The sequence below is a fragment of the Nomascus leucogenys genome, chromosome 6 (genome assembly GCF_006542625.1).
Source record: "Nomascus leucogenys isolate Asia chromosome 6, Asia_NLE_v1, whole genome shotgun sequence".
In the NCBI taxonomy this organism is placed as follows: domain Eukaryota; kingdom Metazoa; phylum Chordata; class Mammalia; order Primates; family Hylobatidae; genus Nomascus; species Nomascus leucogenys.
The window spans coordinates 788,768-928,617 of NC_044386.1; the positions used below are offsets into that span (position 1 = coordinate 788,768).

Sequence of the window (139,850 nt, forward strand, 5' to 3'; positions counted from 1 at the left end):
GCAGAGCCAGGACCATGCTGTCCAGGGCAGCATCAATGCTTTGTGGTGTCCAGACAGTTTACAAGGCCCAAGAATGCTGCTCCCTTGGTGAGGCAACCACCTCGTGCTACAAATCCCCTGACAAGTTACCAAGACTTGAAGGGAGGAGGCTCTCTGGAGTGTGAGCCCACTCTCCCAGATGCTAACTTGGATGGCCGCGAACCCAGTCCTGCCTCAGCCATGGGCACCCTCTTCGTCGGAATCCAAGTACATTGCTGCCACCTATGTCCATGGTTGCAGACTCAAGACACCACCCGCAGGACAGAGTTGCAGGAATGCCTGGCCTCACTGCCCAGGGTGGGGAGCCGGATGTCCAGGGCAGGGAGGACTGGCTCTCACATTCTGAAGAAAAGACTTTGTGTCCACCTGGGGCCCTGTGTGGGGCGGTGGGGTCAGGGATGCCTCACTGCAATTCACTATTCTGGCAGTGGGGTGGGAAGAGCCTCTTTTAGTAACTCCCCAAACTGCCACTGAAGAGGGGATCCTGGACATAGCCACTCGGACCCTCTGAGGTGAGAAAAGAAACTATAACACCAGGACTGCCGCGGGTGCTCTCTAAGCAATAGGCTTGGCCCAGCAGGCACTGTTTAGGCAGCCCAGCAGGCTCCCCTATTGCCAGGAGAATCCCAGAGACCCTCTGGGACCCTCCGGCACCCAGCTAACCCAGCTCCACTCCACAGCTCACCCAAGATGGACACGAGGACTTCAGATCGTGATGTCCAGTTTTAACTAAACTAACTCCCCAGAAACTGGACGCGTGACTTCACAAGGCTTTTGCCGAGGAGTCCTGGGCTGCAGGGAACATTAATGGGGCAGGTGCACCCAGGCAAGGATGTGGGCAGACCCTCTAGCCTCTTGTGGTCTGGGTCTGCCTTGGGAAATGGCCAGCAGGATTCTTCTCGGAGGCAAGCTGGAGGTTTTTAGGTCCTGGGTTGGAGGGAGAACTATGTGATTCCTCTCAGAGACCTGGGGATGGAGGGACTGGACCCTTCCAGCCATCTGTGCTGAGCCCATCTGCTGCCTCCTAAGGGGCTCCTAAGGGGCGAGGGGTGGAAGTCTCCTGGGCCATGCCCTGAGCAGACACCACCCTTTCTGCTCCTTTGCAAAGATGCCTCTCAGGATCAAAGACCTGGTGGCCTGGTCCCTCCAGGAGGGATGGGAGGGCCAGCTTCCTTCCCTGACAGCTATGGAAAGATGGATCCCAGTCCAGGCCTTGAGTGCAGTTTCCTGACCCTCATGGAAGCGCCGTCCCTGGTCCCCTCATCTCTCTGGGGGAAGAGGTGATAAACGCTGTTGGGTTTCCGTGACTCAGGCACAGTGACTTACACATCCTTGTCACAACCTGAGCTGTAAATTCTGCACCACGCACTCCCAGCATGAGTGAGCGCTGCCTTTCTTTAGGAGATGGAGGCACAGCCACCTCCGGGGGTCCTGTTGCCTGTGGGCGCCCATCAGGAAAGAACTCACAATCTGCCCACCACTGCCTACCATGTGGTCCCTCAATATCCCCAGGCCTCCTCCCACCAAGTACCCTCAGGCTTCTGTGCCTGCTGCAATCTCATCGTACTGACATCCGTGATGTGGTGAAGACTTGAAGAAAAAGATGTTAAATGAGGGGTTCCTTCCTCAAGGTAGAAAGCCCCTTTCGTGGGCTGAGAATTGAAGACGGAGGACTGGGTTCGTTCCCTGAGTCCACGTCCGCTGCTGCAAGGAAAATTTGCAGTAAACCCCCAACCCAATCTGCCTGGCATCTACACCTGTGCACTGGGCAGGGGAAGGAGTGGGTCCTTGTTGCTGGGACCCCAGGGAGTCCCCAGCGGTGGATGAGGTGGGCCATGGAAAGGGACTCCCCCCACCACAAGAACTGCACAACCTGTTAAAGGGGCCTCGGCCTCCATCTTAAAGATAAGTGGCTTTAGGCTGGGCTGGGTGGCTGATGCCTGTAATCGCAGCACTTTGGGAGGCCGAGGTGGTCCGATCACTTGAGGCCAGGAGTTCAAGACCAGCCTGGCCAACATGGTGAAACCCTGTCTCTACTAAAAATAGAAAAAAAATTAGATGGGCATGGTGGTGGGTGCCTGTAATCCAAGCTACTCGGGAGGCTGAGGCAGGAGAATCGCTTAAACCCAGGAGGCAGAGGTTGCAGTGAGCTGAGATCATGCCACTGCACTCCAGCCTGGGTGACAGACTGAGACTCTCAAAAATAAATAAATAAATAAATAAAAGATTTATTTATTTAGCTTTGTGATCCCAGGGCTGGGGACTGTCCTGGGCAGCTATGAGATGGTAGACCCAGAGGCCTGCTGTCCCTGGGAACTTGGGACTTGGGCAGGTAATCGCAGCATGTCTCAGCACTGCCCCAGGAGCTGGGGACCCTGGGTAGAGGAGTGGACAGGGGAACCTTCCTTCCTTCTCGGGGCTGATTGGCACACACAAAGTGCCTTCCATATGCATGCAGGCCCATAGACAGGGCAGGAGGCAGGGCAGTCAGGGGCAGTGGCAGGTGTCCTGGCAGGAGGGAGGACGCATCCCTGGTGAGAACCATCAGGAGAGAGTTTGGCATTGCATGACCAGGCTGGAGAAGGGGAAGCCCGCAGGACCAGGCCACAGAGGGGCATCTTGTGGCCCACCAGATGGCGGAGACTTCCCTCAGGGAGCATTCCCTGCACACTCACTGACAACACCCACGAAGGCATGCGGATTCTTCCAGAAGCAGCTCAGAGCCATACATGGAAGACTGCAGTGCAGTGGAGAAGCAGTTCTCTGGGTTTCTCAGGGGCAGGCAAAGAGGCGTGTGAGCCCCCTGGGCTGTGGACAGCGGGACACCTAATGGACCCCGAGCCTCTGCAGAAGCATCAGTCACCATGCCCAATGATCGCATCCCCTGTCCTCAGACGAGACCTGCGTGGGAAACAGGTGTCCACAGAAATCCCTGAGCCGAGGTCACTTTGTGATCTTTTCTGATTTCCCAGTGAAATTTCACCACAAACCACACATTTGGAACACGGCTGCTGCAGCTCAGGCAGAAGCAGGCCTCAGTGGTCAGGTGCAGAAGCTGTCTGAGTTTCCATGTCTCAGGCCAGCTCCGGCCTGGGCACCCAAGGCCAACCGCACGGTGAGTGGAGCGGAGGACGAACCTGAGCCCCTTCACCTGGAAGTGAGAGCAGCAACTCACTGTTGATTCACACTTTCATTTCTAGCTGGGAGAGACTTTCCTCCAAGCCAGAGCTGATAAGATACAAAGACTAAGACTGAAACTCCCCAGGTTGGGATAAGATAAATATCACCAAATTACAGCAAGTGTTTAGGTGGAGAGGACCTCAGTGATCATAATTGATGCCCACACATGTTTCTTGGCAGCTGGGCTTCCTTCACTGCTCATTCAGATTCCTGGGTTATTTTAAAAATCACGGCCAGACGTGGCGGCTCACGCCTGTAATCCCAGCACTTTGGGAGGCCAAGCACTTTGGCAGGCCGAGACGGGGATGGGGGGAGGAATCACTGGAGGTCAGGAGTTTGAGACCAGCCTGAGCAACATGGCAAAACCCCATCTCTACTAAAAAAAAAATTAACCGGGCGTGGTGGTACGCATCTCTAATCCCAGCTACTCGGGAGGCTGAGGCAGGAGAATCACTTGAACTCGGGAGGTGGAGGTTGCAGTGAGCTGAGATCACACCACTGCACTCCAGCCTGAGCAACAGAGTGAGACTCTGTCTCAAAAAAATAAAAAATAAAAATAAAAATCAATCAATCAATCAATCAATCAATCACGCATACGGGACTCCTGGAAGGCGGCTTCTCACCGTCACTGCCGTCTGCCCTGCTACACGTGATGGCTGTGTTTCACATGTTCACCGGTGTGTACGCCCGGGTGTGCTTTGAACTGAGAAGCCAGGAGCCCAGGGCTTCTCTGCTGCCCACGAATCATGCCTTCTACTTGCCCTCGCTGCCCAGCTTGCAAGGCCCTTTTACTGAACTTACTTTATTTTGATTGCAATAAAAACCAGTAAAACCCAAAAAACAAGTGCATACAAAAGTATGCCCAGAACACCTTTGGAAAACCATTTTCTGATTTGGGTGGGTTTTTTCCTTCTGGGTCTCTAATCACAAATTGCCCAAAAGATCTGCACAAATATTTACCTGAAACTGGAAGAGGTGTCTCCTCAACCATGAATCGTGGCCAGTGTGGGTCCCTTTGAGGCAATTTCCCTTGAGAACTGCATGGTTATTAAATTTAATAGTCGGTGCAGATGATTCATCTTTTCAAGGCGCTCAGAATGATGGCTGAGGATAAATGTAGAATTAGCCTTCTAAGTATCCAGTGGTCTGGCAACGTTCCAGGTATGCCAGGAAACAGGTAGGCGTGCTTCAGATCCACCTCCCTTTCAATAGTTTTAACAGTCCATGTACCAGAGGTGGTATCACAACCAACCTGTAATTCAGAATAAGCCTCGTGTGGCAACACGGTGGGGCGGGGGGGGGGGGCGTGCGGTGCGGGGAGCAGGTGAAATGCAAGGCACTTGGGTGTGGCAGCCACGTGAACTTCTTGTTCATACCTAAGAAGGCATGTTCATGCCAAAGCGTGTGTCTGCAGGGAAACCCGGTGCACTTGGGAGGCACAGCCAAGGCTTCAGGGGTCAGCATGGCGGGCGGACGCTGCACAGCCAAGGAGAGGTGGACTCGAACAACAGCGGCCTCAGGGGCGGTGTGCAGACGACACCCAGGGGATCTTGTGCACTTAAAAACGCAGCCATCTATTTGCAAAGTGAAGAGCACGCAAGGGGAGCACACATCCAGACCCGGAGTCGCCATCCTCCCGCATGGGGCCAATCCACCAGGGCCAACGCAGCATGGGCAGGGAGGGGAAATGGCCCCGGCAGGCTCCGTGTGACGCGTCACAGCAGCGTTTTGTCCGATGTCAGGTAGTGCTTTTCTTAGACGTCCCCAGGGCTCCCGCGGAGACCAGCCCGTGTGTGAATTTCAGTCTTGCCGGCTACTTCGGGTCGCGAGGCTCACGGCTTTGCTCGCACTGTGGGGAAAAAGCCGGGCACTGAAGCGGGGGGCGGGGTGTGCCGGCTCCGCGCATGCGCCTATTTCAACTCCAGCCACAGCCTGGGGCCAAGACAGTGTCTTCAAAAGAGGACAATGACCCCGGGGGGCAGAGTTGGCTACACCAGGCCTTCCAGGCACGCTACAACGTGACGTCACGCCGCGGACACCCCCTCACACATGGGACACCCGTCACTCCGCAGACACCCCTCACACATGGGACACCCGTCACTCCGCAGACACCCCTCACACAGGGACGCCCCTCGCTCCGCAGACGCCCCTTATTTCGCGGACGCCCCTCACACAAGGGATGCCCCCTCACGTCATGGAGGACTCCTCACTCCGCGGACGCCCCTCACACAGGGACGCCCCTCATTCCGCGGACGCCCCTCATTCCGCGGACGCCCCTCACTCCGCGGACGCCCCTCATTCCGCGGACGCCCCTCATTCCGCGGACGCCCCTCATTCCGCGGACGCCCCTCACACAGTGGACACACTACGACGCCCCTCGCATGGCGGACGCCCCCTCACACAGCGGACACGCCACGACGCCCCCTCACGCCCTGACGCCCCTCACACGGCGGACGCCCCTCACAGCAAGATGCCCCCTCACACCGCGGACACGCCACGACGCTCCCTCACATGGCGGATACCCCCACACACGGCAGACGTCCCCTCGCGCCGCGACGCCTCTCACAGGGCGGACGCTCCTTTACGCCGTGACGCCCCTCACACGGAGGATGCCTCCTGACTCCGTGGACGCCCCACACACGGCCCACGCCCCTCACGCCGCGACGCCCCCTCACACAGGGGACGCCTCTCACACGGTGGGCGCCCCTCACGCCACGACGCTCATCCCACAGCGGACGCTCGTCATGCCTCCGACGCCCCTCACGCTGCAGACGCCCCTTCATGCCGCGGACGCCCCTCACCCGGCGGACCCCGACCTCGCTGCTTTCTAAACGGGAGAGGAGGAGCCATGGCCGCCGTGACAACCACAAAACAGGATGAGCCCCGCCTCCCAGAACGGTGGAGTCGCCGTGGAAGAGGGTGACGCCGCTGAGAGTTCACGAGCGTGTCCCAACCCGAGTGAGGAGCGCGCGGGTGCGCTTTTGTTCCGAGGGCGGCATGAGCGCCAAGGTCTCGCGGGGAGAATAGCCACGGAGGGAGACGGGGCCCGCGGTGCCCCCATGAACGCTGTTGGTGGGGACCCCACGGCTGCGCCCGCTGAGGTGGAGGGGCCGGGAGGACAGAGCCCCGCGCCCGCCGCTGCCCGCTTCTGAGCCTGCTGGTCCCGGGCTGGTGCAGAGAAGGGCGGGCGCGGGCGGCCGTGCGGGGAGCGGAGGCGGACGCCGGCCGGGTGTCCCCGGGTCTCCCCGCTGGGCGTCCTGCGGCCGCACCTCTTCAACCTGGAGACGAGGCCCCTGCCCCGCCCGCTGCTGATGAGATAAGGAGAAGCTGTTTTGAAAGCTGCAGGGACGCGCATTTTAACCTCCAGGGACGGCTGCGGCCCCGCCCTGCCTTTTGAAAGTGCTGGGAACGGATTTTATCAGCAGGCGAAACTGTCCTCAAAGCTCCCTGTCCCAGAGAAAGGCAGGGCGAGGACGACCATGGCCCCCGGGCTGGCCCCCTGCAGGCTCAGCCTCGGAGTCCCCCGGACTGGACGGCGCGGGCATCGGGGGTCCCGGCTGCTCCGGCCACCCCGCTGTGAGCCCGAGCCGCGCTGCAGCCGCTGGTCACGTGTGGCGGTCCCCCGCGTCCTTTCCTCCAGGCCCGCAGTGGGCTGGGGCCGCAACTGTCCCCGCGTACACTGGCCGTTCCTCAGGGACAAGGACACTTGCCCTGAGAAGCTGCGGCTCCCTCCAGAAGGTCCCAGCTCGGGCTGCCCCGGGCAGACGCAGACAGAAAGGCGAGGCGGGACGGGCCTGAGGAACCTGGAAGTCCCTGCGGGGCCCCTGGAAGAGGCAGGCAGGGGGCTGCCCCACAGACAGGCCCAGGAGAGGACACGCCGGGCTGGCATCACGTGAGGAGAGCGTCCAGCAAACCACACTGGTCCTGAGGCCTCCATGAAAAGTAGATGGGCACCTCACGGCAGCCACCACTGAGGCAGCACCAGGAAGGCGTGGTGGGTGCCCACTGGCCCCGCAGAGGGCAAAGGCATGCATACACCAGAAGGGAACGTCAAGGCGAGCAAAGAGAACCCCTTCCTCCTGGAATGGCTGAGGGGACCAGGCCGCCCTGTGATGCAAACATCTCAAGGGGCTCTCCCTCGCACTACCCCATGTGGACTTTAACTCCCAATTTGGAAAGTAACGATGTCATCTTCTGTGGTCTCAGGGTCCTAGTGAGTGTGTGAGGATAATAGTGTTACATGTTATGCAAAGGGATTGTGAACTGGCATGGGGGTCAGGTTTGCAGGGCCTGGAGCTGGTGACTCCAGCTCTAGAACAACCCCAGGTGGGCTCTGCCCTACCCAGGAGAGATGGTCATAGGGGGAAGAGTCCAGTGGGCATTGGGGGCATAGGGGCCACTTAGGGTTGCCCTTTGAGCTGACAGTGGGGTCCAGATTCAGCTCTTCAGTGCCCCTAACCCCCACTGTGGATCCACCAGGGGGGAACGCCTGAGGACATGCGGGAGGTGGGGGTCAGGCGTGTCCTGCTGGGTGGAAACTCCGGACCCTCTGGGAAGGAATGAGTGAATCGGCTGCTCTCACTCTCCAGCTCCCACTCCGAGGAGCCCTGGGGGATCCCATCCCTCTGTCTCAGAGGACTCCCAGGACACTGTCTGAGCCCAGTGGGAGGAGGGCACATAGCCCTGATCTGCCAGTCAGCGGGGCTGTGGGTCAAGCTGTGTGCCTCGTGTGCTGGCGGCGTCCTGGGTGGGATGGATGGAGATGGTCTGTACTTTCATGGGTGAATTGTAGGGTGCATGAATTGCATGTATCTCAATAAAGCCGCTAAAGAACAAATGTAAAACCTTTGCCTAGTAACTCAGGTTCACTGGAGCGCATGGGAGCTTCTGCTGTTTGGACTCTGCATATGCCTAGTTCCAAGTGACAAGCTGGGTGCCAAGGCACAGCAGCCAGTGCAGGCCCAGCCTCATGGGCTCCTCCAGCCTGGGCACCCTGTGGGGTGTGGGGTTGGTGCCATGGCCCGCCCCAACCCCCACTTCCACCTGCCCTCCCAGGACACTTCCTCCCCAGACCTCCTGACATCTGCATTTAGCAAGGACCAGAGCTCAGTCAGCAGAGGAGTGAGACACAATGGCCCTTCCCCACCTGGCTGGGGCACCTCAGCCAACCTCCCCCAGTGGGACCTTCTCAGGGTCTTGGGAGAAGGGCCCATGCATGTGTGAGGCAAGGCTCCCAGCCACACAGGGGTCACGAGCCCACCAGCAGATCTTCACCCAGGATGGCTCACCGGTCCTCAAGTAGGGGCAGGATTTAGAGGCATGGAAAGGGTTGCAATCCTCAGGCTGTGCTACTTTGCATAACATGTAACACTATTATCCTCACACACTCACTAGGACCCTGAGACCACAGAAGATGGCATTGTTACTTTCCAAAGCGGGAGTTAAAGTCCACATGGGGTAGTGCAAGGGAGAGAGGAGGGGCCGGAAAAGCCCGGGAGGGTGGCCCTGGCCCTGAAACTGGAGGCCTAGACGCTATACCCAAGGGCGCTCTGAGCTCATCGCAGGCAGGGCCTGGCCGGGTGCAACCCTGCTACCAGGTGCCAGAGCTGTCTGCCTGCAGGAAGTGGCCCCTCCAGTAGGGTTCTTCAGAGGATGGTGGGAATGGCTCGCAGGCAAGACTGCTCCCCAGGAGGGTCCGTGTGCGCTTATTCATGTGCTCACCCACAGCTCAGGTATCCGCGGACAGCCAGCAGGGGGCGCTGCTGGGGTTGGGGGCCGGCCTCTGGTTTAATTTTCGGTTTTGCCACTGAGCAGCCTAGGCCTCTGTAAAATCGTGTGATGGCGGCATCTGCCCCGAGGATAGTCTGAGAATGGGAGGCAGTAATTGAAGTGAAAGGGCTTGGCTGGACGTCAGCTCCAGAGGTACAGGTCAGCACTGGGCAGCCGCGGGGCTGCGCTGCTCAGCTGTGAGACAGGGCTCCAGCCAGGGGAGTGGGAACAGAGAGACCGAGTGGGACCTGGGCCAGCTTAGCGGAGGCCTGGCAGGGCCGGAGCTGGGCAGGTGAGGGGTCCCCCACCGCCAGCCTCGGAGCTCCACCTCCAGGGACCGGAGCTGCCCTGGCAGACGGTGGGGTCACCCACTGAGGTTGGAGACGTGGGCGTGGCAACAGCCCGTGGGGAAAATGCTGAGCTAGCTCTTGAAAGGCTGGGGAGATACAATGTGTCAATGCAACAGGGCGTGGCAGGGAGGAGATTCATGGGTAGGGAAGGGAGAAATGTCCCAGAAACGGGAGCAAGTTAGGGTTCCAGGAGGAGGTGAGGGAGGAAGGTTCCTCTGAAGGTAAATAAGGAAGAGACCCTGAGGTACCCAGCAGGGTAGGAGGCAGAGAGGGGGGGTCCAGGGCAGGGTCCTGAGGGACGGGTCTCCAGAGCCAGCTGGAGGAGCTTGAGATGAGGCCAGGGAGGTAGCAGCTGAAGCCACTGAGTTGAACACGTGGAGGAGGCAGCGCAGGTGGCCAGGCTTGGGGCTCCTGGGAGGCTCCTACACCCTCAAGGCACAGGTCGGAGGAGACCCTGCTCAAACCAAGGACAAAGTGAGGGGGTGCAGGGACCTTCCAGCCAGGGGAGACCAACGCTGGTTCTTCATCAATTTGGAGCGCCAGGAGAGGGCGGGTATCTAGTCCTGCACGGAGACCACCCGCCTTTGGGCTGCCCACACCCCCACCCCCTCTCCAGCAGCCAAGGGAGGCGGGTCCTCCCCTTCAAAGGGAGGGGCCCTCAGGCTCCTCTGGAATTGGGGATCCCTTGACCCAGGACGGCCTGGTGAGGGGTCAGAGCTGACTCCCGCCAGGCTCCGCTGCAGCACCTGACCGCCCTCACGGGTGGCCGGGCCGGGTCCTCCACGCTGGTGAGGCTCCGGGCTGGGGACGGGGGTCGAGGCCGATGCGCTGCGGGCAGCGGCCGCCGGGGGCGCTGCGGGGGCCGCGGTTAAAGCCCTGGCGCGGGCGCACGCGCTCAGAGGGAGCCGGGCCGCCGTCGCTGCCGTTGCTGTCTGTGCGCCCTCCGCCCGGTGGCCCCCACCTCCGCCCTGCGGCCACACCTGGCGCCCCCTGGCTTCCCCGGCCCCCGCGCGGCGTGGAGCCATCTTCCCTCACCTCCTACCGGAACCCTAGCTTGCTCCCGGCCCATGCGGCCCCCGCGGGCTCCCGGCCCCGGCTCCAGAACTGAGCCCTGCACCTGAGCGCGGGGCCCGGCGGGGCGCGGCGGCGGCGATGGGGAAACTGCAGTCGAAGCACGGTGAGCCGCGGGCCGGGAGGGCGGGAGGGCGGGCGGGCGTAGGGCCGCCTCTCACTGTCGTTTTCCTCTCCCCGCGCCCCGCCGTTCCGCAGCCGCTGCCGCCCGCAAGCGGAGAGAGAGTCCGGAAGGTGAGCGGACGGGCGGGGCGGGGGACGGCGACCCCGGCCGGGACCCTCAGAGCCAGGAGCCCGCGCGCGTCCTGTTCTGGAGTCAGCGGTGGGGGGACGGGGCCTCGGGTCTCCAGGAGCGCGCGGGACCCCCACGCCTGCCCTGCGCGGTCTCCAGGCGATAGGGACACAGCGAAGGCGCAGCGCTCGCGGGGCTCACGGCGCGTCTCTTTCCCTCCTCGGTGCGGGTTTCCCGCGCGTCCGCCCCCGGGCCACAGGGGACAGCTTCGTGGCGTCCGCGTACGCGAGCGGCCGCAAAGGCGCGGAGGAAGCGGAGCGGCGCGCGCGGGACAAGCAGGTAGGCGGCGGGGCGACGGCTGGGGTCGCGCTGCGCACCCGCCCGGGGGCAGGGAGCGGTGTCAGAGCTGTTCCTGGTGCCCGCCCGCGGACAGGCGAGACGTGGGCCGCCATGGCCGCACGAGTGACCGGGGGGCCAGGAGAGCCAGTCCCTCCCCAGCCTCCAGGACGTCCGGGGCTCCCGTGGGGCGAGGCCTTGCTGGTGTCCCATGCTGGGTGGCGGTTGGGGGAATCGGAATTTCCTTGTCCTAGGCCGGGGCGGGGCGGTGTGGGGGCTCCATGTTTCGGGCTGGAGGAGCTGGGCGAGTGGGAGGGGCTGGACCTAGACGTCCCGGGCTTGGGGTCCTGGGGAGCGGGAGTGCAGTACCCTGGCTGGAGGAGCTGGAGGAGGGGTGGGAGCTACAGGCCTGGGGCATCACTGGCCATAGCCTCAGTGCTCAGTCAGCAAACATGGCCAGAGTCAGAGGCCGCGGTGCCTCCCATCTCTGGGAGGGGTGACCACAGGCTTGCTAGAGGCTCAGGAGACAGAGGGACGTCTGCACAGTTGTGGCAAGGCTGCACAGACTGCAAGGCTGGCTCAGGACCCAGGTGGCCCTGAGGGTGGGTGAGGAAGGTGCTGTGTCCAGGAGCAGAGAACTGTCCAGGTCTGGGGTAAATTAGACCTGTATGTTTGCTGAGCGTGAGAAAGCTAACATTTGATGGTCATCAGTGTCAGTGTGAACTGGATCGGTGTAGACAGCCCCACCAGGTGGCCAGGCCCACACTTGCCACCTGCTTCCTCCCCTACTGTCCCCAGAGGTCCCCAGACACAGAACATGCTGGGTCACCCAGTCAGTTTCCTTTTTGGAAAGACATTCTTTTGGCAGTTGATTAAAAAAGCTCTGGGTGTGTTCGGAGACATTTTCTGCAGCTCTGTCTTGAGAAGGGGCTTAGGTCTGCTTGGAAATTAACACGCAATAGAGTTAGGATTGGTGCTTCCTGAGAGTGACCATCCAATGCCTGTGATGGTGGGAAGCACGCTGTAAGGTACAGTAACTTGGGTGGTCCTGTGAGCCTCCATCTGGGATAGGGAGACCAGGGTGAGGTCATCCAGGGAGCTGTCCCTGCCCCAATCTGGCTCTCTCTGCCAGTTACATTTGCATAGGGGCTTGCTGGTGAGTGGATGGTGCTACTTAGCAGCCGGGTTCTCCTGGTATGATTAGTCAGTGATGTGAGCACCTGGGGAGGGCGGGCATTCACCTCTCTCGTGGTCAGGGCTTTGGCCGGCCCCTGTCCATTGGCCCGCCGGCCTGGGGTCTTCTCCCTGGGAGGCGCGGCACCTTAAAATCCCTGAGCCAGTGCCCTCGCCGTGAAGTGCAGCTCCCAGGGCCATGGGGCGAGGCTGGTGCGCTCTGTAAAATGCAGGTGCTCCCCATGTGGCTACGATGTCAGCATGAGGGCTGCTCGTGGGCGTTTAGACGTGCCACTCTACACTGGGACATTTTCTTTAGAGACTAGCTTGGGGGTTGGGGCTTGCTTGGATTGTTACCTTCTAATTTTGCCGTCATTTCATGAAAGAAAACTCCTTTCTGAGTTAAAATGAACAAACTCAAAATCAAAGGCTGTCCTGTGAATTAAACACATTTCAGCTTTCAGACAAAAGTGCTGCCTTTCTGTATTTTCCGCCTCTGGCCATGACTCCTCCCACCTGGCATGGAGACCCCAGGGCCCAGGTGCGCCCTCACCTGGCCAGGTGCCCTCCCTGCCACATTGCCATTCCTCTCACCTGGCAGCCGTGACCCCCGCAACAGATCCTACCCAGGTCCAGGAGAGCCGCGGCCACCACAGCAAAGTGTCCGGCCAAAAATTAGGTGTTGAGTCCAGCATCCCTCTGGCTCTCACCTTCTTCTTTGTGTTGTCCAGAGCCTCGCCCATCGTCCTTGTCCTCCCAGGTGGTATCCACTGAGGAGGGCCAGTCCTGGGTCACCCAGGGCACCCCTCGTGATGCCTGGCTGGGGCCAGCGAGAGGACTCACTCCTTCCCTTCTCCAAAGTCCACCTCCTGGTTCTGTGCGAGGCATTCTGGGTGCCACAGAACGCTGGCAGAGAACCCTGTGGAGATTGGGTGCACTAAGAGCCAAGACCTCCAACCTGCCCTCTCTCCCCAGCCCCCAGAATAACACAAATGAGATTGGCCATTATTAATTCCCTGTGAGCAATGCTGGCTCCTGCCTCTGTAAGTGTCTGGAAACACCAAGAGCAGCACTTTCCCAGACAGGTGTGTGTCTGCACCCCCGACGTGGCTCTCCCTGGCGACTCTGCGGAGCGCCACACTTTGCTTTTGGTGGGACCTGCATGGCTTCATCACCGACTGTCCCTGAAGGGCCAGGGCCATAGGATTGCTGGTGACGGTGCCATGAAGGTCTAGAGAGTCAATTGTGAGGGATCCGGAGTCCCTGGAGATGTGCGTGGGTGAGGAGTGGTGCCATGGTGGCAGCGCACTTGTGTGGCTGTTTTTAAAAGTGGTAGTGACTGCGGGGAGGATGGCTTCAGTCCTGGGAACAGGCTGCCCCTGCGCACTCACCCTCACCATCTGGTCTGCAGGACTAGCTTTAATTTCCACAGCACTCCCTGAGGCTGGCGGAAAACGGTTCTGAAGACAAGAGTCACTGTTAACTGGAATGTTGTTGTGAATGGAACACAGACTTCCATGAAGTAGTGCTGAGGAAGGTGTGCTGGGGCTAACTCCAGAGGCAGCATTGTAGCAAACACTCGTGACAGACCAGCCAGGCCCTGGCCTGCACGGGGGGGGCTCTTGCCCACATCTGCAGGAGGCAGCAGGCACGGCTCTGATTGGCCCGTCTAGGGCAGGTCCCAGCTTACAGGATGCACTCGGCGGTCCCACCCCCATGCCACGGCGCTTCTGAGTGTGCCAACATGGTACATGTTTCCTGGAAGGGAGCCAGGAGGACCACAGTCGCAAGACCTGCTGGCTTTGTCCAGGGCTGAGCTCCAGGCCAGGGCCCAGGCCTTCACCTGCACTGGCCTCTGGCTTCCAGCAGCAAACTCCATCTGCCCTTAGCATGGCCTTGCTCACAGGAACTGGGGGCTCAGCCCCACTACATGGCTTGATGCCTTCCGACTGGAGCCAGCCACAGCACCCTAGAGGCTCATATGCCTGCAGCTGGCCTTCCCCCGGAGGCAGGGATGGGGCCGCCCCTTCCCTGCCCCTCCTGGCCACCCAGGAGCCAGCGCTCACCTGTCCTCTGTGGGGCCAGAGAGCTGGATGTGGCAGTGGGATGCTCAGTTCTCCGTCAGTGGGAGCAGTTTCTTGTAGAAGATGCTGGGAAATTCTTCATGGCTTCAAGCACAGTCTGGACACTACCACATCAACACAGAGATGCAGGGTGGGGGCAAGATACACATTTGCAGGAGAGACTCGGGCCAGTGCACGTGTGCCCAGAGACAAGGCAGCATGGACCATACTCTGCTTGGTGCTCGGCCACGTGCCACACAGAAGGAGAGGTTGTGGGTGCCCAGTCCAGCCAGCTCTGCATTTGGGGGGTGCAAGCCACTCCAAGATGTCCAGGAATACAGCAGCCTCCAAAGGGAGCATGGGCGCCTGGGGGTGCCTCCAGCACAGACTCTGAGGACCAACCTTCTGTCTTACGTGACTCGTGTTCCGGGACCCTGTGTCCTCATGGAGCTGAGGCCCACGTGGGGCCTTGGGTCAGAGCCGGCGGCAGCTGCAGTGCATTGTGGCTACCCTTTGCTTTCTTTTTGGTGCCCTCTGTGTGCCTGGCCCTTGGGTACAGGCAGCCGTGTTCCTACCCTGGGATGTGGCCCGGCCATGCGGCGAGGCCAGCACAGACATGCACAGAGGCTCAGGCACAGAGGGAGCCGAAGGGAGTTGCCGGGCCACCTGGCCATCCCTCCTTGTCGTGGGAGGCGTCGAGGTCACCTCTGGGCATGGCACCTGATGTCCAGCACCTGAGAGCCATGGGACGGGCTGGACACCATGTATGTAGTTTCTGCACCAGCCTGGGCCCTGGGGCCACTGAGGGCCGTGTGTGCACCCCAGCTCTCCACCAAGCTGCAGGCATCCCCTGTCCTGCAGCAGGGGCTCTAGGGTGCTGACTGGGAGAGGCTGCTGCTGGTGCCTGGCCATGAGGCTGGGCCAGTGGATCTGTGTTGCTCATGGTGGAGGCCGGAGGCTGGCCAGTGGCATGGTCCTGCCCGCCCGGGTCACTGCACCTGGACAGTGCAGGTGTGCGTTCTCCATGTCGGCACCTGCGTCTGTGAAGTGCGCTGTGAAGTGCATCCTGAGAAGCCCTGCACATGGACCAGGCAGGTGTCTGGATGGAGGCCCTGGAGCACAGAGCATCCCTGCCACAGGGCCTTGGGCTGGAGCTGGGGGTTTCACAGGCCATCTGGGGCAGCTGTCACCCCTGGACTTCCAAAACAGCTTCCTGAAGCTAAAACTGCCCATTTTGCTGCTGAATGAGCTGAAGTTTTAGATTTCTGTAGGTGAAAGAAGACAGGCGGCTGCGCCCTGCCCTCCTCAGTGGGCTGAACCACCACGGGAAGCCTGGTGCTGCTCCGTCCTTCCTTCCTACTTGTGGCTGAGTAATTTGAATTCCTTTGAGGTTTTCATCTTGTTTTGGCTGAAGAGCTTACATCTTTCCTTTTCTTAAAGAACCCAGGCTGGTTTGCAATCCTCGGAAACCAATCATCAGCCCTGCAGCTTCGGGTCGCCCAGACCTGCTTTAGGGGGTTGGGGGTCCATCAGACGCACATGCGACTCCTGGGAGCCGCAGGAACTGTGGCTGGTGCCAGCCGAGGCAGTTGTGCCAGAAAGGGGCAGGGCCGTCTCGAGTACCCATCCACGAGTGCCCTTCGGGGCACTGGGCCCCTGCTGTGCACGCCTCCCGTGTGAGCAGCAAGGTGATGGTGAGATTGGAAGTGCAGTTTCATCTGCCTTGTAGGAGTGGCTGGCTCTCCTTTGCCCCTGGGTGGCCACCGCTTGTTCAGAGCTGGCTGGAGCAGGCAGTAAGTCCGTGGCCGCCCCAGGTCCAGGCCCCGACTGGGGGAAACACGCACCTTGCCACTGTCCTGTCTAGGCTAGGGTTGGGGGTTCGGCTGTTTCTATTTCTTAGGGGGCCAGGAGTCTGGGCCAAGGGCTCCTGTCCTCCACCCCCGCTTTGCGGCCAATGGATATCCACCTGGTCGGTCCCGACAGAGGCTGTGAACGAAGTCCTGCTCAAAGACCATAGTTGGGAGCCACCATATGGCCGTTTTACGTGTGGCCCCTCGCCAGCACCAGGTTTCTGTCATCCCATCATTAGCAGTGGCGGCTTGCAGGGTGGCTCGACAGCCTCTGGACCCGGCTCCGGACCCGGTGCTGCCACTCACAGCCTGGCCACATCCCTCGTGCCTGGGCCGCCTGCTTCCCCTTGTGGTCCTGCGAGGAAAGACGAAAGGGACAGCTCCACGCTCCATAAGGCCAGGCAGCGAGGGCCACCTGGAGAGCAGCCAGGTGTGGCCGGGCCCCTTCCTGGCCTTTTGCCCCAAGTGCTGGGGTGCTGCAAGCCAGAGGGGTGCGTGAGGCTGTGAGCTTGTGCCAGGATGCTGTGGGCCTGACCCGTGCTGCACAGTCATCTGAGCTGTCAGCAAGCTCTCACTGGTTGGCAGTGCCCACAGCCTCCCTAGTGTGGCCAGGCGTGGTGGGAGCAGAGGCCAGTGGGTGGGAGTGGGGTCCACCGTCCTTCCTGTAGAGAGGAAGCCTCTGGCCTCCCGGCTGCTGTTCTTGAGTTGGCAAAGCCACACTTTACGGACTTTATGGAAGCAGTAGTTCTTGAGGCCAGACACACCTGAATTTGGAGTTGCCCAGCCTACCCCAGAATTTGTGGACAGCTACCTGCCAAGACACTGGGTCCCTGGAGCTCTGGAGGCTGAGCCCTGTATCCTTCCTGCAGGGCTCTCAGACAGATGCCTGCATCAGAAACTCCCTGGGTTATGACGAAAGGCCTATGACACCCCTAGGGAGTTGGGGAAGCCTCAAAAGCATCAGGAAGCAGGAGGAAGCAGGAGCCCCTGCTGGGGTGAGGTCAGCATTTAGGGGCGGTCCTGCCCGTTCATGCTGCTGCCGGCATTTCAGGGTGGGCTGCTCCCAGCAGGACTGCAGATCGGCCTGTCCATGTGCGGAACCCAAGGGGGCCTGTGCTGCGTCCTGGGGCACTCATGCTGGAGGGTTCCTGTGGCTCCATCCTCTCACAGGTCTTACCAGCCGTGGCCCCTCTCCTGTTGGACTTGCCTTCCTGAACATGGGGAGGAGTCCCGAGCCCAGGACCCCTAATCAGTTCCAAGGGCTCCAGAGCTTTCAGTCCCTGCCACCTTCTGAGCCGTCGTCTGTCACAGATCATGACCGTCAGCTGTCCCTGGAGGTACGGAAGGAGCCTTTCCCACAGGGCTGCTGGGTTAACGCCAGAACCATGGGGGGCAGAAGGCGAAGGTGTGTGAGAGGGGTCTGCCCAGGTAGCAGGATCCCCCCACACACCGGACACTCCCCATCATGGGGCGGAGCTCATGGTGCTGGCCTGGAGGGACACACGGTGCTGACCAGGGTCAGCACCGCTGCTCTGGCCGCCACCTCTGGGCTGTGAAGCCTGGACGTGCTGGGACAGGAGCCTTGCAGAGACCCCGATCCGCTCTCACGGCGAGCTGCACCCATGCAAGCTGATGGGAGCTTTAATCTGCTTTCATGTTGGCAAATACTTGGCAGGGCACCCTCTGGCAGCCTTTCACGCTGGCGTTAAACAAATTGGGTCTGTTTGATCCTGTGCTGCGCAGAGCTGGAATTCACTGGCGGTGATGGCCAGCCCTCGGCAGCTGGAGGGGGAGGGTTTGTTTTCCTTTTGTTCTGCAGAATTTTCCAAGGAAATCGTAAATAGTTTTAAGCACCAAAATCAGAGAAGCTAAAAAGTACCAAATACTGTAATACAAACATTCAAATTGGAGATTATTTTAATAGTAAGTGTCTTGGCGGATTTGGACTGAGAGCCTTGCCAGAGGCCGATGGAAACCTTGCTATCTCCGGTGAGGTTCCGTGGCACTCACGTTGGCAGCTGGCAGGACCCTCCAGGGCTCCCACCTGCCCTTAAGGCCGTGGTCCTGCGTGGACCTACTTCTAGGACGAGGCCTCTCACATCTGCTAAGGGGGACGTGACAAGAGCTACAGCTGTTTTTGGATAACAGAGCCTACCCCATCCTCGTTTCCACAAATAACAGAGCCAACCTCACTCTCATTCCCACAAAGGGTAACAGAGCCAACCCCATCCTCGTTCCCACAAAGGATAACAGAGCCGACCTCATCCTACTTCTCACCAGGACCTGCCTGGACATGGTGCAAAGCTGCCGCCCCTGGTGGCCTCCCTGCTGCCCCGGGACGTGGGTAGCCTGGCCCTCTGTGGCTGGCGTCTGGGCCTCAGCGTCACCCCACGTCCCTCTGCCCGCCATCACTGCCTGCTCTCTTGGCTGCCCAGGTGCACCCAGCTCAGCTGTCCCGAGGGCCCCGCCAGGCCAATGGCCAGGTCCGTGTGCCCTGCACCTTTCAGGGCAGCCACTCATGCCTGAGACCAGCCAACCCCAGACAGCTGGAGCAGGGGCTATTTCAGTGGCCCTGATTTTGCTCCTGAGGGCTGTGGTGTAACACGAAAGAATGTTGCTGTAGGCTTCCGGCCGTGGGATTCCGGGGCTGTCTTTGCCTTGTGCTGCTGGACAGAGCAGGACCTGCACCTCTGTTTGTCGCAGGCTTATCCTGGGTACCCCCTCAAAAGGAGGAAACAAAAACAGAAGGGCTGAGTCCCGGAGCCAGGACCCCAAATCAGAAGTCCCTCCCAGAGCCCGCACCCCCACCACCGGGCCGCCCTGCTGCCCCAGGGCCTGAGCTGCTCTCTGGATGCTGGGAGAACCGGACAGTGGTTGCTGGAAGGAAGGCCTGGAAGGCCCTGGGTGCTGCGGTGCTGGTGAGGCCGGGCATGGGTGCAGGGCCTGTGGTGCTGGGGTGTGAGAGAGGCTGGGCTGGAGTGTGGGAGAGGCCAGGCAGGGGTGCAGGGCCTGTGGTGCTGGGGTGTGAGAGAGGCCGGGCTGGGGTGCAGGGCCTGTGGTGCTGGGGTGTGAGAGAGGCTGGGCAGGGGTGGGGGCTGCCACTTGACGTGGGCGTCAGGACAGTGTGTGGTGAGGAGGCATGGAGGAAGCGTGGCCCCCCAGAGGCTTCCAGGCTGGGCAGCCAGTGCAAACGCCCTGAGGCAGGAGTAGGCCTGGAGGACGGGATGGTAGCAGGCGGGGGCTGCGGGAGACACAGCGGAGGAAGAAGAATGGCGGCCCCCACCCATCTCCCTCTGCCTAGAAGGAGCCACAGGCACAGCCTACAGGCGTGCACTGGTCTCTGTGCTGTGGGAGGCCAGACCTGGTGTCTGTGAGGAGCACCACAGCTGCAGACCTGCCGGACGACCCTCGGGTGACACTTCGGGGTGGAGGACCCCCACCCACCCTGCGAGCCACGTTCCTCGGGCTCAAGCCCCGTCCTTCCCATCTGTGGAGCAGGTGAAGCCACTAGCAGGGGCTTCTGGCCTTTCCTCTCCTCCCATTGATTTGTTGAAAGTGATTTAGGTTTTCTGTAAAACAAAGCGGACGTGGGCCTGGGGAAGGCGCTTGCAGGTATTTCATGAGCTTTTCCAGGCCTGAGACACGTTTTAGGTGGCAGCGGGCTCGTGTGTTGGGAGAGACTGGTCACAGGGCGACTTGGGGGTTTGCGCTCAGATGGTGACGCCCGGCCCCCTGGTCCTCAGGGTGACAGGGAGAGGTGGCAAGAACTGGCAGCTGCCCACAGGCTGAGCCGAGCCCAGCAGAAAGGCGCAAGGCCGGAGCACAGAGGTGGCCTGGATGCTTCTGGTCGGTGGTCAGGACCCTGCCAGGCCTTGCTTGGAGGCATCTTGTGTGTGAGGGGAGCCCCGTCCATGCCAACCACCCGCCCCAGAGGCCCATTCTTGGGGTCTGTTTGCCTGTCGTGGGGAGAGTGTGGCGCAAGCTGGGCCCACGGGGAGGAACATCCTTGGCCTCCGAAAGGGCGGAGAGCACCATCCCTGCTTTGGGGCGTCTTGGGGAGCAGCAGGTGGGGCGTTACGCCTCTGTCCACAGCACAGTCTGGGAAACTCAGAGCCCTGTTGGTGAGTCCTGGGTCAAAGGGCATAGCGACCAGGCCAGAGCGTCGCCTTCCCACTGTCCCCGTGGCGGGGCTGTGATTGCCTCTAGCTCTAGTGATCGGGGCAATGGTCCTGGCTGCCTGCACCTCCCCTGCCAATTATATCCCCCATCGGCATCCCCTGTGCCAGCTCCTCCTCTTTCGCGTTTGGAGTGACCCCAAGACGTGCTGCAAGGGTGGCTTTGTGTGCGCCTCAGAGCTCATCCCGAGAACCCTGCAGCCTCCGGGCCTTGGGTCCGACGCCCTTCCTGAGACGAGATTGTGTGTCCCGTAACAAAGATGCGCGTGGTCTCCTCTGAACACTTCTTACCTCTCACGAGTGGGTTCTCACCGCTCTCCCCTGAGAGTGGGCTGTGGCTTGTGTGGACGGCAGCTGCCAGGCATAGCCCCTGCCCCTAGAGCCCTCTGCAGCCTCTGCCAATAGCAAAGCCGCTGGTGGGTGCCGGGCCTTCCTTTCATCTCGTGGAGCCCCTCACCAGCCACAGCAGGGCCCGCATGGAGGTTCTGAGATTGTCGTGTGCAGGGCATGCAACGGGGGCGCTTTAGAGAGACAAAAGGCCTTGATTACTTGTTTGAGTAGCTCAGTCCCCAGGGTCTGGAGCTGTAATCAAATATAAACCCCTCAACCAGCATCTTCCGCTGTTTCTCTCTGGTAAGGACGTCGACGTTGCATGTCCACATACGGTGTCTTCCAAATTAGAAAAAAATCCCTGAAACACAGCAGGGTTCTTTCCAGCTTTGGAATTAATCTTCCTTTGAAATAGGAAACATGAGGCTTTAATATGAATGAAAGAAAACAAAAACGTCCAGTGGGTTTTTCCTGGGGAAGAATTCAGATAGAAGGGAAGTGGATTCGGGTCTGCTTTCAATCCCGGTGGAATTCAGCCTCTTCTGAGTGGGGCGGTCGAGGGTGCAGCAGTTCGGAAGCTCAGGGCCTGAGTCATGGTTTTATTTTGTGTGTTCTGCGGCCTGGATGGTAAGCTGAGGGTGGCAGCTGAATTTAGAAGGTCAGTCACCCTTGGTTTTCCTTTTTCTGTGACATTGGGGATCGTTAGCTCTGAAGACAAAGACAGTAGCAGGCATGACTGGGAGAAGAAAATCAGACCTGCAGATGAGTTGTGAAATGGTTGTCTAACATTTAGTGTCAGCACTTCAGGATGCTGAGAGTTGAAGGCAGGGAATAAAGTTTCGGCAGAGTTTATGATCACGCCTCTATTATGTGGGCAGAGGCACACATGTATATGTAGGTGTATATATGATATGTTCACATATGTGAGTACACACATGTATACATACATATATACAGGTTACACACACATGTATGTAGGTCTGTATTTAATACTTGAGCTGAAAACATTTCATTTCAAGGTACCCGCTCTCCACCCCCGGCCCCTGGTCGCCCTGCTCAGCCTCAGCCACACCTGGCTGACGATGGAGACTCTGGGAGGGCTGTGGGTTCCCATTCCTGAGCCAAGGTGTGGGCCCAGTGGCGCTCACGGCTTCCCCCTCCCGTCGGCGTCGGTTAGTGCGGGTAAAGTGCTCCCTGAGTCCCTCTCTCCAAGCGTGGGGAGAGGGAAGCTCAGCTGCCTGGTTGTAAAGCCGGGTCTCGCTGACCACGTGTTGCTTGTCATTTTTTTTTTTCTGCATGTGTTTTATGTTGGGGTTAATTTCATGGGCAGGGCAGCTCTGGGCCTGTCCCTGTAACTCATCTCTTCACTTCCACTTGTAAGGATGCCCCGTGGGTTGGGCTGGGTGCCCCTTGACCCCTTGGTGTGGTCAGTCGTCCCCTTAGGCTGAGCATCCACCCTCGTGGCAGGGGTGGGCCCTGCAGAGACCCTCCCTGGGCTTAGGGTGTTTACTGGGTGAGGGGGCAGATGCCAACACAAAAGCCCTGTAGGGAGGGAGTGAGGGGCATGGGTAGTGTGGTACCTTCACATGTTTTCCCATTTAAACAATCCAGATGATGAAAAGCTGCTGTGAGGCAGGATGAAGAGGGAGGCAGAAACATTTCTATTTTCTGGTCTTACAGGAAGTTAAGTCGCAGCAGAACTCTGGCTTATGAGGACATCTGAATATTTTAGGAGACCTTTTGACCCCAAAGTTACTGCTTTTCTAGATATAAATTTCACATGTGGTTGTTAAAAGATCTCTCAAATCAGTCCTAACCCAGAAGAACCGATGGGCAAAATCTGCAAATGCCTCTCAGACATGGAGGCTCCATCTGAATGTATCTAGGGCTTACGTGGGAAGCCCGGCTCCCCTGCCCGGTCCCCCCGCCCCTCCCCACCACCCGGCCCCCCACCTCCCAGCCCCTCCGCTCCTCCCGCCGACCCGGCCCCCCGCCCCTCCCCCCACCCACCCACCCCAGCCCCCCTCAGCCCCTCCCCACAGGGACTCAGTCTCATAGTCCTTAAATCTTTCACTTTAGAACCAGAAGTTCAGAATAGCAAGCACAGCCTGGAAGGAACTGGCACGCCATGTTGCTGTAGCCTCCCTGGGCCCCAGCTGCACATGTGTCGGAATTATTAAGCCCATAAAACTACATTGTCACATCTGAAACTGTTTAGCCATTGAAACCAAGACTTTGACTTCAAAGCCGGCTGCGGGGTTTCCAGACAGGCGCGCTGGCAGATCACCTTGAAGTCAAATTCCATCCCACGGCGGCCGGCAGAAGTGGGCCCCCAGCACCTCCTTGTAAGAAAACACTCTTCCGCAGACGCTGGTGGCAGCTTCCCCCCTCCCACGGTGACATTTTGGAGAGGCATCTTTGCATCTGAGCTCCCAGCAGGGAGGAGGCGGATGGGGTGGTGGTCTTTGCATTTAAAGAGCCTTGGAAACCACTGCCCCCCACCAGGCCCCAGGCCCTCTGCCTGCTGCTCCGGGCCCCTCCCCCAGGGCCGCCTGCAGCCTGCTGTGATCAACCCCCGGCCTCCTTCCGTTTCCTGCTGGCCTCATCTTCCACCTGGTCTCATAAGGTGCCCTCCCACCCTCCCCCTACCGCCAGCCGAAACGGGGTACTTGCTGTCCTTCAGCCCCAGAGCCTGCACCCTTGACCTTGCTGGCCCCTGTCCACCAGTTGCCAGTGGTGCTATCCCTGTCCCTGCTCTTCCCACCTGCTGTGGGTGTCGCAGCCCTTTGTCCCTGCTCTTCCCACCCGCTGTGAGGTGTCCCAGCCCTCTGTCCCTGCTCTTCCCATCTGCTGTGGGTGTCCCAGCCTGTTGTCCCTGCCCTTTCCACCCACTATGGGTGTCCCAGCCCTTTGTCCCTGCTCTTCCCATCTGCTGTGGGTGTCCCAGCCTGTTGTCCCTGCCCTTTGTCCCTGCTCTTCCCATCTGCTGTGGGTGTCCCAGCCTGTTGTCCCTGCTCTTCCCACCTGCTGTGGGTGTCCCAGCCCTTTGGGTTCCTTGGGATCCAAACATCACCCTCAGCCTTTTCCTGAGAGGCCTAGCTCCAGCCCGTGTGCCCAAAGCTCCCCTCCCTGAGCCGCCTGCCGGGCACTCACTTCATCCCACCACGTCCAGCGTCCTCACAGCCCCTGAGGCAGGAGGTCACTGCTGGCCTGGACGTGGCCTTGGTCCTGCCCAGCCGCACTCCAGGTGCCTCCTGAGTGCCCTGAGGCGGCAGTGGCTGCAGCCCAAGCCTGGCAGGCCCCCACTTCGCTCCTCACCACCTGGCATCCTGCTTGAGCCCCACAAACCAGCCCTCGATGCCACGACAGCCCCGTAATTCTGGCAGCCTTGGGCCTGGCAGCCCAGTTTGTAGAATTAGCCCTGCAGAACAGGGTGGCCACAGGGGTGGCGGCAATGAGCGCAGGACATGGGCCAGGCTGTCGCCCCGGCCCTTTTCAGCTGGAGGCCCCCTGGGCGCAGCGCCAGAACCACTTCTTGACGTGCCAAGGACAGGGAGGTGCACTGAGGCCATTTCCCCAGTGGCAGAAACTTCGAGCCAGGGGCTCCACCCGACAGGGCTGTCCCCACCACAGTGCAAGGTGGCCGAGGCGCTGGGGAGCCGGGGTGCCTGCCGGGAGGTGCCTATAGATCCAGGGGCGCCAGGTGCTGCTAGTAGCGATGGAAGCTGTAGGAGTGGCCCGTCCTGCGTTGGGCGGTGCAGGAGCTGCGCCTTCTGGATAACGCCCAGACTTGGGGCTCCACACCCACTCCAGAGGGACCCGGGAGCCCCAAGGTCTGGAAAATGCTGTCCGACACGCCCACCCAGTTCTCTGAAGCCTTCCTCTCTGTCTGTCTCCTCCCTCCCCACTCCCTCTCCTCTGCCTCGGCTCCCATCACCTCCACCCTCCCAACTCGTGGGGAGACGTTGGGCTCCAGGGGCTGCTCCCAGCCTGGCCTCCTGGACACGCCATGGCCTTTGCCTGTTTTTGTCGGGGTTGGTATTTCCAGAACCCTAGACCAGGGCTTAGGTCGTGACCCAGAGGGCCGTGACTTCACTGTGGACCACCTGTGTGCTTCCCACTGGGCGTTCCACCAGGGCTGTGGCCAACAGCTGCCCTCACGAGGCCCAGGAGGGGACAGCGCCTCCTTGCATTTGCAAGACCTGGGAAAGGTGCCTGGCCGTGCCCACCTGTCCACTCGGAAGAGGACATCACCCACTCCAGGTGGCTCCCAGAGGCGCCTGCACCGGCACTTCCAGGTTGAAGGCCACCAGGATGATACCTGTGGTGCAGCTGCCTGGAGGCCCTGCAGGGGTTCTGACAGACGGGGTGGCTCTGGGGGGCAGTGGTGCTCCAGCGGCTGGGTGCTGCCGAGCGCTGGCACACGGGGAACACGCTCCTTTTGACTTTTCCAAGGAAGCTGGGAGTTGAGGTTTTGTGAGAGTCTCTTCGTGCCTGGCCACCTGTGGAGGCTGTGGTTTGCATCTTACCGTCTGGGCTGGGACCAGGACAGGGGCTGGGTGCTGGGAGGATGAAGCACTCAGCCTGGTGCCTGTGGCGGGGAGCAGATGTCCTCACTGTCATGGCGGGGACGTGGACGGTGGTCTCGGGGTGGTTGGCTCACAGACCAGGGTGGCCTTCCCGAGCATCCCATAGGGCCATGGGACCTGAAGCAAAGGCCGCCTGTTGTCGACGCCGTGTGACAGATGCCTGCCGCTCATGCAGGTGCGAGGCTGTGGGCTCTGGTCCCGGAGGCCTCCGTGGGCTGGGGTCAGACCCTTCTCCCAAGTCTGAGGTGATGCCGAGTGCGGGAGTGGGGTTGAGCGCTCAGGCATGTGTGGCTGCTGTCCTTATGGGATGAGGCCCCACGGGGCAGGCCCACGGTCGGGTTCCCTGTCCTCCGAGGGGCCATCGCAGGAGGATGCCGTGGGCGGGAGGGGACAACAGGCATGGGGAGGTCTGCAGGCCAGCCGTGGGGTCCCTGCTGACATGGAGGGTTCTCAGGGATGCAGGGCAGTGGGACAGGCTAGAGGAGGTGCCCAGGCACCCCAAACCGGAAGTGCAGCGGAGACAGGAAGAGGGGGCAGAACAGGTTGGGGGGTCACAGGAGGGTCTCGCTGGGGACAGGGCCAGAGGGAGTGAGGGTGGGGTGGGTCCTCGGGAGGGCGAGGCCAGGTGGGGGCCGCATCTCAGGGAGGGGTGCCCGCCCTGGGAAGCTGAGGCTTTGGTGGGTGCCGGGACACGTTGGGCCAGGCCTGCTGGGATCCCGTGTGTGGACTTGGCCTCTCAGGAAGTCTCCCCAGTGGGGAGGGGCCGCACATCTGGCCAGCGGCCCGGGGGCAGGTTTTATAAGTTGGAATTAAAGCTCTTGGCCTTCTAGTTAACCGAGGCAGCGTAGATTAAAGGGCAGTTTTATGCAACCAGGACGGATTTGATGAAATCACCAGCCACAGAGACCGGAGTGGCTTTGACTGCAGATGCTTGTTTTTTCCCCGTTTGATCCTCCCTGCATCTCAGAGGTAGCTGTTGACTTGGGTCTTAGAAAAAAACACTGTGCATTCGAGCGCTGAGAATTCTAGGGCTGAGAATTCTAGGGCTGAGAATTCTAGGGCTGAGGTATAAGTGGATATTTTAATGGGATTTTCCTCTGTGTTAGGAACTCAGTCATGAGCTGGTTGGTGTAGTATTGGCTAAGTGGTGTAGTTTTGGTTGGTTATTACAGTTTTGGTTGGTTATTGTAGCTTGGCTGGTTGGTGTAGCGCAGGGAGCGTTTCCAGACATCAAACCACGGGTCTGTGCGGATTCTGTCTTAAACAGCTGTGCCCCTCCTCCTGCCACCCCGTGCATTTAGACTCCTGTCTGTAACCGGTGAAATCCCCCCCAAGTGCGCTCAGAATTTTTAGAAACATGGCACGGGCCGCGTTTGCATTTTCACTGTATTAACTTCATACGTGGAGTGCGTGATGCGCTGTTTCTCATTTGACATTTTCAGCAAATCATGGGAAACACTTAAAAATCCCTTAAAAAATACTCCACCCTGTCCAACCCGCCACCTGGCTGCCCGTCCTCAGGAGCCACTGCACCTCCAGCTCCTCTGGGTTCTGGCAGTTTCCAGGAAGTCACTGCTGCTGCCCCTCATCTGGGCAGCGATGTGGCCTCCATGAGTGACTTCAGTTAAGGCTCTTTAGCAAGGAATGCTGTGCGCGTCGGCCCTCAGGCCCCAGGGCACCTTACTGCTGTCTGTAAGGAGGCTCTGGGCACCCAGCACCATGCAGGAGGCCTGAGCTCTGCCTGCTGGTCTGATGGAAGGTGAACTGGGTGCCTGAGGGGGGATTGTGGTGGGGGAGGCACTGAGAACCCTGGGGGCTTCACCAGGCAGGTCCCCTGCACCCTCCCCACATCCCAGAAGAGAAGGTCTGGGCTGGAGCTCCCAAGGGTGGACAGGGATGCCTCGGGGCGCCCACCTCAGCATTTAGGGTCACTTTCCCCTCCTTACCAGCCCTCCGCAGTGACAGTGCCTGCATCCCTCAGCCTGGGCGTTGGTGGCCTTGGCTGCCCTTATGACACCATTTCTGTCGGCAGCCGCTTCCAAGCATCTGGACGAGTCCACCTGAGGGGCTGTGGAGCTCCTGGCACCCGGTCCTTCCCACAAGGATGCTGTGCCCATGGGGGCTGCACCTCTGGGGCTCTGGGCACTGCTCTGCACTCCACGGAAGCCTACGACTGCAGCCTCACCCATTATTCTGATTTTGAAAAAATAAGTAAATAACCACAGCCTGGGTTTTAGAGATGATTTGGTTTTATGCCAGCATCCACCTGGACAGAGCTTTTCCCTCGCAGCGGTGCCTCCCTGCTGTGCGGATGTACGAGGGCCCCTCAGGCTGCAGCAGCCAGTCCTGGAATGTGGGGACTGCAGCCCCCAGGAGGGAGGCCTACTTTTTAATAATCAGCTGTTTTGTTTCTTATTAAAATGAGGGCAAGCTCTCCTGCCTCCCGCTGGGAGCTGCCCACCCTGCCTTGGCACTTCCCTGGGCGGCCAGCAGGAGACCTCAGCTCCGGGGGGCCCTTGGCTCAGCCACAAGGAGGGCTGGGGGCCTGGGTCTGACTCAACAATATTCAGCCTCAGCAGTGTCACCTTAGTGCCCATGTGTGGATGGGGGTCTGGTCCCTCTCTCCCGGCTCAAGGTCCAGGGTGGCAGCTGGCCAGCCTGGAACCTTCCACCATACCCTGCTTGGACCCTGGCCAATGACCACGGTGGCAGGTGGCGCTTGGGGGGGTCCAGGTGCCCTCGAGGGTGACCCCGCTCAGCCTCCTGCCTGGGCCAGACTCCAGGAACCCTAGGGACCCCAGCTGGGCAGGCAGCCCCATAGGAGGTCAGAAGAGATGAAGGGCACATGACTCCCGGTCAGGAGGAAAGGATGAAGCCATGGGGACCGTGAGGGCAGTCCCAGCTGGGCAGCCCTGGGGCCTTGTGTCCACCCACGGAGACACCAACTCGGCACCAAAGTCATCTCCAGGGTCAGGCTCTGGCCGTCTGGGTGGACGGGACTCAGCTCCGTGCTGTGTCTCTTTGCGGGCTCTCCACGGCTTTCCAGGGACCTGGAATCAGAAGCAGAAACACAGCTGCCCGTCCCTCCAGCCAGCCTGCCCGAGAGCTGCCTGCTCTCAGGAAATGCTCCAGGGCAGTGAGTGCTGGGCTGAGGGGCTCTGCACCTGCACTACTGCACAAGTCCCCTGCCCTGGCCATAGTCCGTCTCCTTCTCCGTGTCCTCAAGGCTGTAGATTGTTCAGGAGAACCACGTGAGCTTCGGCTCAGCTGAAACACCACTGGGATGTGTTTGAAGTTTTTCCCCATTTTCCATAACTGGTCTCGGCTGGCAGCCCTAGAAGAGGCACACTGGGGTCCTGGGCAGCCATGCGGGCAGCGGCTGGAGTCCTTGTGTCAGGCTCCAGTGGGCAGTGCTGGGAGCAGGCCCCAGAGCAAAGGGGCAGGCGTGTCTCCTCTTGCATTTAGGGTAATCCAGCTTGGGGGCCCTGGCCAGGGGGATTCCCCGGGCAGGACTGACTGAAGGGGTCGTTCCAGGCAGCTGTGTCTTCCACCTGGAAATGCTTTGAGGAACTTGACAACACGGGAATGTCTGTGTGTTTTGCTTCCTAAAATCTGAGGCTGAGTGGGGCACAAAGGGTTGGTGTTTCTGGACCCAGAGATTGAGATGTCCCTGGAGGCCTGAGGCGAGTGTCAGGCTCCAGTCCAGCCGCCTAGAGCTCCTGCCCGTCTCCCCCGCCTGCCCACTGAGCTATGTGGCCGCTGACTACCCCGTTCTTCCTGCAGGAGCTGCCCAGTGGGGACCCCAAGGAGGAGCCTTTCCGGGAGGACCAGTGTCCCCTAGAGGGTGAGTGCAGCTCCCGCAGTCCTCCCTCCCCAAACTTGCAGACTTCATCCCGTACCAAGGCAACGCCAAAAACCACCCTTAAAACAGCCCCGTGTGCGGAGCGAGGGGCACTTCCCAGGCTTAGACACACTTTGTTCTTAAAAAGTGCTTGGCAGTACAACTCACAGGGTCCTCGCTGGACTGGCAGCTGGGATCTGGCAGCAGAGATGAAAAAGGCCCATCCCATGGCCAGAGCCCTAAGCATTACCTTAATGTGTTTGGATTCTCTGTGAGCCTGTGTTTGTGGATGGGGGTGGCTCTGTATAAAGGTGACCTGTGAATTTTCAAGTTAGTCCTGGCTCGGAGGATGCGTGAGATGCTGGCCCAGCCTAAGTCACTGCCACGCGTGTGCACCTCAGTGGCACCAGTCCTACCTGTGGCACGTGGCAGGTCAGCACTTGGCTTACCTGTGGGTCTGTGGGAGGGTGCTGGGAGGCCAGCAAGCAGGGCCACCTTCGGATGGCTGCTGAAGCCACGAGAGGCACCAAGACCCCCTCAGTGGGAAGGCAGGCCCAGGGCATCATCCCAGCTCAGGCTCGACAGGCACTTGTCTGCAGGTGCTGAGCCCGGACAGGCCCACGCTCCTATCCTGGGGATGCAGCTTGCAAGTGCCGGAGAATAATGGAATAATTGTGCCCCAGAAACCAGAGGGCTGTTCATCCATCCTTCCTAGAGGCTGGGGGGAGGGGGCTGCCTGTTGACACACTCAGTGCACAGGTGGCCTGCATGGCCTGCGGGCTCAGTGCTAGGATTCTGGAGTGGAGGGCCGTAGGGACTGTGTCTATGGGGAGGGGGCCGATGATGACACAGGGAGCGTCTCCTGGAGGCCCAGGCTGTCTTCCCCTATCTGTGCTCCTCGGAGTCTGCTGCACCCCCAGCTCCGAGGTGGTGGTTGCAGTCGGGGGCCACCGTGGGCTGGTGAGAGGAGGGCGCACCCGGCTGTGGCTGGCTGGGATGGGGCCTCCCTCCCCTCCGCAGGGGTCCCGAGATCGGGCTCTCGGCTCAGGCCCGTCTGGGCAGGATCATGGTGTGGTGAGGGGAGGGCAGCGAGGGCCCCCCAACGGCGGGCCACATCCTCCATGTCCCCTCTGCCAGCCCCTTCGCCACCTCTTGTCCCCCTAGTGGCACTCCCCCCTGAGAAAGCTGAGGGCCGCGAGCACCCGGGACAACAACTCAGCGCAGATGACGGAGAAAGGGCAGCAAACCGCGAGGGCCCTCGAGGACCGGGCGGGCAGCGCCTCAACATTGACGTGGGTCTCTCTCCGGCCTCACTTGCGGGAACACGTCCCTGGGGCCGGGGGCTCCGGGACAGGCATGTGTTGCCCTGAAATGGGCATCTGTGGACACTGCGTAGTTCACTCAGTCTTCCCCACAGTTTACCCCGTTTAAAGCATTGAAGCAGAGCTCGAATATGCAGCCAAAGTCATCAGGAGCCAGAGAGTGTGGGATGTTGCTGTGAATTTGGCCAAAACTGACTGGTTTGACATTAAATAACTTGAGCCACGTTCCCAGCCTTGGTGTCCTTAGCACTACAGGAGTAATGCCAAAGCTGACTTGACGGACAGCCCGACTCCCTGCCCGCTGGAGGCAGAGCACGGGGCTTCCGTTTCCCGGGAGGGCTCAGGGAGGAGTGGGGTCTCTGTGTCCAGTCATGATTTCTGGAATTGACAACACTTGACAGCCAGCGTGTCCTCTTCTCCTTCTGGGTGACGTGGAGTGCTTGCATGAGCTGAGATAGGTGTCACTGTGGGGGAACCGAATCACGGGGCACAAAGCTGGGTTTCCCCCAAGGAGGGCTGGAGCTGGGCAAGAAAGGAGCTGCTGGTTCCAGGGCTTGGGCTCCAGCCACGCTGCCTTCTAGGCTCCCCCTTTCCCAGCTGGCATGAGGAACCCCTGGGAAAGGCCCCAGAAGATCCTTCCCCCTGTGGAGTTGGGCATGTTGGCGTGGGTAGGAGGCGAGGTCCCGGCCCCCATGTCCCCCTGCAGGCACTCCAGTGCGATGTCTCGGTGGAGGAGGACGACCGCCAGGAGTGGACGTTCACACTCTATGACTTTGACAACTGCGGGAAGGTCACCAGGGAGGTAAGTGAGTTGTATTTGCGTCAGGTCCACAGGAAGGGCCGCGCAGGGCCCAGTGGTAGACAGATGGGGCAGACAGACTGTGCTGGTCTCGCGATACCTCAAGGGGCACGAGGGGACCTGCCTGCTGCAAGGTCCTCATGCCAGCTGAGCTTGCGTCTCCCCAGGGCCCGGTTCATGTGTGTTTCTGGGCCGAGCCTGCGCCGCCCATTTCTGTGGCTGTGCTTCCCACACTGCAAGGCTGCCCTCAGGTCCACCTGGGCAGACCCAGGCTGCTCAGAGAAGATGCCTATGTTGGTCCCTGAGGTCTGTTGGTGGCTGCAAGGATGGCGCAGGAAGGGGCAGGGGCTGGGTGTGTTTTCTGGCAGGGAGGGTGGGTGGCATCCCCTGGGGTCTGCTCTGTCAGTGAAACTGATGCTGGGCCCCAGGACATGTCCAGCCTCATGCACACCATCTATGAGGTCGTGGATGCCTCAGTCAACCACTCCTCGGGCAGCAGCAAGACCCTCCGTGTGAAGCTAACCGTCAGCCCCGAGCCCTCCAGCAAGAGGAAGGAGGGTCCTCCTGCTGGCCAGGGTGAGTGAGGCCTGGGCACACACAGAGGACCCTACCCAACATTGGCAGGGGCCTAAGCTGTATGCAGGGGACAGGGAGGGACAAGTGAGTGGATGGAGGAGTGAGTGGGTGAATGGATGGGTGAGTGAGTGAATGAGTAATTAGGTGAGTGAGAGAGTAAGTGGGTGAGTGAGTAAGCAGATTAATGAATGAGTGAACGAGTGAGTGAGTTAATGAGTGAACAAGTGAGTTAATGAATGAGTGAACAAGTGAGTTAATGAATGAGTGAATGAGTGATTGAGTTCATGAATGAGTGAACCAGTGAGTTAATGAGTGAACCAGTGAGTTAATGAATGAGTAAACGAGTGAGTTAATGAATGAGTGAACCAATGAGTGAGTTAATGAATGAGTGAATGAGTGATTGAGTTAATGAATGAACCAGTGAGTTAATGAATGAGTGAACGAGTGTGTTAATGAGTGAAGGAGTGAGTTAATGAATGAGTGAACCAGTGAGTTAATGAGTGAACCAGTGAGTTAATGAGTGAACCAGTGAGTTAATGAGTAAACCAGTGAGTGAGTTAATGAATGAGTGAATGAGTGATTGAGTTAATGAATGAACTAGTGAGTTAATGAATGAGTGAACGAGTGAGTTAATGAGTGAATGAGTGAGTTAATGAATGAGTGAACGAGTGAGTTAATGAATGAGTGAACCAGTGAGTGAACCAGTGAGTTAATGAGTAAACCAGTGAGTGAGTTAATGAATGAGTGAGTGAGTGAGTTAATGAATGAGTGAACGAATGAGTGAATGAGTGAGTGCTGAATGAAGGAGGGAGGGAGTGAGTGATGGCAGGATCCCCCCTTTCAGACCGGGAGCCCACCCGTTGCAGGATGGAGGGTGAACTGGCAGAGGAGCCAAGGGTGGCCGACAGGAGGTTGTCTGCACACGTCAGGTGAGGGCTGGGGCGCCAGGGTGGGGCTGTGCCTTAGGCGGGGGCACCCTGGCCACACCCCTGCTTCCTGCAGGCCACAGGCCACACACCATCCTCTAGGTCAGACCTGCTGGGGGCAAATGGTCCGGCAGCACTGTGGGGCAGGGGCCCTTCCAGCATCCGGCACCCTGGCTAAGCTGGGCCCCTGAGTCTGTCTGAGCAGAGGGCTTTGAGGGGCAGCAGCCACAGTGGCCTTGACACCCTCAGTCTGGACTTGCTGTGGCTCACTGTGGCTCCCTGTGCCTCCACTCAGCAGCTTTGGGGGCAACAGGGCTGGGGTTGGCTGGGGCAGTGGTTGGGGGTGGCTGGGGCAGTGGCTGAGGGTGGCTGGGGCAGTGGTTGGGGGTGGCTGGGGCAGTGGCTGAGGGTGGCTGGGGCAGTGGCTGAGGGTGGCTGGGGCAGTGGTTGGGGGTGGCTGGGGCAGTGGTTGGGGGTGGCTGGGGTAGTGGCTGGGGATGGCTCAGGCGTGGCTGGGGGTGGCTGGGTGGCTGGGGAGTGGCTGGTGCAGTGGCTACAGTGGTCCCAGAGTGGTGACCAGGGGCCATTACAGCATGAGCCGCTCCCTAGAGCACCTGTGGCTCTGGTGCCTGGGACGGAGATCACAGGGTTCTGGGGGTCGGCCATGACCTTGTTTCTCTGGAAGGCACTTGACTGTGTCTGTGCCCAGTCGTCCACTCTTCTTCCTGCTCTGCGAGGAGGTGGGTGCTGGTCAGGATGCACCCTGGACCCCTGCCGCCTGCTGTAGGCACCCCGTCATCAGGGGTGCACTGCCCAGTCTGTGCGGGGCTCAGGCCCTTCTCTGTGCTCCATGCAGGAGGCCCAGCGCTGACCCCCAGCCCTGCTCGGAGCGGGGGCCCTACTGCGTGGACGAGAACACGGAGCGCAGAAACCACTACCTGGACCTCGCCGGGATTGAGAACTACACGTCCAGATTCGGCCCTGGTAGGTCCTGGAGGCCACCCTGGGCGTGAGGCCCCGGCTGTGGGTGCCCATCGAAGGTCTTGATTCCCATAGCCCTGAGTGCAGGGGGCCCTGCCCAGCACCCAAGTCCTTCCACAGCTACCTGTTGGTCGTGGCTGCCTCCTGGCTACCTGTTGGTGCCGCCCGAAAGCAAGGCGAGCACCCTGTCCACGTGTGTGTATGTGGCGGGGGGGTGCCTGGTTCAAAGTGAGATGGAAGACGTTGGGTTTGCATTCAAGGAAACCCTGCCTTGGGGTAAGAAGTCAGTATTTTAGGGTGGAATCACTGGCTCACTCAGCAGAGGGAATCGTCCAGTAGTGTGGATGGCCGGCAGTGTGGACAGCAGGCAGTGTGGATGGCAGGCGGGCAGTGTGGATGGCAGGCGGGCAGTGTGGATGGCGAGGCAGTGTGGACAACAGGCAGTGTGGATGGCGGGCAGTGTGGATGGCGGGCAGTGTGGATGGCGGGCAGTGTGGATGGCAGGCAGTGTGGATGGCGGGCAGTGTGGATGGCGGGCAGTGTGGACAACAGGCAGTGTGGATGGCGGGCAGTGTGGATGGCGGGCAGTGTGGATGGCGGGCAGTGTGGATGGCGGGCAGTGTGGATGGCGGGCAGTGTGGATGGCGGGCAGTGTGGACAGCAGGCAGTGTGGATGGCAGGCAGCATGGACAGCTGGCAGCCTGCCCAGCACACGTTTATTTCCGACCAGCAGCACCCCCATGCGGCCTGCGTGGAGAGTCTTGGACCAAAGCCCAGGCCACTCCCCAAGGGCTGGGGCCAAGTCCCTCTCATAACCCCGGCTTCAGGAGTCCCCAGGGGCAGGAGGGGTGGAGCTGGATCGGGGTCATGGGGGCTCGGTGTACTGTGTGCTGACCCTGCCCTCCTTGGCCATGCTTTGCACAGGAGCTGCACCCTACAGGGCTCGCACTGCACGTTGTGAAGGTGGCAGTCGAGTCCTTCTTGAATCTATTTTGTAATGAGGGTTTAGGGGATGCGAATCCTGGGGGTGCTCTCCCTGACGTAACCTGGCTTTCTGCCATGGTGCCCCAGGCAGGGTCTCAGCTGTGCGAGAAGAGAAGCTCCGCTCCCAGGACACACAGTGGGGACAAGGCTAGAGGAGTCGGCCTTTGCGGGGAGCTGTGGAGCCAGGCAGGTCACCCCTGGTGACCGGGCCCCTTCCCTTCAGGGCTGGTGGCCGTCTGACTGCAGACTTGGCTAACAGGCTGGCCTCAGATGGGACCCCTGGTGCAGCTCTTCCAGTGGGCCCTGGGCCGTTTCTGAGGAGATGGGAACCTGAGCCTGCACTCCCAGGGCCTCACACTCTGACCTGTGTCCGCAGGGTCCCCTCCTGTGCAAGCCAAGCAGGAGCCGCAGGGCAGGGCCTCGCACCTCCAGGCCCGGTCCCGCTCCCAGGAGCCGGACACACATGCCGGGCACCACCGCAGGTCGCAGGTGCTGGTGGAACATGTCGTGCCAGCCTTGGAGCCTGCTGCCCGGGCCCTGGACCCGCAGCCCCGGCTGAAGGGGCCGGAGAAGCAGTTCCTCAAGTCCCCCAAGGGCTCCGGGAAGCCGCCTGGGGTGCCAGCCAGCAACAAGTCCGGGAAAGCCTTCAGCTACTACCTGCCGGCCGTCCTCCCGCCCCAGGCCCCTCAGGACGGTCACCACTTCGCACAGCCTCCCCTGCAGCCGCCACCGCCACCTTACGGCCACAAGCGGTACCGCCAAAAGGGCAGGGAGGGCCACTCGCCACTCAAGGCCCCACACGCCCAGCCTGCCACAGTGGAGCACGAGGTGGTGCGGGACCTGCCGCCCACACCAGCAGGAGAGGGCTACGCGGTGCCAGTGATCCAGCGGCACGAGCACCATCACCACCACGAGCACCACCACCACCACCACCACCACCACTTCCACCCGTCCTAGTGCCGCTGCCAAGCACACCTCGCTCCCAGCAGAGCACAGCCTGCGCCGTCAGGGCAGGGAGCAGAGCAGCTGCCGGCTGTGTGCCCGTGGAGAGCCCAGCACCCCCCACCTCCGACAGCAAACAGCAACTGACTGCAGGTGCCGGCATGATGGAGGCGGTGCACCTTGGACACGTGGACAAGGCCCAGGCGCCCTCTGCTCTCCTGCCCTCGATGCCATGTGGCAGTGAACACATCTGAAGCCACTGCGTTTCCCGGCTCTAAGGCTCGTCTGTGTAACCCATAAAACCTGCTTTGATTCCAAAATGAGGCCCTGGAGTGCGCAAGGAGTGCCCGGATGCTTGGGGTGGGTGTTCCTCCTGGGGCTTCGAGGGGTGACCGCTGTAGGCTGTCCCAGTGCGAGGCCGGGAGCGAATGGAAAAGCTGAGGCTTTGCCTGGCTTGTGCATCATGAAGTCAGAGGGGACAGGGCCGGGGGAAGCAGCTTATGCTTAGTAGGGAGCATCCGGGGCTCCCCGGAGGAGGCCAAGCAGCAGACACAGCAGAAGGCAGCAGCACTAGAAAGAGAAGTGCCAGACCACCGAGGAGGGGCCACAGGGCAGCATGCGGCGGTAGAGGTAGCCCCGGTCCCGGAGCCACAGCAGCTCAGGTGAATGCAGGACACAGTCAAGGCGGGGAGGGGCAGGGTGACAGATGCTGGAGAAAGGCAGAGGCTCATGCTTGGTGCGGCTCAGAGCATGGGGACCTGCACATTCACGGTCTTAGCACTGACGGGGCAGCTTCTGTGACATGTCAGCTTTGGAGAAAGGTGTGTCCTCCTGCAAGGGTCAGGAGACGGTTGCAGGCTAGAAGGACGTCCCAGTGATGTTTCTGAGTCTTGCAGCCTGCAGGGGTCCACATGGTTACCCCGAACAGGAACCGTGGGGGGTGCTTTCTGGGACCCAGGGGGCCCATGTCAATGTTTCTGAATCTTGCAGCCTGCGGGGGTCTACGTGTTTAACCTGAACAGGAACGTGCGGGTGATTTCCGGGATCTGGCGAGGCTGTACGGCAGTTTTGCGTTTACATTCCTTGTTCTGTTTTTAAGGATAAAGCGGTGCCGGGTGGGGTCTGTGGGAAGGGTTTGAGCCATGGGGGCTGATCTCTGGCGAATGTCTTGGATGTGTGTCCCCTCCAAGTCTCATGCTGAGACGTGATCCGCAGTGCTGGATGGGGTCTGTGGGAGGGGTTTGAGCCATGGGGGCTGATCCCTGGCAAATGGCTTGGATGTGTGTCCCCTCCAAGTCTCATGCTGAGACGTGATCCCCGGTGCTGGGTGGGGTCTGTGGGAGGGGTTTGAGCCATGAGGGCTGATCCCTGGCGAATGGCTTAGATGTGTGTCCCCTCCAAGTCTCATGCTGAGACGTGATCCATGGTGCTGGGTGGGGTCTGTGAGAGGGGTTTGAGCCATGGGGGCAGATCCCTGGTGAATGGCTTGGAGGTGTGTCTCCTCCAAGTCTCATGCTGAGACGTGATTCGGGTTGCTGGGTGGGGTCTGTGGGAGGGGTTTGAGCCATGGGGGCTGATCCCTGGCGAATGGCTTGGATGTATGTCCCCTCCAAGTCTCATGCTGAGACGTGATCCCCGGTGCTGGGTGGGGTCTGTGGGAGGGGTTTGAGCCATGGGGGCTGATCCCTGGTGAATGGCTTAGATGTGTGTCCCCTCCAAGTCTCATGCTGAGATGTGATCCGTGGTGCTGGGTGGGGTCTGTGGGAGGGGTTTGAGCCATGGGGGCAGATCCCTGGCGAATGGCTTAGATGTGTGTCCCCTCCAAGTCTCATGCTGAGATGTGATCCATGGTGCTGGGTGGGGTCTGTGGGAGGGGTTTGAGCCATGGGGGCTGATCCCTGGCGAATGGCTTAGATGTGTGTCCCCTCCAAGTCTCATGCTGAGATGTGATCCGTGGTGCTGGGTGGGGTCTGTGGGAGGGGTTTGAGCCATGGGGGCAGATCCCTGGCGAATGGCTTAGATGTGTGTCCCCTCCAAGTCTCATGCTGAGACCTGATCCGTGGTGCTGGGTGGGGTCTGTGCGAGGGGTTTGAGCCATGGGGGCAGATCCCTGGCGAATGGCTTAGATGTGTGTCCCCTCCAAGTCTCATGCTGAGACGTGATCCACAGTGCTGAGTGGGGTCTATGGGAGGGGTTTGAGCCATGGGGGCTGATCCCTGGCGAATGGCTTAGATGTGTGTCCCCTCCAAGTCTCATGCTGAGACGTGATCCGCAGTGCTGAGTGGGGTCTATGGGAGGGGTTTGAGCCATGGGGGCAGATCCCTGGCGAATGGCTTAGATGTGTGTCCCCTCCAAGTCTCATGCTGAGATGTGATCTGTGGTGCTGGGTGGGGTCTGTGGGAGGGGTTTGAGCCATGGGGGCAGATCCCTGGCGAATGGCTTAGATGTGTGTCCCCTCCAAGTCTCATGCTGAGACCTGATCCGCGGTGCTGGGTGGGGTCTGTGGGAGGGGTTTGAGCCATGGGGGCTGATCCCTGGTGAATGGCTTGAATGTGTGTCCCCTCCAAGTCTTATGCTGAGACGTGATCCGCGGTGCTGAGTGGGGTCTGTGGGAGGGGTTTGAGCCATGGGGGCAGATCCCTGGTGAATATGGCTTGGTGCCCTTGCCGTGGTGATAAGTGAGCTCTCATTCTGAGTTTGTGGGAGATCTGGTTCTTTAGAGCAAGGGCCCTAACCCCCAGGCTGTGGACTGCTACTGGTTTGTGGCCTGTTAGGAATGGGCCGCACAGCATGGGGTGAGCAGTGGTGAGCGAGCATGAGTGCCTGAGCCCCGGCTCCTGTTAAATCAGAGGTGGGATTAGATCCTCATGGGCGCTCAAACCCTGTTGTGAACTGCGCATACGAGGGATATAGGTTGTGTGCTCCTTATGAGAATCTAATGCCTGATGATTGGAAGTGGAAGTTTCATCCTGGAACCATCCCCACACCCCGTCCATGGAAAACTTGTCTTCCACAAAACCAGTCCCTGGTGCCAAAAAGGCTGGGGACTGCTGGTTTAAAGGAGCTGGCACCTCCCCTCTCTCTCCTGATCTGACCATGTGACATGCCTGCCCCTCCTTTGCCTTCTGCCTTGAGTGGAAGCTTCCTGAGGTCTCCCCAGAAGCTGAGCAGATACGGGCACTGTGCTTGTACAGCCTGCAGAACGGGGAGCCAAATAAACCTCTTTTCTTTATAAATACCCCAGTGCCAGGTATTCCTTTATAGCAACGCAAAACAGACTAACACAAGAACTACCCCCCACCCCGCAAAAAAAACCCTATAAAACACACATATGCACAAAAAGTGAGCCAGTGCTGAATGGTCTCGTTCATTAAACACCCACATGTAAAGATCAGTGTGTCTCGTCAGTTACGCTGCAGCAGCTTGGCCTGGGGCCAAGGGCGAATTGTGTGTGTGAAGCTGTTGGGTACCATGTCCAGCAGGCCTGGCACGTGGCGGATGGGAAGGGACACAGCACAGGATGGCATCAGGTCCTGCTCTAGCTCCCGGGCCACACCAGTCGGGGGACATGGGTGCCACCAGAAGGAAGGCCATGCTGTGCTGCAGGTGAGATGGAGGCAGAGGCTCCTCGGAGGACTCCCGGCACACAGCCTGCTCCTGGGGCAGCTCTACCTGCCATTTGGCCCAGTCTTCCCACCATGCTGGCACCAGGAAGGCTTCACTGTAGGAGACCAGGTGACAAAGGTGACAAAAGGACAAAGGCCTGTGTCGCAGAAACTAAGAGCCTTGTTCTTGTGTGAGTGTAGACTTTGACTACCAGATGATTTTGTTGCTGGACTAGCCTGTATCTGAATGAGTGGGAGTGACTTGGTGTAAATTAGTGAGTGGGTGAAGGATGAGTGGGTGAGTTAGTGAGGGAATGAATGAGTGACCGGTGAATAAATGAATGGAACGGTGACTGAGTGAGTGAATGACAGTGATGAGTGAGGGCTGAGGGGTAAATGAGTACATGAGTAGGCGAATGAATGCGTGACAGTGAGTGGGTGAGCTGTGAATGAATGGGTGCTTAAGGAGTGAGTGAATGATGAGTGGGTGAATGAATGGGTGAGTCGGGGAACGGGTGGATGAGCAGGTAAGTGAATTAGTATGCAGATGAGTGGGTGAACAAGACTGAGTGAGGGAATGAGTGAGTGGGTGTGTGAATGAGTGGGTGAGTGTGTGAATGGGTGTGTGAACGAGTGGGTTAGTGTGTGAACGAGTGGGTGGGTTAGTGTGTGAACAAGTGGGTGGGTTAGTGTGTGAATGAGTGGGTGGGTTAGTGTGTGAACGAGTGGGTGGGTTAGTGTGTGAATGAGTGGGTGAGTTAGTGTGTGAGTTTGTGAACAAGTGGGTGGGTTAGTGTGTGAATGAGTGGGTGAGTTAGTGTGTGTTTGTGAACAAGTGGGTGGGTTAGTGTGTGAATGAGTGGGTGAGTTAGTGGGTGAACGAGTGGGTAAGTTAGTGTGTGAATGACTGGGTTAGTGCGTGAATGAGTGGATGGGTTAGTGTGTGTGTGGGTGAGTTGGTGTGTGAATGGGTTAGTGCGTGAATGAGTGGGTGGGTTAGTGTGTGAATGAGTGGGTTAGTGTGTGAATGAGTTTGTGAACAAGTGCGTGGGTTAGTGTGTGAATGAGTGGGTGACAGTGTGTGAATGGGTTAGTGTGAATGAGTGGGTTAGTGTGTGAATGAGTGGGTGAGTTGGTGTGTGAATGAGTGAGTGTGTGAATGGGTTAGTGCGTGAATGAGTGGGTGGGTTAGCGTGTGAATGAGTGGGTGAGTTTGTGTGGGTGTGTGAACGAGTGGGTGAGTTTGTGTGTGAATGAGTGGGTGAGTTAGTGTGTGAATGGATGTGTGAACGAGTGGGTGGGTTAGTGTGTGAATGAGTGGGTCAGTTAGTGTGTGAATGAGTGGGTTAGTGTGTGAATGAGTGGGTGGGTTACTGTGTGAATGGGTTAGTGTGTGAATGAGTGGGTGTGTGAACGAGTGGGTTAGTGTGAGACTGCGTGTGTGAACGAGTGAGAGTTATTGTGTGACTGGGTGTATGAACGAGTGGGTGAGTTACTGTGTGACTGAGTGGGTGTGTGAACGAGTGGGTGAGGTAGTGTGTGAGTGAGTGGGTGTTAGTGTGAATGAGTGGGTTAGTGCATGAATAAGTGGGTGGGTTAGTGTGTGAATGGGTGTGAACGAGTGGGTGTGAACGAGTGGGTGAGTTAGTGTGTGAATGAGTGGATGTGTGAACGAGTGGGAGAGTTATTGTGTGACTGGGTGTGTGAACGAGTGGGTGAGTTACTGTGAGTGGGTGTGAACAAGTGGGTGAGTTAGTGTGTGTGTGTTCGTGTGAATGAGTGGGTTAGTGCATGAATAAGTGGGTGGGTTAGTGTGTGAATGAGGGTGTGAATGAGTGGGTGTGTGAACGAGTGGGTGAGTTAGTGTGTGAACGAGTGGGTGAGTTAGTGTGTGAATGAGTGGATGTGTGAACGAGTGGGAGAGTTATTGTGTGACTGGGTGTGTGAACGAGTGGGTGAGGTAGTGTTTGAATGAGTGGGTGTGTGAACGAGTGGGTTAGTGTGTGTGTGTTTGTGTGAATGGGTTAGTGTGTGAATAAGTGGGTGGGTTAGTGTGTGAATGAGGGTGTGAATGGGTGGGTGTGTGAACGAGTGGGTGAGTTAGTGTGTGAGTGGGTTAGTGTGGGAATAGGGTTAGTCTGTGAATGAGTGGGTGTGTGTGAATGGGTGTGTGAACGAGTGGGTCAGATAGTGTGTGAATGAGTGGGTTAGTCCGTGAATGAGTGCGTGGGTTAGTGTGTGAATAAGTGGGTTAGTGTGAATGGGTGTGTGAACGAGTGTGTGAATGAGTGGGTGTGAATGAGTGGGTGAGTTAGTGTGTGAGTGGGTGTGTGAACGAGTGGGTTAGTGTGTGAATGGGAGAGTGAATAGGTGGGTGAGTTAGTGTGTGAATGGGAGAGTTAGTGAATGGGTGGGTTAGTGTGTGAATGAGTGGGTGTGTGAATGAGTGGGCAAGTTAGTGTGAATGAGTGGGTGTGTGAACGATTGTGTGAATGGGTGTGTGAATGAGTGAGCTAGTGTGTGAATGAGTGTGTGAATGGATGAGTTAGTGTGAATGAGTGGGTGAGTTAGTGTGTGAATGAGTGGGTGTGTGAATGAGTGAGCTAGTGTGTGAATGAGTGTGAATGGATGAGTGTGAATGAGTGGGTGAGTTAGTGTGTGAATGAGTGGGTATGTGAATCAGTGGGCGACTTAATGTGTGAATGTGTGGTCGAGTTTGTGAATGGGTGTGTGAACGAGTGGGTGACTTAGTGTGTGAATGGTCGGGTTTGTGAATGAGTGGGTGTGTGAATGGGTGTGCGAATGAATGGGCGAGTTAGTGTGTGAATGGGCGAGTTTGTGAATGAGTGGGTGTGTGAACCAGTGGGTGAGTTAGCGTGTGAATGAGTGGGCCAGTTTGTGAATGAGTGGGTGTATGAACAAGTGCGTGAATTTGTGTGTGAATGAGTGGATGTGTGAACGAGTCGGTGAGTTAGTGTGTGAATGAGGGGGTTAGTGTGTGAATGAATGGGTGCGTTTGTGAGTGGGTGTGTGAACTAGTGGGTGAGCTAGTGTGTGAATGAGTGTGAACGAGTGGGTGTTAGTGTGTTGAGTGGGTGTGTGAATGGGCATGTTAGTGTGTGAATGAGTGGTCGAGTTTGTGAATGAATGGGTGTGTGAATGAGTGGGTTAGTGTGTGAATGAGTGGGTGTGTGAACAAGTGGGTGAGTTAGTGAATGAGTGGGTGAGTTAGTGTGTGAGTGGGTGTGTGAACGAGTGGGTGAATTTGTGAATGAGTGGATGCGTATGTGTGTGTGTGAACGAGTGGGTGAGTTAGTGTGTGAATGAGTGGGTTTGTGAATGAGTGGGTTAGTGTGTGAATGTGTTAGTGTGTGAATGAGTGGGTGTGTGAACGAGTGGGTTAGTCTGTGAATGAGTGGGTGCATGAACGAGTGGATTTGTGTTTCAATGAGTGGGTGAGTTAGTGTGTGAATGAGTGGGTCAGTTAATGTGTGAATGAGTGGGTGTGTGAATGAGTGGGCGAGATAGTGTGTGAATGAGTGGGTGTGTGAACAAGTCGGTGTTGAATGAGTCGGCGTGTGAATGAGTGGGCGAATTAGTATGTGAATGAGTGGGTGTGTGAACGAGTTGGTGAATTAGTGTGTGAATGGTTGAGTTAGTGTGTGAATGAGTGGGCGAGTTTGGGAACCAGTGGGTGTGTGAATGAGTGGGTGAGTTAGTGTGTGAATGAGTGGGCCAGTTTGTGAATGAGTGGGTGTATGAACGAGTGCATGAATTTGTGTGTGAATGAGTGGATGTGTGAACGAGTCGGTGAGTGTTGACTGAGTCGGTGTGTGAATGAGTGGGCGAATTAGTGTGTGAGTGGGTGTGTGAACGAGTTGGTGAATTAGTGTGTGAATGGGTGTGTGAATGGTTGAGTTAGTGTGTGAATGAGTGGGCAAGTTTGTGAACCAGTAGGTGTGTGAATGAGTGGGTGAGTTAGTGTGTGAATGAGTGGGCCAGTTTGTGAATGAGTGGGTGTATGAACGAGTGCATGAATTTGTGTGTGAATGAGTGGATGTGTGAACAAGTCGGTGAGTTAGTGTTTGAATGAGTGGGTGTGTGAATGAGTGGGTGAGTTAGTGTGTGAATGAGGGGGTTAGTGTGTGAATGGGTGCGTTAGTTTGTGAATGGGTGCGTTAGCTTGTGAATGAGTTGGGTGTGTGAATGATAGAGTTAGTGTGTGAATAAGTTTGCAAGTTAGTGTGTGAATGAGTGGGTGTGTGAACTAGTGGGTGAGTTTGTGAATGAGTGTATGAACAAGTGGCTGAGTTAGTGTGAATGAGTGGGTGTGTGAATGAGTGGGTGAGTTAGTATGTGAATGAGTGGGCCAGTTTGTGAATGAGTGGGTGTATGAACGAGTGTGTGAATTTGTGTGTGAATGAGTGGATGTGTGAATGAGTCAGTGAGTTAGTGTGTGAATGGGTATGTGAATGAGTGGGTTAGTGTGTGAATGAGGGGGTTAGTGTGTGAATGGGTGCATTAGTGAATGAGTTGGGTGTGTGAATGATAGAGTTAGTGTGTGAATAAGTTTGCCAGTTAGTGTGTGAATGAGTGGGTGTGTGAACTAGTGGGTGAGTTTGTGAATGAGTGTGAACAAGTGGGTGAGTTAGCGTGTTAATGAGTGGGTGTGTGAGTGGGTTAGTGTGAGTGGGTTAGTGTGTGAATGAGTGGGTGTGTGAATGAGTGGGTGTGTTAGTGTGTGAACGGTTGAGTTTGTGAATGAGTGGGTGTGTGAATGAGTGGGTTAGTGTGTGAATGAGTGGGTGTGAACCAGTGGGTGTGTGAATGAGTGGGTGAGTTAGTGTGTGTGTGTTCGTGTGAATGAGTGGGTTAGTGCATGAATAAGTGGGTGGGTTAGTGTGTGAATGAGGGTGTGAATGAGTGGGTGTGTGAACGAGTGGGTGAGTTAGTGTGTGAACGAGTGGGTGAGTTAGTGTGTGAATGAGTGGGTTAGTGTTTGAATTAGTGGGTTAGTGTGTGAATGAGTGGGTTAGTATGTGAATGAGTGGCTTAGTGCATGAATGAGTGGGTGGGTTAGTGTGTGAATGAGTGGGTATGTGAATGAGTGGGTGAGTTAGTGTGTGAATCAGTGTTAGTGTGTGAATGGGTGTGTGAACAGTAGGTAAATTAGTGTGTGAATAAGTGGGTGTGTGATTGAGTGGGTTAGTGTTTGAGTGGGTATGTGAATGAGTGGGCGAGTTAGTGTGTGAATGAGTGGGTTTGTGAACGACTGGGTTAGTGTGTGAATAAGTGGGTGAGTTAGTGTGTGAATGAGTGGGTGAGTTAGGGTGTGAATGAGTGGGCGAGTTAAGGTGTGAATGGGTGTGTGAACGAGTGGATGTGTGAACGAGTGGGTTAGTGTGTGAATGAGTGGGTGAGGTAGTGTGTGAATGAGTGGGTTAGTGTGTGAATGAGTGGGCATGTGAATGAGTGGGCGAGTTAGTGTGTGAATGGGTTAGTGTGTGAATGAGTGGGTGTGAACGAGTGGGTTTGTGTGAATGAGTGGGTGTGTGAACGGGTGGGTGATTTAGTGTGTGAATGGGTGAGTTAGTGTGCGAATGAGTCGGTTAGTGTGTGAATGAGTGGGTCGGTTAGTGTGTGAATTAGTGAGTTAGTGCATTAGCCAGTGTGTTAGTGGGTGAATGAGTTGGTGACTTAGTGTGTGAATGAGTGGGTTAGTGTGTGAGTTTGTGAATGAGTGGGCGAGTTAGTGTGTGAACGAGTGGGCGAGTTAGTGTGTGAATGAGTGGGCGAGTTAGTGTGTGAAAGAGTGGATGTGTGAACGAATGGGTTGGTGTGATTGAGTAGGTGAGTTAGTGTGGGAATGAGTGAGTGTGAATGCGTGGGCAGGTTAGTGTGTGAGTTAGTGTGTGAATGAATGGGTGTGTGAATGAGTGGGTTAGTGTGTGAATGAGTGGGTGGGTTAGTGTGTATGTGTGTGAATGAGTGGGTTAGTGTGAATGAGTGGGTGGGTTAGTGTGTATGTGTGTGAATGAGTGGGTGAGTTAGTGGGTGAATGGGCGAGTTAGTGTGTGAATAAGTGTGTGAACGAAGTGGGTGTGTTAATGTGAGTGGGTTAGGGTGAATGATTGGGTTAGTGTGTGAATGAGTGGGTGGGTGTGTTAATGAGTGGGTTGTGTCAATGAGTGAGTGGGTTCGTGTGTGAACGAGTGGGCGAGTTAGTGAATGAGTGGGTGAGTTAATGTGTAAATGAGTGGTTGTGTGAATGAGTGGGTTAGTGTGTGAATGGGTGTGTGAACAAGTGGGTGAGTTTGTGAATGGATGCGTAAGCATGTGAATGAGTGGGTTAGTGTAAGTGGGTGGGTTAGCGTGTGAATGAATGAATGAGTGGGTGGGTTAGTGTGTGAATGAGCGTGTGAATGAGTGGGTGGGTGTGTGAATGAGTGGGTTAGTGTGTGAATGGGTTAGTGTGTGAATGGGTTAGTGTGTGAACGCGTGGGCGAGTTAGTGTGTGAATGAGTGGGCAAGTTAGTGTGTGAATGGGTTAGTGTGTGAATGAGTGGGCAAGTGTGTGAATGAGTGGGTTAGTGTGGGAATGAGTGGGCGAGTGTGAGTTTGTGAATGAGTGGGTTAGTGTGTGAACGAGTGGGTGAGTTAGGGTGTGAATGAGTGGGCAAGTTAGTGTGTGAATGAGTGGGCGAGTTAGTGTGTGAAAGTGGGAGAGTTAGTGTGAATGAATGGGCGAGTGTGTGAATGTGTGAGTGGGTTAGTGGAGTTGGCGAGTGTGAATGAGTTAAGTGTGTGAATGAGTGGGTTAGTGTGTGAAGGACTGGGCGAGTTAGTGTGTGAATGGGCGAGTGTGTGAATGGGTTAGTGAAGGAGTTGCCAAGTGTGTGAGAAGTGTGTGAATGAGTGGGTTAGTGTGTGGAGTGGGTTAGTGTGTGAATGAGTGGGTGACTGCTCTAGCCGAGTGCTTGCTCCTTGGGAAGCACCGGCCAAGGCTAGGAGGCAGCCTGGTTTTCGGGGTCCTAGGGAAGGGGACACCTAGGGGTCTCTGGCTGGGCCCTAGTCCCAGATTTGTGGGCATCAGTGGGACTCCCTGCTGGAATTTGTGAGCACGTGGCCCTCAGGACAGCAGGCCCACCCCAGCCGGCTGCTCCTGTGCTCTGAGTCCCAGGTGTGGATGCCTGGATGCAGCCAGCACTCACCCCTCGGGGGTCCGAGGATGACACTGGTCTCACGGTCACTCTCCTGTGGCCCGAGAGCCAGAGCAGGCCCCGCCACCCTCCTGTGCCATGTCCCTTCCTGTCACCATGTGTCAGGCCCGCTTGAGACGGTGCCCAACAGCTTCACATACACAATTCGCCCTTCGTTGTGCACGAGGCAGTGTTCCAGCGTGTTCAGTCACATAAGCTTCACCACAGCCATTTCGGAACATTTTCACCCAAAAAGAAATCCATACCCTGTAAGCAGCCTCCCCCCTCCCCCATCACCCCCATTCCCCTTGACCCACTCCTGGCACCCACCAGTGCACACCCTGCCTCTGTGCCTGGCCCGCTCTGGCATTTCGTGTTGTGTAGTCCCAGTGTGAGACCCTTTGTGTCCAGCTTCCTCCCAGACCTGAGGCTTCCAAGGTTGGCTCCTGGTTCTAGCCGAGTGAAGCCCGCAGCAGGCACGGCCCACGCAGACTCAGCATGTTCTCGGACTGCACTCATTTTGGCTGCTGTGAACTTGTACGCACCCATTCCTGAGGCCGTGCCACACACCTGGAGTGGACCTGCCAGAGAAGGGGCGGCTCTCACACTTTCAGGAACCACAGGCCCTTCCTGTGCAGCTGCAACCCTGCAAGAGGGGTCTGATTCTGCACGTCCTCCCCACGATTCTCCAGTTTTGGCTGTGGCCATCATAGGTGTAAGGTGGCATCTTACGAGTTAGAACACGCTGTCCCCACTCACGGTAGACTCTCTGGTGCCTCCATCCTTATATAAATTTTTTTTTTTTTTTTTTTTTTTTTTTTTTTTTTTTTTGAGACGGAGTCTCGCTCTGTCGCCCAGGCTGGAGTGCAGTGGCGCAATCTCGGCTCACTGCAAGCTCCGCCTCCCGGGTTCACGCCATTCTCCTGCCTCAGCCTCTCCGAGTAGCTGGGACTATAGGCGCCCGCCACCACGCCCGGCTAATTTTTTGTATTTTTTAGTAGAGATGGGGTTTCACTGTGGTCTCGATCTCCTGACCTCGTGATCCGCCCGCCTCGGCCTCCCAAAGCACTGGGATTACAAGCGTGAGCCACCGCGCCCGGCCATCCTTATATAAATTATAAATCGAATGGCCAGGCACGGTGGCTCATACCTGTAATCCCAGCACTTTAGGAGGCTGAGGCAGGCAGATCACTTGAGGTCAGGAGTTCGAGACCAGCCTGGCCAACATGGTGAAACCCCATCTCTACTAAAATACAAAAATTAGCTGGGCATGGTGGTACACGCCTGTGATCCCAGCTATTCGGGAGGCTGAGGCAGGAAAATAAATAGCTTGAACCTGGGAGGCGGAGGTTGCAGTGAGCTGAGATGATGGCGCCACTGCATTCCAGCCTAGGCAACAGACTCTGTCTCAGAAATAAATACATAGATTGGGTCACTTCAACACACAGCACTAGGAAGTTTGGGGTAAGGTCATTTCCAAGCCGATGACATGATTTGGAAGCCCTCATCCAATTCATATGGTCACTCTTCAGCCACCTGAGTTGGCTGTGGCTGGTCAGCCCTGACTCTCCTGCTAGAGAAGGGGCGGCCAGGACATTTTCTCCAGCTGTCTTTTATGCTGAATGAGACTCAAGAGGTTCTTCAACATACTGAGATTTCATAGGATTTTATTTTTCTACTAACAAAATCAATCATACAAACAAAGACAGGGAACCTCCAAAAGGAAACGGAGTCAATTGTAAATGGCTGTAGTTACTGGTTACACGGAGTTGACAACACAAAAGATGCCTGGCGCTTGCGTGCAGAGGCTGCAGCCCAGGGCGGAGGCAGAGCTGAGCCCTCGCGAGGCGTTTCGTGTGCAGGACTGAGCGGCCCTCAGAGGCATCCAGAAGGCAGGGCTGTTTTCCAGCCACCAACCAACGTTCAGAGCCAGCACCGAGCGGCCACCGTGCCTCTAGCCTGCTCTCCTCCAGGTGCAGGGGACACAGGACCTGCCGGCCCCATCCAGACACGGAGGAGCCATTTTGCTGCTCAACTCGTGCTTAGCCAAGGCAGGCAGAGGCTGTGGGAACTGCTGAGCCCCGCTGTGATGTCTGGGACAAGCTCTGGGCAGCAGCCATCACTCTACAGCAACGCCAGCCCTAGTGCGGCTCCTCAAACATCTGGAGGCACAAGTGCCGCCTCTGCCCTGATTTGAACTTCGTTGATGGGGCTGATTCCCTTGGGAGACCATGCAAGCTGGACGTAGCCCAACGCCTGGCCATCTGGGGCCTCTAGTATAGAAGCAACCTCTTTATGGACAACCTCGTTACCATGTAACTCCCCGGGGTGTTTAAATAAATAAATACGCCACACAGAAAGGGAGGCCAAAGTCGGTGCCACTGCCCGCAGCCTGCAAATGTGACCACAACCTACAAAGCAGAAACAGCGGAAGTGCAAAGTGTTGGGCCCTTGAAAGCTATCTCTTCAGTGCCACCACTGCCTCCATGCAAGGCACAGGCCATGGCAGGGGACGCCCGGGACTCAGCCGGACAGACCTGACAACAGGAGCCACTGCTGCCCGAGGACCTCCCACGCGGGGGCCGTGTCTTCCTTCCCTGGAGCGCCGGGGTGGGGATGGCACATGTGAGCCTGCTCAGAAGCTGAACTGTGCGCCGCGCTCCTGGGGTGGGGTGGACAGTCCTAGCTCTCGTGGGCCATGGGGGGAACTCACTGTTCACTCTGCGTGCGTGTGCCCCTGGGTTTCAGTGCATTCGCCTGCGTGAGGCACTGATCGCACTGGTGGCTGTGGGCTGGGCCCTGTCAGTGCTTATGAAAAGAAGTGGCTGGTTTTCTGAAGGCAGATGGAGACTTGGACAGCTGCAAACACAGCCCAACATGGCAGAGCCACAGCTGGGGGCTCCTTCCCAGAGCATAGGCCCTGACGAACATACCGTGTTCAGCACACACCCGACAGATGATCCACCACATTCTGGAAAAGCTGAGTTCCCTTTCCCGATGGCCCCAGCCCACGCCTCAGCTCATGAAATGTGGACCTGCCGAGCCCAGATGCTCCCACACGAGGGTGACACAGGCGTGGACAGAGTCCTCCAGCTTCACTGCCTTGAGGTACAGAAACACAAAAACAGTCAAGGAACAGAGTGACTGAGGTGACCGGGGCCCTGAGTGGAGCCACGGCCAGGGCTGACGTTTCACCTTCATCATCAGGGACGGCTTCAGCTCCGGGTGCTCTTCCAAGAATGTTCTGGATGGGGTAGAAATGCAACCTAGCCACTGGGTAAGTCCAGCCAAGGAAAAGAACTTCCAGAAACCAAGGCGAGGGCTCGCTGGCTTCTTGTGACCTGCGAGAAGATCCGGCCACGTCCAGGTCACTCCTGCAGCAGTGTCTGCCCTCAGATGCAAGGAAATCGTCCAGCCACGCCCTGACTTGCTGAGCATGTTGTTTAAGGCTGCTGAACAGGAGAGCCCCAGGTGATGGGCCTAGAAACTTCCGTAGGAAGCCCCATGGGCAGGTTGGGCGGCATCACTAGGGGACAGGTGTGTTTGCCGTCTGTTTCCCTGGGCCAAGCCCAGGAGCAGGCTGCCCACGCCATCCTCCGTGCCTGTCCCAGAGTGCCGTGATGCTGTTGGGCGTTAGGAGTAGATGGTGATCACCTCCCGGCCGCCACCCCTGACCAGGAGGACTCTGTTCAGCCCCTCGGTCAGGACCTCAAGAAACTCCATGTCTGTGGGCAACAGAGTTAAGGCCACAGCTGATCTCACCTGGGCGTGTGTAGCTGAAATCGTGATAGCAGCGAGGTTTTATCGTCTTCCCGGTTAGCTAAGATTTGGTTTGAGAAACCCAGAGCCAAGGTGAGAAGAGAGGTGGGGAATAGAGAGACCCCCGGGCGGGGAGAAGCAGGGCAGGGGAGAGAAGGGCCGGTGCTCAGGAAAGACAGGGAGCACCGTGGTCACAGGGAGGACGAGCAGAGACAGCAACACAGCCCACGGTGCTGACCCCACCCGACAGGGAACCCCAGCCAGGGGACTGGGTCCTCGCCAGCCTACAGGGGACCTGGGCCACAGCTTCTGACCAGGACATGTCGAGGACATGCCCTCACTGGCCCCAGTTCTTGGTGCCAACCTGGCAGGGATGTGCCAGGTGTCGCCCTGTCTGTGCCAATACGCCCAGATGCACCGCGGAGTTCTCCTTCCAAACAAAGCACAAATTCCCAAAGCTGCGACCAATCGTGGCCTTAAAGCCGAGAGCTGGGCTCCTCACCTCCCACCATCGTTGGCGCAGGGTGGGGCTGAGCCCCAGCGGAGGTTCCAGGATGCACAGCCGCTGTGGGGGTGCATGACGGGGCCCCAGGGCAGCCCTGAGCACCCAGGGACAGTGGGGCTGGTGCTGTAGGCGGGCCCTCCCTCCCCCACACCAATGCCAGGGTTGGCCCCAACTCTGGCCCCATCACCACTGGGCTCAGAGCCCCACTGCATCCCGGTCGCAGCTCCCAGGGCCTGGGGCTGTAGGAGAGGCGGGAAGCCAGCCTCACTCACAGCACCCACAAACCCAGGTCTTAGCGAGAAGCCGCCAGGGGATGCCCGCACGCCTGGCAGACACGCTGCGGGAAAGGATACAGTTCTCGTCTCCCTGCCGGTTTTTGGGAGGACCTGGCATGTTGAGCAGGACCAGCTGCGCATCCTGGGACTTGCTGAGGACGACGCCATTGAGCTTCACAGCTGTGTGCATCCGCCTGACGTTGGACTGGTCCCTGCAGGGGGAGGTGGGCACAGTCAGCGGGCAGCAGGTGCACCCCACGCTCCGGACACAAGTCTGAGCCGAGCCCTGATGAGCTGCATTTACACGTGTTGCAAAGGGCTGGGTGAGTCAGGATCAGGCGGATTCTCTGACCCTGAAGGATGCAGAGGTGGCGGCTCAGAGCAAGAGGCGCTGACTGCAGCCGGGGCGGGCGTTCAGCAGCGGGATGCTTTGGCCTCCAGGGACCTAGAACTCAGTCCACTAAGGCTGCCAAGCTTCTAAGGGCTACAGTCACACAACACAAACCGCAAGCGTGTTCTCAACTACATCTACATCTGCGAAGCAGGCAGAATAGAGTGGAAGCCATCTGGGTGTCCCGTGTGCCTGATGCCTTCAAGGCTAACACATTTCTCTTGACATCTACAGCGTTGCCCCTAAACCCCACGTCAGACGCTGCCAAGCACAGACCCGTCAGGCTAGGCACACCAGGCCTTCTCGCCGAGGCTCCTGATACAACTGGGTCCAAGGGGCTGGAAGCTCAGGAAGAAAAGGCTCAGAGTCCCCCACACCGGCCTGTGCAGCCATTGCTGCTGAAGCTCCCAGGCTTGTGACAGGGACAGGGTCTGCCGAGAACTCAGCTGGAGGCACAGGCGCTCACAATGGCCACTATTGGGGTCCCCTCCTACAGCCCACCCTGCCCCTGCCTGGCCAAGGGCAAAGGACAAGCACTTCCACCGAGTGGCCGTCCAGCCCCCGCCTTCCGTCCTCACTGACAACGCAGCTCTGCTCCACGACCCTCCCTGTCTGCTCCCTGAAGCTGCTGTGGCCAGTCCATGTCTCAAAGCGTCCCCGGCGGCCTGGGCCCGGCCACAGCCCCCCAGGAGGCTCCCCAGCCAAGTGGGTTTGGGGACACTGCAGAATCATGCCGTGAGGCACTCAAGCCCCTGCGGGACACAGCTTATCTCCCTCCTCTACCCCATGGTCCCCTCCTAGGCAGGCCCCTAAACTGCAGCAGAACTGGCGTTCCAGGAGGGCCACCTCGTGAAATGCCAGCAGAGGGCAGCCCTAGGGGGGCACTCGCGTTTCTGTGTTGGAAAAACCTGGCCCGTGTGTGGACTTGCAAGTCAGAGCGGGTCTCAGGCCAGCTGCAGTCAGTGCAGTCGTGACTGTGGCCCCCTGGGGAGGTCACCAGTGCCCTGGACGCAGAGGGGCAGCGGCGGACAGACAGAGGCCGCCCATGCAGGGTCACGGAGAGGCCCCACGGATGCCATCCAGGCTCACACCCTTTGATCCACTTGACGCTTAAGCCAAATAAACCTGATCATAACCACCAATTTCCAGGAGGAACACGGAGAGACCTTTTATCTTCTCTCCAGCTTGGTCTAATTACAGATGGGGTCTCTGTCCACAGCACAGTCAAGGGGCTTTCGTGCCAGGAACTTGGAACTTTGAATTCCACTTCTGGATAGACCACAATTACCAGTGTGTTTGGGGACAAAGAGCAGCTCCAGGAAGTGAGAGCAGGCCAGGAGCACAGGGGGGTCAGAGTGGGCAGCATGTCCACAGCCAGTGAGTGCTGGGGTGAAGCGGGGACCTGGCCCTTGGCTGCTGGTGGAGTGTGCCAGCCGCCACACCAAGGAGGACCAGTGCAGACACAGGCACAGACATGCAGACACACTGACGTGTACACACACAGGCATACAGTCACAGTAATACACAAACACGTGCACACACAAACAGGCATGCAGTCACATTAATGTGCAAACGCGTGCAGACACACTAACATGTAAGACATGCATAGTGTGTGCACACAGGCAGGTACACGTCCACCGGCAGGTGCGCTGACAGGTACACGTGAGCACGCACACAAACACACAGACATCCCTAAGTGCGCCCCCGGGGACGTCACAGTAAGCCGCACACATCTCACGCCTGCACTGCCCAGAAGAGGTCAGGGCCGACCTCCAGATCTTCGGAGGGCTTCTCCCAGCCCAACCCCGAGGAACTGCTGGGCCAGGAGAGTCAGTGCCGTCCCAGACGCACGCCCCACGTGAACACAAAGCCCATGCGTCGTCCATTCCGGCCCACCTTCTCCTGACCCTACAGGCCTGCGGGGACCTGCCCCTGCCCCAAGGGGAGGCAAGCCCCGGCGCTGGGAGGAGGCACAGGTGCCACTGCGGGTCCCCGAGTGTGTGTGCCTGTGCACGTGTGTGTCAAACCCTACTCCTAGGTCTACGTCGTTCTGCGGCTTTAATCAACACGCTATTCTGAAGGCACTTTCAGATTTACAAACGGAGCAGGAACTACAGGGATTGCCTGCACGCCTCCCGCATAGCTGCAGGTCTGATTAATCCAGGTTTCGGGGTTAAAGATAAAAAGGGAAGCGTGGCTCAGGCCCCAGGCACTGCCCGCCCACAAGGAAAACACGGCCCAGGCGGTTACTGGCGGGGGCAGGCAGGGGACAGAGACAGCATTGAGGACTCCCAGGGAGCAGCTTGGGGGTCCGTCCAGGGTACTCCCTCCCACCTGCCCCAGAGCTCAGACGCAGGCAGCTCCCGCCCGAGGGTCCAACCACACAGAGAACTGATCCGCACCCCTCTCCGCCTGGAGGCTGGACAGCTTTAACAAGGAAGGCATTCCGGGTGGGGACGCAACTCAGCTAGCACCTAACCCAGAAGGATGTGGATGGACTCACTGACGGGCCCTGCGAGGCACACGCCTCCCCTCCACTCCGGAGCGGCTCGGCCACCTCCCAGGTCTCAGTTCCTGGGCCTCACTTAGGAAGAGGCTTCAGGTGTGTGCTGGAGCCACCATGAAAAGAGGGGAGCGAAGGCAACAGGAAACTGACATGGAAGCCGCGGCAGCTCTGGGTAAGCTCTGGCTGCACGCGGACGCACACAGGCCACTGTGCACGGGGCAGGCACAGGCCTAGAACACGCATACAGACACACGCAGGCCACGCACACACAGGCATGCAGGGCAACCGGGCCCGGAAAGCGACCTGGTTGTAGCGAGTGAACTTACAGGTTTCCCCATTCTCTATGCAGGAGAGAAAAACAAGAGTGCGTTACTAACCTCAGGAGAGTGCACCAGGCTGTTCCAGATATCACGGCTGCCCGGGAGAACGCCGCCTCATCCCACCCCACAGGGCCCCGGAGCCCCCAGCCTTTCCTGAGAACCTGGCTTTAGGGTCTGGCTCTGACCCCGGGTGAGAAGTGTCTCTGGCGCTCTCATCCAGAACTCAGAGGCTGCATCTGCAGAACCAAACCCACACCCCCAAGGACCCTGTACAGCCCTGGTGTTCGCAGCCTAAGGCCACAGGTGGAAGCCTGGGCGTAGGGCAGGCCCTAGGGCCCGACAGCAGCCTGAACTACCCACGGGGTGAAGGCCAGGAATTCCGTGCCCAGCGGCACACGCCTCCTCACCTCCATGGAACAGACCCATCTGCCTGCCGAAGTGAGGCTTCCCTGAGCACAGCAGGCCTGGCCGCAGGGCTGACTTCAGGGCCGGCCCAGGTACCAGGAGGACCGCTCGGCACCAGCTGTGGGGTTAACATCGGGGTCCACCCTAGGTCCTACAAGGTCCCCTCAGCGCCCACTCGGGCAGCTCCCTGCTCTCTAACGGGCCCGCTGGCCTGCAGGGTTGCCCCGAAGCTCTTCAGTGGTCAGGGAAGGGACTCTGTCCTCACGCCGGGCCAGCACTGCCAGGATCTGTTCCCCGCTGGCCACACGCATGGACACTCACGGCTTCATGCTGAAGAGGTCTTTGAAACCGGACAGGCTGGTGTCTCTGTGCCTGTACTTCTCAGCAATCAGCTTCTCCCTGGTCCAGGTCATCTGCACCTTGTCTGGCGTAGGCGGTGCTTGGGTCCTGGCTGCCGCTGCGGTGTGGGACGCAGTGTTCCTGTCGTGGATCAGCTGGGCCTGGCGGGCCCGGGACTCGGTGAGACCAGCCGGTCTCAAAACTCCTCCGGGCGAGAACGACCCGGGATGCCAGGCCGGAGGTGAGGCCGGCTCACAGAACCTAAAGGGCCCTGTGCGCCTGACCCGGGACCCAGCCTGGCTTCCCACAGCGGCCCTGCACCGCCCCCATGACTGCCTCCCTCCTCCCAGGCTTCCCGACCGAACGCTCACCCCCTCACCTTCCCGCCCTGGCCCTGAACTGGAAAGGCCCCACGACCCTGTACTGACAGGAGGGGACATGTGATGGCAGAGTCTCCCCCTCACCTGACAGGGCTCCACACACGCGGTGTTCACCCCAGACCACCCGCTCGCCCACACGACCAGCACGCAGGTGTTCCTGTCTCAGGGAGGCTTGGGGCAGGTGGGGCCGTTCCAGCATCCAGGCCCTGTCCCCGGGGAAGCAGGCTGTGTCTGACCAGCCAGGGGACGTTTGGGGGCCGGTCAGGCTGACAGGGGCCCTGTGGGGCACCGCTGGGGCCAAGACAGGGTCGGCTCCCTGTGCGTCACTTCTGACAATCCGAGGAAAATGAAAACACCGTCCGCGCCCCTAGCTGTAGGCACCGAAGGGGAAGTGGCGCCCTCACTGCGAGATGGCACCAGTGGCGCAGCCCCTGGTGGTTAAACACCCTCCACGGGGTTCTCATTCCTCCCTGCACCCTTCACACCCTCCGTGCTGTCGTGACCAGCCTCACAGGTAGGCCAATGGGAGCTCCCAGACACGGGCGCCACCTTGGAAGTGCTATTTATGCACACACCGGAATGGCCACCTCTCCCACTGTGGCTGGAGCCCTACCTGAGTTTCTGATGCAGCCCAGAGAGCCACTTGCCCCAGGGGCATCAGGAGTCTGTGAGCCCCAGGATGATTTTAAAAAGCCAAAGGCCCAGAGTGATTTCACTGGACCAGTTTCTTCCTCCCCGGATAAAAATGTTTAACTTCCCCGAAAGGGAAGAGGTTGGCACAGATGGGGGAGGGCCCGGGGCTGCCTCCCTCTCTGGACACGGACAGTGGGCCCCAGGCCTCTACTCACTGTGGCTGGCGCTGCAGCCACCTCACAGCCTGGCCCGGCCTAAATTTCCCGCGGCCTTGAACATGAAACCAGAGCCTAAGGGCTGCCCGCTTTCGGCAGAGCCAGCGCCGCCCACCTGGCCCTGAGGGCCACCGTGTAAGGCACTAGAGGGTGCCCACTCAACATCTGCACAGCAGCTCAGCCAAACCCCGGCCTCTGCAGAGCGGTGACACCTCCAACCCCCACCTGGCCCAGGAGGGGCCCTTCGAGCTCGAGCTTGCTGTTCCCGCTCTCGGTCCCTCCTCGGTCAGCATTTGCCGACTCTCCACACTGAACTTCCCATCAAGCCGTGGGCGGATTCTTGTTCTCAGCTGGACCCAGGCTGAACCCTTGTGACGCCAGGGCGACCCTGCCGGATCTCAGGGACCTGGCCTGGACAGAAACAGAGGATGTGGGTCCTCCCAGACACTCCCGGCTGCCCGGGCCCCCGTGGAAGGGGTCTCTGTCCACAGACAAGCTGGACGTCCCCCTGTGTCCTGCATCTGTGCCCACCCTGACCTGCCTGGGGTCTGGGAGTGGGCAGGGCCGCAGCTCTATGCGCCTTTCGCTGCTGGGGGAGAGCGGTGGTCGCTGCTTAGTGATTCCGGCTGTCAGCACATATGGCCCCACACGCAGACCCGTGTACCGCAGCTTCCTGCTGAGGCTGACGCCCCAGGGCAGGCAAATCCTCCGTCCCTGCCACCGCTGTCACTGCAGTCTCAGAAAACCCAACACCTGCACCTGGTCTGCAGACACAGACACGTGTGTGATGCCAGCCTGGTGGGACCCATGAAGACCCCATGAGGCTGTGACCTCACAGAGCTGAGCGTCCCGCTACCAGGCGACCCCCGTGCCGTCCTCCGGTGTGAAGTGACCACAAAAACGCCTGCCCTCGGGGTCTCACGGTGGCCACGGGGCCTAGGCCAGTGTAACTCAGGTGGACACACCCAGACGTCCTCAGCAGCCTACAGTTACCCACGGAGCCAAAGCCGCTGCAGCCGGGTGGGAGGTTCCACGCGCGGAGGCTGCGCAGGTCTGCGTCGGTGGGGGGTCGGGGTGGTGGCACCTCTCCTCCAGCTCGCTTCCCTCCCTCCCTGCACACTCACTCTCCCCTCCTATTTGGTCTTGGACAGGACAGAAATCTGCACGCTGCGGGGAAGGGCGCTCAGGGGCTCCAGGATTTCAGGCTGTGAGACAAAGCAGCCATCGTAAGAAGCTGCGGGCACTCATCTGGCTCAGAAGCCGCTGACCCTGTCAGAGGGCACTGCCCTTGGGGAGGGTCCCCATGTCTCCTGCCTGCAACGCTCCTCGGTTAGAAAAGCTAAGTTCAAAGGTCCCGGCCCTCGTCCCTTCCTGCACATGAGCGTGCATCTGGCAGGCCGCCGTTCCTCTAACCAGGCACCCGCACGCCCAGGCTCCGATAAGCTCTGGCTCTGACGCGACTCCTGTGCTCCTGCAGGGCCTCTGCCACCTCCACGCAGGCTGGGGGCTGAGACTGCGACGCAGCACCTGAGGCATGCTCTCTGGAGGACCCTCGTGGGCTGCAGGAGGGTCCCAGAAAAGACTCAGCAAAGCTGGCTGTACTTCTCAGAAAGCCTAGTCTCTGGGCCGCGGCCCCCACGTACCTCTCGCTCCCGCTCGTTCTTGGACAGCTGCATCTGCTTCAGCATCTGCGATCTCTGCTCCATCATTAGTGTCCTCTCGTAGGTGAAAGCAGATATGTCATTTTCAACCTAGAAAGTTCCCAAGTACATAGTAAGCCCGGAGTGCACAGAACCACGGATGCCTCCAACACCACCCCGCTACCCAGAGACTGAGCCGTCCTGAGCGGTGGGAGAGGCATTGCGTCCCGGGCCCCACAGGCCCCCTCTGGCTCTCAGGCCCCCCGCCCAGCGGCCAGGAAGGTGTGAGCACACGATGGGCAGTCACGCCGCACACACGCTCTGCTCATGTCCCTCCCTGGGACCCTCCGACCGGGCACAAGGGGCACCTGTGAGGACAAGGCCATAGCCACAAACCAACCTGGCGCACGCGGCTCAGGGCGAGGCACTGCCCCGTGGGGCTGCACGATCCACGCTCACAGGTGTCACTGTCTATGCTCAGGGGGGCTTGGCACCATGGGAAACCCACCCAGGACACACGGAGAAGCCACGGCACAACCTCAGCACCCGCTGTGCAGGACCCTGGGTCTTACCCATTGCACCTGCCGTGCGGGACCCCCGCGTCTCACCCGCTGCACACGCCGTGCGGGACCCCCGCGTCTCACCCGCTGCACACGCCATGCGGGACCCCCGCGTCTCACCCGCTGCACACGCCGTGCAAGACCCCCGCGTCTCACCCGCTGCACACGCCGTGCGGGACCCCCGCGTCTCACCCGCTGCACACGCCGTGCGGGACCCCCGCGTCTCACCCGCTGCACACGCCGTGCGGGACCCCCGCGTCTCACCCGCTGCACCCGGCTCATGGGAGTTGGGAGCAGCTGTGCCTGTTAAGCACCAGTATTTAAAACAGCACACCAGATCAGGCGCAGTGGCTCACACCTGTCATCCCAACACTTTGGGAGGCCGAGGCGGGTGGATCACCTGAGGTCAGAAGTTCGAGACCAGTCTGGCCATCATGGTGAAACCCCATCTCTACGAAAAATAAAAAAAAAATAAAAAAAAAAAATTAGCCAGGTGTGGTGACGTGTACCTGTAGTCCCAGCTACTCAGGAGGCTGAGGCAGGAGAATTGCCTGAACCCAGGAGGTGGAGGTTCTAGCCTTGGTGACAGAGTGAGACTCTGTCTCAAAACTTCTTTTAAAAAAAATAAACAGTATGCCAGACTGAATGGCAGCGGCCCACACGCCCCTCTCCAGCCAGGTGACACAGGGCCACGGACAGGTGGGCAGCCCCAGCTCTGCCAGAGACATGGCTGGGAGTATGGGGGGTGCTGGGAGCTCCAGGTTCCCGGACTTCAGAGCTAACAACCCCTGCTCAGGAGCTGGCAAGCTGCTTCTGGCACCACGAGGGGGCTGGGGGGTGCGGCTGAGGCCATGGGCTCATTTTGCCTGTTCCCTCTGGGCCCCAGTGGCCGCCCCACCTGGCCCCCTGGCAAGGCTGGTTCTCCCAGGCAGCATTTTGTTACTACTTTACTAAGTGGTTTTATGACTTGGAAATAACGTTATTCATACGACTATTAGCACCAATAACCCCTACAACCTTAAACCTGCAAAGCCTCGTCCAAACAAGACAAACTCCAGCCACTGTCCCCGAAGACACGGCCACGTGGAAACCAAGCCCAGTGCACAAAACTGGGCAGAAAACCACCCAGCGCCACGCAGGCCTGCGGCCCTCGGCCTAGGAAGGTCCTGCAGGGCAAGAGGAAGAGCAGCCCCATAGGAAAACCGAGTTCCACGGGAACTGACACAGAAACACACAAGGTTGTCGGTGAGGCACGAAGCTGTGCCTGGCCTCACTCACAGCCCAACAAACCAGCAGCAGGTGCTCGGGGCCTCTACCATACCCAGGGCTGTGGGGCTGTGGGGCTGTGGGGCTGTGGGGCTGGGGGGATGGGGGGCTGGAGGGCTGAGGGGCTGGGGAGACCACACCTCCCAGGCTGCTGCAGGGGCACAGGTGGCTTCCTGGGGGACAGCGTGACAGCCTCTATCTAGCTTTATGTCTTCCCAGCACCCACCTCCAGGAGTCCAGGCCACTGAGGGCCTGCAAAGCCATGCGCTGGGGTCACGGGAGCCAAAAGAAACCAGGGCTTTGCGGGTTCTGACTTCAAGGCCAGTGTTGGTGTGATCCATGTGGGGTCAGAACCCACAAAGTCCCGGGACCGCCAGTGGGACCAGAGGGGAAGGCACAGCCGTGGATGCAGGTGGGCTGGCTGGGAACGAGCACGGTTCCGTCCAGCACGAGGGGCCCACCAGACCCCCGGGATCCAGAACTCCATGCTTGGGGGCCGGAAGCAAGGGCTCCAATGTCAGGCCTCCACCCATCAACCCCGTCCTCTCCAGGCGTGAAGGACCGGACGAGTCTCTGTCCAGGCCCCGCCTATAGCTGACCAAGGGCCTGTCTGTCCCACGCGACGGCCGAAGCCTGGCCTCACTCTGACCAGTGCCCCTCTCCCCGGGTCCTGACTGCTGACGTGTGGTTTCCAGCCGTGGGACCGTGAGCCCATCTGGGGAGAGCACCCAAAACGGGAGGTGCTCAGAGGTGCACCCACCATGGCAACACCACTGAGGTGTGAAGTCCTGGACGGGGTCCTGGGCCGAGGAGGACACAGGACCATGGGGGACACGGAGATGCCAACGCCAGCTCTAGGGCACCACTCACGCCGTTACACGAGGTGTCAACAAGGGACACACGGGGCTCTGTGCTTTCTGTGATGTCCCAGCGATTCCAAAACCAAGCCTCTTTGACCACCCCACAAGGCCTGGCAGCCCCCGCCACAATCGCCACCACCTTCTCCTCCCCACCTCCACCTCCACCTCCTGATCTCCAGCTCCTCCTCCGCCTCCACCTCACAAGGCCCACAGCCCTCCCCGTTCGCCCCCCACCTCCTCCCCTCAAGCCCGCAGGCCTCACCATCTCCACCACCTCCACCTCGGCGCTGATTCGCAGGTGGTACAGGAACATCTGCAGGTCCTTCTTCATCTGGATGCTGTTGTCGTCCACCTGGGCCACCGTGAAGATACGCATCCGGCACTTCCTCCACACCTGGAGACAGGGTGGGCACCGCTGCAGGGCCTTGGAGGAGCCCGTCCCGGCCCGCAGCACGTGGGGTGGCCGTGCTCCGGCCAGTGCGTCCCCGTCCCTGTCCCCGTCGCGCGCCCCACCTTGTGCTGGCGCAGCAGGAAGGGCAGCAGCATGAGCATGCCGCCGTCGTGCACGATCCACCACACGTCGATGTGGCCCCCGCCGAAGCGCTCCTGGTTTTGCGGAAACGAGTCGATGTTCTTGGCTACCAGCAGGGCCTGGTGCGCGGCGGTGGTGTCACGGACGGTGTCTGTGGAGAGAGGCGGCCGTCCGCAGGTCATCTGAGGCCAGGGTGCGGAAGGGGCCTCAGCGGAGGCGTCCGGCCTCCCCGGGGACTCACAGCCAGTGCAGGGGCGGGCACGGCGAGGCGACGGGGGTCCCTGCAAAGCCCCCACCCTCACTCCGTCAGCTCCTCCAAGGCCCAGCCAGAGACTCACAGCAGAGTTCAGTTGTGGGTCATGTGCCCAGGGAGTCCCCCAGCCCCCGCGGGGCTCTAGAAGGGGAGGGGAAGGCCTGGACACTTTGAGATGGGGAGGGAGAGCCTGGACGCTTTCAGATGGGGAGGGAGAGCCTGGACACTTTCAGAAGGGGAGGGAGACACTGGACACTTTCAGAAGGGGTGGGAGAGCCTGGACACTTTCAGATGGGGAGGGAGACACTGGACACTTTCAGATAGGGAGGGAGACACTGGACGCTTTCAGATGGGGAGGGAGAGCCTGGACGCTTTCAGAAGGGGAGGGAGACACTGGACGCTTTCAGATGGAGAGGGAGACACTGGACACTTTCAGATGGGGAGGGAGAGCCTGGACTCTTTCAGAAGGGGAGGGAGAGCCTGGATGCTTTCAGATGGGGAGGGAGAGCCTGGACACTTTCAGAAGGGGAGGGAGACACTGGACACTTTCAGAAGGGGTGGGAGAGCCTGGACACTTTCAGAAGGGGAGGGAGACACTGGACACTTTCAGAAGGGGTGGAGAGCCTGGACACTTTCAGATGGGGAGGGAGACACTGGACACTTTCAGATAGGGAGGGAGACACTGGACGCTTTCAGATGGGGAGGGAGAGCCTGGACGCTTTCAGAAGGGGAGGGAGACACTGGACGCTTTCAGATGTGGGGGGAGAGCCTGGACTCTTTCAGAAGGGGAGGGAGAGCCTGGGCGCTTTCAGAAGGGGAGGGAGACACTGGATGCTTTCAGAAGGGGAGGGAGAGCCTGGACGCTTTCAGATGGGGAGGGAGACACTGGACGCTTTCAGATGGGGAGGGAGACACTGGACACTTTCAGATGGGGAGGGAGAGCCTGGACGCTTTCAGAAGGGGAGGGAGACACTGGACACTTTCAGATGGGGAGGGAGAGCCTGGACGCTTTCAGATGGGGAGGGAGAGCCTGGACGCTTTCAGATGGGGAGGGAGAGCCTGGACGCTTTCAGATGGGGAGGGAGACACTGGACACTTTCAGATGGGGAGGGAGAGCCTGGACGCTTTCAGAAGGCCGCTCCCAGAGCCAGGGCCTTTGACAGCCTCAGAGCACACACCCTCGGGTCGGTGGCCTTGAGGCCCATTGGGACCTGACAGTGCATGGGCCTGGGGACGTCGAGGGGACAGCGAGGAGACGGTGAGGGGACAGTGACGGGACATGAGGGGACACAGAGGGGACACTGAGGGGACAGTGAGGGGACACAGGGGACGCAGAGGGGACAGTGTGGGGATGGCGAGGAGACAGCGAGATGGTGAGGGGACAGCGAGGACAGTGAGGCGACACAGAGGGGACAGTGAGGGGATACAGAGGGGATAGTGAGGGGACACTGAGGGGACGCAGAGGGGACAGTGGGGGGACGCAGAGGGGACAGTAAGGGGACACTGAGGGGATGCCGAAGGGCCGCCAGCCATACCTACCCACAAAGTTCTTCCAGGAGAAGGGGTTGTCCTCCTGCTTCCAGGACGCAGGCCAGGCCATGAGCACCGTGTTGTGCTTGAGGCCGCCCAGGCCGGCCGACTGGATCAGGTGGGACATGCCATCCCGCAGGCTGGACGCGACCACCAGCTGGCAGAAGCCCTTGGTCTTCTCTGTACTCATTAGGGAGCGTATGTTCTGCGGGAGACAGGACAGGTTGGTGCTACAGCCCCCAAGAAGCAGGAATGGGGTGCGCAGACCCACACTCATCACCCACGGTGGCCAGGGCACCCCCACGACCTCTGTGGACCCAGCAGGAGGGAAGGCCCGAAGGCTCAACGGTGTGCCGCGGTGCTCCAGGCCGCTGTGCGTGTGTGCATGTGTGTGTGCGTGAGTGCGTGCTCACACACTGGGGAGACAGACACCGAGCAGGTGCCACTGATGCCATGTGCAGGTGACGTGGAGGGCTGCTCTGGACACACAACGCCAGGCAAGTTCTCTGAGGCGATCCACAACATCCCAGGCCCACCCCCAGTTCACTCGGATTCTCTGGGCCAGGTTCATCCACCTGGTGCATCAGAAACACCCGAAAATGGGCCAAATTAGCAACTCTTCAAAGGGAGGCCATGGGGTCCAGGATGAAGCACCCTAAGAGCAATGGCGGGGGGTTGAGGGGGCACTGCCGTGTGGTCTCCTCCTGGGGTCGGGGGTGGGGGGGTCACTGCCGTGTACAGTCTCTTCCCGGGGTGTCTGATGAGGCTGCACCACGGAACGGCTCGACTCCATGGGGTTTGCACATGCGTGGCCGAGGACCTGCCACGCACTAAAGCCATGCATGTGTGGACGCAGGCCTCCCACCCTCTGACCCTCAGGCCCTGGAACCCCAGGGCCTGCCCTGCTGGGTCTCAGCCTTGTGTGGTACCAGTGGCTCCTTCCCACCTGATTCTCCCTTTCGGAGCAAACGTGCCTCTCCTGGCCTGTCCCCTGCTGTGTTCTGGGATAACCACTTCCTCACTTGCACAGATCTACAGACAGAGCAGTTTTGTCCAGGACGGACCAGACCCCACATTTCACTGGCTTCTGGTATGAATGCTTAGAGGATGAGATTTGGGAGCTCTGAGCAATGAGATGTACATGAGACTTGGGACTCAGAGCTGGTCTGTGCAGGGCTGAGACTTCAGGAGACACTGAGATGGGGTGAACGTACTGTACATGTGTGGCAGACATGAATTTTAGGGCCCAGAGCGCAATTGCAGTGGGTTGAATGGTGGCCCCAAAAAAGAGGATACCCACATCCCGGCCCCAAGAACCTGAGCACGTGACCTCATTTGGAAAACCTGTCTTCATGGATGTGTTGAAGAACCTTGCAATTAGGTTATGATCTTGAGAGAGCATCCTGGGTCAGAGGTGGGCCCTGAAGCCACTGACAAGTGACCTTACAGGATGAAGGCAGGAAGAGCTCTCAGACTGGGAGGAAGAGGCTGCGTGGAGGTGGAGAGGGAGGCAGAGGGACCGGCGCCCAGGGTCGCCTGGGGCCCCAGGAGCTGGAGGAGGCGGGAGGATCCTCCCGGGAGACTCTGGAGGCAGCGCAGCCTGCGGTCTCCTTCATCTCAGACTCCTGGGCTCCAGAACTAGGAGAGAACAGATGCCCTTTGCTGTGAGCCGTGTGGTCTGTGTCCCATCACAGCAGCCCCGGGCCACTCAGGGATCAGAGCCACCACCTGCCTCCTTCGCCAAGATTCCAGCGGCCTCTACGTCAGCCTGACTGGTATCCTCACCCCTTACCCTGGCTCACACCTAGAGCTCCACCGGCCCTTCACACACAAAACCACCGTGTTCTCCCACAGCCCCGCTCCTCCTCAGGCAGCCCTCGCCCTCACCCTGCTCTCCAGACACCTCCACCTTCTGCCCAGCTGCCTGGGGCAAGACGGGACAGGGTGCAGGGCCAGCAGATATGCCCCTCTTTGAGACTTTTGTTTAGGTCGGGAAAGGCCTGAACACGTTACCCCCAAGGGGCACCAGCCAGCGAGTGGAGGCAGGGGCCCCAGAGAGGCAGAGACCGGCTGGAGGCGGACGCTGCGGGGTGGACACAGCGGTCCCAGGGCAGGAAGGCGCAGGGAAGCACCTGCATCGGGGGTCATGTGGGAAGAAGGCAGGAAGCGCGGCTGTTTCAGCAGCCCCTTTATGTGGCTGCCTCTCATCCCCACAAGACCCCTCTGCAGGGCAATTTAGGTTCTCCGTTCTTGTGCCCCCATCTGGCCGGAGAACAGAGCCCAGGGAAACGGCTGTTCAGGATCAGCCAAGTTTGGATGCAGCCACTGGAGGGGCCCTGAGGGCCTCCAAGTGCTGCAGCCACGTCACGGGGCCACTTCCTACGTGACTGGCTGCTGTGCTCACCCCCACATGCTGGCTCCAAGGAGTCGGAGCTGGGGATCTCAACTCTCTTCTGGCCTCACTGTTGGGAAAACCACTTTGCAGGACTGCAGGGTTTCAGGAGGACGCAGCACTGCCCTGGCCTGGCAGGAACTCAGCACTGTGTTGGGGGACCCTGTTATCACAAGTCCCCGCACCTGCCCGGCGCAGCAGTCACAGAGGCCTCCATGCAGACAGACCTCAACCCGGAGGACAACGGGCCCTTTACGAGTGGGGAGCAAGAACACCAGTGTCTTAGGACCCCTTTTATGCCAATCAGTGCCACACAGAACAGAGCACAAGGGCACGCATAAGCCTCCCTGCCAACTGCATGAGTCACGAAGCTGCACGCTTCTTAGGGAAATTTCCATGCTTTACAGACTTGCCCAGCCCAGGTGCAGTGGCTTACGCCTATAATCCCAGCACTTTGGGAGGCCGAAGCAGACGAATCACTTGAGCTCAGGAGTTCGAGACCAGCCTGGCCAACGTGGCGAAACCCTGTCTCTACTAAAAGTACAAAAATTAGCTGGGTGTGGTGGTGGGCACCTGTAATCTCAGCTACTGGGAGGCTGAGGCAGGAGAATTGCTTGAACTCAGGAGGTGGAGGTTGCAGTGGGCTGAGATTGCACCACTGCACTGCAGCCTGGGCAACAGAGGGAGACTGTCTCAAAAAATAAATAAATAAAAAGTAATAAATAAATACATAAATAAGAAAAGATTTGCCCAGATTTCTCTAATTTCACACTAACGTAGCCACGATGGAGACTCCCCATGGCAGTGCAGCCCCAGAGGCAGCCAAGCGAAGGCGGGGCCTGCGGCTGGCTCCAGCCCTCAGGACCAATGCAGCTAAGTCACAGCCAAAGGCTCGCTGAGAGCAGCGGGGGCAGGGTGGGCTCGGCCTCCTGTCCGCAAGAGCGGGCTCCTGTCTGAGGCTGTCCCAGACCCCGCAGCCAAAGGGCTGTCAGACGGAGAGGATCTTCCTGTGAGCTGCGTTAACGTGAGAGTGTGAGGGCAGCTCTTCCCATGGCCGTGAAGACTGGCAGAGCATGGCAGGGGGTCCCATCATCCCCCAGTCACTGCAACCCCTGCCCTGTCCCTCATGCGCACAGACGCGCCCTCACACACCTCCAGGAAGGCCAGGTGGTGCCAGGATTCTTAGAATCCGCCAGCAGGGCAGTTCCAACTCTGGGATTCCTCCTAAGAGCATTCCAGCACGGGATAAGAAACACGGAAAGGGACATATGGGGACCAGTACTGTGAACATCCCCCCGAAAACCACGATACCTAAATCCATGGGTTCACAGTCAATAGCAGCTAACGCCCGAACCCGTGGTGAGCCATGATGCCGCTGTCAGGAAAAGGGAAGGCCCAGAGCACCTCCTGTCTTCCCTGGAAAAGCCAACCTGTGGAACTGCCTGAGAGGGCGGCCATCCACGTGGCCAAGGTGGCGGGAGGGGTGGGGGCCATTTTTTACCTCCATGGGATTCTGGCCCTAGGCCACGCCACCTGAGGCTGCTACCGTCCACATGCCCACAGCCCCCTTGAGCAGCGTTCCCACCCCTAGGCTGACCGGTCCGGACCTGGATGGGCCTCAGTGCGGCTGTGGTTGTGCAGAGAAACATACAGCAGGGGGTCGGCTGCAGATGCCTGGACACACCCACAAGGCCCCAGGGGAGGCCTGGCAGCAGGGAGTTGGCTCCCAACCCACAGCGAGGACAGAGGGGGCACCCGCATGGGAGGAACCTCGGACACACACCACTGCAACAGGCACTTGGTGTAGGCCCCACAGACTCCCACACACACGAGGGGGAAGAAGGAGGCTTGAGGCGCCCGCAGCAGCCAGCCCTGCCTGGGCATGAGGCGCCCTTGGCACAAAAACCACGCAGGTGGGCACTCAGAAGCTCCTGCTTTAGCAAGAAATATGGAAGTAACTCCAGGTGATGCGACGGGACCCCACAGGCTTTCATCGTGTCATCACTCCGTTTCCGCATAGTGTGAAGCTTCCCGTAAGAAGCTTGAAAATCAGAGAAATGAAGACACGAAGTCTCAGAGCCCGATGTCCTGGGGCAGCCGACTGTAGCAGCAGGGCCCAGAGCTGGCACCAGCATGCTACATGCCCGGGGCACTCAGCCATCCCTCCCCACAAAGCTCTGAGTGTGCAGAAATTCAGCAGCACACGGGCATCACGCTTACGCAGCCCCCAGTGAGCCTGAACAGCAGGAGACTGAGCTGGCAGCAGAACCGTGACTGTGGCTCTGGATGGGGCTCACCCTCTGGACGGGGCTCACCCATGGCGGGAAGAGGCGGTCCCAGGGTTCGCCCTTGGAAAGCTAATAGCCCTCAGCGCCTCCCAAGCTTCCTGGGGTGCGGCTGGCGCTCCCAGGCCTTAGCGCGCTGCTCTGAGCTCAAAGCCACTGCCATGGCTAAAACACAGCAGCGCCATGCACGGCACCGTGTTGAGACGCTGCGATGAGGATGTGCCAGGGCGCGTTTCCTGTGCAGCTGGGGTGGGAAAGACGCCTGCCCCCAGACCCCGCCCGGCCCACCTCCTCGGCCAGCTGAGCCTCCATATGCTTGTCCAGGTACGTCCCCTCCAGCACCGAGCCCACGATGGTCAGGCCCTTGCCGGCTTTCAGCTGCGACGTGAAGGACAGCAGGCGGGGGTGCTTCACGGCCTGCTCCGCATCCAGGTTCAGCATCACCAGCACCTGGGGCCTGCGGGGGGGGGGGGGGGCAGCTGTTACCACGGCAACGCTCACCCGGGCACGGCCCATCCACAGGCAGGGCAGATGGGACAGGTGGGGCACGTGACACAGGTGGGATGGGGAAACACATGACACAGGTGGGGTAAGTTGAACAGGTGACAGGTGAGACAGGCCACACAAGCCAGATGGGACAGGCAGGGCCGATGGACAGGTGGACACTAGCCAGGCAGGACAGGTGAACAGGTAGGTTAGACAGGTGGGACAGATGACATGCTGGACAGGTGAGACAATGGCCTAAGACACACGCCTGAGGCCCCCGCCGAGACCCTGAGCAGCAGAGGCTTCCCGCAGGTGGCCTTTGCTTCAGCAGGAGCCACCCTCTCCCACCCCAAGCCCAGGGCTGTGCCCGCAGAGGGGCCGGCTCTCCACGCGCCCACCCTGCAGTAGGGACACCCCCGGCGCTCCAAGGCCCCCAGCTGCGCGATTCGCTCTGCACCAGGCAGTGTTCACACCCCAGACCTTGCCCGAGCGGCTGAAGGCGAGAGGCCCCTGAGACTCGAAGGTCCCTACTCAAAGGCCGACCTCAGAAACGGCTCTTCTGTGCATCTGAGGAACATGGGGCATGGGCGGTGCTCACCTCCAGTTCTTGGTGTGGGGGGGACCGTGCTCCACGCGCAGCAGGGCGTAGCGAGCGGCGTTCAGGGACAGGCCACGGATGCCGTCGCCCCACTCCTTCTCGGCCCTGAGGGAAAGGAAGTCGGGGGCTTGTCCAGCCGCATGCCTGGAGGCTTCTCTCCCACCCGGGAAAGAGGGGACTTCTGGGGGCAGGTGAGTTGGGGCAAACAGGACCCCCGGGAAAAGTCCCTGGATGAGGAGGGAGGCCTCCGTGCCCACCCCTGCCCTCAAGGGAGCCCATCCTAGGAGCCACCGGGTCAGAGGGTGCTGTGGCTATGGAGGGAACGAGGTCTACGCCCAGCCTGCGTGAGGTGCCTTCCTCACACGGCGGGGGGCAGGAGGCCCGTGACAGGGAAGTGGCTGGACCCCGGGCACGAGGCGGGTGCAGGTGGAGGGAGGGTGGGCGCTGGGGCACAGGGAAGGACGCCCGTGGCTGCCGAGTGAGTACAGACACAACCTGGGGACACCTCGCAAGACACGCAGCAGGAATAGTCAGCCGTGTGCTCACCGCCTGCTGAAGACGGCACGAGACAGAGCTCCAGGCTGGAGACCCTGTCCATGAGTGCAGGCACCTCGGCCTGGCTGGAGGCGGGAGGGAAACCCCGGCTTTCACAACACAGCCCACCTGGACGTGCTCCCAGCTGCCCCCAGGAGGGCACACAACGCTCGAGCCCCAGGGAGGCCCCTCCAGGGAGCTGCCCCAGGCGTAGTGTGAGAGGGGCCCGCCTGCTCTCCCGTGTGCCGGGTCCATGAGGGGCGCTAACGGTGCTTACCCGCGGTACTCGATGTACTTGTAGATGCAGCCAGCGATGAGCATGGCGGACAGCGCATAGTACCAGGAGCAGATGAACATCAGCGCCAGGCACAGGCTCATGCCCAGGAAGGACAGCGTCCTGGGGGTGGGGCAAGTGGCTCAGGGGCGGCCCAACGCCATGCAGCCCCCACACCTCAGCCACCGCCACACGACACTGCCCCTCCCTCAGTGAAACTCTCTGTTAACACTAGGAAGACAGTCACTGACGCCTGACGACCATGGCTGCACTCAACCACCTCTGAGGGGTGACATGGCTCCCTGGGCCCCTGTGGGAGCTGTCACTCCAAGACCCAGCACACAGCTCCAGCTCCCAGCGCGCACACAGCACCTCGGCTGTGCATGCAACAAGGGGCTGCAGCGTCCACCCAGCGCCTGATTCCCGGGGAGGGGAGTTAAGAAGACCCACAGCCCTGATGGGCTACGCCCCAAGCCTGGGAAGGCTGGGCTGACCACGGGAGGTACGAGGCGCATGCAGACACCTGGGCATCCTCGTAACCAGAGGCCTTCCTCAGGTGCAGAAGCAAGGAGAGACCACAGTCTCATCGGCTGCGCAGGGGTTTACTGCGCAAAGGAACAGTCAAGGACCTGCCGGGGTCTTCAGGCCCAGGGCAGCTGGCCTTGCAGAGGCACCCAGTGTCCCAGCCTGTGGGGCCCCTGACGTCCATGCTGAGCGGCCTCATCAGTGGCAGAGGCACCCAGTGTCCCAGCCTGTGGGGCCCCTGATGTCCATGCTGAGCGGCCTCACCAGTGGCAGAGGCACCCAGTGTCCCAGTCTGCGGGGCCCCTGACGCCTGTGGCTGAGCAGCCTCACCAGTGGTAGAACTTGAAGCGTGGACGCCAGTTGGGGGTACGTAGCAGGGTCTGCACGGCGCAGGCCAGGTTCACGAACAGGTAGCACATGAGGAAGAACCTGCAGGGATGGCCGGCCACTGACACGGGCCTGCTGGGCCCCCCTGAGCCTCCAGTCACTGCCACCTGGGAGACCATCCTTGTCGTCACTGTCCCTCCCACCTGCGCCTTGTCTCCCCATGTCTGTCTCTGCACGTGACCTGACTCAAACTGATTCCGAATCAGGCCTCCTCAGGCTCCAGCCATCCTGTGGCCACCTGGTCCATCAAGAGATGGGCCATCGTCCCTTCCCCAGCAGCTGTCTGTCCAGCCACACTGTCCCCGGCTGACCCCAGTGGGCGCCTGCCTGGAGGCCTGTGCACCTGCCTTCCCCGGCGCAACTCCCTTCCTGGCAGGATCCTGACTGCCCACGGCTGGCCCTGCCTGTTTACTGCTTGTCCTGAGCAGGACCCCCCACCCACACTGCCCCATGCTCCAGGCCCATACACCCATCCCCAGGTCCCCGTCCTGTGGGGACTCACATGGAGAGGATTGGGGCCACGCTGTCCAGGGAGGCAATGAGGATGCCAGTCTCGCAGATGAGGACTGTCAGCAGCAGCGCCCACGTGGGCTCCCCGTTGGCCTTCCCGTGGCCAAACACCTGCAGGGAGAAGGGCAGGAAGATGGGGCAGATGACACCACCCTTTTAGGAGACAAGCTGCAGGCTGGTCAGGTCTAGCCCAGATGAATCTTAAAGACACAGACCAGCAGAAACGCCTTTCACAGAAGGTCCCCGGGACACCACCCGGCCGGCCTGGGAAGAGGCCCTGACAAAGGGCTGCAGCCTGGGAGGCTTCAGAGCTGTGTCTACACCGGGCTTGCCTGCAACCTGTGTGGCCCCAGCCTGCCCCCACCTGCCTCAGTTTCCCCGACCACACAACACAGGACCAGCGTCTCCAGGGCACTCGCGGTTCCCCAGACCCTTAGTGACCTTTCTCATCAGGCCACCCTCACCTCCCAGAAGCTGAGGCCCATGGGGCCTGTGTGCCTGTCCCCTTCCCGGACACCATGCCCTAGGCCCGGCTGGGACTGAAGATGCAACCACACAAAGGCCCTGCGGGTCGGCACCCTGCTGAGGGACCAGCAACGGGCGAGGATGGCTCTGCCATCCACAACCTTCCCACAGCTGCCCCTGGGCCCAAGTGGCAGGAGGAGCCACAATCGGCAGCTCTGGGCACAGCACACGGACAGGACCCATGCGGGCGTCTGTGCAATCCTCAGAGCAGCCACATGCTCTGGCTGCAAGTGGCTGGTGACGCCACCTCCCACGGACTAAAGAGCTCAGCCACACAGAGAAAGACGTGGCAGGTGGGCGGGCGGGCAGGGGGCTTCTCGCCAGACAGCAGACCAGGCACCTCTGGACCCGAGGCTGTGACCCTCACACAGCCGCTCTTGACACACCCGGGGCCGCACTCGGAGGGGCCTGCAGGCAGGAGGGCTGGAGCTGCCTCTGCCCAAAACCCACCTCCCACCACTCCCATGCTCTGTGCAGGGGCCAGGGGCAGAACGACCACCATGGGGTCCAAGCTGCAGGCGTGCGTCCACACACGGCACTGTGAGGATTCCGCAGGGGAGCAGAGCCCCCGACCCTGACCTTCCAGGGTCACCTCCCCCGAGGGCGCAGGACTCACCTGCAGGAAGGGGATGATGCCGTCACGGGCAATGGCCTGTAGCAGGCGCGGTGCCCCCGTGAGGCTCTGCAGGCCGGCGCCACAGGTGGAGAAGAAGGAGCCGATGACGATGACCCAGGGGGAGGGCCAGGCCAGCATGCCGATGACCAGGTTCCCCTGCAGGGCCTCCCCGAACCTGCAGGCGGGCGGGCGGGCGGGTGGCTTTCAGAAATGAGCCTAAGTCAGACAAAATGTCTTCTCCCACCCAGAGCGAGGGGCCCAGTGCAGTGGGGGCGACTCCCTGGAAAGCTGAGGCTCGGCGTCCAGTCCCTGTTGGCCGAAACCTCCACCAGGCTCTGCCCAGCATGGCCAGAATGCTCTGGAAGGTCTTCAGCGGGGCAAGGGGTCCTGCTCACCTAAGGGTCACTCTTGGGAGCAGGGAAGACCCAGCCTGTCATTAGCTTCAGTCAGGGACCACCCAGGACCCCCGGGACCTTGGGGCTGCCAGACAGGCATGCCCCACGAGCATGCAGGGTCAGTGATGACCTGCCTGGGACCCCACTACTTCTCCACTTGGCAGCAGGGCTGAGGGGTCTCCCAGGGCCAAGCCTCACCCGTCCACACCCCTGTGGCCTCCCCAGGAAGGGCCTGCGCCCCCAGCTGCATCAGGGCTTGGAGTTGGCTCTGAATGGTTCCCCAGGCCCTAGGCTCCAGTGGAAGAGACGACACATCAGACCAAGGGGATCCCAACCCTGGGACCAGGACGCCTTCAGCTCTGCACACGGACATGAAGTCCTAGGGCGATATAATTTCAAAGCCGAATTCGTCCTCAGGAAAACCCATGAAGACTACAGGCTTTGCACGAAAACTGCAGATGGAAACGTACTTATCTCGTAAGACCACGCCTTCGATGCAGGCCCCAAACAGCACAATGCAGGAGAGATCTACAGCTCTCGTCAAGGAAGGGCGGGTCCGCAGGTGCAGGGTCCTCAGGTACGGGGGGTGGGGTGGGTGGGGAGATGCACTGGCCAGCGGGCCGCAGGGTCCAGGTGGGCGGGGACCATTCTGCACCCCATCCCATCCCGGGCAGGTCCTGTCCCCCGTGTCCCCAGCGCACCCTCCTGGGGCTCTGTCCAGCACCACAGAAGGGGGCCCTGGGGTGGTGGAGACACACCTGGCCTGGTGCTTGACCGCCAGGGATTGGCAGGGGACCTCGCTGAGGGGACAAGGCTTGGCTGGAAAGAGGCGGCCTTGGGATTGAGAGGCCAGAGGTCCCATGGGCCCAGCCTGCTGGCGGCACACACCACACACTGCCGCGCACCACTGTCCATGCGGCAGGGTGACTGCTTCTGTTTTATCTATGATCGCATCACACAGTGGTGAAGAAGTCGGGGTCCTGACAGCAGCCCCTGCCCCGTCTCCCAGGGAGGATGACGTGGTCAGAGCACAGCCTAACCTGGGAAGTCACACGCTGGTGGCCGAGGGCACGATGCTGAGCCGGGGAGGGCATGGGGGCCTCCCCCCAGGCAGAGGCTGGAACCCGTGCCTCCCTCGCCTGCACCCCTCCAAGGATACAGATGAAAGACGTGGTCACTATGGCCAGGATGGTCCCCGTGGGGATGGACTTCTGTGCATCCTTGAGGTCCCCGGACCGGTTTGAACCCGCCATGATACCTGTGAACATGGAAAATGCTGCCAAGACCCATCTGAGGAGTCAGTGCCATGTGATGGCAGCCCCTGCCCGGAGAGCCAGAAAGGCCGTCTCTGGGGAGACCCTGAGGGTGAGCTGCGCCCAAGGCTGCAGTCCAAGCTCCGCCAGCCCACGCTGCAGTACGGCGGCTGGGGGGATGCAGGCCCAGGCACGCGGATGAGCCCCCACGTCTACCGCTCCCCTGGATCCGAGGATGAGGCCCAACCCCAACACTGACCCCCACCAACCCCCACACCCAAGGCTTCTCTGGAGCCTGCGTTAATCCCACGGCCAAGGGTCAGCCCAGGGATGGTGCTGAGCAATGGCTCACAGGCCCCCAGGACCTAAGGACTTTCGGAATGAGACCCTAGAACGACTCAGCCCAGCCAGCCAGGCCAGCAGACGCTGCGACCCCTCCCACTGCAGCACCACGTGGACACCACCTTGCTCTAGGGAGCCACGGCCGGGGGTGTTTCCGCACAATCAGGTTCCACAAAGCTCCAGGAAGCCGGGTCGGTGGGGGCCACTTGACACCCGGCTCAGCCCCATCCAAGGCGCAGCCTGAAGCGCCCGTGCTCGGGGTGGCCTGGGAGCAGCAGAGCGCACAATCCAGTGCCACGGAGACACCCGGAGCCACGCAGAGGCTCTGCCCCCACGCCCTCCACCCACGGCGCTGAGACATCTGGAGCCACGCAGAGGCTCTGCCCCCACGCCCTCCACCCACGGCGCTGACACACCCGGAGCCACGCAGAGGCTCTGCCCCCACGCCCTCCACCCACGGCGCTGACACACCCGGAGCCACGCAGAGGCTCTGCCCCCACGCCCTCCACCCACGGCGCTGAGACACCCGGAGCCACGCAGAGGCTCTGCCCCCACGCCCTTCACCCACGGCGCTGACACACCCGGAGCCACGCAGAGGCTCTGCCCCCACACCCTCCACCCACGGCGCTGACACACCCACAGCCACGCAGAGGCTCTGCCCCCACGCCCTCCACCCACGGCACTGACACACCCACAGCCACGCAGAGGCTCTGCCCCCACGCCCTCCACCCATGGCACTGAGTGCACGCAGACGGACGGGGGAGGCTGGAGCGGAGGTACAGGGAGAGGACCCTGGGCAGATCGCCCCCTCCATAGCAAGACGGGCCCACCTTCAGGGGAGGCAAGAGAAACACCAGACACCAGCGCTGTGGCCAGGCCCTGTGGCTGACCCTGGGCTCCAGAGCTTTCGGATGCGCTGAGATGAAGTCCAGGAGCAGATGTGGGAGGGACCGGAAGGGCAGCTGCACAAGCAGCCAGCACCAGTCAGGGGCGTCCCAACAGGAAGGCTGAGTGGAGTCAGCCGGCGGCGTGTGCGTGCCACTCGGAGAGCACGGGGCCGGGCCCCATCCCCTGGGGAACAACCAAGGGCCCCACTCCCCGCCGGAACAAGGCCCACTGTTTGAGGACACAGAGGGCTGAGGTCCCCAGCCTCTAAGCTCACACTGAGGCCACTCCTAGGTGTCACCTAACAGCGTGCCAGGTGTTCCCAGCCACCCTACAACACCTTCTCCTGACACAGGCCTGCCCGAGAGAGCAGCAGACAGGCTTCTTATAAATCCATCAGGACACAGGGCAGAGACCTCAGCCACTTCCCCTGAGCCTAATAGGAAAGATAAGCAGGGGCAGGAAGGAACACACTAGAGAGAGAGACAGAGAGGAAGGGAGGGAAGGAGAGGGAGACACAGAGAGAGAGAGAGGCAGACAGACAGAGAGAGGGAATGGGGGAGGGGGACAGAGAAAGAGAGAGTGCAGGAGGAGAGAATGACAGAGACAGAGAGATGGACAAAGAGAGACAAAGGAAGAGAAAGATGGAGGCCAGGCGCGGTGGCTCAAGACGTCTGTAATCCCAGCACTTTGGGAGGCTGAGGATGGCTTGAGCTCAAGAGTTTGAGACCAGCCTGAGCAACGTGGGGAGACCCCCTCTACAAAAAATACAGACATTAGCTGAGTGTGGTGTTGTGTGCCTGGGGTCCCGGCTGCTTGGGAGACTCAGGTGGGAGGAATATTTGTGTCTAGGAGTTGAGGCTGCAGTGAGCCATGATCACACCACTGCCCTCTCAGCCTGGGTGACAGAGCAAGACCTTGCCTCAAAAAAGAGAGGGAGAGAAAGAAAGAGAAGGAGACGGCTGGAGCCGCGGGCTCACCAGTCACTGAGGGGAAGTAGATGCCAACCAGCAGAGTGAAGGAGGCCGCGATGTCGGTGAGGACATAGGGCAGCGCGCTGGCGTGGCTCTCCTCTGCCACGGGCACCGAGGGCACACCTTTCTTCTCCACAAATGCCCCCGCGTGTGCATACATACTCCACAGGTTCTCTGCCGGGCAAGGAAGATCCCATGGGTTTCTGGCACCTTCTGTCCATTGCCCCCGCCATGGGGCTGCCCACTCCCTGGCAGGTGCCACTGGTGGCCGGAGGGGAAGGGTCACAGCTTGCTCGCTGCAAGCAGGCTCCAATTCAAACAAGTTTTTGAGATGGTACCTCTGGGAAAGCTACCTCTCTGCGTCTACGGAGGGATGGTCAGCACTAAAGAGAAGCCTCACGTGCGGAACAGCCTATTCCTGGAAAGTCTGGGCTTCCCATCTCGGGTTCTGGAAAGTCTGGGCTTCCTCTCTCGGGTTCTGGAAAGTCTGGGCTTCCTCTCTCGGGTTCTGGAAAGTCCAGGCTTCCTCTCTCGGGTTCTGGAAAGCCTGGGCTTCCTGTCTTGGCTTCTAGAGCAGGTCTCATGTACCCTGCCAGGGGACCTTTTCCCTCAACCCCCTGGGGCAGGTCCGAGGCAGCCTCTCATCAGGGAAGGATGCACAGAGGGGGAAGTTACTGCCCAGCCACCACTCTCTTATTAACACAGCAAGTTCCCCACACATGCTGCCAGGAGGTCGTGAAAATAAATCCATGGCGTTAAGACCAGCTTGCTGACCATGACGGAGGCGTCTCCCTGCCACACCGTGTTCGGCTTCTATGGCTCTGCCAGGGGTGTGTACAGGGACCCCCAGGCTCATCAGCAGCAGCTGGGAAGGGGCTCGGCCAGGCAGGAGGAACTGGGGCCCTGAGAGTGACTCTAAGGCGACAGCAGCCACCAGGGCCAGCGCCTGCTGCCCCCACCACCCCCCAGCGCCTGCTGCCCCCGCCACCCCCCAGTGCCTGCTGCCCCCGCCATCCCCGCCACCACCCAGCCCCAGCTGCAGCCCTACGGGCCTCACCCAGGAAGACGCCACTGGCCGCGCCCGGGATGCCCTGGATTTCGGTGACGTTGTTCTGGGTGAAGTACTCGTCACAGGTGGCGCTGGGCTGGGAGCCGTTGCAGAAGAGGCCCCAGAGCGCAGAGGTGGCTGAGCTGTTGTGGATGATGTAGGCCTTGATGCAGGCATCGAAGCTGCGCCGTGACAGCGTGCGGTTCCCCAGGAGGCAGACCCTAGGGCGGGACATGGAGGCACAGCACGTGTGCTGCCACCGAGGTGGCTTTTACTGCCCCACCCAGCTCCCCCAATGGGCACCTACAGTGTTGCCCACAAGTGGCTCCTGGCACCCTGCACCTCCCAAGACAGGAAGGCCACAGATCACGCCGGGGACCGGGGACTGGGGACCGAGCCAGGCTGCAGCAGGAATGCTGTACCGTACAGCTGTCCCCTCATCCATGGTTCGGCCCCCCATGTTCCAAACGTGCTAAATGAAACGTTCTAGACATAAACAATTCACATGTTTTCCACTGCGCAGTGCTGAGCAGTGAGGCGGAACCCAGCAACCCCCCCGCGCCAGCATAGCCACGCGGCAGCCGCTCCCTCCCCAAGGCCCTCGGCGGCGTCCTGGCCAGGTCAGCTGTCACAATCTCCGTGTCTGAGTTCAAGCCACCCTCGTGCCACGTGCCAACGGCCAAGAGCACAAGAGTGCCGCCCCTGACGTATAAGCCAGGCCTGTGTGTAGAAAACAGTCTACACAGGGCCGTGGCTTCAGGCATCGGTGGGAGGTCTCAGGACGGGCCCCCGAGGGGAAGGGCAGCTGTGCTTCCCTAAAACAGGCTTGCGGGGTTGCGGCTGTTCTGCCTCCCTCTGTTTTGAGGCCTCTATGAGGCTGTTCCTTCAGGGGCTCCCTCCACGTGGAGACGGCAAAACCACGGGAGCCTCAAGGGGCTTCGCTGCTGGCCCTTTCTGGACCTGCTCCCTGCGGGCTCTGGTGGCCACTCCCGTGTTCCAGGACCCTAGGCCGCCTCCCAGCTTCCCCTCCAAAAAGACAAGAAAGAGCCCCTCCATGCACCTCTGGGAGGGAGAAGAGACCCAGGCCCCAGCAGCAACCAGGGCCACACCCATGACGCTCAGTGCACCTGACCGCTCTCAGGGCCGCCGGCCACCCCTGAAACCTGCCAGACCCCTCACCAGCCCTCCTGCCACTGAGGAAGGTCTTCATGCTCAGACCCGGCCACGAGGGTACCTCAGCCCACCTCACCGTTGGGTTTCCCGACATCCCCAGAACCAGCCCACAAGGTTCCCACCGCGGTCACACCCAGTCCCACCCCTCGAGGGGAGTTTCGGCATCAAGGATGATGGACGAGAGGCGAGCAAAGCCCATGGGACCTGGCCCCAGCCCCACACACCACCCACGGCTCAGAGGCCCCGAGACTCACGGGATATCCGGGGGGTCGAAGGCAGACTTGATGACGCCGGCATAGATGGCCAGGATGGACAGCACGACGCAGGCCAGGAAGACCAGCGCCAGCTTGTTGACATACTTGACGCCCACGAAGACCACCAGGGCCATGAGCACGAGCGTGCACGTGCCGTACACACGCATGTTGTGCAGCATAGCGGCCGCCTCGCCCCCTGCAGCCTCTGCCTGGAAGATGGCCGCACCCGGGGAGATGTACGTCTGCGGGGACAAGGTGGGTCAGGAGGCTGTCCCCGGACAGAACTCCCCAACGCCCGTCCCTCCCGCAAGCCCCCAGTGCCACACAGGGGCCTCCTCCCAACAGGTGCTGAGGCCATCGGGACACATCCGTGCTGGACGGAGCCTGCGGGGGTCAGCACACAGGCAATGGACGGGCAGGGGCCTGAACGTTTCCCCGGAGCCTTAGAGTAAAGCAACTTCAGGACCTGGGGCATCTGCACATCTGCACTCAAAAGAAACACCTTCTGCTAAGAGGAATGTGACTGCTGCCCAGAAAGCTCGGCCCACCCCGGCTGGACGTCCTGGACAAACACGGGTCTGACCACGCCGGCTGGGGGCAACCTCTGTTCTGCCCAGATTCAAGGGACAGAGACATGAGATGGTGCTGCTCAGCTCCCTCAAGACCAGGACAGGACTGGGGTGCAGCAGGCATGGAGGGCATGGCACCCACCCCCACCAACGGGGATCCTGGGAGTGTGGCAGCCATGGCACCCGGGGCAGGTGGAAAGATGGAGGGACATGGCCGGGGACTCGGGTTGGAACGGGTGTGGATGTGACCCCACTGAAAGGTTTCAGAACCTTCTCAGCCATGTGGCTCTCTTCAGGAGCCCAGGAGGCCGGGAACCAGGTCTGGCAGCAGAGGGAGGGGCAGAAAGACTGGGGACAGGGGCTCAGGCGGGTGTCTCTGAAGCCCTGCAGGGACAGCGGCTTTCAGAACCTCAGCAGGAAGGACAGCGCCCGTCGGCCAGAGAAGGGCGGTCCCTGTCCCCATGAGGACCAAGGAACTCAGGCCACAGTTCTCGGCCGTGCTCAGGTGATGTGGGGCATGCTTTGAGCATGCCTGTTTTGAGAAGGTGATGACATCACCTGGTTGTACATTGCTGGGCTCTGTGACCCTCAGCCAAGTGCCCAAATCAGACAGGGAAGAGGCTGGGATCCTGGCAAGAGGTTCTTCTAAGCTGAGTTCCAGCCCTGCTCCTAAAACAGCTCAGACTGCAGGGCTGCACCTACGCGGGGCTCAGATCTGCAGCCCAGATGTCTACCCAGCTTATGCCAGGCACCCCTCACGGAGGGCAGCAATGGTGCTCAAGGGGGACACGGGTCGCTGCTGAGTGCACGCTGCCCAACGGCTTCCGCCATGGCCAGAGCCCAGGAGAGCCCAGGGGCAGCCAGGGCAGTGCAGTCAAGATGGCTCAGTGTGCTGTGTGTGCCAGAGTGGGTCAGGCAGGGCCCCCTGGCATCCTGCCACAGACTGTGGGGTGGGAACCCTTCCAAAGCAGCACACTTACCAGAAAAATCTCGATGGTGCCCAAAATATACATGGCCCCTGCAAACGTCGTGCCCAGGTAGAAGCAGAGGCCGACGGCGCCTCCGAACTCCGGTCCCAGCGAGCGTGATATCATGTAGTAGGAGCCGCCAGCTGAGGAGACAAAGGTGGCAACCGCGGGTCAGGGGCGCACTTGGACTCGAGGTGCGGTCTGTGCTGCCGTTCACAGGCGAAGGAGGGCCTGTCTCTGCGAAGGCAGCGTGTAGACCCTCGTGCACCCGCAAAGCAGCACACAGAGACGCTTCCACGGTAAACCCTCCCCTCCCGAGGCCTGGCACATGTTCCACAGCGAGGGCACACGCTCTCATGGACATGAGGACCTGGTGAGGTCAGGGACAAGGCTCCCTGGGGAGCAGGAGGCCCCAGCAGGTCCCGGAAAAAGTCCCGCGTACATCAATGGCAGCCCCAGCCCCCACTTCCACTAAGTTTTGCTTATAAAAAAGGCAAAAGAGAAACTAGGATGTTCACGAGTGGCCTGGTATACTGTGAACCACGCATGCTACCACTGAGGGGAAAGCCGGGCGCAACCCCAGGGCTGCCTGGAGAACGTGGCTCTCCTTGCTCTGAGCAGCGCGTGTGGTGTGAGGAAGGGGTCCTAATGGATGCGGTCATCGTGAGGCAGAGACTGGTCCCCTGGCTGCGGAGGGAGACCCCCCAGTGAGGGCCCTTGTGCTCTCCTGCGGCCGGGGAAGTCCGCTGAGCACCATGCGATGCCCCCGTGGGGATGGGGGCCAGCTGCGTGAGGACCTGGTGCTGAGCAAGCCTGGCCGTTACCACGCACAGCACACATGCACTCGGGAGCAGACGTGGCATCACCTCAGTTCACTAGTTATTACGTATTGTAATTCATTTATTACTAATTAACAGTATCATCTCAGTTCACTAATTACATATTATAATTACTAATTAACATCATCTCAGTTCACTAGTTATTACGTACTGTAATTCATTTATTACTAATTAATAGTATCATCTCAGTTCACTAGTTATTATGTATTGTAATTCATTTATTACTAATTAACAGTATCATCTCAGTTCACTAATTACATATAATTAATTACTAATTATCATCTCAGTTCACTAGTTATTACGTACTGTAATTCATTTATTACTAATTAATAGTGTCATCTCAGTTCACTAGTTATTACATATTGTAATTCATTTATTACTAATTAACAGTATCATCTCAGTTCACTAGTTATTATGTATTGTAATTAATTTATTACTAATTAACGAGGTCAGGGCAGTGTTTTGTCTTCACCTTCCCTTGTGAGATACAGGTTCCAAGAACTCAGTTAACGAGGTCAGGGCAGTGTTTTGTCTTCACCTTCCCTCGTGAGATACGGGTTCCAAGAACTCAGCCTATGGCACACGCTGGGCTACAGGTGCCACTGGAATTGCCCATGCCTCCCCCTCCCCAGCCTGCTGCCTGGTGGGCACTGCCTACCCTGGCAAGAGACAGTCACCACGAGCAAAATGGGGAAGAAAACCCAACAGCTATGACCTCACGGCCCAAACACCAGAGGAGCCAGTGGAGAACATGCAGAAGGCCCTGCTGAGACCCCCAGGCAGCCCCTGGCCCAGCCTCGCCGAGCGGCCTCCTCGCAGTTACCGTGCGGCAAAACACAGACTCCTCTAACAGGACTTAGGGCTGCGGCTGGCGGGCACCCCTTACCTGGGACCACACCATTGGTAGCGATCGCACTCATGGAAATGGCGGTCAGCATTGTCTGCAAAAAGACAGGCGGCCATCTGAGGAGAGTTTCCAAGAGCCTGCCGGCATCGCAACACTCCCAAGGCGGGGTCTACGACCTGGCTCCGGCCGAATGCCAGCCCCCAACTCCAGGGCTCCCCATCTCAGTGGAGTGGCTAGGAAACCAGGATCTGGAGGCTCCCAGGCGCCAGGCGTGCAGTGTCCTGGTTCCCACCCCTTTCCCTATGACAGGGACCCCTGAAAGTGCCCAAGGTCCTTCCAAACTGGAGGTGATGTCATCAAAACACAGGGTGTCCCTTCCCTTGGAAGCCTCAGCCCCCAGATGCCGCCCCATGACACCCACCACTGGCCGAGATGCCCTTCCGCAGACACGGGTAAATGAGGTGCCAGCGTGCCAGTCAACACGCCAGTGCTAACCCTGGACAGTGTGGCGTCTCATCCCCGCAGCTGCCCTGGCTCTCGTGGAGGAGACGGCACTGAACGACATCTAGACGGGCGTCTGGGGAGGGCCCTACTGTCCGGCTGCCATCGCCTGAAGGCACAGCCACAGCGGCCAGGGGAGACGGCATCTGAGGAGGGCCCTACTGTCCAGCTGCCACCGCCCGAAGGCACAGCCACACCCGGCCAGGGGAGACTTACACAGGTGCAGCACATGGCCACGATGAGGAAGGACTCCAGGACACCGGCCACCCCCACGATCCACGTCAGGCGCAGGAAGAGGATGACGCCCAGGATGTTCTGCAGGCACGGCAGGTAGACGCCGATGAAGGTGCCCATGCGCGGAGCCTGCGACAGAGCATCGCGTGTCCCGGGGGCTCGGACCCCACACCCAAAGGGCGCCCCCTCCCCAGGCTGCACTCAGGCCCTGGGCAGGCAAAGCGGCCGTGGGGGCAGGAGGGGGCAGGAGTCCTTCCCAGAACAGATGGAGGTTCAGAGAAAGGCCCAGGGCAGAACCCCTGACCATCCTGGAGCGAGGGCTTAGGGCAGGGCAGCAGAACCACATGGTTGGCAGAGAACCAAGATGCAGCTGCTCCGCTGTGCCTCCCCGACAGAGGGAAACCTGTTACACTGGAAAAGTTATGGAAAAAACAAGAGGGAGAACAAGAGGGCCCCCGGCTCCATTCCTGGGATGGCTCAGGGCCTCAGATCTGACACCCTGGGAGAGCCTGAGCCTTCAGGAATGGAAGCAGAGCCAGCAGAGGGATGAGACGGCTGCTGCCCATAAAGCTAAAAAAAAAAAAATCTATAGCTCAGCATCGGCCCTAGGCAGAAACTGACACATCTTAACCGGGCATGGAGGTCACCGCGAGATAACAGCAAAGGTTCAGATATCCACCCTGGGCGCCACCCCGCCTGCCCCAGCACGGAGCAGGCAGCCTGCTTCAGACACCTGTGCCAGAGAGGGGGACACACCCCGTGCCCTGAAGAAACCTGCATGGGCAAGAGTCAGCAGCACAGCCAGGAGCAGGCCAACGCCTGCCAGGCAGCCCCCCAGCTCCACTCGGGACGGGCCAGGCTGGGGCAGAAGTTTCAGCTCCGTCCCTATTGCCTGCTCAGCCCCACTCCCACCATGAGCAGAGGCATGTGGCTCGGACCTGGAGGATGGCTGGCGCCAGCACAAGGTGACGTTTTAACAGGAAAACATCTCAAGGTCAATACAGAAAAGGGGGAAGGTTTTATTTGAAGACACTTCCTGTGAACCACGGCCACAGTGCGGATCAGAACAGGCCCCGTGCGGAGGCTGAGGAGGGGCTTTGATCCTGGGGTTCACACGGCCCAGGCCTGGGGGGGATGGGAGCGGGGAGCAGGTGAGGGGCAGCTCCCAGGGAGAGCACGCTGAGCACCACACCACAGAAGCAAACAGGGTGGCTTCCAGGGTGACTGTGCCGGAACACCTCCCACAGACAGGCCGAGGCCGGGGCCAGGGCAGGGCTCTAGGGCTCCACCGACTTTAGGACCCTGGGGAAAATAATGTAAGAGAGAAGCCCTGGATCTGAGAGCCTGGGGGATTCACTTGGTTCCCTGAGCCCTAGGTGGGAAGCAACAGGGGAGCCACTTGCTTCTGATAGGGGCCCTGGAGAGTAGAGGAGAGGGTGACGGGGCCGGGGGCCGCTGCTGGGCCCTCCAAATCTGGGTACGCCTTGTTCTTGGTGCCAATGAGAGAAGGGGTGGGGGATGGTGGAGAACCGGCTTTGGGACATTCTCATTGGATAAAACTGAGAGCCCAGGACAGAGGTGACAGCAAGGCTCTGGGGACAAGTGTTGCTGTGACTTCACAGCGAGGCGTCAGCTAATGCAGGAGCCGCCAGGCAGAGCTCCGGGCAGAGACGCGGTCCACACAGGGGCCCCTGCCCTCCAGGCTCAGCCTCAGATCCCAGGGCCCCGTGACAGGCGAGTCAGAAGCTGGTTCTCGGCCAAAGGCGGGGGATCCTGACTCCTCACGAAAGGGCATGGCCGGCCTTGGCCTCTTGGTTCGCGCCTAAAAGGCAAATTTAAGGCTCAACCTGACCCAGTTTCAGGCTCAGGAGCCTGGAGATGCCTGGGCCCTTGAAAAGGCTCCTTAATGGGAGCAGGTCTGCTGGGGACAAGCCTCTGAGCCTGGCCAAAGAGGACGAGGGGCGGCCCCTGCCCTTCCACCCCAGGGGCCGAGCCACGGTCCCCTAAGGGAGCTGAAGGATTCACTGCCAACCGAAACCTGCCACTGTCACTCAACAGGCCTGCTGGGGTCACGGGCCCTGGTCCGTCCACGACTGAAATGCAGGCGGCATCAGCCTGGGGCACCTGCGTGTTGTCCCTGAAGGACAGAGGCCTGAGAGCCACCAGCCTGGAGATAGGGTTGCCAGGGAGGGCCAGGGAAAGCCTTCCAGGTGGGAACCTCCTGGGCCCTGGCCCACAGTGTGCCATGAACAAACGCACCTGCCTGGACGTTTCACTCATGTCTCAGGACCAAGTAGGGTGAGAGAAGCTGGGGTGTGCTCTCTATGGGCACCTCATGGCAGGCTGGGCTCCACCAGGCAGAGGGGTTGGAGCTGGGTGGCCAGGCCAGTGGTGCCTGAGCCCAGCCGAGCTGGAGCTGAAGCCGGTTCCCGGAGTACTCGGACCAGGCCCGTGGGAAGGCACCTGCTCCCTGGAGAAAGGCAACATCTCCCTAGGACACAGACTCCAGCACACAGAAGGACAGACAGGGAAGGCCTGTGGCTCCTGAGTTTTGGTGCCAGAGCACCAGCCTGAGCCCATGAGGCCTCAAGGTAGCGCCCAGCATGAGTGAAACCCCAGAAAGGTGCTGAGTGCCGAGCCCAGCAACACCCAATTCCGCCGTGTCCACGTGCAGCAGTGATGGTCCCATCCCAAGGGCTGGCCGAGCTATGGACAGGCAGGGCGGCCACAGGCTTCCCAAGCCGGGAAGGACCCAGCAGGGGAACCAGAAAGAGGTCCAGAGATGCAGCTTCTAAAGAGGCCACTGCCCTGTCCTGGGACAACAGCCAGGGCTGAGGGCCCTCATCAGGCCAGGCCCCACCCCGAGGTGGCCGCACGGTCACGTCCCTCACTTGTCTCTGGTTACTTCAACCCCAGAGTGAGGCTTCTCAAAAACAAAACCAAGTGTCTTCAAGTATCCTGGAAATGCAGTATTAATTCCACTGCGTTTACAGTAAAAGGAAGGAAACAGGCATCTTCAGGCGCCTGACTTCCCAATCGCTGTGCGGGACCCAGGTTAGCGGAACACTGGACGCTGGCAGGAGGCGCTCAGGGGTGGCGTCGACGCAAAGCACAGAGTCCAAGCTGGGCGGATGCAGGGGAGGGCAAGGGGCCGGCCGAGGGACGCCCCACTTGGTGGAGGTCACACACAGCAGGGGGGGCCACCCTCCCTGGACCTAGGGGCGCCTGGCTCAGCACCTCCTTCCTTCCTGCTCACCGGCCTCTACCTGGCACTACAAAACCCTCCCTTCTGAGAAGATAGGGATCTCCTGATAGTATGTTTAGAGTTACAAAGCTAGGGAAAATAATAGGGGGATTTAAAAATCACCCTAAAAAGCCAACGTACGCCCTTCGCTGACTGCCGAAGGAGCGGGGCACAGGCTCGGGGCTGACTCGGGAAATGACAATTTTGTGTCAAGACTGGGGGAGGGCATCGCCCGGCTTCAGAGCGGGGCCTGCGCTGCTTGGTTTCCTCCAGTGGATTTTGTTGTTGTTTTTTGTATCTTATTCTAAAGCAACGCACACGTATTTGGAAGAAGATTTAAAAAGCAGAGGGAGTTGAGAAGAAACTGAGCCACCCGCTGCACCCCCACAGCGAGGACATGAGATTTCCCCCAACACGGGTCCAGGGTCTTTCTCGCCTCAGGGTGGCTCTCAGGCAACCCGTCTGTGCAGGACGGCAGAACCCTCCCGAGGATGCTCAAGGGGATTCCACACCTCGTCGCCCACAGAAATCACTCAAGGGAAACCTTTCCCCACTGCACCCCCTCGTTTCCTAGGACGGATTCCTGCAAACAAATCCTCAAGGAATAAAACTGCATGGAAAATGCTACCAGGCTAAGTGTCCCGGACAGGAAATGAAAAGGAGGGCGGCCCCCTGGAAGCACCGAGGCCACAGCACCCTCTGGAAGGGGCCACGTCCCGGCCTCTCTGCACCATGCAGACTTCTCTCCACAGCAGGGGACAGGGCCGCTCCCGCAGAACGAACAAAACACCCCAAGTTCACTTCTCAACAGGGAACCCAGCGCCCAGATGCATGGGGGATGTCACGCTTCCCCGGATGGTGGAGAGGGAAGAGGGCTGCACAGGAGCTGCAGGGCAGGCACCATCGAGCCCTCCCAGGAAGAAAGGGCTGGACGTGGCCACGACACCAGAACTCAGGGCAGCCCTTCTGACAAGCAACTGCTTTGCCGGCGTGATCTGACTGTGCCGGGACACATGGGGCGGGGACTGGGTGGGCACGGGCAGGGCGGCAGTACCTTGGCCTCGCGCCGCCGCGTCTCCTCGTCCTCCTCGTGCTCCACCACGCCCTGGCTCAGGTTGGTGTAGTTGGCCAGCTTGTTGAGCAGCGAGGACACCATGGGGTTGCTGTCCATCTCCTCCTGCGTGGCGTGGACATGGGTCACAGGCGGCCCTCACCTCGCCGTGCGCCCCCCGAGCTCCCTCCCCGTGTTCAGGGTGTGGAGCTTGGGCTCTCACCTGGTCCTCAGCCCCTGGGTCTGAAGCGAGCCAGAGAGGCCTGGACACCTGTGTGGCAGGTCTGAGTCCGAGGCCAGGGCCTCACTGAGTGGGGCCACCCACCCATGGCAGGGACCCCAGGATGCCCAGCACTCAGCAGCTCCAAGGGGTTCCCATGGGGCCGGAGCACCCTAGATCCAGGAAGGAGCCCAGAAGGCACCAGCCGAGGAGCACATCCCAGGTCAAGTGCGGGACTGGGCCCCCTCCATGGCCTTCAGGACAGGGAGGCCCCAGTTCCTTCCACGTGGTGTCCAGTCCTGTGGGAGGCTCCGGCCCGGGGTCCCCAGGGGCTCCTTTACTTTTCCACATCAAAGCAACGGCCCTGGCACCTTCTTCTTCTAAAAAGTAAAGTTACCTCGAAAAGTGCCATGTTCTTTCCTTCAAAGAAGCTCTCTTGTTCCACCTCGACATTGTTGAGGAATGGGCTGTTTTCTCTCGGATTTCCATCTCCTAGTGAGGGAAAAACAATTCAGAGTCAGCTTAGAAGGAACTAAAAGCAAGCACAGAAGGCTAACCACAGACCTTGCATGGAGGGCTCTGGTCCCCACCAGCTGTCACCTCTAAACCGTGGCTAAGGGTGATACTTCTCACACACTCTCCTTCCTTTCACACATCTGTGTTCCAAAGAAAGGGGCATTTCTGAGGGTGCACGCTAGTCCCAGGACACATGCTAGCCCCAATGCGCAAGCTATCCCCAGGACACAAGCTATCCCCAGGACGCACGCTAGCCCTAGGATGCACGCTAGCCCCAGGGCACACGCTAGCCCCAGGACACACGCTAGCCCCAGGACACATGATATCCCCAGGGCACACGCTAGCCCTAGGATACACGCTATCCCCAGGGCACACGCTAGCCCCAGGACACACGCTATCCCCAGGGCACACGCTAGCCCCAGGACACACGCTATCCCCAGGGCACACACTAGCCCCAGGACACATGATATCCCCAGGGGACATGCTAGCCCTAGGATACATGCTATCCCCAGGGCACACACTATCCCACACACACATCATCATTGAAGACAAAGCCCCCGAAAGCCTAGGCGAGTGAGCTGTTCAGCCCAGGGCAAGGGCACCTCCCTCTGGCATTGAAAATCTCTCATTCAGCCAAATGTGGGCAAAATTCTCACTTTTAAAAGTCGGGGGTGGGGGGCACCTCCTAGCCTTGCTGCTTAATCCGCCATTTCTGAGGGACACAGAGGACTTCCCACTGTTCCCTGTTGAGGACGCTGCCCACGGGCTCTCCAGGTAAGTAAGCCCCTCCTGCGTCTTTCAAGAAGGCTGGGCCGGCGACCCCTCTGTGGGGCTGAGCCCAGGACTTGGAACCAGGGGGTAATCCCAGCAGCTGCCCGAGGGCATGAGCAAGGGAACTGGGGGGGAGGAGGACTTGAGGCTCCCTGGCGGCTTGAGGCCCGATGGCCCATGTGATGGTGTTAGGAGACAGGGTCCATAGGAGGTGGGGCCCGTAGGAGGTGGGGCCCGTAGGAGGTGGGGCCCGTAGGAGGTGGGGTCCGTAGGAGGTGGTGAGGTGTGGAAGGGGATGAAAGTCCCTACACCCAGGCCTCAGCAGCAGAGCTCTCGCCCTCCCACCCTCCATGGGAGGACACGGCAGGGAACCTAGGGCCCTCGCCAGACCCCAAACCTGCCCAGGCCTTGGTCTAAGACTTTCAGCCTCGAGAACTCTGAGAAGTTTCTGTCTTCATGAATCACCTGCCCTGAGGGGCTGTCACAGCAGCACAAGGAACTCGGCACTGGCCACTGCAGAGACCACAGCCTGCCTGGGACCATTGAGTGGCCCATGGCTAGGAGAACAGGGTCTGCAAATGCACATGCCCCAGCCAGGCACGGTGAGGAGCTGAAGGGCGTCAGACCCACAGCCACCTGCGCACCCCAGGGCCCCCAGGGCCCTCTGCCCCACGTGCTGCACACCAGCTCCCCAGACTGGGAACCACCAGGCCAGGACCCTTCCTAGGGGTGCTCGGTCCATCCTTGCCCGGTCCACCCTAGCCCTGCACTGAATGGTGCGGGACCCTGAGGGTCCAGAAGAAACGGTCAAGGCAGGATGCAAGGTGGCCGGAGGAGGGCAGGCCAAGACCTCATCACTGCATCAAACAACCCCGGCTGGGAGGGCAGGCATTTTCTATGGGACATTTCAGATGTGCCAGAGCCCACTGGCGGCCACCCTGGCCGGCTGACAGGCACGACCTGCAGGAGTGGTGGGTTCCAGCCGTGCCAGCAAAGAGGGCATCTCTGTCCAGGGGCAGGAGGGCAGCACATGCTCCCAGTACGGTGCCCAGGGCGGAAAGCACGGCCCTCAGGGTGTGCAGGTCCTCCGTGGGACCATGAGCGACTGCAGATGCCTAGGCCATGGGGCACACCACAGAGAGGCCAGTGCCACGGAGCAGCGGCCCTACCCTTCAAAAACGTCAGGGAGACAACACAGAGGAAGCTCCAGGTGACAGAGACAGCCAAATGCACACGCAACCTCAGACTTTCTTTTTCTAGAGACCGTGATTGGGCCAGTTGGTGAGATCTGAAAAAGATCTCTCGTGTGTGATCACTAACTCCCTGATTCCGGTGACCGCACCGCAGAGATTCTGAAAGAAACGTGCTTGCTTTTAGGAAATACGCCTGTGAGGGGCACCACGTCAGCTGCTTACTCCCAACAGTTCAGAAACAAATGTGGGGGTGAGGCCGGGCGCGGTGGCTCACACCTGTAATCCCAGCACTTTGGGAGGCCGAGGCGGGTGGATCACGAGGTCAGGAGATCGGGACCATCCTGGCTAACATGGTGAAACCCCGTCGCTGCTAAAAAATACAAAAAATTAGCCGGGCGCAGTGGTGAGTGCCTCTAGTCCCAGCTACTCAGGAGGCTGAGGCAGGAGAATGGCATGAACCCGGGAGGCGGAGCTTCCAGTGAGCCGAGATGGTGCCACTGCACTCCAGCCTGGGTGACAGAGCGAGACTCCATCTCAAAAAAAAAAAAAAAAAAAAAAAGTGGGGGTTGGGGGGTGAAAGACAGAGACCCGGGGAAGGGCGGGAGGCAGGAGGGACACAGCCAACACAGCAGGAGGTTGGCATTTGGGCAACGCAGGCCAAGGGCAGATGGGTGTTCTCCACACTGGTCTTGCAACCTTTCTGAAATCTGAAGTTACATGGAAATCAGGTTAAAAGAAAAATTACAAATACTTTAAACTAAGAAAATATGTGTAAATATCTTTCCCATCGATTATAGGTGTCTTTCCAAGATGAGTCCCATCCAGGGCCCTTCCCCACTCCTCTTCAAAGGTTTCAGTGGATTCCTGCTCAGGCCCTTTTTCCGGACATAATGGTCAACTGTTTACAGACAGATCAGTGGTGACTGGCGACTCTGGAGTCAATGGAAGATGAAGGACCAGGAGCCTGGTGCAGCTGTTCTTGGAGGGAGGGAGGGAGGGAGGGAGGGAGGGAGGGAGGGAGGGATGGAGGGAGGGAGGGAGGGAGGGAGGGAGGGAAGGAAGACTGGAGGGAGGGAGGGAACGAAGACAGGAGGGAGGGAGGGAGGGAAGGAAGAAAGGAGGGAGGGAAGGAGGAAGGGAGGGAGGGAAGGAAGAAAGGAGGGAGGGAGGGAGGAGGGAAGGAAAAAAGGAGGGAGGGAGGGAAGGAAAAAAGGAGGGAGAGAGGAAAGGAAGAAAGGAAGGAGGGAGGGAGGAGGGAAGGAAGAAAGGGAGGGAAGGAGGGAGGGAGGGAAGGAAGAAAGGAGGGAGGGAGGAAGGAAGGGAGGGAAGGAGGGAGGGAGGAAGGGAAGGGAGGGAAGGAGGAAGGAAGAAAGGAGGGAGGAGGAAGGGAGGGAAGGAAGAAAGGAGGGAGGGAGGGAGGGAAGGAAGAAAAGAGGGAGGGAGGGAGGGAAGGAAGAAAGGAGGGAGGGAGGGAGGGAGGGAAGGAAGAAAGGAGGGAGGGAGGGAGGGAAGGAAGAAAGGAGGGAGGAAGGAAGGGAGGGAAGGAAGAAAGGAGGGAGGAAGGAAGGGAGGGAGGAAAGGAGGGAACAAAGGAGGGAGGGAGGGAGGAGGAGAAGAAGAAAGGAGGGAGGGAGGAAGGGAGGGAAGGAGGGAGGAAGGGAGGGAAGGAAGAAAGGAGGGAGGGAGGAGGAAAGGAAGAAAGGAGGGAGGGAGGAAGGGAGGAAGGGAGGGAAGGAAGAAAGGAGGGAAGGAGGGAGTGAGGGATCAAGGGAAGGAAGAAAGGAGGGAGGGAGGGAAGGAGGAACAGAGGGAGGGAGGGAAGGAGAGACCCAAGGGTTTCAGGCTCTCCCTCCCTCGCAGCCAACCCCCAGAGACAACCTTGGACAAAGTCGCAGCTGCTTGGGTTCAAGTTTCTCTTCCCCGCAGGAAGGGTGCTCGGCTGCGGAGGCTCAGCCCTGCCTGCCCTTCTCCACCAGGAGTGCAGCTTGGGGCTCCACTGCCCGGCCCACGTCCCTTCTGGAAAACACAGGTTTACTGGTGGTTGGGGTCGTCGTATGTAACTATGTCTGCGTTCAGCAAGCAACCACTGTTTATCTGAACTTCTCCGAACTGCGCAAGTAGGAAAAACGTGTACACAGCAAGCACGTTCGCTCAAACCAAGGGGACGAACGTCCTTCCCGTCACCTCCAACACTCCCAGCAGCAGCAACCCCTGCTCACTGCAGCGTCTCCTCTGCGCGGCCCACTTGGGAAGATGGCAACGCCTATCAGGCCCCAAGGACACCCCGAAAAACACACACACAAGCTCCCCACAGGCAACCCATGCAGTTGGAAAAAAGCACTAAGAACAACTTGCTTAAGTTGGATGAGTACCCAGAAATTCATTAAACTTAGAAAACATTACGATGTAACCGCCACAGGGTCACACCCGGGATCCGTGCGTCCGACTGTGCAGGGCTGTGCGCCAGCGGCCTCACGACAAAGCCCTGCGTGTGGGGCCAGCAAGGCATGACTCTGTCCTTTCGCTGCTTATTAAAGTAACACAGACGATGAGTCCAGAGCGCGAGGATGCGCAGAAAAGGCGGACGGAACACACAAAAGCAGGGTGTGGCTGGTCCTCCCACGTGGGGACTGCACTGAACACATGAGCGTGTGTTCAGCCACCAGCATGTTCTTGTTACCAAAAGCAGCCTCAGACCATGATTATAACCTTCAAGCCTTTAAAGAGAACACCTCTCCCCTCGCTTTCTTGAGAAGAGTGTCGCTTGGTCTCTACGGAGGCCACAGCAAGCGTGCTCTCAGCAGGATGGAAGTGCCCACTTGAGAGACGCACAAACGTTTCTATCTGGTTAAAACAGCCAGGTCAGACCTGAACCAAGAGTGTGTCCCAGGGACGTCATGTGCTCAGTGCCATCCCAGTCAAAAGACTCTTCATTAAAAATGCAATGCCCGGCCGGGCGCGGTGGCTCACGCTTGTAATCCCAGCACTTTGGGAGGCCGAGGCGGGCGGATCACGAGGTCAGGAGATCGAAACCACGGTGAAACCCCGTCTCTACTAAAAATACAAAAAATTAGCCAGGCGTGGTGGTGGGCGCCTGTAGTCCCAGCTACTCGGAGAGGCTGAGACAGGAGAATGGCGTGAACCCGGGAGGCGGAGCTTACAGTGAGCCGAGATTGCGCCACTGCACTCCAGCCTGGGCGACAGAGCGAGACTCCGTCTCAAAAAAAAAAAAAAAAAAAAAAAAAAAAAATGCAATGCCCCCTCTAACCCTCTGCACACCCAGCCACCCCCTCAACCCTCTGCAAACCCAGCCACCCCCTCTAACCCTCTGCACACCCAGCCCCCTCTAACCCTCTGCACACCCAGGCAACCTCTAACCCTCTGCACACCCAGGCAACCTCTAACCCTCTACACGCCCAGCCCCCCTCTAACCCTCTGCACACCCAGCCCCCCTCTAATCTTCTGCACACCCAGCCCCCCTCTAACCCTCTGCACACCCGGCCCCCATCTAACCCTCTGCACACCCAGGCAACCTCTAACCCTCTACACGCCCAGCCCCCCTCTAACCCTCTGCACACCCAGCCCCCCTCTAATCCTCTGCACACCCAGCCCCCTTCTAACCCTCTGCACACCCAGCCCCCCTCTAACCCTCTGCAAACCCAGCCACCCCCTCTAACCTTCTGCACACCCAGCCCCCCTCTAACCCTTTGCACACTCAGTCCCCCCTCTAACCCTCTGCATGCCCAGGCAACCTCTAACCCTCTGCACACCCAGCCCCCCTCTAACCCTTTGCACACCTAGTCCCCCCTCTATCCCTCTGCATGCCCAGGCAACCTCTAACCCTCTGCCCGCCCAGCCCCCCTCTAACCCTCTGCATGCCGAGCCCCCCTCTAACCCTCTGCACACCCAGCCCCCCTTTAACCCTCTGCCCGCCCAGCCCCCCTCTAACCCTCTGCACGCCGAGCCCCCCTCTAACCCTCTGCACACCCAGCCCCCCTTTAACCCTCTGCACACCCAGCCCCCCTCTAACCCTCTGCACACCCAGGCAACCTCTAACCCTCGACACACCCAGCCCCCCTCTATCCCTCTGCATGCCCAGGCAACCTCTAACCCTCTACATGCCCAGCCTCTAACACTCTGCACACCCAGCCCCCCTCTAACCCTCTGCACACCCAGGCCCCTCTCTAACCGTCTACATGCCCAGCCACCCTCTATCCCTCTGCATGCCCAGGCAACCTCTAACTCTCTGCACACCCAGCCCCCCCCAACCCTCTGCACACCCAGGCCCCCCTCTAACCCTCTGCACACTCAGTCCCCCCTCTAACCCTCTGCATGCCCAGGCAACCTCTAACCCTCTGCACACCCAGCCCCCCTCTAACCCTCTGCACACCCAGGCCCCTCTCTAACCCTCTACATGCCCAGCCACCCTCTATCCCTCTGCATGCCCAGGCAACCTCTAACTCTCTGCACACCCAGCCCCCCCCAACCCTCTGCACACCCAGCCCCCCCCAACCCTCTGCACACCCAGGCCCCCCTCTAACCCTCTGCACACTCAGTCCCCCCTCTAACCCTCTGCATGCCCAGGCAACCTCTAACCCTCTGCACACCCAGCCCCCCCCTAACCCTTTGCACACCTAGTCCCCCCTCTATCCCTCTACATGCCCAGGCAACCTCTAACCCTCTGCACACCCAGTCCCCTCTAACTCTCTGCACACCCAGCCCCCCCCAACCCTCTGCACACCCAGGCCCCCCTCTAACCCTCTGCATGCCCAGCCACCCCCTCTAACCCTCTGCAAACCCAGCCACCCCCTCTAACCCTCTGCACACCCAGCCCCCCTCTAACCTTTTGCACACCCAGTCCCCCCTCTAACCCTCTGGCATGCCCAGGCAATCTCTAACCCTCTGCACACCCAGCCCCCCTCTAACCCTTTGCACACCCAGTCCCCCCTCTATCCCTCTGCATGCCCAGGCAACCTCTAACCCTCTGCACACCCAGTCCCCTCTAACTCTCTGCACACCCAGCCCCCCTCTAACCCTCTGCACACCCAGCCCCCCCAACCCTCTGCACGCCCAGGCCCCCCTCTAACCCACTGCATGCCCAGCCACCCCCTCTAACCCTCTGCAAACCCAGCCACCCTCTCTAACCCTCTGCACACCCAGCCCCCCTCTAACCCTCTGCACACCCAGTCCCCCCTCTAACTCTCTGCACACCCAGCCTCCCTCTAACCCTCTGCACACCCAGCCCTTTAACCCTCTGCACGCCCAGCCCCCTTCTAACCCTCTGCACGCCCAGCCCCCCTCTAACCCTCTGCACACCCAGCCCCCTTCTAACCCTCTGCACGCCCAGCCCCCTTCTAACCCTCTGCACACCCAGCCCCCTTCTAACCCTCTGCACGCCCAGCCCCCCTCTAACCCTCTGCACACCCAGCCCCCCTCTATCCCTCTGCATGCCCAGGCAACCTCTAACCCTCTACATGCCCAGCCTCTAACCCTCTGCACACCCAGCTGCCCTCTAACCCTCTGTACACCCAGCCCCCCTCTAACTCTCTGCACACCCAGGCCCCTCTCTAACCCTCTGCATGCCCAGCCACCCTCTATCCCTCTGCATGCCCAGGCAACCTCTAACTCTCTGCACACCCAGTCCCCTCTAACTCTCTGCACACCCAGCCCCCCAACCCTCTGCACACCCAGGCCCCCCTCTAACCCTCTGCACACCAGCCCCCCTCTAACCCTCTGCACACCCAGACACCCCAACCCTCTGCACACCCAGCCCCCCTCTAACCCTCTGCACACCCAGCTGCGTCCCTTGAGCTCCCTGGCCTGGACTTGGACATCGGCAGGCCTCGCTGCTGTGAAGGGCAGTGAGTTTTCCTCTGGCTGAGCCCTGCCTGTGTTTTGGGGATAGAGCCACTCGCCTGGGATAGCACCTCCTCCCTCGTCATTCTGCACATTCATGATGACCGGAAGGCTCAGAGGACAAACGGACACAGGGCAAAGCCTGGGCGTGCGGTGCAGGAAGGTGAGACGGGCAGGGTCCTTGCCGGGTGGCCCACAGTGTCTAACCCTCAGGGCAGGCCCCAGTGGTGCACCTGCCATGCACCGGTGGCCTCTGCCAAGCAGGGCGAAGCGGGGGCGAGGGATGACCCAACAACCCAGATCAAGTCTCCCCACAGCCAAACCCCACCCCGTGGGACAAAGAGCAGCACCCAGACCCCACGTGCCCTGAGGCAGGAGCGGGGTACAGACATCAACCCAACCCCGACCCGGTCCACCCCCTCTAGGGGACGGCAGAACCCGACCCGGTCCACCCCCTCTGGGGGACGGCAGAACCCGACCCGGTCCACCTCCTCTGGGGGACGGCAGAACCCGACCCGGTCCACCCCCTCTGGGGGACGGCAGAACCCGACCCGGTCCACCTCCTCTGGGGGAAGGCAGAACCCGACCCGGTCCACCTCCTCTGGGGGACGGCAGAACCCGACCCGGTCCACCTCCTCTGGGGGACGGCAGAACCCGACCCGGTCCACCTCCTCTGGGGGAAGGCAGAACCCGACCCGGTCCACCCCCTCTGGGGGACGGCAGAACCCGACCCGGTCCACCCCCTCTGGGGGACGGCAGAACCCGACCCGGTCCACCCCCTCTGGGGGACGGCAGAACCCGACCCGGTCCACCTCCTCTGGGGGACGGCAGAACCCGACCCGGTCCACCTCCTCTGGGGGACGGCAGAACCCGACCCGGTCCACCTCCTCTGGGGGACGGCAGAACCCGACCCGGTCCACCTCCTCTGGGGGAAGGCAGAACCCGACCCGGTCCACCTCCTCTGGGGGAAGGCAGAACCCGACCCGGTCCACCCCCTCTGGGGGACGGCAGAACCCGACCCGGTCCACCTCCTCTGGGGGAAGGCAGAACCCAACCCGGTCCACCCCCTCTGGGGGACGGCAGAACCCGACCCGGTCCACCTCCTCTGGGGGACGGCAGAACCCGACCCGGTCCACCTCCTCTGGGGGACAGCAGGCATCCTCAACAGGTCAGCCGATTGATCCCAGTTCCGGCCAGGACACAGAATGAGCCATGGTACCGACCCCCACAAAACTCACCTCCCCTCCCTCCTCCCGAAGATAAACCCATTTCTGACTTGTCTCCACATTTAAGGACTGAAATGCTGAACTCACCTCACAGAAACCCCTGTAAAGGCCGGCTCCTTTCACATTTTACATCACAGCCGTGGCCTGCCCACGACAGCTTAGAAAGGCTGACTCGGGAATCTCAGTTTGTGCCAAGCTCGTGGTCTCCCCAAAACCAAGTGCAGCAAAACTCGGGACACCTTAAAACCAGCGATAGGAACGGCCCCTGCACAAACACCACGGTCCCCTCCGGCGGGCGTGTGGGGCAGGAGTGGGGAGCAGAAGTCCAGGGCCCCCCAGGCCTGGGCCGCCCCACTTCGCACCCTAACGGCGCATGACGGTTCCTGTTATCACTGAGAAACGTGACTAATAAGGCTTTAAAAGGAGGCTCCTTCAGCCAGTAGCATCCAGGGCAAGAAGAAGAAGGCATGGCATTTCAACCCTCTCCTCCCACCCAGCCGGGCTGGGCTCCCACACGCCTCGGAACAGAAGAGCGAGGCAGCCGCTCAGGAATTTCCCCTTAAAGGAGACTCGGGCGGGTGTCTGCAAATAGCTCATGAAGCCCGTGAATCATCCACGAATGTCCCTCATCCTCGGGCAGCACCGGGACGGCAGGGGCTGGTACTCTCCGCGCTGCCTGATGAGGCTTGTACAGTGCTTCATTCTGCAGACATGATGTCGGAATTAAAAATCTACAGGACACGGCCAGAGTCACTGAGAAAGAAGCCCCTGTAAAGGCCGCCTGGCCCCTGGGCCACCCGCAGCCGCCTGTCATCTACCTTTGCACAGCCTTTCAAAGGCTCGATGGTCTCACAGCAGCCCCCAGATCCCCTGGGTTACTCCACAGCACAGCAGGCCCCAAAGGCAAGCCCGGATCCACCAGTGGGAACCAAAACCAAACGAGGGTCCAGAAGCCTGGCTGGGGCGGGAGAGGAAGGTGAACCGCGCTCGTGGGTAACAGAGGAGGACGACGGAGCCCTCGGGGAGACCACGCCAAGTCCTGTTGACGCGTGTGCCCAGACGCCACGTGCAGGGAGGGCGCCTGTCCTCTGGGGTCTTCCTCCCCTAAACACTCAGCCGCAGGCTAACGATGCAAGAAAACACCAGACACCTCCCAACTGAGGGGCATTCTCTAAGACGGACCAGGACTCCCCAAAACTGCCACAGTCACCAAAAAAAGAAAGTCCAAGAAACCGTCCCAGCCAAGAGGAGCCCGAGGTGGCGTGGGAACTTGGCGTCTGTCATGTCGGATCCTGGACGTGTCCTAGGACAGAAAAGCACACCCGGGAAGAGGCGGTGAAACATGAGCCTGTAGGGATGTGGCTCCGCATGGTGACCCCCCACCAGGAGCCCTCGACGAGCTGAGCCCGCACCCGTGGCCAGCTCCCCCACAGCTGTGTGCACTGCCCTCCTGCTCCGTCCATCCCAACATCTTCCCAGCTCGGGGAAAAGCCCCGGCCTTGGCCGCCTCGTGCCTGGGAACAGCCTGTTTCAGTGCCTCTCCCCAGAGGCCCCTCCTCCATCACCTGCCCCGAGCGGCCCTAAGCAGCTGGCACTGGGTGGACTGCCCTGCCCACCTGCACCGGGACAGGGCCTCGGTCACTGTCACTGGCGCCCGTCCCTCCAGGTTTAAAGCAGTTCCAGCAGCAGCTCTGCTCACAGCTTGTCTGGTGCCTTCATGAACCCCATGCACCAGGCTGACCTATCCCCAGGGGCCAGCGTCCCAACAGGACCTGCCCCAAGCAGACATGCCCGGGAATGATGGCGTCTGGCCAGCAGGCCCGACCTGGTCCAGGCCCCAGAACTATACAGCCTCTGAGACCTTGGAGGAGCCCTCCCAATAGCCAGCAACGGCCGACAGCCGCTGGTGGAGAACCAGACACACCAGGCTGACCAATGCTGCCCTCCTCCTCAGCCACGAAGGCGGCGAGGTCGAGCCCTGGTCTGGAGAACTGGCCACAGGTCAGTTTTTTCTCATCTTGTTTTTTCTACCTCTTCATTTTACTATAAAACGACCCCAGGTAAGCAAGTGGGCAGACATCCTGTGCAGCCCCACGGGTGCTAGCTGTCCACACACAGATCCGCCCCGCACAGCCCTGGTCTGATGCATGTCACGGCACACAGTGGCCACCACCGCCCTGACCCCCCTCCACCCCCCGACACTGAGCAGCCTTGTGGCCCTCCGGAGCCACTTTGCTGAGTTTTTTCTGGCTGCAGCCGCCTGGGCAAGAGAACGTCTATCTGCTGAGCATTAACAAAGGCCTGCCCCTGCTCACCAGACCTACCAAGAGCCTCCCACCACTTCCCCAGCTCCCTCCTTGCCAAGCCCCCCAGCCACAGAGGCAACCTCTGGTCTGTTTTTCACTCCAGATTAGCTTTCCCGACACCTTATCAACAAAGTGAATGCAGACCCTGTGGCCAGTAAGCAGATCCTGATGGGCTGGGCCCTTGGGGAGCAGCCTCCTGGGCTTGTCCAACCAGGCTGCGTCCCCACCCCGAGAGGGAAGGAGGCGGCTGCAGGTGGAAGGGCAAAGACCAGACACACAAGTGTCCCGGCCAGAGGAGGGGCAGCCCCTCCAGCCAGAGAGGCAGTGAGAGTCTGTGTGTCAGATCCCTGACCCATCCCGATCCAGGCCTGGGAAGTGCGTTCATGGGTAGTTTCTGCAGGGAGAAGCTGGCTTACCTCCCTAATTGGCCCTAATCCCCTCTGAGATCGCAATGCTTCCATCGGCCTCCCTATCTCCAGGCACAACCTCCTCCCTTTCTCGGTGGCTCATCCCTTCCCCTCTTCCTCCCGCGTTTTGGGATTTTACAGCCATTCTCCGCAAAGGGCTCTGGGAACGTCCTCTTAGACTCAGCCTCAGCCGGAAGCAGCTGACAGGCAGGAGGGGCCGTGAAGCTGGAGCCAGGTCCGACAGCCTCCGCCCCTTCCTGCCCTCCAGCGTGGGTGGTCCATCCAGCTACCCAGCTCTGCAGAGCAGTGGCGGGCGGCACCGGACCTGTGCACACAGAGAGGCGCTGGGCCTGGGGCAGGGGATAAGCAGGTCCAGGCTTCCCGGCTCCCTGCACTCGAGGAGGTTCTCAGGCCTGGCTCTGTGTGTCCCCTGGGTCCAGGGGCCACCCTCCCCTGGAGCCACAGGGGCACCTGCAGCAGAATGAGTCCCACCTGGTGACCCAGTGGCATCAGCCCACGTGGCCTCTGGGGACAGCCCGAAACTGAATGGACCCAGGAGCACCCCCCGCCTACGCCACTGCCTGGAGGCTGGGCTCCCTGTCAAGGTGCCAGGCACTGAAATAAAGTGTGTTTAGGTTCCAGGATCTGAACGCCAGCTGACAACCCCTGGCCCTTGCCCTCCCTCTGCCCCTCACAGTTTGTGCTGTGTGGGCCCTAAAATCTAGAAACTGAGGCTCTCAGGGGCACAAGATGAGAGTGGCCCAGTGTTCAGGCTGGGACATGGGGGGCTTCAGGCAAGCTCTCAGGCTTCCAGCACAAGTTTCTGGCTAAAGCAGCACTGCCTTCTGAGGAAAAAACAGGCCCTTCATCACCCATTCCCGAAGGGACCTCATCCCAACAGTCTGTGCAGACACCACCGCCAGTATCCTGTAAACCAGGAGAGCGCCGGGAGATCCCAGCTCACCGTCAGAGGCACCGGGAGCAAGGAAGCCTGGCTGGAAGGTCCTGGCAAGCTATGGCCAGACACACATGAACACATGCCACACAAAACATACACTGACATGCACAGAGACATGCACGTGTACAGATGCACAGATAGGCACTTCCACGTGCACACGCAAATATGCTCACACGTAAGACACTAAGACACTCTCCATGCCCATACTCACACGCTTCCCCACTCATTCATACACACAACACTCACCTCGCAAACCTGCACACGCACCTGTCCTCACATGTGCATACCCATACCCAGTCACACACACACACCAACACCCGCACATACACGTGTACACACACACATACCTGCAGCACACACATCTGCACAAAGTCCCGGGGACTACAGCCCCCAGACTGCACGACCCACAGGGCGGGGTGCCCAGGACACAGGCATGCACTGGGACTATAGCCCTTCCATCTAAAGAACACGCCTGCTCGCGGGAAGGTGGCCTCGGGTGAACTCACTTCCCGAACCCTCTGTCACGTGGCTGTTTGCTGGTCCCGGTCCAGCCTCCTCCCTCAGCAGCCAGAGTGACGTCTGAGCCATGGAGGGGCCGTGGGGTCCCCTAGTGCCAGACTCGGGGCCCAGGCAGCCTGCAGGGGCAGAGATGAAGGAAAGCTGGAGAGGCAGGGCCCCCAGCGCACCTGCCAGGCCCTCCCAGGGCGGCTCCTGTTACAGGCTCCCTCTGGGCTGCGGTCGGGGACCCTTGGCGGCGTGGAGGGGACCCAGGAGGGGCCTGGCCTGGCACACTTCCCTCCTCCGATTTCCACTCCACTCAATCCCTCCCCAGTGACTGCCCAAGGCGTCTCTGAGCCTCCCTGAAAGCCCAGGCCCGACCCACTGGCGCCAGAGGTCTGCAGACAGAGCCAAGGAGATGAGAGGTCACGGCCACCGCCACCCTCGTGACAGGGTCCTGCCAAGGGAAACTGAGGCACAGAGCAAATGTGCAAGGATCACTTTAACATCCTCCTCCCGGCTGCACGTCTGTAAGGTGGACATCCCCCGTGCACGGGACTTAAGTGGACGGGAACGCTGGGAGGGCCAGTGGGGCTACCCCAGCATGAGGACAGCTCCAGGCCATGGCAGACACACAAACCAGGCACGCCAACCAAGCACACGGGCATGCTGCGTGGGGCTGTCCATGGCCAGCCTTGGGCTCAGGTCCCAGCCCCCTAACTTCCCAGAGCCGCTGTAACCAGCACAGTGGATGGCAATCCGACTCCAGGGGTCAACACAGGCCTGGGCGGGGCCCACTCTCATCCCAGACCCCAGGACCACTCCCCGCAGAGCCGAGGCCCACCAGGGGGGTGCGTGTGGGGTGCTGCCCAAGAAAACTCCAGAACGCAGGAAACAAACCACCCCAGGTCCACACGTGATTCAGAAACAGCACTCTCCTCCCCACAACTGTTTCCTCAAAAGGAAACGCCCAAGAAGAGAGCGGAAACAGGCACAGGCTGGCAGGATGGGGGGGCCACGCCACAGACCAGGGCCGCAAGCAGCACTCGGACCCCGAGACCCCTGCAACGGCAGCAGACACCCCTCCCCGCAGGGGTGAGGTCCTGCAGTCACCCACCAGCCAAAAGGACCCTCCCCGCAGGGGTGAGGTCCTGCAGTCACCCACCAGCCAAAGGGGACCCTGCCGTGGGCCTGCCCCCCGGCACTCCCAGCCAGAGGCTCCAGGACCCTTGGGGAGTCAGCGGCCACGAACAGGGGAAGTGGCAGGGCCTGGACAGCATGGCCAGCCAGGCAGCTCATCGTTCAGGCTGCTGCGCTGAAGCCAGAGGTTTATCTTCACAGAACAGGCCTCTGCCCCCAAAAGGGAGGTTCCCCCTTCTTCATAAAGGAAAGGTATTAACCCTTTGCGCTCTGTCCTCGTCCCTGGGCGGCACGTCCCCAGCATCTGAGAAGGAAGACCAAAGGGACCAGCCCCCCGTGTCAGTTACCAGGAGGGCCCCCAGCCAGCTGCTCACCAGGCCCCAGACGCCCCCAGCCCAGCCCACTGCCCTGAAGACCAGCTGGTCCACCCCTGAATGCCATCCACGCCCAGCCCCACCGGGCTCCACGGGCTTCCCATGCCCCATAGGGGGAGGTCTGCCCCTCAAGGTCCCTGGCGGGCCTCACACTCCCCAGCACCCAGGGACTCCTGCCCCACCCACCACGCAGCCGTCACAGAACGACTCTGGGAGCCACCCCCAGAAACACTGAGCTGATGGAGCTGAAATCAAAAGCACCCAGCCAGGAACTGTGGTTAATACTTAACGTCAAACATCAAACTTTGCCCTCCAGACCTCGGTCTAAGGCACAGCTTAGAAAATTCATATTCTGGTCAGGTATGGTGGCTCACTCCTGTAATCTCAACACTCCGGGAGGCTGAAGTGGGCAAACCACTAGAGGCCAGGAGTTCCAAACCAGCTTGGCCAACATGGCAAAACCCCATCTGCACTAAAAATACAAAAATTAGCCAGGCGCGGTGGTGCGTGCCTGTGGTCCCAGCTACTCGGGAGGCTGAGGCACGAGAATCGCTTGAACCTGGGAGGCGGAGGTTGCAGTGAGCTGTGTCTGTGCCACTGCACTCCAGCCTGGGTGACAGAGTGAGACTCTGTCTCAAAAAAAAAAAAAAAAAAGAAAAGAAAATTCATATTCCAACAGGGATGGTAACAGGAGAGCCCTCCGGGCAGCCGGCCGGCCTCACAGAGGCAATCCATCACTGGGGTGTCGGCTCCACTCGTGCCCTTCACAGCCGGGGGGTCACCCTGGGCTGACCTCCACTCCCAGCGCTGTGCCCAGCGGTGCCATGTCAGGATCTGTCTGCAGTGCCTGAGGACGGCAGCCCTGGGAAGCCTCCCTGGTCCAAGGTATGAAAGGAAAACAGGATCTCAGGATCTCGGGACCCAAGCACACAATGCCACAGGCAAGAGTCAGGCTGGGAACCCGGTCACGCAACCTGCCTTCCATTTTCTTCCTGTGTCGAAAGCTGCAGGCCTCCCTCACACTTCAGGACCCACAGGATCCTTACGCTAAAGCAGTTGCGACGAAACTCACCCTGACGGTAGAAATGACAGCTCATCCTCACGGGTGTGGGACCAAGGACAGAACCAGGAGTCGCTGCTCTGCTCACCGGAGGCAAACGCACACCTGACGGCTTCACCCACCCTGTATTGACTGTGTCCTGACTGCTTCGCCCACCCCGTATTGATTGTGTCGTAGATAAATGTGCAGATTCACTGAGCGTGAGGCGTGAGGGGTTCTTCCTTTACCCCACATGTAACACACGGGTTCAGTGAATGCTGATCAAACGCTGCCTGCCTCTCATCTGCCCTCCCTCTTCTTTCTCTTTCTTTCTTCCCCTAATACGCACGCTTTACCCTCTGAATACTCAAGTTCTCAGCCTTCTTTGAGAAGAAAAGCCCGGACCACAGCAGTTTCCCGTGGTTCTGTGTTACGCGCATCCTTAACCTTGGCAAATAAACCTCTCAAGTGATTGAGGCCCACCTAGGTCACTTTCTGTGATTTATGAAGGCCACCCATCCCCCATGCAGGAGCCTGGGCCATCTGGGAATCCCTGGGTCAGGTCCAGGGAGCTGTGTAGGACGTGGCCCCACGTCCAAAGGGCAGAGGTCCTGACAGAGGTGGCTTCACTCCACGGCCCACTCACTGCCAGGCATGAGGGGCGGACAGCCCCCAACTCACCCTCAGGGTCCCTCAGGTGCCTCTGCTTGACTCCAGCCACCGCCTGGCAAGGTCGCCAACATTCACCGATCCCCAGCAAACCTGTGTGGCATCAGCCCCGACCAGCCGCCCTGCACCCAGGCCTGAGCACCTGGCCCTCCCCTTGGCACCACCTTCCCGACGGCCATCCAGACCACAGGAGAGGCACTGAGAAAGCCATGCACTCTAAGAAGGGGATCTGGTGTCCAGCGCTAGACAGAAAACCACCGTGGAATCCGTTTGGCCTCGCCCACTCAGAGAGGCCTGGGGAGCTTTGCAGAAGAGGAAATCATGAACCCCAGTCCATGAAGCAAAGGTCTCCTCATATGATCAGAGGCCCAGGAGCAGGTTCAGACCTGAACACGAGGCCACACCAGGAGGGGGAGCCCCTGGCCACTCACTGATGGGTCTAGCCCCGGGGAAGGAACGGATATCCAACACCCAACACCGTGTGACCCTCTGCTGCGGAGGAAGCCCCAGCCCCCCTCTACCTGCCGCGGCATACAAACACACACACACACACACACACACACACACACACACACACACACACACGCACGCCATGGAGGAAGCCCCAGCCCCCCTCTACCTGCCGCGGCATACAAACACACACACACACACGCCATGGAGGAAGCCCCAGCCCCTCTACCTGCCACGGGATACAAACACACACACACACACACGTGAGCATGCCCACAGCACACAGCTGTGCAAGAGCACAGTGCACACATGTATGCACATGAGTGTACATACATGTGCACATATACACGGTGCAAGCACATGGCTCACACGTGGATATACCTGCACACTCACAAGGCACATAGGTGCCCGCACACATGGACCCAGCCAGCTGACCTAAAGCACCATGCTTTACCGCATGCCTGCTAAGGAGAGCCTCTTGCCCGGAGACAGCCTGGGAGTATCTCGGGCACAGGAGGAAGTACAGGCCCAGGCCTGGATGCCCAGCAGCCACCACGTTCCTGTCTATCTTTTGTTTCCTTTGGTTTTAAAAAGGGAACTTGATACATAAAATGCATGTCTTGTAGCCTCCCTGCCTGCCCACCACATATCCATGACCTTCCATGCCCGCAAGGCGGTGCCCAGCTGCTACAGGAGCTCCCGGGCACAGCCATGGGGTCAACGGCCTGCCTGTCCCTCCTGCTGCGACTGCCTCCCATGTCCGTGTTGGGAGCGCCCTCCTGAAATCTGGGGACGAGAGCTCTCTGTCCCTACTCGGCAGGACAGAACCTGGACGCTCTGTGTGTGGTCCCCCTATCTAATGCATGATACCCCAAGTCCCTGCATCCCCAAAGGGGACCCCAGATCAGCATGACCGGCGTGCACTGTCTCGCCGTTCCCAAGGGCAGTGCAGAGCATGGCACCCTGCACCTGACAGGCAAGGACGGCCCAGGACGAAGCAGCAGCTCTCGCTGTCCTCAGATTTTGGGACAGGGCTCCCAACACGGACACGGGAGGTAGTTGGAGCAGGAGGAACAGGCGGGCCGCTGACCACGCGACCGGGCCTCTGTCAGCGGCCAGGGGTAGAGGGAGGCAAGACCTCCCCTAGACAACCAACACGAGCTCAGCCACAGTGGAAAATCTCAGAAACGGAACCCAAAGAGGGAAGTGGCGCCCGAGCCAGGAAGAAGCTCCCAGCAAACCTGGGAGAGCCCCAGCTGAGGGTGGGAGACCTGGGGGTGCCAGGCAGGACCCACCCTCTCCCAGCCCAGGGAGCCCCGGACGAGTGGAAGTCCCTCCTAGAGAGTGGGTGGCCAGGGCCTGCGGGGCCTTGCCGGAGGCTCTGCACGCTGCACCTTCCAGACAGGCCGGGGCACCAGCCAGCCCTCCCTTCCCACCCCTCCCAGGGTCTCCGAGGCCCCTGGACGCACCCCCTACAACCTGGGAAGGAGCGAGTCTACCCTGACGTGGTCACGGAGGAAGGGTAGGCTCCCCCAAGTCAGTCACAAAACCCACTCTACCCTGAAGTCGGACAAGACGCAGCCGGCCCCCAGCAGTGTCCTCCTACCTCCAACTCTCAAAAAACCACCCCATTGAGAAACTGAGGGCTAACACGTCCGTCTCATTTCAAGACGAGGTATTTCACATAAAAATAAAACCAGGAATAAAACCTCGGTCCGAAGAAGTGCTGAGGGCACAGTGCCCATCCCGGGGACAGGATGCCTCCCAAAAGCTCGGTGCAAAGTAGTGCTGAGGGCACAGTGCCCATCCCGGGGACAGGACGCCTCCCGCAGAGGCTCCGCCAGAAGCAGCAGGGAAGCTGCAGGGGTCGGGGACAGGAGGCCCCCGGAGCCAGGCTGGGCAGACACGGCCCTGCTGGGCTCTGGGTCGAGCCAGGCAGCCTGGACAGCAGCATCTACCCCTCCTTCCCCAGAACCCCCCAACCCAGGCTCGGGACACCAAGGCCGCTGCTCCTCAAGTTGGGGTGGCTCAGGACACCCTCTCCACGCCCACCTTGCAGTGCCTAGGAGCAGCCCACCAGGCCCCCCAAACTCGCTTCGCCATCACCCAGGCGCCAGCCCAGAAGCCCCAGTACCTCCACAGACCGTTCAGGGGAACGGCAATAGAGTCAGGAAGAGCTCGGGTGCTGGAAACTCCGTGGCCGGACAGGTTTGGACCTGGCCTGTGACCTTGTGGCGTGGACCCCACACAGCAGGCCTTTGGGAGGGGCTCTGCCTTCTGCAGGACCCCTGCCCCCCCCCCCCACCACCAAAAAGCAAAGCCTGTGCCTCCTTCCCCAGGCTCCGTGCCTATCACGGGACTCCTCGCCGCACCTCTGTGGGCTGAAGATCAGGATGTGATCAAGTGGATTCTGAAGGGCAGCTGCGTGCCCATTACAGCCTGGCAGTGGCTGGGTGCCGGGCCCTTTCTGTGGAAGTAGGAAGCAGGTCCAGCACAAAAGCCCCAGGTGCAAGTTCTCTGCCAGTTTGGAAAAATCTCCCAAGTTCAGCTCACACCACAGGGCCACCCTCAAAAGTGTCCAGAAGCCCACACCTGGCCCACACGCTCCTGTTCTCGATTTCATGAAGGCCAGGGAGCTTCCTGACACGCCCGTAGCAGGACCTGAGCACGCAGGCAGCGACAAGGGCAGCGCTCGGCCAGGGCCACTGCCTGCTGGGCAGACACAGGCCCAGGGCACCGCTCAACAGCCTTGAGAGTAGAAGAGACAAGAAAACGAACAAGCACAAAATTCCCTCTGGCTTAAAAGCAAATGACACATTCTAGAGAGAAAAGTGAACCTGATCAGCCTTGAGAAGGGGCCGTCACGTGGAAAGAGGCTCCTTCTGAGCCTCCGGGCCGTTGCTACAAAGCTCACACAGAAAGACCACGCCAGGGCCCACCCTCCTTGGTGCTTCCTGCCTCGGCGGTGGTGACCGGAGAGAAGGGGCTTGGACTCATGCACCCTGCTTAGCACTTCACCTGGTGTTGAGCCTGGCGCCCCACCTGACCAGTTCCAAGATCTGGGCTGACCTCTGTGCAGAGGAGGCTGAGACCACTCCTCGCCCGCCACGGGGACCCTGATGACGCACCCCAGGCCACCAGGCCAGTGCCTTCACGGTGGGTCCCCACCCGTGTCCCCGGGTTCCTAAACTGCCTGGAGGGGATGTCTGGCCTTTCCTGCCCGGGATGGTGGGTTAGGAAGGATCTGGGGTCTGGCGCCGGACTTGTCCCTGGGCAGATCTCACCTTCCTTCCACTGCCAGGGAGCAGGGATGCTGCCACCCACTGCATGAGACCCGGGCACATGCGGGCACGGCCAGCACTCGGGGTGGGGGCTGGACTGAGTCCGGACACCTTCTCAGAGACTCAGGATGGAAGGGCCTAAGAGCCTCCGGTTTCTAGAGGGGGCTGAGATCCGGGGAGTAACTGGGATTTGGAGCCAGGACGGAGGGAACAGGGCTGGGGGGTTCTCTCCCCAGCCCCGTCCCCACCCCCCCCAGAGAAAGTGAAAGTGCTGGAAACGTCCAGATTCCCGGAACGGGGGACGGGAACACGGAGGACGCGGCCTGAGCAAGGCCCCGGCGGCTGCCCCCTACCCAGCCAGGGCGCAGTCCTTCCTGTTCCGCCGCTGGGGGGTGGGCGGCTCCTCCAGGGTCAGGCGGGGGCAGGACGGGCCAGCCCGGGCTAGTGTTACCGGACGGCCGCGGCGCAGGGGAAGGGAGAGCGCGGGGGACACAGGACGCCGCGGCTCCCGAACCGCCCGGGTCTCCACCAACACCCCTGTCCCACCAGGGACCACCCAGGGGCCCGGGCTCCCTCCGGAGGCGCGTTCCAGCCCCTCCCCGTTTCCATGGCTACCAGCAGCGGCGTCCACACCTCCGCCCCCGGTCCCACCCGAGCTGACGGTACCGGGAGCCTGGGCAGGGCCCCTCGCCCCCAGCCCTGCCACTAACGTGGGGTGGGGGCCCTCGTGGGGGGCCGAGAACAGGCGGTGGGGGCGCGGGAAGGGGCGCCTCCTGTACCCCCGGCCCCGCCGCCCGCTTCCGCTCCCGGATGCAGGGCCCAGACCCGCGCTCGGGGCGCTCGGCCTTTGTCCGGCCAGGTGCGGCCGCGCTCACCCGGGCTGGGGCGCTCGGGCTCGGGGCCCTCGGGGGTGCCCGGAGCCTCCGTCCGCTCGGCAGTCTCGTCCCCGCCGCCGTCGGCGTGCGCCTCCACGGGCACCACGGTGAAGTTGGTGGGCATGGCCGCCTGCAGCCCACAATCCCTACCCCGGCTCGGCCCGGCCCGCGCTGCGCGGCTCCCGCCGACGCCACGGGACTTGGGCGCAGGGGCGGGGTCCGACCGACCCGCCCCGACCGCCCCGCCCCCCCGGGCCACGTGACTTCACCTGCTTGCCCCGCGGCCCCACGAAAAGTTGGCCCGCCGCGGAGCTGGGCCAGGCGACTTCCTGTAGGGACCCCAACCCAGGCTGCGTCCGTCCGACCGCCCCGACCCGGGACGCGGGGCCTTCGCTGCCTGTGCCCCCGACCCTCGCAGAGCCCGCGAATCCCCGCTCAGTCTCCTGCACCCCCTCCTGCTCCAGCCCCCTGCCCCTCCTGCTGGAACCCCCCGCCCTCCCCGGCCCCCTCCTGCTTGTCCCCCTCCCCGCCTCCCCTCTTGTCGCCTTCCCCGACCCCCCACTCCTGCTCCAGCCCCCGCCCCTCCTGTACGCCCTCCTGCTGGAACCCCTCACCCCTCCTGCACCCCCTCCTGCTGGGCCCCTCTGCCCCTATGAACCCCCTCCTGCTGGAACCTCTGCCCTTTCTGCACCCCCTCCTGCTGGGCCCCTCCTCCTTCTGCGTCCCCCTCCTGCACCCCCTCCTGTTTGCCCCCCCTTTCCTGCTCCAGCCCCCTACCCCTCCTGCTTCCCCCTCCTGTTCCCCCCTGCCATCCTCCAGCACCCACCTCCCACACAGTCCGCCCACCCACTCCAGGCTGTCAGCACCCGCTCAGACCCTGGGCTCCTAGCCTGGCTCCTGGCTAGCCCAGCCTGGCTGCGAAGGCATCTCCAGTGGAAAGAGCCTTGGATAGCCTGGGGGTGGGGTCCTCCAGAGCTTGGTCTAGCTCCAGGTTAGGGACCTAACCCAGTAGAGGGAGTCCCCCCCCATGACAGATACCACCCACAAAGACCCCAGTCTCCTCCACACCTGCCCCAGGAGTGCCCCATGGCCCCTGGCCTGGAACCCTCCCTTCCCTCCTTGGGAAATGTTCCAGAAGCTCACAGGGTGATGCAGGGAAGGTGGAGTTGCAGAACCCGCCAGGCGGACACCAGGATACCACCGGCCAGCACCTGGCACATTTCTCAACAAATGACTCATGAAAAACGGAACAATCAGATGTCCGTCAATGAGGAATTGGGCTAAAATGCTATGGCACACAGGTGCAATGAGTCAGCCTTCATTCATAATCACCCACACCTGCTGTACAGCAACAAAGCAGAGACACAGGTGGTGTGGGCAAACACGGCCACAGCCCCTTGTCACGTGGAAAACGGGCATGGCCTGGCCATGTTTTAGCAGCATGCCTGTCTAATCCTAAAAGGCAGCTGGAGGGGAGTGATGGCCTCCGGGCTGTGGGATCACAGGGCTCTGTGGGTTCAAGGAATGCAAGCCCAATCTCTCCAGCCATTTCCAGTAAAGCCAGTCGTGCCCTGGCGTGGCCCAGGGTTCTACCCTTTGCCCCATGGACTCTTCTGGGCAGAAGCTGTAGGCCTGGGCCCCTCCTGGAACGTCGCCCATCCAGCACCAGCCCTTGCAGAGGTGGGGGTTCCTCTGGCCTGGGTGTCTGGAGCTGTGCCTGCTCCACACTCTCACCCCACCTCCCACCAAAGGGAGCTCAGGGCCGTGGATGGTGCTAGGTCAGCTGCCTCCCTAGGTCAGCGGGACGGAGGGTAGGAAATCACCTCCCCAGAAGGCAAAATGGTTCCCAGGCATCCTTATGAGGAGAGCTGGCTTTGCTGAAGAGATCCAGGGGGTGGAAACAGAAGTGCCCAATGGGGTCAATTATAGGGTTCACACTTAGGGTGCTGGGTAAATCCTCTCCTTAGTCACCCCAGCAGGGGCTTCTGTACATTCAACCCTGATCGCCACCCAGCGCTATTCCCGAGGGTTGGACAGAGCTCAGGGTGGGCACGAGGCCTTCCCAAGTGATGCCAGCAGGAGAAACAGATGTGCAGGCTCCCGTCGCACGTCCAGGCTCCGCTTCACACCCCAGGACCCCAGGGCCGGCTGCCTGCCACGTGCTGGCTGTGGACCTTCAGAGGAGCTGGTTTGGAGGGTCTGTGGCCAGGGCCAGCTCCCGGACTCAGGACTCATCAGCTTCATTTTACAGAGGAGGAAACCGAGGCCCAGGAGTTTGGGGTCCTGCGGCAGCTCCGGGGGTGGTCTTCTCAGTGATTACAAAATCTTGACTAGGACCAGGGGTCATGGCTGAAGCACGTGGGTGGGTGCCCAGCCCTGCCAGGCAGAAGGCGGGTGGCTTCTCTTGTTTAAATCTTAGATCTTACTCATGGGAGACCTGGGGTGGGGGGTGAGGTCTGCTTTTTGCATTCTAATCAGGTGAGTCGTGACAGCACCCTGTAAGCACCTGCGGGTCTAGACAGAGAAACTTGCCAGAGCCCAGAAGCTGCTGCAGGCCCCTCCCATCCCGTCAGTAGCCCATCCCTAGGGGCCTGGTGGCTCCTCCCTTCGCTCTGTGGGTTTCCATGCCCACGTATATCCTCCCACACGGCAGCCTGGGGTTAAATGTGCGTCGTGTGACTTTCAGTACTCTCTTCCTACCCACCTCCATCCCTCTGTCCTTTTCTGTACCCGGCACCTGTTGTAGGAAGCGGCCCTCGGACACATGGAGGTGCCCGAGGCCTGGGTTGGAGCTGCATCTTTCGGTGCAGGCCTCTGCGTCTCCTGAAAGTGGGCACCTGGAGCCAGGGGCCTGCTGGGATCCGGGTGCAGTCTCCTGGCAAGGCCGGGGGCTCTCAGAGGGAGCCACGCACTGTCTGGTGGTAGCTCCTCCGTCCGCAGTCGTTGGTGCTTGATGTCTGAATCGACAGATTCGTGGAGCAAAACGGTGATTTTCCAGTGCGTGGTGGCTTCGTCCTGAATTCACTGGAGGGAGAGGCTCGTCCTGTCTGTCTGGCCGTCTGGAGAATGGTGCCCACAGGAAAGGCAGGGCAAGGGTGCCTCCCCCTCATTTGTCGGTTTTCACAGTGGTGAATTGATTCCCGACGATCTCCCAAGTGTATTTATACGTCGCTGATGAAACACATGGGTGGGTCTCAGTCGATCACCATTAGGGCCCTTTCCAAGCATTGTGTCCAGCTTTGCCCAGGGAGCCTCTTCAAATGCCTGGTCATCTGTGATGGCCTCTTGGCCGTGTGCAGGGCACAGCCAGGGGAACCCTGGGATTTAGTGCGAAAGTGTAGTCGATGGTGATTACGTTCTGTCTGTAGATTCTCGGAACAGTCCCTGCTGCCTGCCACCCTGGGGTGGAGTTTCTAATTGATTAGGACGGACGCCCAATGCCAGCTTCCAAGCCAGGAGGCCGCTCGTGCCCACAGCTTGGAATCAGGGCTGTGGCCTGGGAGGGCTCTCACCAGGCGCAGGCCGCCTCCAGGTGTCTGTGTGCCTCTGCACACGGAGCTTCTCCCCAGGTCCGCGGGTCCCCCCCGTCCACTGCTGCTTTCCCGTTAGGGTGGGGGCTCATCTCCTGGTGCACCATCTGCATCCTTCTGGGCTGGGAACCTGCCGTCAGGTACCAGGCAAGGCGCACCTCCAGGGCTGAAGGATGCAGGTGGGGCTGGCAGGCGGAGCGTCCGTGGAGAGCTCCGTGTCCAGGGAAGGAGACACCTGGAGGAGGCCAGCCCTGGAGGCCCCACACTCCTCCTCACCAGAAAGCCACCTGCCTTCTGCCTGGCAGGGCTGGGCACCCACCCAGGTTCTTGCCTGTTGGCCTGGCACCCATGGTGAGTAGGGGGAGAGAGGGAGTAGGGCAGAGTAGAAGAGAGGGGAGGAAGGAGAAGCAGGGGAAGGTGGGAGGGAAAGAAAAGAGGTGGGACGGGAGGAGAGGGAAGGGGAAGCAGGCAGAGGAGAGGGAAGGGAGGCCCCAGTTACCCAAGGCTAAAGTTATTTTTAAAAAACAAAACTTTTTTTTTTAAATGTGGTGAGCCTCTCCTGGCAGGGTGGGGTGTGTGGACATCAGTGGAGGAAGCAGAGGCTCCGGCCGCCTGTGGGACCTGCACTCTCCCTGCCCAGGAGTCCTGCCCGGGGCCGAGAATTCTGCCCATGGCCAGGGTGGCCCTAAAGCCCCACACCCGCCACCACCTGTGGGGGCTCTAAGGGAGCTGTGGTAGGCAGGGATGACAGAGGGCCCCAGCCACAGCCCCAGGCCCACAGCTGCATCTCCCCTGAAGATGCGGCCCTGTCCCAAGGGTTCTGCAAACAATGCCAGGCTCTTCCCAGGCAGGCACTGCAAGCTGCCCCCACCCTCTCCACCCCCAGCTTGCTCAGGGCGCGGCCCCTGGGCCTGGTGGATGGTGGGCCTGGCTCAGCTGGCGCCGGGGAGCCTGTCTGCACAGTGGCCGGGTACGTGGGGTTCTGAGCCTCCCGGGTCCTGTGCCTGCTGGGCAGGGGCACATCCCATGGAGCTGAATCTGGGAACAGAAGGGGCCTCCCCTCCCACAGAGCTCTGAGACCATCTGTGTCTGAGACTGTAAGTGACGCCAACAGAAGGTCAAGCTTGAGCGACAAAGCTCTCAGTCCTGTAATTCAGGGACACTGAGTCTTCGCTCAAGTTCCCTCTGGAAGATTCCGTGGACGAGGCCGACACCCTCTGCCCCTCACTCAGGAGGTTCCAGGATTCTTAGACCACATGTGTGGCTTTCCTTCTCTCAAAGTGTAACTCACATAATGTTACTCAGAATCTCACGTGGACGCCCGTGAGCTGCGGACACAGGGAAGGGTCGCATCTCCTCTGAAGTCCAAGCTGCAGAAGCCCACCCACCCCTCGCCAGCTCTCGCTCCTGCCCCATAGCTGACTTCTTTCCCGTGAACGTTGGGCAGATGTTTGCTGTTGGCTCAGGGGAAAGGCTGTGCCAGGGTCCAGATGGGCTCAAAACCTCCCAACCTGGCAGACACACAGCCCTTCAGAAACGGAAGTAGAGCCCAGGACATGGTGTGGCCAATCCTCTCTCAGACGTCATAAAGAGCTGGGTTTGGAAGACGAGGCCAACCCTCATGGATGCCGCCCCCGACCCTGGCAACACCATGACATCAGGGATTTGCTGGTTCTGTCTCAGAGCCTCGGAGGGTCCTGCTCAAACCCCAGAGCCGCAGGGATGGGCCGGGGGGCTGGCGGGGGGCATATTTCGAGGGGCCGCTGAGCAGGCTGGGGTGAGCTGGGCCTGGTCTGCGGGGGTAGGGGCGCAGCCTTCGCTGGGGAGGCAGCCGGGGAAGGGGTTCCTACCAGCCTGAGATGGAGCAACGGAGCAACTAGTGAAACCAGGTTTGCAAAATTATCACCGTTGGTGGAAGGGATCCGACCTAACTCCATCTTGGTTCTGACCTCCAAGCTGTCCTTATTCCTTCCTGGGCGTAGGCTGAACTAACTTCGGGAGGAACTTAGTTTATAGTTAAAATAAACCTCCTTCTTGTCTGAGGACTAGACTGCCTTTGTAGGATTAACAAATTAGCCACAAGATTAAAGAAATTGTGGTTTAGGAGTCATGCAGCTGGAGGCTACGAGATTCTGACCCTCCCTAAACTGCTCCTAAAATCCATGCTTGAGATGTTTTGCAGACCCTTGTTGTGCTAGATGGATCAGCTGGCCCCACTCAGATCAATAGACTGGCTCATCTGATCTTGCGACCCCCACCAGGAACTGACTCAGCACAAAAGGACAGCTTCAGTTCCCTATGAGTTCATCTCTGACCTGACCAATCAGCACTCCTGGCTCACTGGCTTCCTCACCCACTAAGCTGTCCTTAAAAACTGATCCCTGCCGGGCGCAGTGGCTCATGCCTATAATCCCAGCACTTTGGGAGGCCGAGGCAGGCGGATCACGGGGTCAGGAGATCGAGACCATCCTGGCTAACACGGTGAAACCCCATCTCTACTAAAAATACACACACACAAAATTAGCCGGTCATGGTGGCAGGTGCCTTAAGTCCCAGCTACTCGGGAGGCTGAGGCAGCAGAATGGCGTGAATCCGGGAGGCGGAGCTTGCAGTGAGCTGAGATCGCACCACTGCACTCCAGCCTGGGGGATAGAGTGAGACTCCGTCTCAAAAAAAGAAAAAAAAAAACTGATCCCAAATGTGTGGGGAGACTGATTTCAGGGATAATAAAACTCTGGTCTCCCGCACAGCCAGCTCTGCATGAATCCCTTTCCCTATTGTGATTCCCCTGATTTGAGTGACAGTAAAACTCTGGTCTCCTGCACAGCCAGCTCTGCGTGAATCACTCTTTCTCCACTGTAATTCCCCTGTCTTGATCCATCAGCTCTGTCTGGGCAGCAGGCAGGGTGAACCCATCGGGCAGTTACATGAGGGGGAGTCCATGGGCCTCAGCCCCTTGAACAGAGAGATAAGAAGATCCCACGCTGGGCAATCTGAGAACATCGTGGGCAGGCCTGGCAGCCATCCAGACCCGGCAGAAGAGTCTTCCTGGCAGCAGCGCCAGGGATTCTCCAAAAAATAGGTGTGACCCAGACCCGCGCCCTCGCCAGACACAGATGAGCTGTTGACCAAACGCGAAGGCCGCCGAAGCCGTCCTTGGGAGTGAAAGGTCTTGGGAAGTTTCCCCTCTCTAGACCGGGGGATGCCTCCTGCCAGGAAATTCGAATGAGTCCAGGAGGAAGGAGAAAGCCTGGCCTGACACAGGCCGCAGAGGGCCTGGTCTCACCCATTTCTAATGGAACCGATTAAACATCAGAGAGTGTGGGGGACCCAGACAACAGTAAACAACTGTGCTCATAACATCAACTGTGCCGGCCCCGCAGCCTTGCAGGTACCAAGGTTGTTTCTAGTGGCTTCTTCCAGGGCTGTGGGAGGTGTGGGGGTGTCTCGCTGAACTTCTGGGCCGGCTGGCAGGAGAGGCAGAGCTGGCGCTGACATCAACCTCTCAGCAGGACGGGCTCACAACTCACACTGAGCACCCACAGCCAGACCTCCCCAGAGGAATGTTCTGGGGGAGAGGGAGGGGCACAGATGACTGCTCCCAAAAGGAGGGCCCTGCCTGGTTTTGTGGCCCCGAATGTGGTGTGCACACCCTCAGTCTGCAGCACCTTGAAGCCTTCCTGATGAGAGCCGACACAGGCAGGGGCCGGAGACGCTTTTGCAGAGCTTTAAGGCTGTTCTGCCATCAGCTTTGCATTTTACAGCTTTCTGGTGGGATCAGAGAAGCACCTGCGCAACCTCCCCCGCGTTTTCTAAACATGCAGCTGGGAACCTGGACTGCAAAGCCCGGCCTCAGTTACCGCCACTTTTTCCCAGAGCCCCTCTGAGGTGAGTTTTCTGGACTTGCTCACCGGGGCCAGCACTCGTTAAAGGTGAGGATCCCGTGACCCCACCCCACACAGCAGCACCCAGACACCCGCTAGGGCCCCAGCTCCCAGGGGACGCCGCAGGCATGCACACATCCCTGCCTGGGTGATGCCGAGGTTACACACGCCCTTTGGAAAGCTCTGGTGCTGCCTTGGCTGCACCATGACCCCCTTCAGCTGTGTGCGGCTGGCTCGCCGCCCATCGTGCCGTGGTCCTGGGTGGGCAGTGAGGCTCAGCCCTGACGTCGGGCAGCGAACGTCTCAGGAAGCACGGGGGCGATGGGCTTTGGGCCGCCTTCCTCTCCCCAGCACCTTTCCAGCCACCCCTGTGCCAGGCTCCCCACCCACACAGCCCCATCCCAGGCACGCGGTGGCTCTGGAGGGCTGCATTTCAGGGTGCAGACCAGAACATGCCCGATTCCCTCCAGGCAATGGACAAATGGGGTCCGCCAGCACTGTCCTGTGATGGGCAGGCTGGGGGGCAGTGCCCAGCTTTGGGCTCTGTGGCCTCGGGCCTCCCCTCAGGCCACCTGCTCCCCGTGGCTGCTTCTGCCTCCCCCCAAAAATCCAGTCTGTGCTGGCTGAAGGTGCACAGGTGTCACCATGGCCCAGGCAGCTGGGACCCCCATAGGTCAACTGCCTGTCATTGGGGTCACTCAAGGGCCTTTCTGCCCAGCTGGCAGGGACTGACCAGGTCCCCTGAATTTCACCCCCAGAGTGCAGGGGATCCCCCTGGGGCTGAGGGGACCCCTTGGGGTGGCCCACGCTTGTGGTAGCACAGCCTGCAGACCCCTCCACGGCCCCAAAGCCACAGAGCACAGATTCACACTCAGAATGATGGCTGCAGACCCCACCACAGCCCCAAACACGCTCTTCATAAGGGAAAGGCTGACAAAGTGGTCTTCACTAAAATGACACACTTCTCTTCCTCAGAAGACGCTCTCAAGGGCAGGGGAGCAAGCCCGGGTGCAGCTGGGTGAGCACCCGCCGTCCACGGGGCACCCCCCGGCAGTGTCCGGATCACACAAAGACAGTCTACAGACCAGCAAGGAAACGCCGAACCCAGAGGACAAGAGGGCAAAGACTTGAATCAACACGGAGGAGCACGTGCAGATGCCACCTCGCCCGGGGACGCTCGCCATCGGCAGTGTACCGGGGACACCATGGTGTGCTGGCCAGATGCTCACAGCCGCTGTACCTCCCCACACAACTGGAGGCCCGTGGAATGCAGGGCCACTATGGAAAACTACAGACACGCCTCCATCACCACCCAGAAACCCCACTCTCCACAGAAACACACAGTCACTAAGCGAAAGACACACAGAGGCCTTCCTGGGAGCCCAGACTGGACACAGCCCACATTCCCATCAGCAGGGCAGTGGGCGACGGGCCACAGATGGCATGTCCCTTCAGGGAGTGCCCACCACACACGCCAGGGATGATCTCACACGCGGGCTGCAGGGCAAGAGGAGGTTGGCATGATGCTGTCTACGTGAAGCTCAAGGGCAGGCAGGACCCGCCCTGGGGCGCACACCAGCACAGACGGCAGTCCCTGTGCAGCAGAGACGGCTTCCGGGGCTTGGAATGGTCACGCTTCGACCCGAAGGGCTCCTGGGCCTGCCTGTGCTCGGAGCTCCCCCGGCAAAGATTTAAGATGTGTGCCGCTCCCTGGGTGCCAGCTGCACCTCACTCAGAGGAAATAAGAGTGGCTCAGAGCACGCGCTGCACGGTAGACTCGGTGCATCCTGACCTTGACACTGAGTCCACCCAACCCTCCTGCTGCCCCGCCACCGTTCCCCAAGCTGCCTCCCGCACGTCCCCGCATCCCTCATCTTGCAGGCAGTGGGATAGCTGGGCTGTTTCTGTCACATCCTCTGTGAAGAAGAGTCCAGGCCAGCAAATATTTATCACCAAGTGTCTGGCCATTGTGGTCCCCAGACAGAGCTGCCTCCGTCCCAAGGCCAGGACTTTACATGTGGAATTCCCTATGTCGGTCCCCAGACAGCAGTGGTGCAACGGGCAGGGGTTTGGCCTGTGGAGGGCTGTGCCCCTGAGGCCCACGGGAAAGCTCGTGGACTTGCTGGGGGGCAGGGCTGATGTCAGTACCCATGTGTGGATCCCCCTGCAGCCGAGTCCCAAGGGGGATCGTCACCCTCACATTCCTCTCTGGTGAAATGCTGCTGAGAGGTCCTTTAAGCATATGGCCTCAAGGAATCGTGGAAAAAGAAGGCAGCGGCATCGGTGGGCACAAGGAGGATCCATGCCACTTTGTGGGACCCAGAGAGGCAGTGTGACCTCAAGGGCTCACAGCCAGTGAGTGGCGGGCGGGGACAAGGGGGAGTTCCAGAAGCCTTAGGACATTCCTTGTCCCATGGATGACTGGAAGGACCCTTACCAGATGGGAACCCCCTGCCCGCCCCAGCCATGCCCAGCACTGAGGGGTGAGCCCTGGAAGCACCCATGGGTCAGCCCCGGAGCCACACAGGCCCTCCTAGGAAGGGGTAGCTATGCCCCAGACTCAGGAGGGGCCGTCCTGTCATCCTGCAGGCCTTGGAGGCCACTGTCCCTGATGGGGTTGTGCAAGTGTGGGGGGCATGAGAGGAGGCCCCTTCATCAGCTCAGCGCCCACCCTAGGCTTGCTTCATGCCAGGCACACACTGTACTGCATGCACGAGGCGGGGATGGGGTCCCTGAGTGGGGGCTCTGCCTGCTCCCAGACCCTTGTGGAGGCCCCGCCTCCCGGCCTCTCTGCATTGTGCCTAGGGCCCACTGCAACGCAGCCCCCATTCCAGAGAGCCGGACCCTCCAGCTCTCAAGCGGACAGCAGGGAAGGCAGGGACGGTGTGGGGGCACACTGTCCTAGGGACCTTTCCCTGCCCCCACCACCTGCCCTTGCACATGGGCCTCCCTAGAAACGTGAGTCACCCCAACCCTTGAGAAACCAGAACCCCCGGCAGGGCTGTGCGAGGCGGAGTAGGATTTGGGGGTGTCAGAGTCTCACCAGCATCCGGGCAGTGGGGGGATGAAAATTCTGGCTGCCTGGCACAGCCCCCACCACTGCGCTTGGCATCTCAAGGGGCTTGGGTTCTCAACATCAGCTCAGATAACTGGTAAAAATGTTTATTAGTTTTAACTTTGCTTTTTCCTCTTTCTAAAAAAAATCCATTTTATTTAATTGTTGTAAAATCATACATAAAATTGCCATTTTCACCATCTTTAAGTGTCCGACGGACGAAGCACATTCCCACAGCTGTGCGTCCGCCTTCACTGCCGGTCTCCAGGGTCCTCCCAAACTGAAGGCGTCTCCCCAGCCCGGCACCTGCCATCTGCATTTGGTCTCTACACATCTGGGAACTCCAGGGACCTCCCAGGAGGGGATCAGACAGGGCCCCACGGCATGATGTCCACACAGCTCCTTCATGCTGTAGCCCGTGCCAGCATCTCCTTCCTTTTCTCGGCTGATGAGTGTCCACTGCGTGGATGGGCCACGTTTTGCTCACACACTCATGTGCTGATGGACACGAGGGTTTTGCTATTCCCCCTATGTACAGTGATGGGTAACAACTTCAAAGGTACATATCTAAGTAAAAACGAAAATGTATAAAATGTGTGAAGCGCCCCACAAGCCCTCTGAGAGGAGGTGGGGGTGTCGCCGTGGCTGCCTGGGGGCGTGGGGCCTGACCTTCTGCCTACGCTCCTCTGTCCTGTTACCTGGGGTGGCTACGCCAGCATCATCTGGCCAAAAATACCTCCTAATCGTTCTGGCTGAGCCGCTGCCACTGCCCAAGATAAGCAGGGCACACTCTGGCTCCCGGTAGTGATTTCTGTCCTATTTTTACACTTGGTTCAGATAAGGTCTCGGGTGGCCTGTGCCCAAGGTCACTCTGTGGGGCCCCAGGGAGGCAGTGGCTTGCCCTGGGTCCACATTCCCTCTGGGGAAGTGGGTTCCAGGAGCCTCATAGACAGGCATGCTGGGTGTGCAGAGCAGGAGGGGTCACAGGGACCCCGGCTCTGAGGAGGGGACAGGGCCACTCCTGGACCCTCGAACCCTTGGGTCCCAGCACCTGCAAGCACGGCCCTGCCAGGTAACACCACCAGCTCCTGGAGGCGCACGAGAGCTCACATCTGGGGTTCCTGGCAAAAGAACCCCCAGATAAATGAGTTAAGCTGTCTAGCTTCCTCCCTGCCAAAGACCCCCAGATAAATGAATAAAGCTGCCCAGCCTGGCCCCCGGCCCACTGAGGGGTAGCAGCTCAGCAAGGCAACGAGGCCGGCCAGAGACCGCCGCACAGGAGTGGACGTTCCCCACCGAGGGGCCGGGGGCCATGGTCAGCTTCTCTGAGTGTCCTGGTCTTGGAGGACACACGTCGTGTGTTGGCCAAGGAGCCGGGATCGGGGCCTCCATCAAACAGTGTTGCAAACTGGTGGAGCATGTCCTCAAGGTTTAAGCTTCAAATTTTGCTTGGCAAACTGAACCCAAATCCATCTCTCTTTCTTGACTTTCTTCGTTTGTTTCATTAACAGAAGCGAGAAGAGGAAACATGTTTGATTAACAGTTTCTGAGATAACTCTCTTGGTCTAATTGCCTCATTGAAACCTTAAATATTTGGCTTGCATCACGAGAACAGTCAGGCTAATACCGTACTAAATTCATCGCTCTCAACGGAGAATGACTTATCTGTGCAAATACCACAAGTCATCAATTTCTGTTTTCTCAGGGTGATAAGTTAAAAATACATTTAAAAAATAAGCTTTGATTGCTTTTGAAGGACAGCAACCTCCATGGACCTCGCAATGCAAAACCCACAGCTGACGGCAGGTAATCTGCTCCAACAACTCAGGGACACACTTCACAGGCCAGAGATCTTCAGCATAGAGATCAGCGCCCACAAGCCAAGAGAAAAGTCTTTCAAAGACCACCTAATCCCTCACTGTTTTCGAGGAGAAAAGAAATGCACATTTAAAAAACAAAAACCAGAAAGATTTGCAGCTCCAGCGCCTGGTCACGAGGGAGTAGCTGCGTGCAGTGGTCAGAGAAAACATAGAGGACAGAAGACCGTGGGAGGGAGGGTGCTTCCAAAGTACAGAGAAACAGCTGTAGCCTCGACCTCCGCGCCAGCAAACACTATCTTCAAAAATGAAGGCAAAATCAAGACATTTCCAGACAAATGAAAACTGTGAGGATTCATCCCAAGTGGAAGGAAAATGATTCCTGATGGAAACACCGAAATCCAGAGCTCAGAGAGCACGGACTGGCGGGGCAGGCGGCGGAGGCTTGCGGCGCTGGACACATTTAACACTCAGTGCCCAGCACGGGGGAGGGAGGCCCTGGAGTCCCTGATCACAGCAGACCTGGACCGTCAAGGGCGTCTGTGCAGGGCAGACACTGGGACGACGACCGTGAGAACAGCAGAACACACAGCTAGCAAGCGAACACAAGGAGAAAACGGAGTAATAAAAAAAGTGTTTAATCCAAAATAATCAAAAGAAAAGACACCCATGCGCCGGGCGCGGTGGCTCACACCTGTAATCCCAGCACTTTGTGAGGCCGAGACGGGCGGATCACGAGGTCAGGAGATCAAGACCATCCTGGCTAACACGGTGAAACCCCGTCTCTACTAAAAATACAAAAAATTAGCCGGGCGTGGTGGCAGGCGCCTGTAGTCCCAGCTACTCGGGAGGCTGAGGCAGGAGAATGGCGTGAACCTGGGAGGCGGAGCTTGCAGTGAGCCGAGGTCGCACCACTGCACTCCAGCCTGGGCGACAGAGCGAGACTCCGTCTCAAAAAGAAAGAAAAAAAAAAAAGAAAAGACACCCATGCTTGCACTAACCGGAGAACCGAGGCGGCTGACCAGACCTCGAATCTCACGCTCTGATGATGCCCCGCTTCAGCAAAAACCAGAGAACTGGAGGAGAAACAGACACTACTCCAGGGAACAGCTAGAGATTTGAAGATGCCTTGCCCCATAACTGGTAAAACAAATCACTGGAGATAAAGATTTGAACAACACATGAGCAAGACTGACCTAATGGTCAGCCGTGTGGAAATGCACCCAGCCACTGCGCGGCCCGTACTGTGCACCACAGGGTTGAGAGAGGAGCTCTGAGAGCTGGGAATGGAGCACAGAGCAGCTGTGGAAATAATGGAAAATGCCCCGGAGCATGGGAAACTGCAGCACATCGAGAAACCCATGTGCTGAAGAGTGAGCCATGATCGGAATGAGATGTTTTAAACTAAAGTGTGTGTGTGTGTGTGTGTGTGTGTGTGTGTGTGTGTGAATTCTTTTTAATTCTAAGACTTTCATATAGAAACATCACTTCATGGGTAAAAGCAAGTAAAGTCAAACGGCACACTTTTTATTTTAGTATTTTCATGCTGAATAATACATAATAATGGTATTTTAGTATTTTCATTGAATCTGCAGGCGTGTCAACATGTTAGAAATTGTACTGCAGAAAATGCCACTGCTCTCAGTGGTTTGGAAAGTTTATCTAGGGTGAGAGACTCTTCTAATTTATTTATAACTTTGACTAATTGGATCCCAATTACTTTGGATAAATGGTAAAATATGAAATATATCAAACACGGTTAAAATGTCTAACTGGGCCAGGCACAGTGGCTCATGCCTGTAATCCCAGCATTTTGGGAGGCGGAGGTGAGCGGATCACCTGAGGCCGGGAGTTTGAGATCAGCCTGGCCCACATGGTGAAACCCCATCTCTACTAAATATACAAAAATTAGCCAAGCATGGTGGCACGTGCCTGTAATCCCAGCTACTCAGGAGACTGAGACAGGAGAATCACTTGAACCCGGGAGGCAGAAGTTGCAGTGAGCTGAGATCACATCACTGCACTCTAGCCTGGCAACAGTGCCAGGCTCTGCCTCAAAAAAAAAAAAAAGTCTATCTGCTTGCATTGTTATTGCATTGTTATATCTTCATTAATTTAATTGTTAATGTTTCCAAAAAGTCACCCATGTTATTAAGCTAATTCTTAGCCATATACACATAGTATATTTACACAATACTAACCCATGAATTCACCTATTCTTTTTATTTTATTTTATTATTTTTTGAGACAGAGTCTCACTCCAGGCTGGAGTGCAGTGGTATGATCTCAGCTCACTGCAGCCTTCACCTCCCAGGTTCAAGTGATTCTCGTGTCTCAGCCTCCCAAATAGCTGATAGCTGGGATTACAGGCATGGGCCATCATGCCCAGCTAATTTTCTGTATTTTTAGTAGAGACAGGGTTTCACCATGTTGGCCAGGCTGGTCTTGAACTCCTGGCCTCAAGTGATCCTCCCGCCTCGGCCTCCCAAAGTGCTGGGATTACAGGTGTGAGCCACTGCACCCAGCCCCTACCTATTCTTTTTAATGTTTAATATAATTGAGATGTTACTCACTTTTTAAAACATTTTAAATTGTTTAGTTTTTCTCTTCTGATTTGTTTTTGTTTTTTGTTTTGTGTTTTAAGTTTCAGGGGTACATATGCACGTTTATTACAGGTAAATTTGTGTCACGGGGTTTGTTGTACAGATTATTTCATTACTCAGGTATTAAACCCAGTACCCATTAGTTATCTTTCCTGATCCTCCCCCTCCTCCCACCCTCTGCCCTCAAGTGGGCCCCAGGCTGTGTTGTTTCCCTCTATGCATCCGTGCGTTCTCATTGTTTAGCTCCCACTTATAAGTGAGAACATGCTGTATTTGGTTTTCTGTTGAACTAAATTATAATGAAAATACAACCTATCGAAACCATAAGATGCAGCTGAAACTGCTTTAGGGAAGAATCACCACGTAGATCCTGCAAAAGTCTAAAGATAGTGGAGTGGGTTGAGCTGGGCTCCCCCAGAAGGAGATGTTGAAGTTCTAACACGGGTACCTATGAATGCCCTGACTGGGAGGTAGCTCCTTGCAGATGGGACCGCATCATGAAGATGAGGTCATCCCGGAGTAGGGTGTGGGCTCTCAATCCAATGACTGATGTCTTTTTTTTTTTTAGACGAAGTCTCGCTTTGTTGCCAGGCTGGAGTGCAGTGGCACGACCTCGGCTCACTGCAACCTCCACCTCCCAGGTTCAAGTGATTTTCCTGCCTCAGCCTCCCAAGTAGCTGGGACTACAGGCACACACCACCATACCCAGCTAATTTTTGTATTTTTAGTAGAGACGGGGTTTCACCATGTTGGCCAGGATGGTCTCGATCGCTTGACTTCGTGATCCACCCGCCTTGGCCTCCCAAAGTGCTGGGATTACAGGCGTGAGCCACCACGCCTGGCCGACTGATGTCCATATGGACAGGTTTGAGGCCACAGAGATGGAGGCAGAGGTTGGGGCAATGGGGCCTCAGACCCAGGGATGCCTGGAGCCACAGAAATTGGAAGGGGCAGGAAAGATCCTCTTTTAGAGCCTCCGGAGGGTGTGCAGCCCTGCCCACACCTGGACTTCAGATTTCCTTTCTCACCACTGCGAGAGAAGGCATATCTGTGAAGCCACCGTGTGTGGTAATCACAGCAGTCCGAGGAAACTGATGGATATACAAATACCACAAATAACTCTGTGATAATGATCTTGTAAATGGAGATAAAATAGACACATTCTCTGGGAAACAAAACCTACCAAAATCCATACAAAAAGAAACAGAAGCTCTATGTCTCATGAAGAAATTAAATCCTTGACTTAACCTTGCCCCCCTCCTGCACATAAAACCTTCAGGGCCACACACTCTCACTGGTAAACTTTTCCAAACACTGAAGGAAGAAATAATACCAGTTACATTGAAGTCTTCCGGAGAATTTTTAAAAAGAAGTAATCTTGCACAACTCCTGTTATCAAATTAGCACTTGTCATCAAGGAAGGGAAGATAAAGCATGATGAGATGCTCACACCCCAGGAAAGTGTCCCAAGAGTGGCTCAGGTTCTCCAGGGCTGCGACGTCCTGGTTTTCATCTAGGGGGTGGTGACAGGCGTGTGATCTCTGGTTATTCCAGAAGCAGTGAATGTAGGATGTGTGTCATTTAGCTTCTCACGCCATGCACTGGGGCAAGTTCACTTAGGAAACAGATCTCATCCTTAAGGAAGGCCGGGAGTGGGCGTGGCTGGGAGGCGGGTGCCTGAGGAACCACTCCCGCCCCCTCCCCTGCACCTGTGGTCTCAACCTGGCGGGAATTCCGCTCCGGCTCCTGTGGGATCAGGGTTGCTGGATCCGAGTTGCTAGGTAAACGCCCGCTGATCTGCAGCACAAGAGCCAAATCCCAGGACGAGCTCTCACAGAGCAGTCAGGCCCAGTGGAAACTGGTGGCCTCACTCCAGGAAATGAAGCCAGACTCAGACAAACAAAAGCCACCAGCAATGCACGGAGGCAGGACGGGACATCTCACGCGGACCCAGGGACCCTGGAGCATGCCTGGGTACAGATGGAGCCCCCGACAGGGGTTTCCTTTCTCATGTGGTTGATGGAAGGTTCTAGAATTTGTCTTCTCATAGGGAGGAAAAGTGCTACCCAGCCCCCAACACTCTGAGACCGCTGAGGCTCAGTAAATATTTGATAAACACCAGGCTCAGCAGGTGCGGTGGCTAGTGAGACTGGTACAGACCGGGTGGCCCGTGGGCATTGGGTCTGCCCTGTGACCACCAGTCCTGACAGGCTGCAGTGGAGCATGTGTGCACATGTGTGCATGTATGTGTGTGTGTGTGTGCATGTGGGCACACCAATGGGAGTGGCCCCAAGTGCCTGCCTGGTTTCTACACGGCTCCCAGCCTTTTCCTAGAACGGATCACATGTTTGCATACACACACGTGCACACACATGCAGAAACCAGACCCACTCCCACCATCCACCCACACAAGCTGGACCCTCAGTCGCGTGGCTCCCTGCCAAGTGCTCCATCCCCATGTGTGTCCAACACACCTGCCAGCTCTGCTTTCAGCTTTCCCTGATGGCCAAGCATACCCTGCTGCCCCTGCAAGGCTTGGGAGCACCCCTGGGATCCCCCGCAAGGCTTGGGAGCACCCCTGGGATCCCCCGCAAGGCTTGGGAGCACCCCTGGGATCCCCCGCAAGGCTTGGGAGCACCCCTGGGATCCCCCGCAAGGCTTGGGAGCACTCCTGGGATCCCCCGCAAGGCTTGGGAGCACCCCTGGGATCCCAAGTCTGATGGCCTCTAGAAGTCCCTCTCCTCAAACCTTGGTCACAGCTGCTGCCCAGGGCCTGCCCCGCCAGGAGGACAGCCACGTCTCTCCTAGACACACGAGGACACCCCTCCAAGAGGCCTCCCTCAGCCAGCCGCCACTGCTGCCAGCCCCTCTGTGCATCCCCAAGGGCTGAGCTGCTGCAGGGTGCAACGCCTCCTGGCTCCAAGTGAGTCAGAGGTGGGCAGGACATTCAGGTAACACCCCCACCTCCGAGGTCCAGTATCACAGAGCCTCAGCAGCCACCCAAGGCAAGGAGGTGGCCACAGGGCCACCAGGAGTGTCCTGGGGACCCCAGGCCCATGAGGGCCAGAGAAAGTTCCGGGCTTCCCCTGGCGTAAGGGACAGAACCAGGTGCCCTCCCCTCCTGGCCCCCTCAGCTTTCCTGTGATGCCCAGGACCAGGACCAGGGAAACCACAGTGTCCCAGGCGACAGGGTGGAGGGCGGCTCCAGGAGCCCATCTGGGGCATCAGCCAACCCCCGAGAGACACGCTGGCTTAGGCGTCCCTGGCAAGGTTTCCAAAGCCCTCACGTGGATGAACACGAGAACACCCGGGGCACCCACTGTTTCACGGAAAAAGTCACAGCGGTCACCCTGATGGGATGTAATTTCTGGATATGATTAAACAGGAAGAAAAGATCCCGGCTGAGATTACTGTTCAGAAGCACCTTGGAGCCGGGCTCTCGACACTGCTGACCCGAAACCTGGTGATTCAAGAGGAAAAGAACGCCCTGCTGCGTCACAGCTGGAAACCGCACAGCCCATTGTGTCCTGGGCATGAAGCCGTCACCTGACTCCCAGGTGAGGAGCCTGTGGGTCAGGGGTCAGAGCTCAAGGGACGCCCTGGCCAGCTGAGGCAGCCAAAGCTACCTCTGCGTCTTCCCCTGAAAGAGGAAGTGTAAATACCCAAGAAGCTTTGATATCTCCTCCATGACTTTACTTCTGGATGTGGTTCAGAAAAATCTGCGGAAAATCACCCAGAATTGCACCCGTTTGGTTTACAGGAGTCTTAGCTGTGGGGGCCCCTTTTCCACTGCCCCCATCAAGTGGCCTCCTGGGCAGCCCAGGACCCTCCAGAATCTTCCAGAAGCCGAAGCACTCGCTTCAGTCGTAACCTGCAGGACCCCACCGGGCGAGGCTGGCTGGGAGGAGGCACTCTCAGGATAAGGGACCTGGGCAGGCACCTCCTGTCTCCGCTCGACGCCCAGAGAGGACGGGAGGACCCAGGGTGCACCTGCATCTGCGTCTGGGCTGGGGAGCAAAGACGTGGCCTTCCCAGAGCTTGAGGTGTGGGAGGAAGAGAGGCCGAACGAAAGCCCGCCCCCGCCCCACCCCAGGAGAGGCCACTTGGGGCCTCCCATAGCCCTGCCGGCGGCTGCACACGTGTGTTCCCTCACCTCCTTAACCAGGGCGGCTGCACGCATGTGTCCCCTCACCTCCTTAGCCAGGGCGGCTGCACGCGTGTGTCCCCTCACCTCCTTAGCCAGGGCGGCTGCACACGCGGGTCCCCTCACCTCCTTAGCCAGGGCAGGGGCAGCAGGGAGGGAGGGCATGCTGCATTCTTCCCTGGGCCTGCAGGTGCACCTGTGCCTGCCCAGAGGGAGCAGCGGGAGCTTCTAGCAGACACACCTGGACAGGTGCCCGGAGACCCTGCCAGGGAAACCCAGCACAGACGCAGGTGGGAGGGTGGCAGAAGCGGGCAGAGGAGGAGGCTGAGCTCAGCATGGCCCAGGCAGTCTCCTTCCGGCCAAGGGGAGTGGCTGGGCCAGTCTGAGCCGGGAGGCAGCCCAGGGAGTGAGCCCCGGGGACAGCATTGGAGCAGCACGGGGGTCCCTGACAGAACCTCACCTCGGAGGGTGATCTGAGGGCAGCTGGGGGCCCACCTAGGAAATGGGGTCCCAGGACACAGAACAGGGAGGGGTTGGTGTTTCCAGGGTGAGGGCTGGGGGAGGGGAGCAAGGCCTGGACTAGGGGATGGAGGCCTAATCAAAGCAAAACAGACACTCAGAGCTCAGCGCCCGTATTTGCAGGGACACACAGGGACTCACAGGGACATCCCGGATCGCTAGGGGACACGTGGGGAGACGCTCGGACTCACGGGGACGTGCAGGGGCCCACAGGGATGTGCAGGGACACTGTCCCTCCCAGCCGTCCTGCTCCTTGCTGAGTGTCACCCGGAGGCTGGGGCCTGGCACCACATTCAGACAGGGGATTCCTGGGCCCCTCCTTGTGGCACCTCCGCCTCAGCAGCCGCTGAAGGGCGTGGGGGAGGGAGCTGGTGTTGGTGCAACAGGCAGATAGTTCCAGAAACTCAGGATTTTACACAATCCTAGCACCTGGGGCACACAGTCTTGCACGGCCGCCACGCTGTCGGAAGCAGGCACTGGCCCTGGTGGTCAGCACAAGCCCTGAGGACCCCCCAGAGGGCATGCTCCAGGCAACCTGCCAGGACCACCTCTCCTGCCCGGTCTTGGGGGCCTCACCTGACCTCTCCAGGTCCCTAACCAGGCGCTAGGGCTGCCTCCCTTGGGCGCCCCAGAGTCACCCTGGAATGGCTGCTGGGACTGAGACCCTGAGTCAGGCCAACCCCCAGAGCCTTGCCCAGCCATGGCTTGTCTGGGGTGGGTTCCCAGACCCTCGTCCAGGACACGGGAGAGGGGCCCCCTTTGTGGCCTGTGCTGTGGAAGGGCTCAGTGAGCAAGCTGATCCTCCCGGGAGGTAGGGCAGTGCCCCCCAGGAGCAGATTCCCAGGTGGGGCCCGGCACCCTGGCTGTGTACACGGCAAAGCTCACTGCCCCTGTTTCTGTCAGGGGCGTTTGAACCAGAGTGACTCCATCTTGAACAGGGGCTGGGTCTGATGAGGCTGAGGCCTGCTGCGCTACATTCCCAGGAGCTTAGGGATTCTCAGTCACAAGGTGAGACAGGACGACAGCACAAGAGGCAGGTTGTTAAAACCTTACTGATAAAACAAGTCGTGGTCAGGAAGCCATCCAATACCCAGTACCCACCAAAACCAAGGCGGCATGAAAGCGACCTCTGGTGGTCCTCACCGCTCAGTATACCCTAATTAGAATGCATTAGCATCTAAGAGACACTCCTACCAGCATGGTGGCAGTTTACAGAGGCCACGGCAACGTCGGGAAGCTACCCTCTATGGCCGAAAAAGGGGAGGAGCCCACAGTTCTGGGAATTGCGCACCCCTTTCCTGGAAAATTCATGAATAATCCACCCCTTGTTCAGCGCATAATCAAGAAGTAACAGTAAGTGTCCTTGGTCGGGCAGCCATTCTGCATCCCTTCACTTTCTTAATAAACTTACTTTCACTTTACTCCATGGACTCGCCTCCAATTCTTTCTTGTGTGAGGTCCAGGAACCTTCTCTTGGGGGTCGTCTGGATTGGAGCCCCTTTCTGGTAACAGTTCTTTTTCTTTTCTTTTTTGAACTAAAACCCAGGCTGTTTTCTGTCCCTTCCCTTCCAGGGCGCCCTGACCCATGAAGAACCCTTGCCTGCCTTCTGGACCATTCTGGGGCCAGCTTTCCCCACGGCTTCCTGAGATCATCCTAATGTCCCCAGAACATCTCCTTGGCATGCTCTGGCCCCTCCTAAGAGGCATGTGCCCAGCTTGCTTCCCTCTGGAGCCTTGGCGCCAGCGCCGCCTCCCAAGAACTGCACTGCAGTGTCCACGGCCAAAGGACCTGGTCAGGGCTGCCGGATAAGACACGGGCACTCGGCCCAGCGCAAATTTCAGATAAATGATGAATTTTATTTTGATGTAGTGTGGCCCAAATATTACTTCTACTAAGATTTTTGAGACAGTCTCGCTCTGTCATCTAGGCTGGAGTGCAGTGGCATGATCTTGGATCTTGGCTCACTGCAACCTCTGCCTCCTGGGTTCAAGCGATTCTCCTGCCTCAGCCTCCCGAGTAGCTGGCATTACAGGCATGCATCACCACACCCAGCTAATTTTTGTATTTTTGGTAGACAGAGTTTCACCATGTTGGCCAGACTGGTCTCAAACTCCCAACTTCAAGTGATCTGCCAGGCTTGGCTTCCCAAAGTGCTGAGATTACAGACATGAGCCACCACACCCAGCTGCTTCTACTAAGAATTATTTGTGTTAGTTTGAAACAAATTTAACCAGGTGCCCTGCGCTGGGCTGGTGGTTGGGGGTCGCGCATGTGGGCAAGTGCTCCCCCAACCCCCGACCTCCTCAGGATCTTCAGACCCCAGCTTGAATCCCGTCAGCCCCACCTCCTCCAGGAGTGGAGGATTTTCAAATGCACACAGCTCCCTGGGAACCCTGCCCTGCTGGTCCTGGGGGAGAGGGCTGGGCGAGGTGAGGGCAGAGCCATGAGGTGCCTGTTCTTTCCGTCGACAGGACTTAAGGCAAGAGAGGCGACGGGGACCCCACACAGTGCTGTCTGGGGTTGACTGTGGGTGGAGAGAACAATCCCAAATACTCGTAGGCCGCCATGGCTGCTGCTGACGCTGACGCTTGCTGGCTGGCATACTTGTTGGGCGTCACCCCAAAGCACTGTCAGAGATGGGAGGCTGGACGTGCACCCCTCGGTGAGAACATCTATGTGTGGAGTTTCAGGGTATGAACATCTGCTGCTGAATCTCAGAGGCTGAGGTTGGGGGCAGCTCAGGAACCCCCTGGGGTTCTCAGACCCTGTAAAGAACTTTCCCAGTAATCCCAGGGGAGCTAAGTTATTTCCCTGACCAACCGAGGCAGCAACACCAGACAGGGTTGTGTGGAGCTGCAGCTGGAGATGGGGCTGGGCTCTTCTTCTAACCGCTGCGCGGCCTTCCCCCCTGAACTTCCCAGCACGTACACCATGGAGAGAGGGGACTGGATTGTGCCCACAAGCCTGCTCAGCCCAGCCAGACTCCCTGGCCCACCACAGACCCACCTCGGACAGCCAGAGCCTGGAACAAGCCCAGCCTCCCCTTTGAAAGCCTCCCAGCTGCTTCTCATATTGTGAGAGAACTGGGTGGCTCTCCCAGCTCCAGCTCTGCAATTCTGGGACAGCTACGTGTTTCTAGTAAGTTAAAAAAACTTGGCTGGGCGCGGTGGCTCATGCCTGTAATCACTTTGGGAGGCTGAGGTGGGCGGATCACCTAAGGTCAGGAGTTCGAGACCAGTCTGGCCAACATGATGAAACCTCGTCTCTACTAAAACTACAAAAATCAGCCGGGTATGGTGGCACATGCCTATAATCCCAGCTACTGGAGAGGCTGAGGCAGGAGAATCACTTGAACCCGGGAGGCAGAGGTTGTAGTGAGCTGAGATCACGCCATTTCACTTCAGCCTGGGCAACAAGAGCAAAATTCCGCTAAAACAAAAAAACAAAACAAAACAAAAAAACTTGAACACCCATGAAGACAGCCACTATCAAAACAGGAGAAAATGAATGCTGTAAGGATGTGAAAATATGGGACCCTTGTCTTCTACCGGTGGGAGTGTAAATTGGTGCAGTCAATACGGAAACAGAACGGCAGTTCCTGAAAAAGTTAATAGAATGACCCTCTGACTCAGCAATTTCACTTCTGCATATGTGCTGGAAAGAACTGAAAGCAGGGACTCGAATAGATATTTGTACACCCATGATTACGGCAGCACTACCCACAACAGCCGGGTGGCAGAATCAGCCCGAGAGGTGGTGAGCAGATAAAGCCATGAACAAAACAAGTCCGTCCACACAGCGGGATGTTGTTCCACCTTAAAAAAGAAGGGCATGGCCAGGCGCGGTGGCTCACCCCTGTAACCCCAGCACTTTGGGAGGCCGAGATGGGCAGATTACCAGGAGTTCGAGACCACCCTGGCCAACATGGTGAAACCCCGTCTCTACCAAAAATACAAAAATTACCTGGGCGTGGTGGCGGGGGCCTGTAATCCCAGCTACCAGGGAGGCTAAGGCAGGAGAATCGCTTGAACCCGGGAGGCGGAGGCTGCAGTGAGCCGAGATTGCGCCACTGCACTCCAGCCTGGGTAACAGAGCGAGACTTCGTCTCAAAAAAAAAAGGACATTCTGACACAGGCGGCAGCGTGATGACAGCTGAGGATGTTGTGTTCAGTGAAATCAGCCAGTCACAAAGGACAAAGACTCTATGCTCCCACACCTAGGAGGTCCCCGGAGGTGCCGGATCCACAGAGACACACTGTAGATGGCTGTGCAGGCTGGGGAGGCAGGAGAGTGAGTGATGGGGACAGGGGTCTGTCGGGCGTTTAGGAGATGGACGGCAGGGATGGCTGCACAGCAGTGTGGACGCGCTGAATGCCTCAGAACTGTCCACTTAAAAAGGGTAAAAATCGTAAATGTGGCAGAATGTGTATGTTTGCCACAGTAAAGAAAGAGAACTCAAGCTGGACACTTGCACAGCACCAGCAGGGAGAGGTCAGGAGGTAGGCTGGGGGAGTGGGGCCCTGGGACACTCACGGGCAGCGTTGGCACCCCCCCCTCCTCCACAATGCACACCCCTGACGCTTTGTTAACAGGCACCATCAGATCTAACTTCAGTCCCCACCAGTGGGGTCACCAGAGCTCCCAACACATCCTCGGCCCCGCAGCCTCAGTCACCTCAGGGGGAAGATGGGCTGGCCCAGCCGCTCGCTGCCAGGTGGGGGGACTCCTGCCTGCCTTTGAAAGCTTCTGCTCCCCTCTGCTCACAGTTGAGGCTCAGGCGCACCAGTGAGTGAGACTTCAGGACGCTTGCTAACCAGGCCAGAGCCCTGACACCACCTAGGCTGACCTTGGTAAGACACTGACCTTCCTCGGCTGGGTGCGGTGGCTCACGCTTGTAATCCCAGCATTTTGGGAGGCTGAGGGGGGGCAGATCACCTGAGGTCAGGAGTTTAAGACCAGCCTGGCCAACATGGCGAAAACCCGTCTCTACTAAAAATACAAAAATTAGCCGGGTGTGTGGCGGGTGCCTGTAATCACAGCCACTCGGGAAGCTGAGGCAGGAGAATCATTTGAATTCGGGAGGAGGAGGTTGCAGTGAGCCGAGATCTCACCACTGAACCCCAGCCTGGGTGACGGCAAGACTCCATCTCAAACAAAAGACACTGACCTTCCTAAGCCTCGGTTTGCTCATCTGTAAGATGGGGATGAGTAGATGGAAAATGAAGGGAGAAACATCTGGAGAGATGGGGCCAGCCAGAACCTTCCCAGTAAGTAAACTAAAAAGGTGCATTTGCAGCTGAGCCTGTGAGATTTTGACTAAACAGGCAGAGGGAGTTCCCAGGACCCAGGAAGTCAACCACACACAACCACCATGCTCCGTTTCCCAGGGCCTTGGACAAATGCCGCAACACTAGACATTCTGGCTCCAGCCCAGGTGCACTCACCTGTGGGTGATGTGACCTGTGGCCCTTGCCCCCAGCCCTGCTGCCCTGGGATCCAGGGTGGCCATGGAGATACATGATGCTGGTCCCAGGGTTGAAGTGGCCACAGGGGTGCAAAGACAGCTCCAAAACAAGTCTAGGGCGATGCTTACCCCCAGTGCCGTTTCTGTAAGGGTGAACATGTGCAAAGTGATGCCACAAGCGGCTTCAGGTGCGTGCATGAGTGGTGACAGTGTGATGATATTCCTGGAAAGACAAACATCCCATTCAGGGTTTACTGAAGGCTCAGCTTAAGTCCCTCGCCCTGATAAGGGCAGGAACACACCAGGTCTCTTTCAGAGGAGTGCAGTTTCACAGTGGTGGGTTTTCCAAAAATATCTTCATGAGTTTGACAAACAATGCCAGCTTGGACCACACTGTCCTCACATCCAAGACGCACTCCCTGTTTCCCTCACCCTCCCTGCTCATCCTGTAAGTTTCCCACAAAAATGGTGGCCTCGTCGGCCCTGCGGGGTGTGGGGGTAAGGAGCACACTGTCTCCAGGCCTGGCTCGGGTCCAGAGGACACGGATGCACATGGCCCCTTGATTCATGCTGAGAATCCTGTGTTTAAGCAAACAGCTGCTGATGAGAAGGTTCAGAGCCCATGGAAGAGGAGACTGCAGAGAGGCCACAGGAGGAGGGAGAATCGTGGCTGTCTCCGCTCCTGCAGGCACTGCTGTGCGGCTTGTCCTCCCAAGGAACCATCCATGCAATAGTATTGGGAAACGCTCCACTGTCTCTCTGACCCAGCTCCGAGAAATCACGACTCCTCCTGACACCCACCAAGACATGAGACACGACTGACACACAGACATGTGCTCACACCCCAACACCAGGACACGCAGGCACACATGTGCTCAGACACCAACACCAGGACACGCAGGCACACATGTGCTCACACCCCAACACCAGGACACGCAGGCACACATGTGCTCACACCCCAACACCAGGACACGCAGGCACACATGTGCTCACACCCCAACACCAGGACACGCAGGCACACATGTGCTCAGACACCAACACCAGGACACACAGGCACACACGTGCTCAGACACCAACACCAGGACACACAGACATGTGCTCACACCCCAACACCAGGACACGCAGGCACACATGTGCTCAGACACCAACACCAGGATACAAGACATGTGCACACACACCACTAGGACACACACATGTACTCACACAGGACCAGGACACACATGTGCACACACACCAACAGCAGGACACAAACGTGCTCACGCACTCCAACACCACGACACACATGCAGACGCACACGTCTACAGCGAGTTTCCCAGCCCAGAGCTGGCTGCACAGAGCCACACCCAGCCACAGTGAGGCCGCCACAGTCCCGGGCTTTCACCCCCTCAAGCTCACTCTGCCCCTACTCGAAGGATTCATACCCCAATCACAGGTGGGGCCACCTGTGCCCTCTTCCCAGAGCACTCGAGGCCAGGAACGATCCAGAGCCACTTCCTGCGTAGCCCCATCCATCTGTGCCCGAGAAACCAAGGATTCGAAGGACAAGGATCAGACCACGAATGACAAAGAACCTTGGCCCAGAGAGCCAGGACTCGATCCCTGACTGCCTCGCCACTTTGTTTCCTTACAGCTCGGCACCTGCCAGAGACGTCAAATACACCCCACCCAGTCCCAGGGGGTCCCCACTGCTAGGGGACCGCCTTCAGCTCTGGCTGCACCTTCCCTTCCCGTTCCTCTTCAACCTGCCTGGACGTCCAAATCCCCTGAGCAGGCACTGAATGACCCGTTCCCCTCTGGGTGGTCGCCACTCGTGTCCACGGCCTCATCCTGGACTTGGCAGACAGGGCCTGCCCCAGGACTTCACACGGCTGTCCTTGGGCCACACATCTGGGCGATTCGGGGCCGGGGCTCCTCTTCCTGGATGTGGCCTCTGCAGGTAAGGCCCACCCTGCTCGCCCAGGTGTGTCATCAGAACCAGTGGTCTGGCTGGCGGAGAAGCCAGCACAGGCACCCGGATCTGCCCTTCCCCCGGCACCAGCTCCCCGGGGCCTGGCGCACCGTGAGGGAGAATCATGGACGTCGGCGCCAGTGCTGTGGAAGACACCCTAAGGGGGTCCCCGTGGGCTGTGGCAGAAGGAACAGTCTCTCCTGCCGGGCTGGTTCCTGGGCTCCTGGTTCCTGAGTGACCCTGGAGCAGGGATAGCGGCCGGCACCCGCCCCTCCTCTTCTCAGGAGTGGTCACGCTGTGTCCAGAGTTGGTTCCTTCCAGTGGGTTCTTGGTTTATGCTGACTTCAAGAATGAAGCCCCAACCTTTGCAGTGTTACAGCTCTTAAGGGTGGCACGGACCCAAAGAGTGAGCAGCAGCAAGATTTATTGTGAAAGGCGAAAAGCACAAAAACAAACCTTCCACAGCATCGAAACGGATCCCATCGCGCCACCCGCTGCCGGCGGATCAGGGCAGGGCAGGGCGGCTTTTATTCCCTTATTCGTCCCCGCCCACATCCTGCTGATTGGTCCATTTTACAGAGCACTGATTGGTTCATTTTACAGAGTGCCGCTTGCTCCGTTTTTACAGAGTGCTGATTGGTGCGTTTACAAACCTTTAGCTAGACAGAAAAGTTCTCCAAGTCCCCACCCGACCCAGAAGCTCAGCGGGCTTCACCTCTCAACCTCACAGGGCCTCCTGCTCTGCGTGCCTCTCTCCTCGTCTGTCTCTGATTTGCCAGTGGGCTTAGAGCCCCCTCAGATAAACTGGGGCGACTTCAGCTGGAGATCTTTAACTTTACCCACATGCAAAGATTCTTTTCCAAAATAAGGTCATACTCTCGGGTTCCAGGAATCAGGACATAGCGGTAGCTCTTTGGAGGCCACCATTTAGCTTACTACAAACCTTGAAACCAAAACAGGATCAAGGTCCAAACTTAGAAGGACTTGGGCTCCAGAGAGAGGCACAGGAAGCCAAGCCCCACTACCCCACGGCCCTGTGTCCACAGCGGGAGCCCCAGGGTGTCTGCTCAACTGCAACACACGGCTTTCTACCAGGTCCTTAACACATGCTGGGTCCTAAAACATGTGCCCTGAGGTGAGCCGGGGACACTCGACTCCAGGGCACTGGCCAGAAGCCTTGGACCTGCACCCACCACCCAGGCCTCTGAAAGGAGAGCAAGCTGAAGTCTTGACTTTGAAACGGCTGCCGCGGTCGCCCCTCACCCAAGCTTGGGGGGGGCCTCTGGGCGGCAGCAGGTGCACTTTGGGAGCCTCCGATGGTCCCCACAGCTGGGCTCCCTCCTCATCCCCAGGGGCGTAGCCCACCGGGTGGCTGCTGAGTCCTCACGGTCTGCAGGCAGGAGGAAGAGGGAATGTGTGAGCCCTTGGCCTTCATGGCAGCTGGCTGGGATCCTGGCGGGGGACCCTCGCTGGTAACAGCGTCTCCCCAGGACGTGTGGCCTCAGTGCCTGCACCCAAGCCCAGCCCTGGTGGGGAGCAACCCCTGGAAGGCAGGAACCACTCCAGGCAAGTGCAACTGGCACTCAGCTACATCCTCACCAGGGCCCTGGGCCCCCAACCAAGAGGCGGTTCAGCCTGACAGATGCGGTTCTGGGAGCTGGGGCGGTTGACACTGCCTGGGCCTTCCCGGCTTGGGCTCCTCTGAGGGGTGGTGTCCACACAGCAGCAATGGTGCCACATGCCGGAACCTGGAGCCGAGGCTGCCTCGAGAACTGTTTGGGCAGTGGCCCTAGCGGGTGTGGGTGCCGGGAAACAGGAGGCAGAGTGGCCCCCATGCTCCTCTGCGGGTGTCCGCATAGCCTGCGTTCCCCGAGTGCACACGGCAAGCTTGCTTGACCCTGGGGTGGCCACGGCCCACTTTTATGACACACGCCCCTCCTCCTGGCAGGCCCGGTGTCTTTGGGGAAGGTGAGTAATTCTGAATCTGGTTCCCGATCCCCACTTCCCATTCGAGGGCCGCTACGTCCCCATGGTTCTGGGACACTTGCTGAGACAAAGGCAGATTTTGTGAGTCAAAAGGGATTTTCCACATCTCCCAACGGCGTTTCCGGATGCATGGGCCTCCGGGCTCTCATCCCAAGAAGTGCCAAGAAGACCTCTGTGGTCACAGATGCGGACCAGGCCAGGACATGCCGGAAGGTGTCAGGACACACCCGACCTGCACCTCTGTCTCCCGGAGCGTCCCAGGTCTCAGGGCATCACACGCTCTGAGGTCAGCGACCAGGCACCATTGCCTTGGCCTCGACCAGCACCCCAAAGGCGCTGTCCTGCCCCCAGAAGGCCCCCCAGAAAAGCTGTTCCCCATCGCCGGCTGGCTGTCTCATACCAGCCGCTGCAGGATGTGAGAGACTCTGCAGCCCCGGCCCACCTGGGTGCAGGGAGCGGGGCCCCATGGGAACCCAGGCAGATCCCTCTCCTGAGGAAGGCAGCCCTGCCCCAGCCAGCACATCCCAGGCGATGAGGCCCATGGTCCCCACGGCCCCTCGGGTGAATCCTGACCGCCAGTCTGCACACAGCCACACCTGTGTCTCCATCTCCCTCGGTTCCGTTCCCACCCCCGGATCTGGAAGACATTGGTGAGCAGGGGAGGAGGAAACATGTGCAGCTCCAGCAAGGGGGTGCTCCCTGCTGGTGAGTGGGTGCCCCCTGCTGGTGAGTGGGTGCCCCCTGCTGGTGAGGGGATGCCCCCTGCTGGTGAGGGGGTGCTCCCTGCTGGTGAGTGGGTGCCCCCTGCTGGTGAGTGGGTGCCCCCTGCTGGTGAGGGGATGCCCCCTGCTGGTGAGGGGGTGCCCCCTGCTGGTGAGGAGATGCGCCCTGCTGGTGAGTGGGTGCCCCCTGCTGGTGAGGGGGTGCCCCCTGCTGGTGAGGAGGTGCCCCCTGCTGGTGAGTGGGTGCCCCCTGCTGGTGAGGGGGTGCTCCCTGCTGGCTTCCCCTCCCCACAGCTGTCCCTGGAGGGAGATGTGGTTCTGTAAACAGGGAGATGGGGTTCAGGACAGTGCCAGCATGGGGTTCAGGTGCCAGCATGCCCAACAATCCCAGAGTTCCCCGTGCTCAGGAACTCACACCGCTGGGTCCGCACTCTCTACTCCAGGGGGACAAGAAAGCTCTGGTCACCAGGCAACGAGAGGCGCGAGGGAGGAGCCCAGGGCCCCAGGGAGGGTTCAGGTGGCTGGCGGAGGGGGTGCAGGGGAGGGAGATTCACCCAGGAGTGCCATCGACAAGCACTGGCTGGGGAGGGATGTGGTCACTGCACCGGCATGACAGCTCAGAGTAGCTTCTTGGGGACCACGTCATGGGAGAACGTTCTGAGGGGAACCCCTCGGGAGGCTCAGGGTGAAGCAGAGCCATGGGGGGCTGTAGCCAAGGTGGGCAAGCTGGGCCTGGGCCAGTTAAAAGCAGCCAGGCTGAGGGGGAGGGTAGACACAGGACGTTTATACCAATCCACTCAGGCCACCGTGGAAATGAGTGCAGCCAGGCTGTGCACATCACAGACACATCTCGCGGCCTCGGGCCTGAAGTCGCAGGTCAGCGTGTGGCTGGGCTGCTCCCCTGAGCTGTGGGGAGCACGGTTCCAGCCTCTTCTTGGCTCGCAAGCCCCAGTCTCTCCCTGTGTCTCTGCATCGTCCCCACTCTGTGTCTATTTCTGTGTCCAAACTCCCTCTTTAAATAAGGACACCTGTCATATTGAATTAGGACGCACCCCTGTGAGCTGTCACTTGATGACCTCTGCAAACAGCTCCCTCCCAATATCATCACATTCTCAAGTGCTGGGCAGTAGGACCCCCAGTCCTAATGCAGAGATGTCACTGAGCCTGTAACCCGGCTGTCCCAGCCGTCCCTGCCACCACAGGCACCACAGCCGCCATGGGCACTATAGCCACCACGGGCACCACAGCCACCACAGGCACCACAGCCACCATGGGCACCACAGCCATCCCTGCCGCCACAGGCACCACAGCCACCACAGGCACCACAGCCATCCCTGCTGCCACGGGCACCACAGCCACCATGGGCACCACAGCCATCCCTGCCACCACAGACACCACAGCCACCACAGCCATCCCTGCTGCCATGGGCACCACAGCCGCCACAGCTGCCACGGGCACCACAGCCACCACGGGCACCACAGCCACCACAGGCACCACAGCCACCATGGACACCACAGCCATCCCTGCCACCATGGGCACCACAGCCGCCACGGGCACCACAGCAGTCCCTGCCTCCCTCTCCGCGCTCTCCCCTGGCTTGTTTTCTGTCCCTCCTGGGATGGAGGCTCCCTGGGGACTGTCTTCCTCACCGTGTCCTCAGCACCCAGACCTCACTGGGACAGTAGCCACTAAGCTTGTGTGGTCACTGAAGTTTATATTTAAGTTAAATTTGTTTTTAAAAGATGAAGAATCCAGGTCCTCAGCCATAGCAGCTATAGCTCAAGTGCCCATAGCCACGTGTGGCTGGTGGCTGCTGCATGGGACAGCATGGACAAGGAATAGCCCCGTTGGTGCAGAGAGGCCACTGGACACTCAGACAGAGACAAGAGGGTTCGCCGGGACAGATCAACAGATGAACAAATTCAGGACAAAATGCTTAGTGAGGGAGAAGTGAACTTTCATTTTGTCCAAGTCACCATTATCGTGGG

At 59.4% G+C, this 139,850-nt stretch overlaps 2 protein-coding genes across 2 annotated transcripts; one reads left to right on the plus strand and one right to left on the minus strand.

The window, feature by feature from the left end:
• Positions 1-10,235: 10,235 nt before the first annotated feature.
• Positions 10,236-35,852, plus strand: NKD2 (NKD inhibitor of WNT signaling pathway 2). The gene is made up of 10 exons (XM_030813772.1): positions 10,236-10,515; positions 10,608-10,643; positions 10,901-10,980; positions 28,941-29,001; positions 30,163-30,290; positions 31,027-31,122; positions 31,548-31,695; positions 32,540-32,624; positions 33,478-33,605; positions 34,963-35,852. The coding sequence occupies exons 1-10, from the start codon at positions 10,491-10,493 to the stop codon at positions 35,541-35,543; spliced, it is 1,368 nt and encodes a 455-aa protein (XP_030669632.1). The 5' UTR covers positions 10,236-10,490; the 3' UTR covers positions 35,544-35,852.
• A 12,130-nt stretch (positions 35,853-47,982) lies between these two features.
• SLC12A7 (solute carrier family 12 member 7) lies at positions 47,983-108,384 on the minus strand. Its single transcript, XM_003263199.4, has 24 exons — positions 108,190-108,384; positions 87,028-87,122; positions 86,414-86,536; positions 82,098-82,244; positions 81,420-81,474; positions 79,707-79,837; positions 78,158-78,399; positions 76,740-76,951; positions 75,689-75,856; positions 73,388-73,486; positions 72,699-72,756; positions 71,834-72,008; positions 70,685-70,803; positions 70,126-70,224; positions 69,274-69,393; positions 68,463-68,567; positions 67,667-67,835; positions 62,711-62,906; positions 60,900-61,069; positions 60,649-60,780; positions 57,704-57,811; positions 54,815-54,993; positions 50,950-51,083; positions 47,983-50,057 (listed from the first exon to the last, which is right to left on the minus strand). Exons 1-24 carry the CDS (start codon positions 108,311-108,313, stop codon positions 49,966-49,968), a joined length of 3,252 nt encoding a protein of 1,083 aa, XP_003263247.1. The 5' UTR covers positions 108,314-108,384; the 3' UTR covers positions 47,983-49,965.
• Positions 108,385-139,850: the final 31,466 nt, after the last annotated feature.

Bases quoted from the DNA above. Each gene is read 5' to 3' on its own strand.
- SLC12A7 (XM_003263199.4), bottom strand. From the start codon at position 108,313: ATGCCCACCAACTTCACCGTGGTGCCCGTGGAGGCGCACGCCGACGGC. The intron at 81,475-82,097 runs GTAAGTCTCCCC...GTCTTTTTGCAG, and splicing joins TGGCCATGTGCTGCACCTGT to ACAATGCTGACCGCCATTTC. The intron at 72,757-73,387 runs GTATCCTTGGAG...CGAGAGCTGTAG, and splicing joins AGTGACCACGTCTTTCATCT to ATCTCTCCTGCATTGTGCTG.
- NKD2 (XM_030813772.1), top strand. From the start codon at position 10,491: ATGGGGAAACTGCAGTCGAAGCACG. The intron at 10,516-10,607 runs GTGAGCCGCGGG...GCCGTTCCGCAG, and splicing joins GAAACTGCAGTCGAAGCACG to CCGCTGCCGCCCGCAAGCGG. The intron at 10,644-10,900 runs GTGAGCGGACGG...CCCGGGCCACAG, and splicing joins GCGGAGAGAGAGTCCGGAAG to GGGACAGCTTCGTGGCGTCC.